This window comes from Gymnoscopelus microlampas (genome assembly GCF_963454915.1).
Source record: "Gymnoscopelus microlampas genome assembly, chromosome: 24".
NCBI lineage: Eukaryota > Metazoa > Chordata > Actinopteri > Myctophiformes > Myctophidae > Gymnoscopelus > Gymnoscopelus microlampas.
Genome location: NC_139961.1, coordinates 6,128,054 through 6,253,512, shown reverse-complemented (window position 1 = coordinate 6,253,512; position 125,459 = coordinate 6,128,054). Strand labels below are relative to the sequence as shown.

Here is a 125,459-nt window from a genome sequence, read left to right as displayed (position 1 = left end):
CCTTGGTCAGTGCTGTAAGGGTGACACACAGACAAACACACTGGTTTTATAGGGTACTGGATCAGCTCAGCTCAGGTGCTGAGGATCACTACTCAGGGTCATCATCGCCATGGTTACGGTGGGGGCGTGGCCAGATCATTGCAGACAACAGAACCAGGGTTGTACATGTGTTGCATTCGTGTTCCATTTGAATCATGAAGTTCACCATACAAACACTTTACACATCCAGCCATGTCAGTGTTCTCTTAACCCTTTAAGACCGGGAACGCATCTGTGTGTCATTTTAAGATTTCCTTGGCTATATATAAAAATAGCAGATCTAAGCTCATAGCGCAGCACTCGGTGCCGCACTATGAGCTTGTAGATCTGCTATTTTTTTTTTTTATCGTGAAAATGTGTGCAAATCTTTAGTTTGAATATATATATACTTTTTTAAAGCGAAAGTTTTTAACTCAAATCTTTGCTTCTGGGGATTGTACAAATGTCTTCTAAATCCTAACAGTTTAGTTTTTGTTTTGTATTTATTTTTTTACTTATGTTGCTATATTATCAATGGTTTTCAAACTTTTTTTCATGTCAAGGACCCCCAAAGCCATATGTATTTGACCACGGACCCCCTCCCATCTAAAAATATTTTATTCCAGGGAACCCTAGAAGGAAAAAAACATGTATATAAAAGATTTGCACACATTTTCTGGATTTTTCAAAAAAATAGCCCAAATGACACAGATGCAAATAGTACAAATTAAAATAAGTACAGGGTTCCTATAGGTAACACTGGAGGGAAAGGTCTTCATTCATGTCACCCGGGTTAACAGACTGGAAGAGACAAATCCATCTGGATTCAGTTTGGTGTCTAAATCACCACCTCTTCTGGATGTATTAACTTGTTCTATCCTCAGCCAATACATATCAATGTGAGGGTCCTTGACATGAAAACTGCTTCATAGCGACTGACATTTGGCCAAAAAAAAGCAGATCTACAAGCTCACAACGCCTCGCCCCCCCCCCCCCCCCCCCCCCCCCAAGTTAACTAAGTATTGAGGGTTTAAGTGGTTAAATGTCTGAAACAAGTCTATGAATCTATGACAGAGTTTAATCTGCAACACAGTTTTATACAGTATGTAGTGTTGGGGGTCCCTGCTTCATCTCTCTCTCAGCTAAGGGGTCCTTGGGCTGAAAAACGCTGAAGACCCCCTGATCTAGAGCAGTGGTTCTCAGCATGTGGGTCGGGACCCCCAGTGGGGTCCCCACAATGGGGGTCCCAAGGTGATAGTGAAGTGACAATTTAAAGGACCTTTAAGACCTTTTTAATACCTAAAACAAAACAAAAAACTAAAGGAAAGAAAAAGAGCATTACTGCAACAAAACAAAAGTAATCAACTAACTATACTATAAAACATTGGCCAAATTGTCAAATAATATATGAAGAAAGAGGCAAAGATTTTCACAATATTTATCTGTTGAACGGAGTCAAACAAAATGGGGGGTCCCCAGTTCAAACATGATTATTTTGGGGGGTCGCCGCCTGAAAAGGTTGAGAACCACTGATCTCGAGAAACGCGAGCAGGACCAGAGACGAGGCCTTGTGGAACGCCTGATGGTTCTATGTGTGTCAGGTTTGACTGCGTTGGCTGAACCTGTGACGGGTGTCAAGAGAGAGGGAAGTGTTTATGTGTAGAGGACAATGTGTGGTAGTATTCACACAACAACACACCTTATTCATTTAAGAGTTACACTTCCACTCTCTGTGTGCGTGTGTGTGCCTGCGTGCGCGTGCGTGCGTGTGTGTCTGTGACATACTTGTGTGTTCTATTTCCCTGTCAGTATGGTGTTAGTTGAATCAACTGTAGTTCAGTAGTTGTATGGTATGTCTCAGTTATAAAAATATATTGTCGCTGTCGGGTGGAAACCTCAAATTTCCCCCCGAAAAAAATGTGAAAATAGCAGATCTACAAGCTCACAACATGTCACATCGCACAGTCTGTGAGCGTGTAGATCTGCTATTTTCCACTACTTTTGTTTGACACTCTTGTAGGACAAAGTAGAGCATTTAATGACAGAGAGAAAAACTAAAACATACAAAGTGTAAATATGGAGATGTGAGGTTTCTTCCTGACAGAGTGCAGTGTAACAACAATGGAACAGAACATGTTAACAGGATGTTCTAAAACCACACATTCAAGGGGCCTCAAAGTGTGTCAGAGGTTAAAAAGACGTCGTACACACAAACATAAGCACCATCCATAATGTAAAAGTCCTTATAAGGTCAAAGTCCCTGCCCACCACCACGGAGGTTGTGGGTTTGAATCCATCGTGGTGCATCCGGCTTTGTCGGGGCGTCTATGTGAACACAATATGGCCCGTGTTCAGGGGGAGGGAAGCCGGGCGGGGAGGAGGGTGATATTAGCCATTGTACAGTACTCCTATACGGGCTGGGGGGAGGGGGGGGGGGCCTGTCAGCAAGGAGTGTTGGGCGGGAGGAGTAGGACGAAGGCCCTATAGACGGATTTCCGCGCGACGTCATCACAGAGCAGAATGCGCAATCTGCGCATGCCTGGGGGAAAGGCGCGTTCGAAAATACAGCCCTGAGCGGCAGTGAGCGCACTGGCCAATACAAACTAATAGGCGAGTGTGCTCCGGTGCGTAATTTCCAAACGCACCCATAGGCTTCCCCCCGCATCTGCGCGGTCATATTCCTCTCATGTTTACTAACAGGAAACCTGTCTATACGTCCTCCTGTTGGGGGCTCCTCACTGGCAGGTGAGTCAGTAGTAGGATACAACAGCAGTGACAACACAGAAATGTGTGTGGGGAGGAATTAATTGGCAACCCATTGACTGCCAAAATTATTTCAAAATTATTTTGCCCACTGCCAGAGATTTTTCATTGAAAAAAAAAAAGTACTCAGGAGCCGAGATACAGATTTTTTAAGTTTTCATTTAACAAGGAAGTGGATAGGAGTCTAGATCTTCGAAAAATCATCTTTGGGTCAAATTTAAAAGTTTTAAGTTCACGTAGATCTACGCGACTGGCACGTGGCGGCTTTAAATAGGTTCGCGTAGATCTGCGTGATTGACTAAATTGGGGAGAAAAAGGGTTAAAAAATTGGCTACTACTAAATAAATACATAAATAATGTATACAACGGTGTACACGCCCTCAAACAAAGCTTGCGTTATGCAGGACAAAAGAAACAATAAGAATACACAACAGTAACCATTCATGTCACATGCAGCGTCCTTACAGTAACCTCAGAGCTAACTAGAAAAAGTGCTCCTCGGAGCACAAGTCTCCGCCAGCAGACTTGTGTTGGGAATGTTGGGAATGTTCTAATTCTTACAAAAAATAGAACATGTTACTGTGTCATAGTAACATGACACAAGTGTCCTATCCGTCTGTATAACTGTCCTATCCGTCCTGTCTGTATAAGTGTCCTATCCGTCCTGTCTGTATAGGTGTCCTATCCGTCCTGTCTGTATAAGTGTCCTATCCGTCCTGTCTATGTAAGTGTCCTATCCGTCCTGTCTGTGTAAGTGTCCTATCTGTCCTGTCTGTGTAAGTGTCCTATCCAATTGTTACAGTATCCGCCATTTCTCAGCCATTTCGTGATTATTCCTGTCTTACCTCACTTTGAAAGAGGCTAAGACTCTTTCAAAGTGACACATGTATGTATAGGCCGCTATACGTCACTAGCCAATCAGATCACACCATTTCACCGTATTGTCACGTGTCACGTGAGGCTTGACCAATGTTAGCTTGACATGTGTTAAGTGAAAACAATGTCTCCTGGCGGAGACAATTAGAGCCACTCTCTCATCTCCTCATAGTGTGCAGTGTGATCTAGTGTGAGAGCAGGCTGCACTAGCCTTCCTGCTTTCCTGTATAGAGGGGCGGGTTTAAAATCAGCGCGGAGAGAATGCGCCTGATCCCATTGGTTCACCGATCTGTCCGTCAGCCCCCGCCCCCGTCAACACGACATTGCGAGCGACGCCCACTGCACTCTGGTTGGTTGGTTGGGGAAATGAAACACTTCCTATACCGGGTATACACCGACGCGCTGGTCCAGGCTTTTATTTTTTAGCAAAACTAAACAATAAAAGCCTGGAGATGGAGGCTAGTATGAGAGTGACGACACTAGCATAGACTCCCATTATAAGAATGGAATGAGGAAATGCTCTGTCTGTCTCTATGAGAAAGTTCCAATGTTTGGAACTATACAGCCCATAGCGGCCTCGCTTTTCAAAGTGTGACGGAACTCTCTCTCTCTCTCTCTCTCTCTCTATGGCATTGGTTCTCTCTATGGCATTGGTTCCCACAAGGACCCCCAGGGGTCCTTGTGGGGGTTCCAGGGGGGTCCCCAGCAAAATGAGTTAATGTAGTGTCACAATAATTCTAACCTTTTATACTTTGGCCTATTCAAAAATATTGAACATTTTTTTGCAAAAATATACATTTTAAAGCGAACAATTGTAACTCAAATCTTTGCTTCTGGGGGTCCCTGGAACAAACATATTTTAGAGATGGGGGTCCGCGGCCAAAATACATATCATATAAGGGGGTCCTTGGCATGGAAAAAGGTTAGAGAAGCACTGCTCTATGGGTCTGGTAGTCTGACACACACACACTCTACACATGAGAAGCACTGCTCTGTGGGTCTGGTAGTCTGCATACACACTCTACACATGAGAAGCACTGCTCTATGGGTCTGGTAGTCTGCATACACACTCTACACATGAGAAGCACTGCTCTATGGGTCTGGTAGTCTGCACACACACTCTACACATGAGAAGCACTGCTCTGTGGGTCTGGTAGTCTGCACACACACACTCTACACATGAGAAGCACTGCTCTGTGGGTCTGGTAGTCTGCATACACACATGAGAAGCACTGCTCTGTGGGTCTGGTAGTCTGACACACACACTCTACACATGAGAAGCAGCAGTTTCTCTCTTCTGCTCCGTCTACACTCCCTGCAGGTTTCTACCAGACGAAGGCCTTTTAGTTATGACTTAAAGTTACCTTCAACTTAAGCTTAGACTGTTTTAACCCTTTGTGTGTGATTAGTCTGAACCCATTAAGACCTGGAACGCATCTGTGTCACTTTTTTACTTTGAGCTAAAAAGCATTATTTATACACTTTGGGCTATTCAAAAAATAGCAGATCTACAAGCTTGTAGCGCCGCGCTACGAGCTTGTAGATCTGCTATTTTTGAAAAATCGTGAAAATGTGTGCAACTCTTTGAATATTTTGAGATGGGGGTCCGCGGTCAAATACATATACATTTTGGGGTCCTTGACATTAAAAAGTTTGAAAACCACTGACATAACAACACATACGCTTTTTCAAAAAACTGTTTTTTAGAACGGATTTAGAAGACATTTTGTAGAATCGGAACCTCAGGCCTTAATGGGTTCATTATCTTAAAGGAGTAGTTCACCCAAAAATTACTTATTTTCTATCAATAACAAACCCCATGACGCCTTCAATTCATGGAGATTTTTTTGTTGTTTTTGTCTCATTCCTAAGTCAATAATGTGATGACCGTAACCGTAGCAACAAAGAATTTCCACTCATGTCGGTTCATGGGCCAGTGTCTTAATAGCAGCGGTTCTTAATGTGGGGTCTGGGGATCCCCAGGGGTCCTTGAGAGGATTCCAGGGGGTCCCTAGCTGAATTAGTTAATAGACATGAAAAACACAAAGAGGACCACTGCTTCATAGCAGTGCAGGTGTGATGCAGCTCCACTGTCCTACACCAGCTGTTCTCTTAACTTAAAGGACCACTTCACCCATTTTCAATCTTCATATCTTTCTTTTTCCTTTTACCAACATATAAATACATATATAATGAGAAACAATAACAAACAAATGTCTGTGTCTCATAGGAGGGCTGTGGCCTACCAGTGACATCATCATTAGGCGGGGTTATTGTTTCAATGAATTGCCCTTTTTTAATTTAGATGTTTATTCATGTGAGATATCCTCCAGGAATAGAAAGCCTGCTGTTTCTATTAGCTTGGATTAATTCCCCATCGATGATGTCACTGGTAGGTGGGTTTCTGAAGTGTCCACAGCCCTCCTCTGAGACACAGACCAAGTAGAACAAAACGGTTCCATATTATTATGAGCATTAGTGAGGACCAATTACATGAAGATATGTTGAAAATGGGTGAAGTGGTCCTTTAATATCTTGTGTCAGGTGATGGGCAGGTCAGGTGATATAATGACCAATCCTATATTAACCATTAAAACCAGGAAAGCATCTGTGTCATTTTAGATCTTATCTATGTATGTACAACATATGTGTTTCAGAGAACTCCTAGGATTTAGAACAGTGTTTTAGAACAGTGGTTCTCAACCTGTGGGTCCCCACATGATTCTTGTGGGGTCCCCACATGATTCTTGTGGGGTCCCCACATGATTCTGGTGGGGTCCCCAGATGACAGTGAAGTGAAAAGAAAAAGAAAACAAAGAACAGAAAAAAGAGCATTAGGCTACTGATTCAATAGTAATCAACAAACTATACTATAAAAACTGGTCACACATTGGCCAAATTGTCAAATAATACAAGAAAGAGGCAAACATTGTGAAAATAGATGATCTACAAGCTCACAACGCAGCAGTTGCAGCAGTGCCGGCTGCAGACGGTAATAAGCAGGGGGGCATTAATTATTCTAGGGGGGGCACCTGCCTGTCCCTCACGCACGCGCGCGCAGCGCGCGTGCGTGATGGACCCGTGCGCGCCGGCGCGAAGCGCCGGCGCGCGATTTTTTTCGGTTATTGGATGGATATTTTACTTTTTTGGGGTGTTTTGTAACTCTATTTCGGTTAATTCGGTTCATTTACCTTGCCCCTATATGCACCAACAACAAATACAATTACAGCATTAGGCCTATAATGTCTTTAATGTAATGTCGGCATTGCATCTCCACAGGCACAGACTCCACAGCGGGAGAAAAAAAAGGCAGGCTATACTGCGCTGCGCTGCGCTGCGCTGCTTGAAAAAAATTAAAATAATAAAAACATCTGGCCAATCTGAACTGGGGGGGCACAAAGTCTAATCTGGGGGGGCATTGCCCCCCAATGCCCCCCCATAGGGCCGACACTGAGTTGCAGCCAGGAGATTTTACCCTCAATGTTCCTGCATGGATCTCTAGTGACATCTAGTGGCATCCAGCTGCAATTGAATGGAAAACGTCTGCATATTCAACTGAAAACACAACAGAGCTGATGTTAACAGAGTGAAAGGGTTAAAACAATACCTCCAATTACAGTGTTTCAGGAGCTAGAGCGGCCGCTTGGGAAAGAGAAGGAAGGTTCCCGGTTCGATCCCTGGCTCCCCCTGAGTCAGTGTCCAAGTGTCCTTGAGCAAGACACTGAATCCTTAACTTAATGTTGCTGATGAGCAGGTTGGAGCCTTGCATGGTTTCCTCTGCCATCAGTGTGTGTGTGTGTGTGTGTGTGTGTGTGTGTGTGTGTGTGTGTGTGTGTGTGTGTGTGTGTGTGTGTGTGTGTGCCCCTATGTAGCTGACCGCCCAAGTTTGTCCCATTAAAGAGCTTTGTGACACCAAGAGGAAGTTTAAGGGCTTTATTGTCCACTTCACCAATAACATGGTTTCTGACAACAAAGCAAACCAAGTAAATACAACATAAATGCAGATAAACAAAGACACTGAGCTGTGTCTGGAGAAAAAGTGAGGGCTTCTGTACTGACACACACCTGCCTGACATTAGTTAACCGATTTTTTTCGGTTATTGGATGGATATTTTACTTTTTTGGGGTGTTTTGTAACTCTATTTCGGTTAATTCGGTTCATTTACCTTGCCCCTATATGCACCAACAACAAATACAATTACAGCATTAGGCCTATAATGTCTTTAATGTAATGTCGGCATTGCATCTCCACAGGCACAGACTCCACAGCGGGAGAAAAAAAAGGCAGGCTATACTGCGCTGCGCTGCGCTGCGCTGCTTGAAAAAAATTAAAATAATAAAAACATCTGGCCAATCTGAACTGGGGGGGCACAAAGTCTAATCTGGGGGGGCATTGCCCCCCAATGCCCCCCCATAGGGCCGACACTGAGTTGCAGCCAGGAGATTTTACCCTCAATGTTCCTGCATGGATCTCTAGTGACATCTAGTGGCATCCAGCTGCAATTGAATGGAAAACGTCTGCATATTCAACTGAAAACACAACAGAGCTGATGTTAACAGAGTGAAAGGGTTAAAACAATACCTCCAATTACAGTGTTTCAGGAGCTAGAGCGGCCGCTTGGGAAAGAGAAGGAAGGTTCCCGGTTCGATCCCTGGCTCCCCCTGAGTCAGTGTCCAAGTGTCCTTGAGCAAGACACTGAATCCTTAACTTAATGTTGCTGATGAGCAGGTTGGAGCCTTGCATGGTTTCCTCTGCCATCAGTGTGTGTGTGTGTGTGTGTGTGTGTGTGTGTGTGTGTGTGTGTGTGTGTGTGTGTGTGTGTGTGTGTGTGCCCCTATGTAGCTGACCGCCCAAGTTTGTCCCATTAAAGAGCTTTGTGACACCAAGAGGAAGTTTAAGGGCTTTATTGTCCACTTCACCAATAACATGGTTTCTGACAACAAAGCAAACCAAGTAAATACAACATAAATGCAGATAAACAAAGACACTGAGCTGTGTCTGGAGAAAAAGTGAGGGCTTCTGTACTGACACACACCTGCCTGACATTAGTTAATGACACTAACGGCCATGGCTGACACCTGTCTCTCATTGGCATTGAGAGTGGAAGTGTCCAGAGGCTGTTACCTAGAGACACCACAGGGGAAATAGGCTCTCTGTGCAGCAGCCAGCCATACTGGCAAGACATTGGTCCTCTTCCTTACTTCCGTCACTGGTCTTACCAATGATACTAACGAAGGCTCTGTTCCATTCTGGTCAAACAGAGTCAGGATGCTGATATTGTGCATGTTGGCTCACTGGAAACACTCTGCTACACCAGTGGGTCTCAAAGTGTGGTCCAGGGACCCTTGTGGTGCCTTGAGGGGGTTCCAAATGGCCCTTTATGTTGTGTTCAACTCTGAGAGTGTACAAATGGAACCAAATGGACCCTTACGGGTCCATTTGGTTCCATTTGTACACTGTCAGTGTTATGTGGGTCCTTGAAATTAAACAGTGTGTGAACCACACTGTGCTACACTAAATGGAACAGAGCCTGAATTAGTATAAGTTGGTAATACCTGTGAAGGAAGTAAGGAAGAGGCCCACTATCTTTCCAATATGTCTGCTGTGCATAGAGCCTATTCTCTTGACTGTATTACTATGTATAGACTCAGGGGGTCTAATAGATCTAATAGTGTTGGTATCAAAATGTACTTTAAGTACCAAAAGTAAAAGTACTACAATGTTTGAAAATAGCAGATAGATTTAAATAGTTGCAAAAATTGACATGATTTTTCAAAAATATCAGATCAACAAGCTCGTAGCGCGGTGCCGCGCTATGAGCTTGTTGATCTGATATTTTTGAATTGCCAAAGAAATCTTAAAATGACACTGTTAAGGCCTTTGCAGACAGGGTGTGTGATTGGTCAATCAGTTTTTACCAAATAAGAAAAGACGCACAAATCGAACTGGGTTCGATTGAAAAAATAAAACGCATCGCCACAGCCACTTGCCACACAGCAAATTGGGAGCCTGTGTGCATGAGGTCATACAGAACCATGTGTTCATTTAAAAAGTGATATTGTCCGTTTTTTCCCTGCGAAAAATGTCACCCTGTCTGTAAAGGCCTTTATACGACACTAAAGTACTAAAGTAGATGCTTCTCTGTGCTCAGGTTTCTAGTGGTGTGTAATTATTAATACATTCACTTATAAAGATATGTAGTTATTATTATTATAATTATTCATTATAAAGATAGAAGCATTGTGTGTAGTTATTATTATTGTATTCATTATAAAGATAGAAGCATTGTGTGTAGTTATTATTATTGTATTCATTATAAAGATAGAAGCATTGTGTGTAGTTATTATTATTATATTCATTATAAAGATAGAAGCATTGTGTGTAGTTATTATTATATTCATTATAAAGATAGAAGCATTGTGTGTAGTTATTATATTCATTATAAAGATAGAAGCATTGTGTGTAGTTATTATATTCATTATAAAGATAGAAGCATTGTGTGTAGTTATTATATTCATTATAAAGATAGAAGCATTGTGTGTAGTTATTATATTCATTATAAAGATAGAAGCATTGTGTGTAGTTATTATATTCATTATAAAGATAGAAGCATTGTGTGTAGTTATTATATTCATTATAAAGATAGAAGCATTGTGTGTAGTTATTATATTCATTATAAAGATAGAAGCATTGCACTCAGCAAAACAAGGTGACTTTCTTATGTGTTTATTAGAAAGCGTGTCACAAATGATACACAGGTTATAGGGCTTCAAAAACCATTACATTAGAGTTAATGAGCACAACATTGTACAACCCATCTCAATGTCCGTCAGACAATTGATAAAAATCATAGGTCATTACATAACATTTGAACAAAGACTTGGCTTTGATAAGCACAATAAATCGATAAAATCACAGGTTCATTAAACAACATTTGACCAAAGACATGGCAGATATTACTGCTGTATTGTTTACAGTATAAACAGCGTCTATCTGACTGAAGATAGACGCTCTTCTGATCAAAGAAGCGTCAATCTGACTGACTTCACACTCTGCACTGAGCTCCCTTGTGACATCAATATACACCATGCGTCATTTTGTGACACACACCTTTACATTGACTTTGCATATAATTGAGACACACACCTTTACATTGACTTTGCATATAATTGAGACACACACCTTTACATTGACTTTGCATGTAATTGAGACACACACCTTTACATTGACTTTGCATATAATTGAGACACACACCTTTACATTGACTTTGCATGTAATTGAGACACACACCTTTACATTGACTTTGCATGTAATTGAGACACACACCTTTACATTGACTTTGACACACCGGTTCTGGAGAAAGACTGCTCTGACTGAGTTCACACTCTGCACTGACCTCCTCTGTGATGTCATCAGTACACTGTGATGTCATCAGCACACTGTGATGTCATCACTACACACGTTGGATATGAAAGTGATTGGTTGGACGGTTCTGGAGACGCGTAAAGGACACTCACACACTTTGTGGAATTTAGATTTATACTTTGGATATTCCAAAATACAGTGGTGGAAGAAGTACTCAAATGTTTTACTTCAGTAAAAGTATCAATACTGCAACGTAGAAGTACTCTGTTACAGGTAAAAGTCTGGAATTCTAAATTCACTGGAGTAAAAGTACAAAAGTATTGGTATCAAAATGCACTTAAAGTACCAAAAGTAAAAGTACTAAAAGGTTTGAAAATAGCAGATCTGCAAGCTTACGACGCATCGCAATGCGACGCGTTGTGAGCTTGTAGATCTGCTATTTTCAAATAGCCTAGGTATAAAACAGGGCTAAAGTGGTTAAGGTATGTTTTATAATGTAATAATTGACTGTGCTTTGTACTTAAGTACTTTGTATTTAAGTACAGTACTTGGGTAGATGTACTTAGTTACTTTACACCACTGCTAAATAGCAGATCTACAAGCTCACGACATGTTGCATGCGATGCGACACATTGTGAGCTTGTAGATCTGCTATTTTTTTTGAAACATTTTGAAAAAAGTCATGAAATGGTTTCAATCATTTTGAATATGTTTAACACAAATCTTCTCTCATGGGGGCCGCTGGCACAACATTGTCTCATGTGAGGGTCTGTGGCCAATTATATACAGTATATATAAATGTGGAGGTCCTGGTGAATATATGGTGTGTATATGTGGTGTGTGTGTGTGTGTGTGTGTGTGTGTGTGTGTGTGTGTGTGTGTGTGTGTGTGTGTGTGTGTGTGTGTGTGTGTGTGTGTGTGTGTGTGTGTGTGTGTGTGTGTGTGTGTGTGTGCGTGTATTACTATACTTGTGAGGATCAAATGCCTCCACAATTGTAGTATAATATGTGACGTTGTGAGGAACCTTTGTCCTCACAAGATGAATGCTTGTTTTATGGTTCAAACAGATTATTTTAGATACTTTTACAATTATAAATCAGGTTAGGTTTAGGATTATACATTTAGCTCGTTGGTGTTGTGTGCCGAAAGCATACTGATCTACAGACTGACAACTTGTAGATCGGTGTGTGTGTGTGTGTGTGTGTGTGTGTGTGTGTGTGTGTGTGTGTGTGTGTGTGTTACTCCAGAACAACAGGATGTTTCTGTACCTCCTAGATCTGACACAGAGACACTGAGGAGTCAGTACTGTAGAACCCAAACCCAGCACAGAGTGGTTCAGTGAAAGTGGAATGGAAGGTGTGCATATGTGTCAGTGTGTCAGACGATACTTTGTAGAAGGACAGAGTGCCATTAGGACAGTCTACATACACTCCTATTCTGTTAGAGCCAAAGAGACGCACGTTAGCACGGACAGAGAGTTTAGTTTTCTCATCATTGTGCCAGACATCAAAACTGTTGTCCCTGATACCATCAGAACATACCAGACACCAGGACTTGTCATTCCGTACTAAACTACAGTCATGACCCCTTCCTTTCCTGTTGATACCTCTGTATGTCACTGATATCCCAACCACTCCTCTCCACTCTACCTCCCAGTAACAGCGTCCAATCAGACTCTCTCTACACAGAACCTGTGTCCAGTAGTCAAATCTGTCTGGGTGGTCTGGATATGGCTGCTTCTCCTTCACACGTGTCACCTTTGTGTTGTTCTCAGACAGAGAGAGGTTTCTGTGTGCTGTGTTTGGATCCAGTGTGAGTTCACACACATCTGATGAGAGAACAACACACAACACAACACCAGTTAACAATCATATATTACTTCATCTTCAGTGTTCATTTAACTCTGAGAGTGTCCAGCCTGTAAGGGTCCATTTGGTTCCATTTATACTTCATCAAGGTATAAAGCCTGATTTATATTCATATTTGTATGACTTATATGTCACCAGTGGTGTAAAGTAACTAAGTACATTTACTCAAGTACAGTACTTAGGTACAATTTTGAGGTACTTTTACTTTACTGGAGTATATCCAATTTTCAGTACTTTTACTTCTACTCCACTTTATCTCAGGGGCAAATATTGTACTTTTACTCCACTACAATTATTTGAAAACTTTAGTTACTAGTTACTTTGCAGATATATAAATTATTACATTATAAAACATACATTAACCACTTTAGCCTTATTTTATACCTAGGCTATTTGAAAATAGCAGATCTACAAGCTCACAACGCGTCGCATTGCGACGCGTTGTGAGCTTGTAGATCTGCTATTTTCAAACATTGTAGTACTTTTACTTTTGGTACTTAAAGTACATTTTGATACCAACACTTTTGTACTTTTACTCAAGTATATTTTTTAATTCCGGACTTTTACCTTTAATAAAGTAATTCTACATTGCAGTATTGATACTTTTACTTAAGTAAAACATTTGAGTACTTTTTCCACCACTGTATGTCAGCAGTGTTGGACAAAGTACTAAACCGCTTTGGGATGCCCAAAGTACTTGAGTTGAAGTAAAGATACTCCCGGTCAAATATTGTGTGTGTGTGTGTGTGTGTGTGTGTGTGTGTGTGTGTGTGTGTGTGTGTGTGTGTGTGTGTGTGTGTGTGTGTGTGTGTGTGTGTGTGTGTGTGTGTGTGTGTGTGTGTCCACATAAAGTCATCGTAATATTAATTATTTTCATGCAACAAAGCTGATCTACAAGCTCACAATGTGTCTTTTTTCACCCTGCCTGTTTCTGGGTGAGATATGAAGTGGGTGTTGGAAATTATAAATCAAAGTGTTGAATCATTTTGGGTGTAAATTGGTGTCATGTGGCTACACAGAATGCACAGTAAAATCCTCACTGTTCATTTCAGAGTGTAGAAGAAAGGATTCCTGCACACTGTCTTCTTCACTTGTATAATTAAAACTATAGATTTATGGAGAACACATAACTGACCCCCATGTGTACCTAAATGGACCCTTATGCTTCATTTATACTCACTGTCTTTCAATGGACAGTGATCAACTGCATTTACTTGAGTACTGTATGACTTTCACTCCACTACTTTCCAAAGGCAAAGATTACATTTCTAGAAAGGGAAAAAGTACATTATGAACTAACCACTTAACCCATAAAGACCTGGAACGCATCTGTGTCATTTTTTTATTTGAGCAAAAAAGCATTATTTTACACTTTTATATCTGCTATTCAAAAATAGCAGATATACAAGCTCGTAGCGCGGCACCGAGTGCCGCGCTACGAGTCTTTATATCTGCTATTTTTGAAGAAACGTGAAAATGTGTGCAAATCTTTGAATATATATATTTTTTTAAAGTGAACATTTTAAACTAAAATCTTTGCTTCTGGGGGGTCCCTGGAACAACATATTTTGAGATGGGGGTCGGCGGTGAAATAAATGTAATTTTGGGTGGTCCTTGACATGAAAAAGATTGAGCACCACTGAAACAGAATACTGTTGTGAGCTTGTAGATCAGCTATTTTCACTATTGCTATCACTATTCACACTAATCTTATTTTTTGGGGGAAAATATCAGAATTTCAAGATAGCAGTGCATTGATATTAAAAAATTAAAAGTGGGCCCAGACTGCTGTCCTTGCGGTTCGGGCACCTATGCTCATAAGTAGCCTGACAGCGCACCACGGGTTCGAGTCCCGTTCCAATCTCTCTCCCCCCCGTTTCCTGTCCATCTCTACTACAAACTATAAATAAAGGCATAAAAGGCCCTGGAAATATATATATTTAAAATAAACAAATTAAAACGTGTATTTTGTTATTTGTACTTTTGGATACTTGGGTATCGAACCCAAGACTTACTGTCAGGCATCAGAGCCTGTGATGCACGACTTAACCATTCAGCTATTCACGCCCAGATTTTTGGGGAAAATGGAAACATTTCAATACAGAATTGCATTGGTTTTAAAAAGAACATACTACTGATTCAAAAGCACATTATTTTAAAATACTTAATTATTCTTAAAAGCAACCACTAAAGTACTTTAACTCAAGTAAACATTTGACAGAGCAGCTTTCTTGTAGTTGACTAATATTTGACCAGGAGTATCTATACTTTGTACTTTGTACTCAAGTACTACGGTTGAGTACTTTGTATACGACTGGTGACATGTAAGTTATACAAATATGAATATAAATCAGGCTTTATACTTTGATGAAGTATACATGAAATAAATGGAACCAAATGGACCCTTACAGGTTGGTCACTCTCAGAGTTAAATGAACACTGAGGATTTTACAGTGTGAGAACCTTTCACAGAAAGAATAAGCTCCAAGCTCCTGTCTGTCTGTCTGTCTGTCTGTCTGTCTGTCTGTCTGTCTGTCTGTCTGTCTGTCTGTCTGTTCTCTGTCTGTTCTGTCTGTCTGTCTGTCTGTATATGCATGATAATTCTTCACAGTATTTTTCCCAATTTCCCATGCTGCTGTGTATGTGCTGTTCATATAAATAGGATGTGTGATACTTTGATTTCATGAATAAAACAGATTAAACACTTACACTTCCTCAGACCTGGCTTCAGCCTGCACGCCCCACAATGGTCGACACTGGGGATGAAGGAGACACAAAGTCAGGCCTGCATATTCTATTTGATAATAGATACAATGATTGATAATAATGATATGCTATTACACTTTAAACAGTACTACACAGCATCACAGTATAATGTCCCTCTAAAACTACTAGTCAAACTTGCACTGAGTAGCAAGTCTCTCCATACCTGAGGGTCTCCAGTTGTCCAGCAGAGCGCAGCTGTTCTTCTGAGTCTCCTCCGGGGTGATTGTGATTCAAATCCAGCACTTTGAGATGGGAGTTGGATTTCAGAGCTGCGACCAGATAAGAACAGCCTACTTCTGAGACCATGCAGCCTGACAACCTACACACACACGCACACGTACGCATACGCACACACACACTATTAAATGTGTACTCTGTAACCACTCAGCTATAGAGCACTCCTGACGTCACTGCCAGTAGAGGAAGCTTTTGGCAGGTTCTTGGCTTTACTTTTTGTGTTGATATCCTCATTGGGGAATCTTAGATCACTTCATATAAGAACTGTGTTCCAAAAATAAACACACCACCCTGGCGATTTTACTCATATGGATCTGAAGCATCGACTGAAGGTGTAAATGTACACATTTACCCAACGAGTAACACAATATAAACACTAGAAACGAGTCAAACAACCCAAAGACTACATTTCCCATGAACACGGCTGCTGTAGGGACAGTGATTTCAGACCCGGAAGTAGTAGTTCTTAAGACTTTTAAGGCAGAATTCATTCCATTTTCGTCAGAAACAGGCTGTATCAAATATGAATGAATATCATAAACGATGCAGAGCCAACCCCTGACAAAAACGCCAGGGTGGTGTGTTTATGTTTGGAACACAGTTCTTATATGACGTGATCTAAGATTCCCAAATGGGGATTTCAACACAAAAAATAAACCCACGAACCCGTGAAACAACGCCCTCTAGTGGCAGTGGCGTCCGACTTCGGTGCTCTATAGCACCTTGTGAAACACCTTGTCGGGCGGTTTGACGCTTTGCATGTACATTACACATTCATAAACATATTAGTTAACCTTATTTAATATTGTTTGTATTTGACATGGACATGATACATTAATCAATTGAATAATATATCCTTTCTAAATCCTAATGTATGGAACACAGTTATTACCGCAATTACCCATTGTTGTCCAAAACCAAACACAAAGTAAGTAGTATGTTAGGATGCACCAAGGATGACCAATTTAAGTTTTTATCTACGTTTACGTATTATTTACACACTGATTTCAGCTCTAATGTTTAGGTGAATGACAGCCACGTATGTTATGATTGTGAGTGTGGGATTAACACATTTTGGATGAAAAATGTTCTTATGGCTTTTCTTCTCCTCTCTGCTCAACATTGCTTGTATGCGGCGTACCCATCATAGGGCAGAATGGGTCACAAATGGTCATCTATTGAAAAGGTTCAGGAATACTGACCTGAGTGTCTCAAGTCTACATTGTGAACTTCCCAGTCCATCAGCGATTAGCGTCACTCCTGAATCGAGCAAATCATTGTTGCTCAGGTCCAGTTCTTTTAGCCTAGAGGAGCTGGAGCTCAGAACTGGCGATAACATCTTACAGCATCTCTCCGAGAGATTACAACCACTCAGCCTGGGAAGAAAAAAAACAAACAAACAAAAACAAAGAGCAACAAAACACATCAGTAATACAAATAAATATTGTAAGAGAAGGATGAAATAATAAATTAATCTGGTTCACGTACAGAGCTCTATTGGAGGCTTTGACTCACTCACTCACTCACTCACTCACTCACTCACTCACTCACTCACTCACTCACTCACTCACACACACACACACACACACACACACACACACACACACACACACACACACACACACACACACACACACACACACACACACACACACACACACACACACACACACACACACACACACACAATGTGTACTCTGCATGTATCCATTCTAGCTAGCAGTGGGTGCTGTTATTACAGCAGTCAGGTAAGAGTCCCAGTTGCTCTGGGACTCTTTGACACATAGACTTTGTGGGCAGGGTGGCGAACCGAGAACCTTCTGATTCCCAGGTGGCCTCTGTAACCACTCAGCTATGGCACCTTGTGAAACACCATGTTTCACAAAGTCGGGCAGTTTCATGCTTTGCATCTACATTACACATTCATAAAGATATTAGTTAACATTATAGTCTCGGCCTTGCCAAAGGCATGGTAGCTTGGCGGCGTAGCACGAAAATCGTTCAATTTTGTGATGAAAGCGCCAAATTTGGCAGAAGTGTTGATTGATATATTGGAAACAAAACTGGATATTGGGACATCAGAAATTCTCACCCTTGTGGGCGTGGCAGGCATTTTTCAAAATGGCCACCAAACCTTCCTAAATCACCCTCTAGCAGCTACAGATTTTGCCTTAGGAAGCTGAAATGTTGCATGAAGGTCAAGTATATGTTTGTGAAGCTGTGTGTGCGTGTTCGTGTCAATTGGTTAAAAGGGGGTGTGGCAATGGGAGTGGCCGATCAAACAAATTGCATAACTTTGATATAGATGTACAGATTTTCACAAAATGTTGTGGAAAGGTTGGTCATGAACAGCGAACAGCTGAGTAACTGTTCATCACAAATTCTCACCCTGGTGGGCGTGGCAGCCATTTTTCAAAATGGCCACCAGCGGTTGATAAAATCCTCCTAGTTGTTGTCCTAGTAGGCTGAAATGTTGCGTGATGTATGCGAGTATGAAGGTGTGTGGGTGTGTTCATGCTAATTGCCTAAAAGGGGGCGTTGCAATGGGAGTGGCCTAGTTAACGGCAATATTTTGGGAGAATTGTTCAAATGGTGATACAAGCGAGAACTTTGGTACAAATCATCTTTGGAGATCACACTTCGATTTAGGACACCGGGCCACTCATAAATCAAAGATGGCAGCCATTTTTTTCAAGATGGCTGCCAAAATGTGACTGTTTTTGCATAGTATGTTTTGAACATTTTCAAACAGGAGTTACCATTTACAGTGAAGGTGCCAACAATCGAGTACCATGGCTTGAGTCCTGTGGTAGGTACTGGGAGCTGATGTTAGCTGTGAAGATGAACAAAGAACAATGCTCTGTGGAGCTCAGGGAGGAGACAAGAAAGGCAGCAAGAGAGATGAAGAAAGTAGGGAGGAGTACAAAGAGATGAGGGGTAAGGCGGAGAGAAAGGTTGTGAGGGTTAAGGAAAAGAGTATGAGTAGTTGTATGAAAGTTTGGACACCAAGGAGGGAGATAAGGACCCGCACCGATTGGCTAGACGCAGGCAATGAGATGGGAAGGATGAGCAAGAGGTTAAGGTGATGAAGGATGGATGGAAATTTTCTAGCAACCGAAGACAGTGTGTTGAGAAGATGGAAGGAGTAGGCCTACTTTGAGGGAACGGATGGAGGAAAGTGTCAGTGTTATTCTATTTATAGTGGCTCATAGGAATGGACTATGTGACAACCAGGAATAGTTTGTGACCACTGGAGAGACGTTTGACAGCCGGAATGTAGACAGCATCCGCGAGCAATATGGGTTAGCGCCCTAGCCTGTGTCTTCCGTGAGGAAGAAGCCCAACAAATCCACGGTGAGGCCGCAAGTGGAGCCTGTAGTACCACCACGGCCCAAGAAACCATCACGCCAGAATGAAATGTTTGGAACAGGGGAGTCTGGTGCAACACTCAGGTCCTGGACCTGGTGAGACGAAGGAGGAGACGGCCAGGAGGCCATCGACAGAGCCTAGTCCCTCCACGTGCCAGAGCCTCCACTCTCCCCCAGTCCTGGCAGAGTAGTCCCGGATAAGCGGACTGAGAGGCCCCGTCTTGCTCTAAGAGGACTGACCGTGGGTAGCTACTGGGATGTAAGTCGGGGGCTTGATCAACCCCAGCCATGTCACCTCGGCGAGGATGTATGTTGCGAGATCCGAAACACCCATCGACCCCAGGCTAAAAAACTGATGATACATCCCAGGTGCATCCATGTGATGTGTTTCTTTATTCAGGAGTTATTTGTAACAGAAGGATACCAGTGAGAGGGAAGATGTACTGTATAGGACGGTAGGAGGACCAGCCATGACCCATGATGCTGTACGGCTTGGAAACGGTGGCATTGGCGAAAGGCCAAATGCCAAAGTGGAGGTTTAAGGATGCGGTGAGAGATGACATGCAGGTGGCTGGAGTCACCGAGTAAGACACAGAACTAGAAGGGAAAAAAATATATGTTCAGAAGTCATCGACCTTGAGTTTGACTGTGAGCACAGTTGTATGGCGTGTTTTTGAAATGTTTTAATTTAGATGGTTATAAATGGTAACATACTATGGGAGTGCTATTTGTTGATTGACCTCAAATAATTAAAAGTTATGCAGAAATGCAAAAACAGTCTAATGTTGGCGGCCATCTTGAACAAAATGGCTGCCATCTTTGATATAGGAGTGGCCCGGTTTTCTAAATCGAAGCGTGATCTCCAAATATGATTTGTACCAAATTTCCAACTTGTATCACTATTTGAACAATTCTCCCAAAATATTGCTGCTATCTAGGCCACTCCCATTGCAACGCCCCCTTTTAAGCAATTAGCATGAACACACCCACACACCTTCATACTCACATACATCACGCAACATTTCAGCCTACTAGGACAACAACTAGGAGGATTTTATCAACCGCTGGTGGCCATTTTGAAAAATGCCTGCCACGCCCACCAGGGTGAGAATTTGTGATGTCCCAATATCCAGTTTTGTTTCCAATATGTCAATCAACACTTCTGCCAAATTTGGCGCTTTCATCGTAAAATTGAACGATTTGGCTGATTTCTTGTGCCACGCCGCCGCACTATGGTGAGAGAGTATGTTTTACCCTCCGTCCGTCCGTTTGGTGTGTGTGTGTGTGTGTGTGTGTGTGTGTGTGTGTGTGTGTGTGTGTGTGTGTGTGTGTGTGTGTGTGTGTGTGTGTGTGTGTGTGTGTGTGTGTGTGTGTGTGTGTGTGTGTTACCAGCTAATCTCCGGCACCGTTGGCCCGGTCGCTCCGAAACTGTGCACACACACTCCCTGGATGCCAATTCAGAACCTCTGCCCCAATTTTTTCACATGGGCCTGTTATAGCGCCACCAGGAGACCGATTTGTGCAAAACCCCTTTTTTTACATTACTCCTACAGATTTTATCCAAACGTCAAGCAAATCGGTACACAGTATCTCTATAGTCATGTGATCAACACAGATCTGTCCGATTTCCCATATTTCATCCTCATTGCCTACGGTTGGCTTCCAAAGTTTGCAGGATTGGTCCGTTTTGAACAAAAAGCCTCAAACTATGCACGGGGCGGCAGTGGCTCAGGGGTAGAGTGACCGGGTAGAATGAACTGGAAAACCACAAGGTTCCCAGTTCGATCCCGGGCTGGGGCGCTCACCCTAGAGTTAGTGTTGAAGTGTCCTTGAGCAAGACGCTGAACCCCTAATTGCTCCCGATGAGCAGGTTGATGCCTTGCAAGTTTTCCTCCGCCATTGGTGTATGAATGTGTGTGTGAATGGGTTAATGGCACAATCAATGTAAAGCGCTTCGGATAGAAGCGCTATATAAATGCACCATTTACCATTTATGCACGCAGCTTGCGATTTCCGTGAAATTTCACAAACACATTCCCACTAGGCCGAGGAAGAAATGCCACCCTTTTCACATTGGCCTGTTATAGCGCCACCAGCAGGTCTAATTTAGCAAAACACATTTTTGGAACAAAATGCCTCAAATCATGAATGCAGTGTCTGATTGCCATGAAAGACGTAAGAATAAATGGCACCCTTTTCACATTGGCCTATTATAGCGCCACCAGGAGGCCAGAATAACGTACCTGACCTGGCGGAGACCTCCGAGGAGCACTTGTTCTAGTTTCATATTTTTTGTCTTTGACATGGACATGAACCAATGGAATAATATATCCTTTCTAAATCCTAATGTATGGGACACAGTTTTTACCACGATTACCCATTGTTGTCCAAAAACAAACACAAAGTAAGTAGCATGTTAGGATGCACCAAGGATGACCAATTTAAGTTGGTATCGACGTGTATGTATTATTTACACACTGATTTAAGCTCTAATGTTTAGGTGAATGACAGCCACGTATTTCATGATTGTGAGTGTGGGATTAACACATTTTGGATGAAAAATGTTCTTATGGCTTTTGTTCTCCTCTCTGCTCAACATTGCTTGTATGCGGGCGTACACACCTTAGGGCAGAATGGGTCACACATGGTCATCTGTTGAAAAGATTAAGGAATACTGACCTGAGTGTCTCTAGGCTACATTGTGAACTTCCCAGTCCATCAGCGATTAGTTTCACTCCTGAATCGAGCAAATCATTGTTGCTCAGGTCGAGTTCTTTTAGCCTATAGGAGCTGGAGCTGATGACAGGCGATAACATCTTACAGCCTCTCTCCGAGAGATTACAACCACTCAGCCTGCGGGGTGGGGTGGGGGGGGTGGGGGGGGTGGCGGGGGAAATACAGTTAACACAACGATTGTGTTATCTTCATGTAAGGAAAAGATGAAATAATAAATGAATTTAATTATCAGTTCACCTACAGAGCTCTATTGGAGGCTTTGACCACTGGCAGCAGCCTCAGAAGAGCCTCCTCTGAAGCAGAGTACTTCTTCAGGTCAAACACATCCAGCTCTTTTTGTGATGACAGCAACATGAAGACCAGAGTTGACCACTGAGCGGGAGAGAGTTTGCCTGTGGAGAGACTTCCTGAGCTTAAGTACTTTTGTATCTCTTCCTCCAGAGACTGATCATTCAGCTCATTCAGACAGTGGAGCAGATTGATTGTTCTCTCTTGAGAGGAATTCTCCCTGATCTTCTTCTTGATGTACTTGACAATTTTCCAATTGGTCTGCGACACGTTTTCATTCTTCTGTTTCAATAGCATTTTTAAGAGAGAATGATTGTTCTCCATTGAAAGGCCCAGTAGAAAACGGAGGAACAAGTCATAGTGTCCATTTGGACTATGCAAGGCTTTGTCTACAGCACTCTGATAGAGGTAATTCAACTTAGATGTGTCTACGAACAGCTTAGATGTGTTTATAAACGGCGTAGACCACTTGGAAGTTGTTTGTGACAGTAGGTTGACACCCGTGTTGATGAATGTGAGGAACACATAAAGCGCAGCCAGAAACTCCTGAACACTCAGATGGACAAAGCAGAACACCTTGACATTGTGCAACCCACGCTCCTCTTTAAACATCTGTCTGAACACTCCTGTGTACACTGAGGCATCTTTGATGTCAATGCCACACTCTGTCAGGTCGTCTTCATAGAAGATCAGGTTGCCTTTCTCCAACTGTTCAAAAGCCAGTTTTCCCAGAGACAGAATGGTCTTAATATTGTCTGGATTCAAGTCAGAATGTGTCAGAGCTTCGTCCTTATTCTTGGTATTCTGATGTTTGGACTGAACCACGACAAAGTGTATGTACATCTCAGTCTGGGTCTTCGGCAGCGCACCCTTCCCCTCTGTTCTCAAGATGCTCTCTAGAACTGTAGCAGTGATCCAACAGAAGACTGGTAGGTAACACATTATGTGGAGGCTTCGTGATTTCTCCACGTGTGAGAAGATTGTTCTGGCCTGGTTCTCATCATCACTGAATCGCTTGTTGAAGTACTCCTCCTTCTGGGGGTCAGTGAACCCTCTCAGCTCCGTCACCCTGTCAACATACTTATCAGGGATCTGATTGGCGGCTGCAGGTCGTGAGGTTATCCAGATGCGAGCGGACGGAAGCAGGTTTCCCATGATTAGGTTTGTCACCAACACGTCCACTGAGGTTCGCTTTGTGACATCAGTCAAGATCTCCTTTTTCTGGAAGTTTAAAAAAAACCTACACTCATCTAGGCCATCAAAAATGAACTCAACTTGGGACCCTTTGCTGCAGATTCCTGCTAGGTTGATTTCACTAAAAAAGTGTTGAAGAAGTTCAATCAAACTGTAACTGTCCTCCTTCACCAAATTCAGCCCTCGGAAAGTGAATGGAAATATGAAGTGGATATTCTGGTTGGCTTTCTCTTCTGCCCAGTCTAGAGTGTGCTTCCCAATTACAACTGTTTTACCAATACCAGCCACTCCTTTCATCATCACTGTTCTGATTGGTTCATCTTCTCCAGGTAAAGGTTCAAAGATGTCTTCAAATCGTATTGGTGTTTCTGAACTGTCTTGTTTACTGAACGCTGTTTCAATCTGTCTAACCTCGTGTTCATTATTGATCTGTGCACTGGATCCCTCTGTGATGTAGACTTCTGTGAAGATCTCATTCAGATGCTTTTTTTTTTTTTTTGTTTGGCTGATTTGTGTCCAATCTTCCAAACACTTAAGCTCCTTCTTCAGATAAGACTTGAGTTGTTGACACCCCAGTTGAGTTTCTAAATGACCATAAAACACAGATGAATGTCACATGTTTTGTTAAACAGTGGTGGGCTGGTTACGAAAAAAGTTATGCATTACTCTTTACAAAACATATTATGACTTATTCCTGCCAACAGTAACTTGTTATAGTATACATTATATTACTTTTCTGGACTGAGGATATAACATACAAATGCAGGCTTAAAGACCTGGTGAAATGGCTTTTTTTTGTAATTTCATTTTGAAGTTTCAGTCTGAAACAGCGTCGGTTTCAGACTGAATCCCCCTCACGCTATGAAACACTTGAATCTCACTCACTGCAGCTGTGTAGCAGAGGCTAGTGTTTGTGTAGGCTGTCGCTCACGCTGCCCAAGGGAGAGAGAGGGCCAGCTGTGAAGCATGTATGTTACTACGTTGCTTATTTCTAACCTAAAATGTTTTCAGATAAATATTTTAGTGTGCTGATTAAGTTTAAAATGAGTAATACACCGTTTGGACTTCATTTGAATGAGATTCAAAATGGCGTAGCCCTGTCTGATTGCAGGAACGTGCGGTTGGAAATAAATATTGATATTTATTCATAAGGGTTGTCTATGTCATCATGCAGTACCTTTTTGTTTGAGGAAATGGTAAATGGTAAAAAATAAGGAAGTAATTAAGATTGGCCTTTTAGGGACTTTTAATAGGCTGCTGCAAGGCCCTAACACCTACCCTCACAATCTTACCGATATGTCTGAGTCATAGTGTCGAGCGCTTTGTCAGAGTAGACGTTGTAGGACATTGAGGTTAGTCAACACACTCCATTATGTGTTATTATATATGGAGTGTGCTGACTCTGATCAATTAAGATATTAAGATATTAATCGATCAATCGATAGAGGCCTCTACAATTCTGTATTGCATTGATTATCAAAGTCTTTATAATGTATATCTATGTTGTACTGTTAAATGGCGTCACATTACAAATGATGTCAAGCAACCAATCATTCCATAATTTTGGTACAGAATGGAATAAGACTACAAAATAAATATCCCTCATCAATACCACATCTTCATTGTTTCTATTTGCAGTGAATGGTAGAGATATGCTTGAAGAAAAACATTACATTGTGAATTAAGGCTTTCTTACTGCTCTGTACAGTCTTGGCAGTTAAATCATTTGATTAATAAATGACAATGGTTTTGTATAAACAATAATTCTTATTAGTAACAGCTCTGGTCAGATTCTTTCATAACTCACCATGTTTAGCTGAGTCTTCAGATGGAAGTACAGGTCCTGCATTAGGAGAGGAGGATAATGAGTGAGCTCTGTGAGTGGACATGACATTCATGTAATGGGACTCTCGTTATTATCTGGGGGAAATTACATTCATATCTTGCCAGTAGAACTACCACATTTGCCTGGTAACCGATATCTGTGGAGCTAACACTGATGCTTTAGTTGACTAGATCACCAAAGTGACCGATTTTTCTTTCTTGACAATGACGACTGTATTTCATTGTGTCACTATTTATACAGTAATGCAGGGGTCAGCAACCTTTGACATGATGTGCCATATTTTTTAATACATTTGAGTCAGTGTGCCATGTCAACATCATGTTTTCTTATAACACCACATACAAATAAAATATTTCCAACAGATTTTGATTGTCCATATACATAAAAATGTCTTCTTCTTCTTCTTCTTCTTTAGAATAATTGCCAGTGATCACCCTCCCCTGTGCCAATGTTGGCACCCATGCCTCAGGTTGACTATCCCTGATACAAGGTGTCTAGTATTTAACCTGACAGTAGCTCTCTTGGCAGAAACACATTCACTCTATGGAACTGCTGTTATAAATTGTATTAAAGGACAACTTCACACATTTTCAACCTATCTTCATACAATTGGTCCTCACTAATGCTCATGATAAAATGGTACCATTTTTTCTACTTGGTCTGTGTCTCAAGGGCTCTGGACACTTCAGAAACCCGTCTACCAGTGACATCATCGTTAGGCAGGTTTTCTTTTTTTCAAACAAGATTCCACATTTTAGATTATAGATCGTTATTAAGGCAAGAATGGCTTCCATTAGAGCATTCTAACTTTCCAGGAATATAAAGCCTGCCGTTTTTGTTAGCTTGGATTCCCCATCGATGATGTCACTGGTAGGCGGGTTTCTGAACTGTCCACAGGCCTCCTCTAAGACACAGACCAAGTAGACAGAAATGGTTCCATGTTATAAAGAGCATTAGTGAGGACCAATTATATGAAGATAGATTGAACATGGGTGAAGTTATCCTTTAAGGTTGTTGCATAAAAAAGATGATTCAGTTGTACATCTGATCTTACCAAGACTCTCCAACAGGTGGGGTTCGTGTTGTTCAAGGGCATTGTAAAACGCTGTTTTGACAACTGTTCCACCTGGATCTAACACCTTTGTATACAGTTCTCTCATTTGGTCCATGCTTGTCTTCTCGGCTTGAATCTTGGCATAGAGCTCAGGATGGACCATGTTTCTTAAACTGTCTACTATAGGCATGACTGTGGTAACCTTTTGAATCAACTCTGGCCTGTGCTGGATCACAAAAGCCTCTCTTGCTGTTTGCAAGAGAAGAAGAGAGTGGTTTAGATTAATGCATCAAAGAAAAATGTCATTGTATCAATGAAAAATAACACTGTAGCATCTCTACATCCCCACATAAACATAGCAGTGTTACAACTGGTACGCTTTTAGTTTCGGAATAAGATATTGAGGATGGACAACCTGGCAAACAAAATGTACCACTAGCCAACAAACCACTCACTGTACCAAGTGCAGAACAAAAACTCACCTTTTTCTGCATCCATTTTCTCTGAAGTCAAGCTGTCAGCAGCATCCTGTTGTACACAGTCATGTCATTTGAATCATATCATACCTGAGTGCTATTAAACAATAATGTATTGTATGGTATTGGCTACAGACTACAGTAATGGTTTTCAACCTGAAACCCACCACCTGGGATGGTTTTCTGTTAGATCTTATTTTACAATAACCACTAATAACAGAAAGAGCTAGCTAAGGTGACATAGTGGAAAACAGAAAAGTGACACAAGCGATGGACGTTTCGGCCCTTCGACCATCATCATCAACATCATCATCTATACCGAAATGTCTCCTTCTGTCACTTCTTCACTGTCACCTTTTTTCAATTTGTAATTAAAATATATAGTTTTTCTTTCAAAGAGCCTCAATGTCTTTCTGTCAGTGTGCAAGCCTTTTCTGTTATTGGTGGACTTTAATGCTGGCCTCTCGCACGTTGCTCTAGCTTTGGTAAAGGCTTGAGTTCATAGAGCAAACTTTTCTACTTTATTGGATATACAAATAACCACCCAGTATTGTTTTAGTACATTTCACTCGGCCTTGTTTAAGTCAAACTTATACTCCAGGGTACAGTAAATGATGTCTGAGGAGAAGAGGCCTGCAGAGAGACATACTGCACACGGTGCACATCCAGAATGAATGAATGAATAACTAAACACACAAACATCACTACATAACGATGCAGAGGCGACAGAGAAGCAATGGACTAGAGAGCAGTGAGGTGGGATAAAGTACTGCTCCTCCTCAAATGGACAACCATGTTCAAGCAGCAGCAACAGTGAGCATTTGTTGTTGCTGGACTGTTTTGAGACATTTAGGAATATCCCAATAATTTAAGTAGACTATTGGTAATGCCAAGCAAATATATCAAGAGCCAAAGTGATATACAGTATTTTTTTTCTTTTTCTGGTCTGTTTCAAAAATCTATTTGAAGGATAACAATAGGTGTAGAAGCTGTAAGGGACATAAAATGGGACATAAGATGAATTTCTAGGCGTCGTCTGAAATGACCTTAAAGCTGCCTTAAGTATGAAAAGCTTGACTGTTAATGTCCAGTCGTCAGATTTACGTTTGTTTTATTGAACTCAGTGATCTGCCCTGCTGCCCTCAGACTGTTGGCCATGGACTTTATTTAGCTTTTCCTTGTGGATCTACCATGCAGATGTTTACCTGTGAAAGTTATCATGCGGTATAGGCTACCATTCTATGTGAACCTGAAAATGCCTTGATAGTCTTTTCACACCTTACAATATGTATAAATCTCATATACATACCTGCTGCTAATATGGACCTACTGAATGTGTTGCCACCTCACAACATATGTCTATAACCTACTGTAATTTTTGATTTTTGCCTCTCTGTGACATGTTTTTTGATGAAAAATGATGGAGCTTGCACAAAAAAATAATTTCACCCACTTTTTACACCTGTTTACTGTGATGTGACATGTATTCAGATTTTGATCATGATGTTCATCTGAAAGCTGTCTGGAGGACAAAGGTTGAAGCTGTTTACCTGCTCTGAGGAAGCTTTTGTTTCTCCAGAATCAACACCTTCCACTCTGGACTCCATCTCTTTACACTGCTGTTGAAACAGACGTAGATTCCATTATTGATATGTATATGTAAAAAAAATATACCCATTTTTGAAAAATCTAAACACACTTTTGAAAATATAAAGTAGCAGATACAATGTGTCACTTGCTGATGCATTGAGAGCGTTAGGTTGGCTATTTTTACTACCTTTTAAAGTGAAAGCTATAGGGATCAAGTTGCATTGATCACCTCTTAGAGTCTTCTACTTCTTTGTTGATCAATGGAAAATTATGATCAAATAAATTGGTTCCCTTAAACTGTACCTTTAAATATATAGCCAAGACATCAGCCTACTTATGTTGCAAATTACGTTGATAAACTGCTGATTAAAGGATAAATAGATACATCATTATAATTGCGTTAGCACACCTGAAACCCAGTATTGTGTTCAATGAATGATTACACTGTTTTGTGTCCTTGGGTTGCAAGTTAGTGGCATTCAATTTAAGTTTGGACTTAACATTTTTATAAACATCAGTCTATTGTTGTTTTGTGTACATTTCAATCAAAAACATGAACATTTCTGGGTGATCTTGTATACACACGCATGCGCACACGCGCACGCACGCGCACACACACACACACACACACACACACACACACACACACACACACACACACACACACACACACACACACACACACACACACACACACACACACACACACACAAATTACATTATTTTGACAAATGATTACACTTTTCAAAAGCATAACAAAAGTATAACACCTGACAGACTTTGAAAAAGGAATTGACACATTGATATGAATTCAGGGTCCCCTGCCACACATGTCCCCTGTGTGACTATTCTCATGTTAGACCCCTGAACAGTGTTTGTGGCAAGTTTGGTGTGGATCGGAGTAATGGTGCGCCTCACAAGTCCAGATGACATGTTTGGGACATCCTCCATAGGTCAGCCCACCCACCCTCTAGGTCATTTAATATATGGCATAAATAAAAACATATGTTATACATTGGCAGAATCCACTATGTGTTCATTCACGTGTTAAAAGATTGACTTTGAGACCCGTTTCATTCTGCATGGGTAGAATATTTTGGATCATTCATTTCTGAACAACAGAGCACCTATATCAAAATCCAGTGCAACGATAGTTCATGTAGACACGGAAGGCAGAATGTTTATGTACTTCATTCATACTCCCTGGACCCCCCCCCATTCGCTATCAGTTATACAGTCGTACTCCTTTAAGTCAGTACGTTCAACCTTGTCATTCTCATTCGCTTCAAGCTAATTACTCACGCCCTCATACCCACAGTGCAACTCGGGCGGTTCATTTAAGCAGCCTCTGTTCTCTGTTCAGTCTACGTGCTTCGCTGTCTAAGCGGTGTGTACAGCTGCTTGTTTTCATATTCCCTCCACCTCCCCGTGGCATCTAGTTATTATTGTTATAGGTTGATTCTGTGTTTGTACTGTGGTTCTATGATTCTGTGTATTGTACTGTGTTCTTTGGATTGTACTATGATTATGGTTGTTTAATTATGCATTGAAGGTTCAATGTTATGTTAAACTGTATTTTATGCTTATGCTTTTATGCTTTCTGTCTCTCCTCTGTCTCTCCCTCTCTCTCTCCTTTCCCCCCCGACACGGTCGAGGCAGAAGGCCCCCACCCTAGAGCCTAGGGTCTGCCTGACGTTTCTCCCAGTTAAGAAGGAGTTTTTCGTTGCCACTGTCGCAAAATTTCTTGCTCAAGGTGGGATGTCGGGTCTCTTCTCTACATGTAAAGTGTCTTGAGACAACTTGTTGTGATTTGACACTTTAATTAAATTGAATTGGATTGAATGCTCTGCTCTGCTCTGGGGGTTGTGATTGAAGATCTGTGTCATGTTTGCACAGGAAAAGTTAATATCACATGAGCAGAGTCACACCGCCAAACTTGAATGCAATATCATTGCATATATGGGTAATGGTTAATATGGTAATGGTTAATACATGGTTAATGGTTCATTATTCTGTCTGGTTATTTCTGAGCTGAAGTGTCTACATGAACATTAGCTAGTAAACATAAATCAAAATCCACCAACTATCTAGTAAATATAACTCATTTTCCTGAGCTTCAATTCTATTCAATTATATACTGTGTCACTTTGTTGCCAATATTTTTTTGAACACTGGTCAGACTTTTTACAGTATACTGTACCTGCTTGTCGCTATGTGTATATATGTAGATCATTTTAGATTTTGGCCTCTCTGTGACATGTTTTCTTTACCCGTCTGATTTTAATGTATTTTATTTCCCTCTCCCCCTGCTCCCCTCTTATTCTGTTTTCTTCTTTCTGATAGTAAAAAAATGATGAAGCTTGCACAAAAAACTAATTTCACCCACCTTTTACACTTATATTACACATATACTGTGATGTGACATTAAAATGTATTCAGATTTAGATCCTGAACCTTTAGTCATGATGTGTGGTCATCTGAAAGCTGTCTGGAGGACAAAGGTTGAAGCTGTTTACCTGCTCTGAGGAAGCTTTTGTTTCTCCAGAATCACCACCTTCCACTCTGGACTCCATCTCTTTACACTGCTGTTGAAACATTTGTACATTACATTAATGAAGATATGTAGCCTGCTCAATGTAAAAACAAAAATCATGTGTTAAAAGATTGACTTTGAGACCGGTTTCATTCTGCATGGGTAGAATATTTTGGATCATTCATTTCTGAACAACAGAGCACCTATTGAAGACATCTCACATCTACCAAAGTGTAATTTTGTTTTAACAGAGGCTATGTTATTGTGTACAGTAGTGTACCAAAGTTTACATGGCTTGGTTGAATGTTTCATTCTGATTGGATGAAGCAAGACTCTTAACCCCTAATTGCTGCTCATTGCTCCTAGTTGTTATAGGATGGGTATGCAGAGGTGCATATAAACATATATATATATATATATATATATATATGTTATGTCACAGTATGATTGGAAAACCAGAAAGATAGTAAAAGGTGCACTCATTTTCACCGACGGAGGCGTGCCGTCTGAAGGTGACTTGAGCCAAGAGAGGCACTGCCAAGCGAGCTTAGGCGAGCGAGTCCCCATGCCGAGCGTTGCGAAGTCACCTTCAACCGACTCAGCACCGTCCAAGTTATGTACCAATAGGGACAGAATCGTAAATCATTGTCCCCCCTAGTCTCGGTACCTCCGAGACGTCATCTATTCTTTTGACGTGGGGGCCCCGCCACGCCGCGGGGGAGCGTGGGAGGTGGACTCAAAGAAAATGAGCACTCCTTTTTCAATCTGACTGTTTTTTCAATCATACTGTAACATATATACACTTATACAGTAACAAAAAACACCCCAAGGAGTGAGGACTATTCTATTCTAATCTATATGGAGTTGAAACGGCAAACACTCAGAGGGACCTAATAATTCAGCTCTAAATGAGTCAACTGAAAACAAGTGAAAATGGGTTGAATTTGCATCATGTCTATAATATGCATCCAAGCAATACATCGTTTGACATATCGTTTTAATTTTTTTATGTGTTGACTAATGTTGGCCACATTCATATTTTATTTTGATGGTTGGCACTATTGTAATTGATTTTGCATGACAAATGGCATTCTAATAACATGCAAGCTTTGCTTCCACTTAAGTCTGCCTCCGAGCAGACGTGAGAAAGATTTTTGATTAATCAGACTCCTAACATGAAAAGGTGCCTACATGCCATACAGTCCTGTATCTTCGCACAAAATATGTGCGGAAAGAAGCTTAGTGAATGAGGCCTATTGTCACTTACAGCTAAACATTGGTTACAAAAATGTTTTTGAAAACATTTGAAGCGAGAAATAAACAATGCAGTAACTGAAAATTGATTAAATTTGATCAACACTTCTAGTTGTTTTCCGAGGCACCACGTTGCACTGAACCACCTGGCATATATTAATGTATGCGAGGAAATCTTTCGTTTTGTTGTTACTTTTGGGTCAATGTATTTATTTATTTATTAAGTAGTCGTTTAATAAGCAGGATAATCAATGTGGAGCAGGTCATTATTGAGAAATAAACCCCTTCAGGGTAATTAGACCCCTCCGCTACGCGCCAGAGTCTAATCATCCTGTCTCCCCATTGATTATCCCTTGCATAACAAATACCATGTTACTGTATTATGTACTTATAATCACACAAATGTTAAACATCAAAGAAATGGAGGACAAACAGCTTTGTTTCAGAAAGTGACGATGACACAATTCTCCAACTCCTATATAAAGCACACAGAGGGGGAGGGGCATTAGCTTGATTACATGAAGATCAGGTCCATGCTACTGTAGCATCACACCACAATATAATGTTCTCTGTAGAAACAAAACACTGTAATCTATGCATTTATATGTACATGACAGTTATATTAAACACTATACTCTAAATGAGAAGTGTGTGTGTGTGTGTGTGTGTGTGTGTGTGTGTGTGTGTGTGTGTGTGTGTGTGTGTGTGTGTGTGTGTGTGTGTGTGTGTGTGTGTGTGCGTGTGCGTGTGTGCGCGTCCCTTACATAATGGATTACCAGCATAGTCACATGTAATGTTTATTATAATCAAAGGGATAATACGCATTTACACATATAGTGTAGCAGTAGATGACTCCAGATGATCCCTTATTGATTGAAAGGAGCACTTCAGACATTTTCAACCTTATCTTCATATAATTAGTCCTCACTTATGCTCATTATAAGGTGGCACAATGTATGTCTACTCACTCTGTGTCTTATTGGTGGGATGTGGACAGTTCAGAAACCTGCCTACCAGTCCATGCAGATTCCAAGCTAATAGAACCTACAGCCTTTCTATTCCTGGAACGTTAGTATGCTGACATAGAAGTCATTGTTCTTGCATTAATTAATAAAAAATAAAAAAAAGTTTGTCCACATCCTCCTCTGAGACACAGAGTGAGAAGACAGTAATGGTGTCATCTACTTATAATAAGCATTAGTGAGGACCAATTATATGAAGATATTTAGAAATTGGGTGAAGTGGTTCTTAAATAAATTACTGCTTCATGAAGGGAAGAGAACAGATTCACACAACTTTAGACATAATTAAAACGTTATAAGTGTTGTATGTTTCTACATACAATCTGTATCAAAGGTGGATAAAATACAAAGGGGTCTGAGATGATGAATCAGTTTAAACTCTACAGCGGAGACATCAATGCATCAGTGATCAGGTGTTGTCATTTCACAATAAGACCACTAGATGGTGCACATTAACCACATTAAATAACAAAGACTCCATTGGGGAAAGTTAAAACAGTTGTATTTTAGGTAGGCTATGTTGAAATATGATTGTAGTTAAAGGAGGTTGTGTGGCATCATGGTGTGTTTCATTCCTGGGGAGGTGAGGGTGTTTTGTTCACTTAATGAAGGAAATGTTTCAATGTCCAACTCACCCAATCTGTCAGAGCTGTCAGCTCTGAGACTTAATGACTCACCAGTGGAAGGAGGTGTTTGTAACAATCTGTTGTTACCTGGTGTTTCTATCTGGTTATAGAAAAAAAAGTATCAGCATTATCTGCCACCATCACATTCAAAGTAGTATTCGCCCCAAAGATAGAGAAACATTTTGGGGGTGATTTGTTGGTGGTCCCGCACGCCTTTTTGGGGGGATGTAAGCTGGGCTTTTACAGTTTGTTATAGCAATGTCAAAAGGTTATAATACTGTAACTTACTCGACCCATATGCATGACACTACTGCTGTTACCTCCCTATCTGCCTGCTGCATCTAATCTCTATATACAAACAGTTGTTTAGCTCAATCCACAACAGATGTGTAGGCTAACACTCATGATTTATCAAGGTTTTAAGCACAATCAACAAATATCTTTCATCATTTAAATTAGAGAGGTGTTTATTTTAAAGAGATGCACGAGGGAACAGATCTGCCGCTACAAACTAACGCGTTGTTAGTTTGTAGATTTGATCTTTTCGGCCATTTATGCCTCAGCTCAAGTCTATCACGTTGCCGGGCGGCGGGCGCCTAAAGTAGCAAATCTACAAGCTCACTCACAACATGTTATGGCATTACAGTAGGCTACTGTACATGTCGTGAGCTTGTAGATCTGCTACTTTCATTGACAGTGTGCAAATCAGGCTTTAACAGCCAACAAAGTTACATCAGAGCGGATTCCAATTCAGTCAAAAATAGAGAGACAGCGAGATCCAAATCTGGCGGTGGCGTGCGCCGCGGCGGTTGTGGCGCTCGCCGCGAGCGCCGCGGCGGTTGTGGCAGACGCCGCGAGCGCCGCGGCGGTTGTGGCGAACGCCACGACCGCCGTGAAAACCGCCCCAAGTGCCGCGGTGGCGTGCGCCGCGGCGGTTGTGGCAGACGCCGCGAGCGCCGCGGCGGTTGTGGCGTTCGCCGCGAGCCCCGCGGCGGTTGTGGCGAATGCCACGACCGCCGTGAAAACCGCCCCAAGTGCCGCGGTGGCGTGCACCGCGGCGGTTCTGGCAGACGCCGCGAGCGCCGCGGCGGTTGTGGCGTTCGCCGCGAGTGCCGCGGCGGTTGTGGCGCTCGCCGCGAGCGCCGCGGCGGTTGTGGCGAACGCCGCGAGCGCCGCGGCGGTTGTGGCGAACGCCGCGACCGCCGTGAAAACCGCCCCAAGTGCCGCGAGCGCCAGGTAGGGTCCGCCATCCGATCCATCGACCATATCTGCGCTCTTCTGGCGCAGCCCCCCCCCCCCCCCCCCCACATGTCCCCCCCCCCCCCGGGACCCCCCCCCGCCCAAGGGGTGGATAGTAATAATTGTATATTTTGCGCATTTGATCCAGAGCAGTTGAGATTTGATTCAGCCATATCTTTCTGAATGTAACTTGTATTTTTATAATTGTATTTTTTATATGATCTGTAAAGTTTATATTTTCATTTGCTACCAGGCATGAATTCATTATAATTTATTATATATATTTTTCCTTATTTTCTTTCTTTATTTACACGTGCATAATAAACAACACAGTCTAACGAAGCATTTGAGATTTCATCCACCCAGATCTTTCTGAATTTTACTTGAATTATTATAATTTTAATGTTTATATGATCTGTAAATTTTATATTTTCATGTGGTATCAGGCATGAATTTATTTTAATTTATTTTATTATTTTATTTCATTTATTTACATGCGCGCAATTACACACGCATCTAACTATTGGACTCAGCTCTGGGGACACGGTGCGGCTGCAGAGTTCACCTTGAAATTTGTCATTACAATTTTACTGTAGCCTAATCCACAAAAGTGTGACTGACTGTTAATTCCTTGAGTCAATACATTGTGTTTTTATCACCGGTGCCAGTATTATTATTATTATTATTATTGTTAATAGACCTTGCAACATAGAGCAACTTAAGTGCTTGCAGAACTTAATAATATAAGCACACTTATTCTCCAGGCAGACAGACAGAAACAGTCTGTCTGTCTGTCTGTCTGTCTGTCTGTCTGTCTGTCTGTCTGTCTGTCTGTCTGTCTGTCTGTCTGTCTGTCTGTCGGTATATTATGTTACGTGCATAAATTAAGCTTGGGTCATTGGTCAATGAACCTGGTGTGTCGGTCAGAAAATAACTGATCTATAAACTCACAACTCATCGCATCCTCATTCATTTCACTGGTCAAATGCAACAGACAGACAGCCAGCCAGCCAGCCAGCCAGCCAGCCAGCCAGCCAGACAGACAGACAGACAGACAGACAGACAGACAGACAGACAGACAGACAGACAGACAGACAGTATATGAGCGGGCCGATCCGTAAACCGCGGGTCAGCTGCTCTCACACGCAAAAACATGCTTGTTTATTTAGCCCATGACAATGTTGTGCTAGACCAGGGGTCTTCAACGTTTTCAGCCCAATGACCCCCTAGCTGAGAGAGAGATGAAGCAGGGACCCCCTCTATATTGAATAAAATTGTGTTTCAGATTCAACTTGTGTTTACGTGGTCTGCTATTCTTTCCCTCTACACCTCCTCTTTGCCAAAAATAGCCGATCTACAAGCTCACAACGCCTGGCAGCGCGAGGCGTTGTGAGCTTGTAGATCATACTTTTGGCTAAAGTTCTCATCAGAAAAGGGATGCTAGGGTTCAAGTGATTAAGGTAAAAAAAAAAAAAACATATCGCACAAAGATTTGGCGGACCCCCCCTGTAGTAACCCGGAGGACCCCCTAGGGGTCCCTGCGGGGTCGGTGAGAGAACGACCCCCAGGCCGAGCATATCTGCAGTCTTCTGGCGCAGCTATAACTGCGGATGAGACAGAGAGCAGTTGAGATTTCATTAGGCCAGGGGTCTTCAACCTTTTCTGCCCAAGGACCCCCTAGCTGAGACAGAGATGAAGCAGGGACCCCCTCTATATTGTATAACATTGTGTTTTTTTTGTTTACGTTTACTGTTCTTTTTTCCCTCTACACCTACACCTCTTTGCCAAAAATAGCCGATCTACAAGCTCACAACGCCTCACGCTGCGAGGCGTTGTGAGCTTGTAGATCTGCTATTTTTTGGCTAAAGTTTTCCTCAGAAAAGGGATGCTAGGGTTCAAGTGGTTAAGTTAAAAAATAAATAATCATATCACACAAATATTTGGCGGACCCCCTATAGTAACTATGAGGACCCCCTAGGGGTCCTGGACCCCCTGTTGAAGACCCCTGCATTAGGCCATATCTCTGGCAATTTTACTTGAATTCTTATAATTTTAATGTTTCTATGATCTTTCAAGTTTATATTTTCATTTGGTATTAGTCATGAATATATTATATTTTATTATAAATTATTTTCTGTCTTCATCTAACGATATCAATCAGATTTTGGCCACACGAGTAATTACGCACGTAACATAATAATACACAACGTCCGGTCTACTGTACATATAAAGCCCATTGTAGTCTAACCTTTTGGGAGGTTTTATCATGGACCCCCAAGCTCCACTTTTGCGCTGCCAATGGAGTGGTTTCAGAAATTAAAAATGAAATAAACTTACCCTAAAGCTCCCAACGCAACACGTTGTTCAACAAATAGCAGATCTACAAGCTCGGTTATTGTAGCTTGTAGACCACTTCAGACCTATTTCATACATATGTTATTTTCAAATAGCATATGTATAAAATAGGTCTGAAGTGGTTAGTGTATGGTTCATAATATAATAATTTATATCTGCGAAGTGTAGGATTAATATCATTATTATTCTTATATTATAATTAAGAAAGCGCATCGGTTAGTGTGATTGAGTGCCTCCAACGGTAACCGCCCAACTCACTCCAAATCCAACTCACTCCAAATCGCGCCCAACTCACCCCAGACATCTCACTCCACACACTTGCCCAACTCACTCCACACACTTGCCCAACTCACTCCACACACTTGCCCAACTCACTCCACACACTTGCCCAACTCACTCCAAAAAATATTATTGAGTACAATATTGAGGAATTAAGTACAATATTGAGGAATTTGTTACTTTTAACTCTATTCTGTTTTAGGCTTGGTTAAAGTTTTAAATACTGTCTCTACAAAACAACTTAATGGTTCTGGGGGGGGGGGGGGGGGGCTCGCTGGCCACTTTGGCACTTGGAGTCCAGTGTTTGTTAGATGTCTTATTCTATTGTTGGTCAAATCAAGAGGTGTTGTTATATTCCTCGTTAAGGTTTTGGCCCTCCTCCACTGAGTTCACCCGCATAATCACCCTCCACCCAGGTTAGGGTTAGGGTTTAGGGTTAGGGTTAGGGTTAGAATGTAAGAGTCTCCACCGATTCAACCCACACACACACACACACACACACACACACACACACACACACACACACACACACACACACACACACACACACACACACACACACACACACACACACACACACTATAATATTATAATTTATAGCTGCAAAGTAACTAGTAAAACAAATACATTTAGTGGAGTAAAAAAACAATATGTGGATCCAATATGTAGTGGAGTACAGGTAAAACCATTGGAAGTTGGGAATACTCAAATAACGCACAAATACCCAACATTGTACATAAGTACAGTACTTAAGTTAATGTACTTAGTTACTTTACACCACTGACACATTGAACCAATATTACACTGGTGACATTGCATGGAGTGAGTTGGGTTTGGTCCTGGAGTGAGTTGGCTATGGTCCTGGAGGGAGTTGGTCTTTGGTCCTGGAGGGAGTTGTCACAGCCCTGGAGTGAGTTGGGCGAGCCCTGGAGTGAGTTGGGCAAATATTTCTTAAGTCTTCATGGAGTGAGTTGGATTTGGAGTGAGTTGGGCGGTATTCCCTCCAACGGCCTCTGTCTGTCTGTCTGTCTGTCTGTCTGTCTGTCTGTCTGTCTGTCTGTCTGTCTGTCTGTCTGACGGTCCGTCCTTCCGTCCTTCCGTCCGTCCGTCCGTCCGTCTGTCTGTCTGTTGCATTTGAAATGAATGAATTCCTAATTTATGCATTTATTTCCTATACCTCTGGATGGGGACAGGTCCCCACTTAGAAACACGGACCCCCCCATCATGCTATTTTTTTATTAATATACATTATTATTAATAATTATTATAATTATAATTATAATTATAATTATAATTAAAATTAAAATTAAAATTAAAATTATAATTATAATTATAATTATTATTATTATTATTATTATCGTTATCATTGTTATTATGCTATTTTATTATTAATATATATTATTATTAGTACCCTTATGACAATTATTATTATTATTATTATTATTATTATTATCGTTATCATTGTTATTATTATGCCATTATTATTATTATTGATAATAATATTATGCTATTTAATGATAACAATAATAATAACAATAATAGTAATGTATTATTATTAATAATAACAATAATAACAATAATACTCATTTACTTTAATGTACTTAAGTACGCTTTTGAGGTATTTGTACTTTACTTGAGTATTTCCAATACTTTTACTTCTACTCCACTACATCTCAGAGGCAAATATTGTACTTTTACTCCACTACAATTATTTGAAAACTTTAGTTACTAGTTACTTGTCAGATATATATTATGATATTATGAAACATATATTAACCACTGTTACGCGGGTCTAGGGGAGTAGGAACGCAACAAGGCAAGATGGTTCAAGCCAAACTTAAGCTTTTATTTTCAGGTATTAAATTGTGGCATACAATCAGTGCAAATATATATAGTGAGGTGCTACTCGTGCATAATATGAATAGGGCTGGACAGGAACCAAATCAAAGAACGAAATAAAATAAACAATACTTCCTATAACCACTAGGGAACCCCCAACGCTGGCTACCTGAACAATCCACAGAAAAGAATAAAGAACTTAACCTATAGCTGACTACTCTAATCTGAACTGGGCCAACACAAAAATACAAGGTACTGGAACCTGTCCTCTGAGGTGTTAACACATTAAAGAGGAAATGTAATAGTAGTTACAATACTTGCCCTGAATACCACATTTAGCACGTTAATGAAAGTAGCAACCTGTACAAAGAGAATGGAATGATAAGAAACTCTGACTGCTCCGGTGGGCGCGCTGCCACTAGCTTACTCTAGACCCAGACAGATCACAACTGACAGCGGCCGTGAATGAATAGTTCAAGTCGGCTTTAAAGGGACGGACAGAACGGACGAGGACGAAGACGGGCGCGCGCACACATAACACAGACAACAGATCCTCTACAGTCTACACTGACGCTCTTATCCGTAACAACCACTTTAGCCCTATTTTATAGGCTATGTGAAAATGGCAGATATACAAGCTTACAACGCCACGCGTCGCATCGCGCGCGTGCGCGCGCACGCACACACACACACACACACACACACACACACACACACACACACACACACACACACACACACACACACACACACACACACACACACACACACACACACACACACACACACACACACACACACACACACACACACACACACACACACACACACACACACACACTTGTCGGTCTGATGTGCGGGTCGGGTTTTTTCATGACCCGCCCCGCCCTGCCCCACCACGGAACCCAACCCGCCTCAACCCGTCCCGCGAACCCATATATAAATCTATGACTCAACCCGCCCCGCGACCCGCGGTGGGAATATATTATATAGCGCTCTTTTAAGTACCCAAAGTTGCTTAAAATGTCTGGGGTCTTCAACAGGGGGTCCGGGACCCCTAGGGGGTCCTCAGGGTTACTACAGGGGGTCCGCCAAATCTTTGTGCGATATGTTTTTTTTTTACCTTAACCACTTGAACCCTAGCATCCCTTTTCTGATGAGAACTTTAGCCAAAAGTATAGCAGATCTACAAGCTCACAACCTTGTGAGCTTGTAGATCGGCTATTTTTGGCAAAGAGGTTTAGGTGTAGAGGGAAATAATAGCAGACCACGTAAACACAAGTTGAATCTGAAACACAATTTTATTCAATATAGAGGGGGTCCCTGCTTCATCTCTCTCTCAGCTAGGGGGTCCTTGGGCTGAAAACGTTGAAGACCCCTGGTCTAGCACAACATTGTCATGGGCTAAATAAACAAGCATGTTGTTCAAAATAGGTTGTTTTTTTTTTGCGTGTGAGAGCGGCTGACCCGCGGGTTACGGATCGGCCCGCTCATCTGTCTGTCTGTCTGTCTGTCTGTCTGTCTGTCTGTCTGTCTGTCGCACTGCGACATGGTGTGTCTGCCTGCAGATCTGTTATTTTGGATAGGGCGCTGCTTCATGCGCTATGAATGAACCCGATTTTATTCTATTCATTATCAATTAACCCACCTCCTATACATGCATGCAAGCATCATTAATCAAACAAAGGTGTCAGATCTACTGCTGATTGCTGATCACCGCGTTGTGAGATTAAATTCGGGGCTGTCATCATACTGATATTGTTTATGGGGGGGGGGGGGGGGGGGGGGGGGAGAAGGCCTTATTGCTGATAGATAGTTAGATAGATATATAGATAGATATTTAAATAGATGTATAGACAGACAGACAGACTCAAGCAGCTCTCTGCGCAGAAAAGATTCCAAATCCGAAGACTTTTATTTCGCTCGATTAGAGACAAAATGAATTCATGACAGATAGTGCCTGATACCAAATGAAAATATAAACTTTACAGATCATATAAACATTAAAATTGTAAGAATTAAAGTACAATTGCCAGAGATCTGTCCGAAAGAAATCTCAACACTCTCTGTTTTTTACACACACACACACACACACACACACACACACACACACACACACACACACACACACACACACACACACACACACACACACACACACACACACACACACACACACACACACACACACACACACGCATGTGCACAGCCCATAAAACCTGGCCATGTAAGGCCTTAAAGAAATTCCCTCCGGGCTCCAGAAGCACACTCACTATGAATTTGTTTTGATATAATTTCAACGGGGCATCAGTTTGTCATTCTAATAATAATATGAATAATAATAACCATCTTATTGACTATATGCGCGGAGTGTGAGCTTGGAGATCGGCTATTTTGGGAAAAGAGTTATCACAGATAGATAGATAGATAGATAGATAGATAGATAGATAGATAGATAGATAGATAGACTTACCCACAGACAGACAGACAGCCAGACAGACAGACAGACAGACAGACAGACAGACAGACACTCCATCACGGTGGTGAACGCACGCACACAAGCAGATGTCTGCCAGAAAACCTTCCAAATACGAAGTTTTATTTTCGCTTGATATCGCTTCATAGAGAGAAATGTAATTCTTTAAAGATAGATAGATAGATAGATAGATAGATAGATAGATAGATAGATAGATAGATAGACTTACCCACAGACAGACAGACAGTCAGACAGACAGATATTCAACGGGGCATCAGTTTGTCATTCTAATAATAATATGAAGAATAATAACCATCTTATTGACTATATGCGCGGAGTGTGAGCTTGGAGATCGGCTATTTTGGGCAAAGAGTGATCGGTGTAGAGGGGGAGGGGGGAGAGCAGAACACGTGCGTAATTACGCACGGATAAAAAACTGCATGCTCTGTCTGGTCGGGACCAGGGGCTGTGGAGGCTGGCAGAGGCTTGCTTGGCACTCGTGCCAGAAGGGCGGGGGAGGATCTGGCGGGCACAGCGGAGGCGGCGGTTATGGCGGAAGATCTGGCGGACGCAGCGCCGGTGGCGGAGGCGGCGGAAGATCTGGCGGACGCGGCGGTGATCTGGCGGACGCGGCGGTTATGGCGGAAGATCTGGCGGACGCGGCGCCGGCGGCGGAGGCGGCGGTTATGGCGGAAGATCTGGCGGACGCGGCGGAGGCGGCGGTTATGGCGGAGGATCTGGCGGACGCGGCGGTTGCCACGGCGGTTGTGGCGGCCGCCACGACGGCCGCCACCCGCCGTGGCGGTCGTGACGGCGGTTGTGGCGGCCGCCACGACGGCCGCCACCCGCCGTGGCGGTCGTGGCGGACGCGGCGGCCGCCGCGGCGCACGCCACTGCCACGTTTGGATCTCGCCCCTCCTGCAAAAATAGCTCAATCCCTCATTTAAATGTTGAGGGTTTAAAACATTAAAGTCTGAAAAACACATCCAATAGGAATCCATGAATAAATAGTAATAGTAATTCAATATGTAGTGGGGGTCCCAGCTTCATCTCTCTCTCAGCTAAGGGGTCTTTGGGCTGAAAAACCTTTCAGACCCCTGGCTTACAGGGTTCTGAAAGGGGCTAATCAGTTTATAATACAGCACGGTCCTAGTCTGGCGAGCCAGACAGTTGCTCCCACAGATTGTGTAATAGTTAGAGACTACCTGCTTCCCAATGCTCCCATGCCATTGTCTGGGAGGATGTTGCTGAATTCCCATCGCCTGTGAGGCGTTTGAGGTGCTGAAGCCGTTTAGGATAATCATAATCATAATCATAATCATAACCATAACCATAACCATAACCATGACAATAATAATATGGTTGATGCAGTCACCTCTTCACTACATATAATTAAGTTTTCATTACAGGTTACTCAAGTGTTCAAAATTAAATAAAAATGCCATTTGGTCCGGAAAAGTAGTGTTGCCATGGGAATACAGGCACCAGCATTATATAGATGTTGACCCAGTTCAAAAACTATTGTTATCAGTGAGTTTTGGAATTAATTCATTCATTGCATGAATGTACACACATAAAATACATTAAATAGGCTTTACATAATCACTGTCATTTGCCACTGCTCCTAATAATAATGGATACAAGCAGAGGACAAATTCCACTAGCCTGGAAACCAGACAAATCTGCCATTGCAAAAAAATGTATATATTAGTGATTAGTCTGACCATGCCAGGCTAAAATTCCACATGAGCTATGTGCACATGTACTGTGATAATACCACAACAACAACTAAAAGGGGACATAAATACTTATATTACAATGACATGCCACTTCACTTCACCTACTCGTCAAATATGTTAAATATACACAAATCCACGGAGCGCTGCCCTGCGCACGGCCATTGCTGCGGTGTCAACGCTACGCGGACGCGACACCGCAGCAATGGCCGCCTACAGGCAGCTACAGGCAGCGCGTCTGTGGATTCGGCTATACAGATAATCAAATGTGTTTTAAAAGACTTGTGATTGCACAGACTTCAAGCACAGACTTATGTATCTTTTTAACAACTAACACAGGGGTCTTCAACAGGGGGTCCGGGACCTCAAGGGGGTCCTCAGAATTACTACAGGGGGGCGTGGTAGGATATTTTTTTTTACATTAACCACTTGAACCCTAACATCCCTATTCTGAAGATAACTTTAGCCAAAAATAGCAGATCTACAAGCTCACAACGCCTCGCTTGAGCTTGTACTGTGAGCTTGTAGATCGGCTATTTTTGGCAATGAAGTTTGGTGTAACGGGCATTTGACTGTAGGGCCAATCACAGCGCGTCCTCGCCGGACATGCTTGCAGAGACTCTTGGGTAATGAAGTGAAAGACGTTGCCATGTTATTTGTGTAGATAATCATGTTATTTGTATAGATAATCAAATGTGTTTATAATACAATGATTTGTGAATGTGATTGTTATAGTGTATGTTGTTACATTTTATATGACTGGCTTATGTTTTATGACAATACATACACTCTTTAAGCCAGTGTGACAGTAGTGTAGTAGTGTAGGTGTGAAACATCACATACCTGCTTACATATTCATGAGCACAAAGCACATTGTGACAGTACTGTGGGCGGGTCTGGAGGTGACTGGAACTAAAGGCAGCCAATCACCTGTTGATACCCACACACACACACACACACACACACACACACACACACACACACACACACACGCACACACACGCACACGCACACGCACACGCACACGCACACGCACACACAAACACACGTTTGTATTACTACACGTGTGACCTGTGAGAACATAGACATTTCAGAACAGCAATTTTATGAATGCCATTTTGTTGGTTCTTTTTTCGTAACCCTAAAGCCTTAAATAGACGATCTACAAGCTCACAACACATAGTGCTGCGACACCTTGTGAGCTTGGAGATCGTATTGTCGGTGCACGACACCGGCATGCAACTAAGTTAAAATAAGACATAACTCCAACCTCAACCACTAAACCTAAACTCACAAATACTAATCCTACCTTAAAACAACCATTTAAATTCAATTTAAAATCACAATATCCATTTCTCTAATTTACTATACTTGTGGGGACATTTGGCCCTCCCAATGATTAATGTACTCATGTACACATTATGAATATACAAACATCCACATAAAAGACTTTATAGCCAGAAGACTTCACATAACACATTAAACTGTCATAGTTGTTTTATGCAAAGAAACACTATTCAGGGCCGGCTTTGTGGTGCCCGCGGGGCCAGGGTGCTGAGGCACAGGGGCTGACATTTCTAAAAGGGCACTTTTGGCCGTACATAGTACTTAAGCCAGTCTAACAGCAACATAAGCGTAGGATGTGAGACATCACATGCCTTGTCGCCCGGAGGGCAGTTGTTTGCATGAATCGAGATCCGTGGTTGGCAAAAGCCGAACAAGTAGCTTATGTGGTACCGACACCTCAGGGGCCTTCATATGGCACTATGCCCCATAACAGTCAAGGAGGGCCCAGCTCAGCGGCTCAGGGGCCTTCAGATGGCGCTATGCCCCGTAACAGAGCAGGGTCCAGCTGCTCACCTAAGAGACGAGGAGATATTAAAAAATGTGTTGGCCACCATAAATGGTGGACTAGTAATCGCCTCTCTTAATGCGGAAAGAGCAAATGTAGAGAGAAATATCGAGGAACTAGGAGAAACAAACTCCACTCTTAATGCAGAAAGAGATAATGTGGAGAGGAATATCGAGGAATTAGGAGAAACAATGAGAGAGAGAGAGCGTCAGAGGGTAGTGATAGAAATCAGCGATGATGAAGACAGGATGGAATCAGACTCTGGGAACAGAGGTGATAGTGTTAAAGCAGTGATGAGGAGAGTGACATAGAGGAGTTGTAGCAGGGGAGTGAGGAGCACAGGGAGGTGGAGTTAGAACATGGTCCAGAGGCGACACCCCAACAGCAGCAGCTGATAAGGTTGAAGTTGCAACGACCACAATCACCAGGCCGCATCATCACCAGGTTGCATCATTCCCTGGTCTACGTACGTGCCTTCCACTCCAGGAAGGGGGAATTCACCTACCCTTCCATCATCACCGGACAGTCCATAAGAGAATCAGTGGCGATGAGGGAGATCAGAGCGATCCTCCGCCATATTGTTTCATATTCATTGTATGGATGCCTTATGCCTAAACTGTGTTCATTTGATGAACTGAGTACTGAGGAGGGTACTTAAAATCTTTTTCTGTTTCAAGCTTGAATGCAAGGGGTTAAAATTAAGATATGAGAAAAGACAGGGCCACTACAGTGTGTGTGAGAATGACGAAATATAGGTTAGCAGTGAAAGAAACAGCTAGAAAAGAGGAACTTCTAGTGGAGGACAGGAAACCATGAAAGCTGGGCGAGGAGCCAAAAAGCTTCTTTGAGAAGAAAGAGTAGAAATACTCTATTTTTACTCTACTCTCTCTATAAGAATAAAAATACTTAAAGACAGTAAAATGTAAATGAAATAAGAAGATATGGAGTAACAGAATAATGATAAAGTGTGGTAATGCTTACTATATTCTTAAAGATTGTGTTGATCACTAGAAGAAGTGGTAAGGATGAAGTAATCACTGAAAGGAGTGTTAGGGAGGAAAGTATAAAGATAGAAGGTAACGTAGTATTACAAGGGGGGAGAAACGGCCTTACTAGACAGACTGGGTGTAGCACAGTAATACACTGATTAAGCGATAGTGGGGTGAAGAGTAAATGCTTTATACTTAAATAACAGTTTATTTGGGTTAGTTAACTGACGATAAGTAAACTGAGATAAATAGTATACATATATAGGAAAATAATGGTCACGACTAGTGTAGGGTAATAGCTACTGAGACTATGGAAACATAATTTCCCTAAGGGTATTGCATATGGTGAAATAGTGTGTAAGAATAGGGAAGAGGTGATATGTCCCAAACATAGATTAAAAGGGTCATGACGCATCAAGCACACAGTCACGCTGACCATGGGGTAATAAACGGGATATGGTCAAGAGAACGTGGGTGGTAGGACAAATAGGATCGGCCAAAATGCCCTTTATAAACAGTGTTCAGAGAGCAAGTTGTTGAGAGACTTTGCACGCTGTCGTTAGAGACCTGGGGGTATGTTAGAGTCATCTCACCATATCACCCGAGTTGGGGATTTAGACTCTGACTTGTGCGAATATGGAAATTAGATGCTTAATAATAGATGGGGTAGAAAGATCAGCCAAAAACATAGTGCGTGTATTAGACTAAAAGATCTCCCAATTTGATGATGGGTCTTATAAGGGGCCTCACCCTTTATAGTCTATTATTAGGTTGTAGTGAGGCAAGGGAAAGATTGTACGCCTTATACCTCGCTCTGCTTTAAAATAGACAACAGGTAGAAAGAAGGAATCTGGATTATTGGAAGGAACTACCAGAAGGTGATATTTTAGTTATGTCTATAGCCAAATTCCATTCCCCAAAGCTCGGTCACTCGCTCACTCTCCTCGCTTCCTCCACTCCTGCCTAAGCCCCGCCCCTGCGAGGAGCCGAGGATTATTTGCGAGGACGAGTGGTCGAGCGGTTGCCCTCAAAGGATCGGACTGCACTCAGCAGCGTCATTTCAAAGCGACGGCAAATTCCGCGATCACTTATGACATCTCACACAGCTGGACCAGAGCCGTGGATGAAAATATACATGCATAGAATAATATGCAGGTATAGCATTATACAGAATATAAGAATAGACAATTCCTCAATGTGGATGGCCACATCGTTATCTTTATAGTTAACATTGTTGTGCAAGGCCATTTATTCCTGAAATAGTGAATAAAGCGCCAGGATGAGCAAACTTACATTTATGAATTTAATCCTGACCTGTCCCTCTTTTTGCTCGTACAGTCCCCAGAACCCCAGTACAAAAATTTACTCCATGAAGTGTAGATGCGTGGCAAAAAGGAAACGTCGCAGCCAAGGGGTGCGCAGAACGGTGGATGCATATTTAGAGCAAAAACAGGTTCACATTTAACTATAACCGTACTCATTCAATTCTGAACCGAGGTGTTTTCGGCATGGTTTCGGGTTTCAAGCATTGTTTGTGTGGCCACATGTGGAGGAGGATCATGTATACGTCACGGGAGAAGGGGAAAAAAACAAAAAGACGTGTACACGTGATGCGGAAGTCTGCCGCGGAGGAGCTGTGGAGAGTGGTCGAGCGTACACTTGATGTACACTCGCTGAATGCGGAAGTGGAGAGCCTCCTCGCCTCCTCCACTCGACTCCACTCGACTCCTCCAAGAAGCAACTGAACAATTGGACCATGACTACTTCCGGTTCGAAGTCGGAGTGACCGAGTGGGAGTGAGCGAGTGGCCGAGATTTTCGGTATTGGAATTTGGCTTATGTATTTGAGATCTATTTGGATAGAACTTTAATATTCTCATGTATGTGATATGAATTAATTTGTAACAGCTTAATTGAACATTGTATTCAATCTACTTACTTTTACCTGAATTTTCTGCTTAAAGCTGTAAGCAATACTATAATAAATTTTACATTTCCTGCATTTAAAAGAGAAGTTTATTTAGTTTTATTATAGAGTTATTTTACTCACTTTGGGGATAATTCCCCTTATTTGGTTTATCTCATTCAAAGAGTAAAAAAAAAAAATATATATATATATATATATATATATATATATATATATATATATATATATATATATATATATATATATATATATATATATATATATATACACATACATATATATGGATTTTATGGGTTACCTCTAACCCCACCTTGTGTATTGATTAAAAGGGTTTAGTCATTATTCAAGAAACAACACCCTGGATTTAGACATTGTTAATAAATTCAGAATAATCAAACCAGTAACCACACCAACTTGCACGCATTTAAAGTAAGATAGCCAATAGTAATTAAGGTGATTATAGGCAGCGAGTGATTAATGGGTTGTTCATGATCAATGCCTATAGCTGATAAAGGGTGTGGCCTTAAGATGGAGATTGATTAACGAGCTGGAGTGAATATCTTACGCCATAGGCTTATGTGCTTCCTATGAGTGAATTGAAGGTTTAGTTCACTAGGACAGGAAATTACCTGTTAGTCAGAGAGCCTATACGGGACGGACGTACCTCCGTAAACCGCCCGGCGACAGCCTGCATACATTGATAACCACAAAGCACATTTGACAGGTGGAGACAGCTTGGCAAAACAGTATAACTATGAGATCATTTTAATTATAGGCTTTCTGGTAGCCTCAGTTTAGCATTGTGTGCTACATACAATGATACATTTTAGCCCCTCCCTTTTAACCACTTGAAGCCCAGCATCCCTATTCTGGTCATGTCATAATAGGCAATATTCTGTGAAAATAGGCAAAAAATTGCCTAAAATTGCTGCTCTACAATCTCACAACATGTCATGTTGAGAGTTTGTAGATCAGCTATGTTCAGCAAAGGGATTTGAGAGAAAATGAGGGGGCCAAGTATAGACCCCTGGGGGACCTCCAGTCAAATGGTAAATGGAGCATTACCATCCATTCACACACTGACAGCAGAGGAGCCCATGTAAGACTACAACCTGCTCCTCAGGAATGTCACGGTCTGAGTCAGGGCAGAATGTAGGACCCAAGGGCAGGATGAGGCAGAGGCTGAACAGGTCGGTTCAAAGCGTTTATTAACCCAAAAGGTGGGAATATAAGGGCAGGTACACACTGTAGGATATTTGGTCCGATTATGCTGTCTGGGACCTTTTTTGGGGCTCGCCGACAAAATCCCCCGTTGGACCTAACCACAACAAACAGTCCCTACCGTAATATTACCGTCCAGTCCTAAGTTAAACATTATAAAACAAAATGAGAGAGTGAGAGAGCGTGCTCGAGTGGGGGATGTTTATTTTAGAGCAATTGCACAGAGAGAGAGAGAGAGAGAGAGAGAGAGAGAGAGAGAGAGAGAGAGAGACTGAGAGAGTCAGAGCAAGTGTCTGTGTGTGCAGCCGCAGCGTGTATCAGACAGCGTTGCCAGATTTTGTGAGAAATAAGGAACCATGTTTGTGAAAACAAGCCCAACAAAACCGACTTTAAGCACTTTAAACCTATATACAAATACATTGGATATTTGAAAGATAGCCAATCGACAAGCTCACGATGTAGATCGGCTATCAAAGAAAAATCTTGAAAAAATGTGAAAATTATGGAATATTTTCAAAATCCACACAGATCTTGTATGGGGGTATATGGCACAACATATTATTTTCAGAAGGGTGAGGTCTGCGGGCAAATATTAATTTTGGGGTCCTTGCCATGAAAATGTTTGAGAACAACTGGTTCAAACAACATTAGGAAACAAGGCCAAATAAGCAACTACACTTTCAAGCAACTTTACAGAAAAACATTCCCAAAGTCGCTTATAATAAGCGGACATGGCAACACTGCGTGCTGCGTAGCCTACATGATATGTGAGAGAGAGAGAGAGAGAGAGAGAGAGAGAGAGAGAGAGAGAGAGAGAGAGAGAGGCAGATATCACGGGAGACGTCGATAAAAATGAATTGGAATAAAAACAAATGTATGTATTGGGTCTGACTCTGGACAGCAATCTAGTGAACTATCCTACAGTGTGTAATCCCTGGCCGGGGATCAATCTATAGTGTGAAAACCACAACGATATATGACAGCCGATTTGAAGAAATAAACTCCTGCAGTGTGTAATGCTCAACGATCAGACGACCCCCTGACCACTTTAAAAATCCTACAGTGTGTAGCCTACCTGCCTTCAAAGGAAATGAAAACAAGACATACTACACGTAACATTAGACAATGAACAATCTAGCATGCAGTGCAAACACAGGGATTACATAGACAGGGAAATAATAGACACAGGTTAACTCAACAGACAATCAACACTGGGATAGGCTGGGGGACTAAGAGGACACAGGAGGTAGAACATGACTAATCAAACGGGAGGCGAGACACGACAGGTAAACAGTAACTAGGCAGACAGGAAGTCACAGAACAATACTACAAAATAAAGGTACGCAATAGCAGGGCAACAACAGAGTAACAAACAACAAGACTAAATACAGAACAACAGAACAAAGGCCTAATAAGTCCAAGACCTTAAAAGGGCCGTCAAAGGCTAAATAATAAAGGCAAAGTCCAAGGCCCGAGGAGCGGACCGTGACAAGGAGCAGTTAGGGGTTCAGTGTCTTGCTCAAGGACACTTTGGGCCATATCTTATCCCTTATGCCTAAACGTATTAACCACATTTTACCATTTTGAAAAACATTTTAAAATAGTTCAACCAGCCGATCTATATTAACACGTTGTGAGCTTGTAGTAGATCGGCTATTTGAACTATTTTAAAATGTTTTTTTTTTTAAATAGTAAAATATGGCAAAAAAGAAAATAGGGATAAGGGGCAATGCGGCACAAGAAAGGGCCCTTTGACCCTATAGCACAGGGGGAGCCGGGGATTGAACCGGGAAGCTTCCGTTTCCGTGAAAAACGTTATTTCATGTCATTGCGTAGGAACAGCCGCTCTACTTTACTAGACAACACTGTGCTCTGACGGCCGTAGTCCTGACATGTCACCAATCTGTGACATCACAACAAAGCCATGTTGGTTTATCAATCAGCCACTACAATCACATCATCCTGTACTCATTAAAAACCACAACCTGGAAGTCCTGCAGTCATTTGAAGGATTATTATAACAAGACACATGCAGATCATAATCTACGGGACACACACACAGCAACACAACACAACATACCTTATGTTCATGTTAAACACCATGAGACACACAACTACACAACACAGCTTATGTTCATGTTAAACACCATGAGACACACAACTACACAACACAGCTTATGTTCATGTTAAACACCATGAGACACACAGCTACACAACACAGCCTATGTTCATGTTAAACACCATGAGACACACAGCTACACAACACACAGCTTATGTTCATGTTAAACACCATGAGACACACAGCTACACAACACAGCTTATGTTCATGTTAAACACCATGAGACACACAGCTACACAACACAGCTTATGTTCATGTTAAACACCATGAGACACACAGCTACACAACACAGCTTATGTTCATGTTAAACACCATGCAAGACTGGAGCTTTGTTTTCACCTTGAATATCAGACTTTAAAGGGATAGTTCACCCCCAAAATGACTTTTTTACTCTATCGATTAGTCACCCCATGGAGACTTGAATTCATTCATTTTGTCACATTCCTATGCCATTAATTTGATGACTGGCACCCGTTCCGGTAGGAGACACAAAGAGTCTCCTTTGTGTCTCCTTTGTGAACTGCTGCCTACCGTCATCATCAAATGACTGGCTTAGGAATGCAAACAAAAATGCAAGTCTCCATGGGGTGAAATAATATTTTTTGGGGTGAACTATCCATTTAATTTAACTTCTTAATCTGGTCTGTAAGTATTAAATAGGGTATTTTTTAAAATAATAAATAACTTCATACATTCATATTATGCAATGCAATACCATATAATACTCAAACATGTTGTCCTGCTATAGGATGGTGAATTCACACATTCACCAGAGCCTTAATTCAAAGAGACATTTTACCTTTATCAGAAGACGAGACGCTGAAAGAAAAGACGCTGCTTCTTCACATCCATCGATGTGGAGTCTCTGAGTTCATCTGAGGGCGTTACGTTCTCTCTTCCTCAAACTCATCTAGAACAACATCTGTGACGTCACTGTGGTCGAACATGAAACTACGTGTCAGGAAGAAATATAAAATACATTAATTTACATGGTGTCTGTCAGCTTACATTTGCTTGTTGAGACATTCATCTTTACATGGTTCTGTATTGTTGTCAAAAACACAACAGTCTTCAACACATAATAATGCATATTCCACATGTATAAAATGACTTAAGTTAAATGTATGGTTAATGAATGTTAATCAAAGCTTCTTCCATTGCAGTCTGGTCTCAGCCTGCAGTGTATCAGCAACGTGTTTACCACCTGTCTATTGTAGGCTGACACTATTGTTTGTGTGTGTGTGTGTGTGTGTGTGTGTGTGTGTGTGTGTGTGTGTGTGTGTGTGTGTGTGTGTGTGTGTGTGTGTGTGTGTGTGTGTGTGGCTCCCCACCATTCACCTCACTACGACACTACTGTGTGTGTGTGTGTGTGTGTGTGTGTGTGTGTGTGTGTGTGTGTGTGTGTGTGTGTGTGTGTGTGTGTGTGTGTGAGAGTCTGTGAGTCTGTGTCTGTGTGTGTGTGTGTGTGAGCTCCCCATTCACCTCACTACTGCAGGCTGACACTGACAGCTTCTACCAAGCTGGTCAGTGATTGCTGATTGTCAGTTGTGGAATCCCCACCCACAGGCAGGGGCGGATTAACCCTTCGTGGTGCCCGGTGCTTGGACCCGGTTCGGTGCCCCCCGGGAGCGTCAACGGGCGGGGGGGGGGGGGGCTCTGCCCTGTGCTTCAGAACCTCAAGCCCGTTGGATAAGCCACCACTGCCCACAGGAATACACAGACAGCAGTGAAACCAATACATTTAACACAGAGCTGTGACCTGGGTTACAAACAGGATCAGTAAACAGCCGAGCTGACAGAGACCACATATACATGGTTCATTCACACTTAAAATAACAATGTCTGCTCTAAACCATTGACTGTCACATCAATTAACTCTTAAGTTCAGCTGGTTTTCCGTTGTGCTTTCAGGTTTGTGTCGTCCTGTGTTGCTTCCAGTCTTTCTCTGCAGGCCAACGCGCGTGTGTGTGTGTGTGTGTGTGTGTGTGTGTGTGTGTGTGTGTGTGTGTGTGTGTGTGTGTGTGTGTGTGTGTGTGTGTGTGTGTGTGTGTGTGTGTGTGTCAGGCAGTGTGTCTGTCTGCCTGCCTGTGTTTGTGTGCTGTATGAGAAGGGCACTAGGACCCTGGTGGTTCTACTCAGTTGACAGGGCAGGCGCGAGAGAGAGAGACGACTGATGCAATGTCATTGTGTGGGGAAATACGCTATAGATTCTGACGGGTCTTTGCCCGGTTGGATGGGGACCCGCCCCCAATTGCTGGGTTGCAATATTGGCAACCTTACTTCCTATGTCGGGAAAAAAACAGGCACAAGTTCAGGCTTTCCCATCTAGTTGGGAGAGTCAGGACACCTGGTAGTGCAAGAGTTGTGACTGAGAGTAGTTACAGTACATCACCTCCCTTTATGAGAACTTTATGAAGGAGCATGTAATGGCCTAAAGAGTGAAAACATCATAACCGTCCTTAAATGACCTATAGTCAGCTAGATGATCTGTACTGCTGACCAGACAGAGTCCCTGTGGTTCTCCTCCTACAGAGATAAACCAAGGGTCTTCAACGTTTTCAGGCCAAGGACCCCCTAACTGAGAGACAGATGAAGCAGGGACCCCTTTATATTGCATAAAATGGTTTTTCAGATTATACTTTTTTTTGTTTACTTGGTCTGCTCTTTTTTCCCCTCTACACCTATACCTCTTTGCCAAAAATAGCAGATCTACAAGCTCACAACGCCTCGCAGCGCGAGGCGTTGTGAGCTTGTAGATCTGCTATTTTTGGCTAAAGTTCCACTCAGAAAAGGGATGCTAAAGGGTTTAAGTGGTTATGGTAAAACAAAAAATCATATCACACAAAGATTTGGTGGACCCCCTGTAGTAACTCTGAGGACCCCCGAGGGGTCCCGGACCCCCTGTTGAAGACCCCTGAGATAATAAACTATCCTCTCTCTCTCTCTCGTTTCCTCTTAGTGAGCACACTGCACTTCCTCTTCTCTAGACGTAAAGAGGAAGCAGCTTGTCTGCTGCTCTGACCACACTGCCCCGCTTTCTACAAGACTTTAAAACCTCTCTGCTAAAGGAGGAGTAATGCAGGATTTGTATTTATTTATCTATTCATTTTCATGGAGCAGAAAAAGGATCATTTCTGCATCCATCCACCAGAAAAGAGTCAAAGTACTAAGTCAAATATTTGCCTCCGAGATGCAGTGGAGTAGAAGCAAAAGTATTGATAATTGGAAATACTCCAGTAAAGTAAAAAAAAAATACCTCAAATTGTACTTAAGTACAGTACTTGAGTATATGTACTTAGTTACTGTGCACCACTGGAAAGAGGAAGTACAATTATTTGAGCTGCGTGCAGCACTGTGAGTGAGGGGAGGGGCTGCAACATGTGGGCAACAGTGTGTGTGTGTGTGTGTGTGTGTGTGTGTGTGTGTGTGTGTGTGTGTGTGTGTGTGTGTGTGTGTGTGTGTGTGTGTGTGTGTGTGTGTGTGAGTGTGAGTGTGAGTGTGTGCATGTCCTGTATGCGGACCTACGTATGTGTGTGCTTGCGTCAGTGTAACCTGTGTGTTGCGTTCTTAACTTTTCAAGAACACAGAGAAGAGTCACATCAATAAATATGAATATATTTGGCAAATGAGTATTGAAACTGTTTGAAATATTCAGTGTAAGGGGTTGTGTTACTGTTGCTGCACACCCTAGAAGTGTGTGTTCATATCATTATCCACTTTATACTAAGGTCATCTGTTGTAAAAATGTGATATTTCAATAAACATTCAATCCTGAACATGCTCACATGGGGGGGGGGGGGGGGGGGGTGTGTGTGTGTAAATGGTGCATTTTATATAGTGCTTTTATCCAAAGCGCTTTACATTGATTGTGCCATTCACCCATTCATTCATTCATTCATTCATACACCAATGGTGGAGGAAACCATGCAAGGCACCAACCTGCTCATCGGGAGCAATTAGGGGTTCAGCGTCTTGCTCAAGGACACTTCTACACTAACTCTAGGGGAGCGCCCCAGCCTGGGATCGAACTGGGAACCTTGTGGTTTCCAGTTCACTCTACCCGGCCACTCTACCCCTGAGCCACTGCCGCCCTAATTTGAGTTCCCAGAAGTTTTCCCCAGCTCTCGCGTACAAACGGGAGGGGCGAGGAACTTCTGGGCCAAAACCCCTGTATGTGTGGGCGGGATGTAACTTACGCTCAGAATCTGAGCGGAAGCGCCTCTTACCGGTATAAATATTTCTTGCATTTCTTGCATTCCACCCAGTAGAATAAACACATATTTGTTCACCAGATTATGAATAACAGCTGGTGATAATGACAATAACTCCTCACATATTATCCTCATACTGCATACAGTTGATATAGAAAGCATAACATTGTTGTATGTTCAGTGTGTGTTTGTACAGAGACCTGTATGGTGGGTACAGAGAGGCAGGCTTGTGGTTAGCTTGAAGGTTTCACATCTGACATTTTGTTGATGTCAGGGCGGACACCTTGCACGTCCAAAAACGTTCCTTTATCATTATAAAGAACAGGGAGAACTGTTGGGCCCTTCTTTATCCTTTGGTTAAGGTTGACTGCAGGTGCGTCAGGTGGTCTCAAAAACATAGAGGAAAAACTGTCAGAAAAAGACTCACTCACTGCATAAAAATGAAGGAAAACTCCTTTAAAAAGACTTAAGAAAATATACTTTTCTTTATTTTAAATGCTCATGGTGTGCTCGGTGCTCATATAGTGATTTATAAAAAAAGCAAACGTTTCAGTCCTAGGACCTTGGTCAGTGCTGTAAGGGTGACTCACAGACAAACACACTGCTTTTAGGGTACTGGATCAGCTCAGCTCAGGTGCTGAGGATCACTACTCAGGGTCATCATCACCATGGTTACGGTGGGGGCGTGGCCAGATCATTGCAGACAACAGAACCAGGGTTCTACATGTGTTGCATTCGTGTTCCATTTGAATCATGAAGTTCACCATACAAACACTTTACACATCCAGCCATGTCAGCGTTCTATTAACCCTTTAAGACCGGGAACGCATCTGTGTGTCATTTTAAGATTTCCTTGGCTATATATAAAAATAGCAGATCTACAAGCTCATAGCGCGGCACTCGGTGCCGCGCTATGAGCTTGTAGATCTGCTATTTTATTTATTTTTTATCGTGAAAATGTGTGCAAATCTTTAGTTTGAATATATATATACTTTTTTAAAGCGAAAGTTTTTAACTCAAATCTTTGCTTCTGGGGATTTTACAAATGTCTTCTAAATCCTAACAGTTTTTTTTTTTGTATTTCTTTTTTTTACTTATGTTGCTATATTATCAATGGTTTTCAAACTTTTTTCATGTCAAGGTCCCCCAAAATAATATGTATTTGACCACGGACCCCCTCCCATCTAAAAATATTTTGTTCCAGGGACCCCCAGAAGGAAAAAAAATGCAAATAAAAGATTTGCACACATTTTCTGGATTTTTCTAAAAATAGCAGATCTACAAGCTCATAGTGCGGCACTCGGTGCCGCGCTATGAGCTTGTATATCTGCTATTTTTGAATAGCCGAAAGACATCATAAAATGACACAGATGCGTTCCCTTCCCGGCCTTAAAGGGTTAATAAACATTTTTTTCGAAAGAAAATTGACAGGATAGTGCAAAATAAAATAAGTACAGGGTTCCTATAGGTAACACTGGAGGGAAAGGTCTTCATTCATGTCACCCGGGTTAACAGACTGGAAGTGAAAAATCCATCTGGATTCAGTTTGGTGTCTAAATCACCTCCTCTTCTGGATTTATTAACTTGTTCTATCACTAGGTTCCAGGGGGTTCCCAGCAAAAGCATCAAAATCATTTTAATCACTTTATTCATATTGTATACATTGGCTATTCAAAAATAGCAGATCTACAAGCTCACAGTGCGTCACTTTGTGCCACGCTGCAAGCTTGTACATCAGTTATTTTGTGAACATTTCTGAAAAAAAAAAATGTCTGGACATTTTTTTATAATTTCGATTTTTAGATTTTTTAAAAATAAATCTTCTCTTCTGGGGTGTCCTTGCCACAACATCTTTTCAGATGGGGGTCCTCAGCCAAATACATATCAATGTGGGGGTCCTTGACATGAACAGTGCTTTATAGAGACTGACATGGGACAATCCTTTAGGTTCACTGACATGGGTCTATGGGACATTAAGAACAGAGCTACAAAACACAGGGATAAACATCTAGAGCAGGGGTCTTCAACAGGGGTCCGAGACCCCCTAGGGGGTCCTCAGGAGTTACTACAGGGGTGGGCCGCCAAATCTTTGTGTGATAGTATCCCTATTCTGAGAAGAAAGCAGATCTACAAGCTCACAACGCCTCACTCCCCCCAAAAAAGAGCAGACCAAGTACACAATGAAAGGTGGGGTTAACTAAGTATTGATGGTTTAAGTGGTTAAATGTCTGAAACAAGTCTATGAATCTATGACAGAGTTTAATCTGCAACACAGTTTTATACAGTATGTGGTGGTGGGGGTCCCTGCTTCATCTCTCTCTCAGCTAAGGGGTCCTTGGGCTGAAAAACGCTGAGTACCCCCTGATCTAGAGCAGCGGTTCTCAGCATGTGGGTCGGGACCCCCAGTGGGGTCCCCACAATGGTGGGTCCCCAGGTGATAGTGAAGTGACAATTTAAGGACTTTTAAGACCTTTTTAATACCTAAAACAACAGGAGAGAAAAAGACCATTACTGCAACAAAACAAAAGTAATCAACAAACTATACTATAAAACATTGGCCAAATTGTCAAATGATATAAGAAAGAGGCAAAAGTTGTGAAAATAGCCGATCTACAAGCTCACAACGCCTCGCAACGCAAGGACCCCCAGGGGTCCTTGTGGGGGTTCCAGGGGGGTCCCCAGCAAAATGTGTTTATAGACGGATTTCCGCGCGACGTCATCACAGAGCAGAATGCGCAATCTGCGCATGCCTGGGGGAAAGGCGCGTTCGAAAATACAGCCCTGAGCGGCAGTGAGCGCACTGGCCAATACAAACTAATAGGCGAGTGTGCACCGGTGCGTAATTTCCAAACGCACCCATAGGCTTCCCCCCGCAGCTGCGCGGTCATATTCCTCTCATGTTTACTAACAGGAAACCTGTCTATATAGCATCACAATAATTCTAACCTTTTATACTTTGACTATTCAAAAATAGCAGACATACAAGCTCATAGCGCGGCACTGAGTGCCGCGCTATGAGCTTGTAGATCTGCTATTTTTTGAAAGATCTTGATTTTTTTTTTGCAAAAACATACATTTTAAAGCGAACATTTGTAACTCAAATCTTTGCTTATGGGGGGTCCCTGGAATAAACATATTTTGAGATGGGGTCCGCGGCCAAAATACATATCATTTAAGGGGGTCCTTGGCATGAAAAAAGTTAGAGAAGCACTGCTCTATGGGTCTGGTAGTCTGCACACACACTCTATACATGAGAAGCACTGCTCTGTGGGTCTGGTAGTCTGCACACACACTCTACACATGAGAAGCACTGCTCTGTGGGTCTGGTAGTCTGCACACACACTCTACACATGAGAAGCACTGCTCTATGGGTCTGGTAGTCTGCACACACACTCTACACATGAGAAGCACTGCTCTGTGGGTCTGGTAGTCTGCACACACACTCTACACATGAGAAGCACTGCTCTGTGGGTCTGGTAGTCTGCACACACACTCTACACATGAGAAGGACTGCTCTGTGGGTCTGGTAGTCTGCACACACACTCTACACATGAGAAGGACTGCTCTATGGGTCTGGTAGTCTGCACACACACTCTACACATGAGAAGCACTGCTCTATGGGTCTGGTAGTCTGCACACACACTCTACACATGAGAAGCACTGCTCTGTGGGTCTGGTAGTCTGCACACACACTCTACACATGAGAAGGACTGCTCTATGGGTCTGGTAGTCTGCACACACACTCTACACATGAGAAGCAGCAGTTTCTCTCTTCTGCTCCGTCTACACTCCCTGCAGGTTTCTACCAGACGAAGGCCTTTAGTTATGACTTAAAGTTACCTTCAACTTAAGCTTAGACTGTTTTAACCCTTTGTGTGTGATTAGTCTGAACCCATTAAGACCTGGAACGCATCTGTGTCACTTTTTTACTTTGAGCTAAAAAGCATTACTTATACACTTTGGGCTACCAAGTGCCGCGCTATGAGCTTGTAGATCTGCTATTTTTTGAAAAATCGTGAAAATGTGTGCAACTCTTTGAATATATATTATTTTAAAGCAAACATTTTTAACTCAAATCTTTGCTTCTGGGGGGTCCCTGGAACAAAATATTTTGAGATGGGGGTCCGCAGTCAAATACATATACATTTTGGGGGTCCTTGACATTAAAAAGTTTGAAAACCACTGACATAGCAACATACGTTTTTTCAAAAAAATGTTTTTTAGAACTGATTTAGAAGACATTTTGTAGAATCGGAACCTCAGGCCTTAATGGGTTCATTATCTTAAAGGAGTAGTTCACCCAAAAATGTCTTATTTTCTATTAATTACAAACCCCATGACGCCTTAAATTCATGGAGATTTTGTTGTTGTTTTTGTCTCATTCCTAAGACAATAATGTGATGACCGTAACCGTAGCAACAAAGAATTTCCACTCATGTCGGTTCATGGGCCAGTGTCTTCATAGCAGCGGTTCTTAATATGGGGTCTGGGGATCCCCAGGGGTCCTTGAGAGGATTCCAGGGGGTCCCCAGCTACATTAGTTAATAGACATGAAAAACACAAAGAGAACCACTGCTTCATAGCAGTGCAGGTGTGATGCAGCTCCACTGTCCTACACCAGCTGTTCTCTTAACTTAAAGGACCACTTCACCCATTTTCAACCTATCTTCATATAATTGCTCCTCAATAATGCTCATGTTAATATTGTACCATTTTGTTCTACTCTGTCTGTGTCTCACAGGGGGGCTGTGGCCTACCAGTGACATCATCATTAGGCGGGGTTATTGTTTCAATTAATTGCCCTTTTTTAATGTAGATGTTTATTCATGTGAGATATCTTCCAGGTATAGAAAGCCTGCTGTTTCTATTAGCTTGGATTAATTCCCCATCGATGATGTCACTGGTAGGCGGGTTTCTTAAGTGTCCACAGCCCTCCTCTGAGACACAGAAGTAGAACAAAATGGTTCCATATTATTATGAGCATTAGTGAGGACCAATTACATGAAGATATGTTGAAAATTAGTGAAGCGGTCCTTTAATATCTTGTGTCAGGTGATGGGCAGGTCAGGTGATATAATGACCAATTAACTGTTATTAACCCATTAAAACCAGGTGATATAATAACCAATCCATATTAACTGTTATTAACCCATTAAAACCAGGAAAGCATCTGTGTCATTTTAGATGTTATCTATGTATGTACAACATACGTGTTTCAGGCAACTCCTAGGATTTAGAACAGTGTTTTAGAACAGTGGTTCTCAACCTGTGGGTCCCCACATGATTCTGGTGGGGTCCCTACATGATTCTGGTGGGGTCCCCACATGATTCTGGTGGGGTCCCTACATGATTCTGGTGGGGTCCCCACATGATTCTGGTGGGGTCCCCAGATGATTCTGGTGGGGACCCTACATGATTCTGGTGGGGTCCCGACATGATTCTGGTGGGGTCCCCAGATGACAGTGAAGTGAAAAGAAAAGAAAACAAAGAACAGAAAAAAGAGCATTACTGCTTCAAAAGTAATCAACAAACTGTACTATAAAAACTGGTCACACATTGGCCAAATTGTCAAATAATGTTTTAGAAAGAGGCAAAAATTGTGAAAATAGCTGATCTACAAGCTCACAGTCTCAACGCAACAGTTGCGGCCAGGAGCTTTTACCCTCAATGTTCCTGCATGGATCTCTAGTGACATCTAGTGGCGTTCAGCTGTAATTGAATTGAAAACGTCTGCATATTTAACGAAGAACACGACAGAGCTGATGTTAACAGAGTGAAAGGGTTAAAAAATATTACCTCCAATTACAGTGTTTCAGGAGATAGAGCGGCCGCTTGGGAAAGAGAAGGAAGGTTCCCGGTTCAATCCCTGGCTCCCCCTGAGTCAGTGTCCAAGTGTCCTTGAGCAAGACACTGAATCCTTAAGTTAATGCTGCTGATGAGCAGGTTGGAGCCTTGCATGGTTTCCTCTGCCATCAGTGCGTGTGTGTGTGTGTGTGTGTGTGTGTGTGTGTGTGTGTGTGTGTGTGTGTGTGTGTGTGTGTGTGTGTGCCTATGTAGCTGACCGCCCAAGTTTCTCCCATTAAAGAGCTTTGTGACACCAAGAGGAAGTTTAAGGGCTTTATTCTCCACTTCACCAATGCCATGGTTTCTGACAACAAAGCAAACCAAGTAAATACAACATAAATGCAGATAAACAACGACACTGAGCTGAGTTGTGTCTGGAGAACAAGTGAGGGCTTCTGTACTGACACACACCTGACTGACATTAGTTAATGACACTAACGGCCTTGGCTGACACCTGTCTGTCATTGGCAATGAGAGTGGAAGTGTCCAGAGGCTGTTACCTAGAGACACCACAGGGGAAATAGGCTCTCTGTGCAGCAGCCAGCCATACTGGCAAGACATTGGGCCTCTTCCTTACTTCCGTCACTGGCCTTACCAATGCTACTAAGGCTCTGTTCCATTTTGGTCAAACAGAGTAGGGTGCCGATATTGTGCATGTTGGCTCACTGGAAACACTCTGCTACACCAGTGGGTCTCAAAGTGTGGTCCAGGGACCCTTGTGGTGCCTTGAGGGGGTTCCAAATGGCCCTTTATGTTGTGTTCAACTCTGAGAGTGTACAAATGGAACCAAATGGACCCTTACGGGTCCATTTGGTTCCATTTGTACACTGTCAGAGTTATGGGGGTCCTTGAAATTAAACAGTGTGTGAACCACACTATTACTATGTATAGACTCAGGGGGGTCCCTGCTAGGGGCTTCACTGTATTACTATAGTACAGTAAAAAAAAAAAAAAAAAAAAAAACCTGTTGCTATGTTGTTCCTACTATATTATTGTTCCTATGTTGCTATATATCAGTGGTTCTCAAACATTTTACATGTCAAGGACACCCAAAAATGAAAATATTTCGTTCCAGTTTGGGAAAATTGGGAGCCGGTGTGCATGAGGTCATAGAGAACCATGTGTTCATTTAAAAAATGATATTGTCCGTTTTTTCCGTGCGAAGAAAATGGCACCCTGTCTGTAAAGGCCTTTATACAACACTAAAGTACTAAAGTAGATGCTCCTCTGTGCTCAGGTTTCTAGTGGTGTGTAGTTATTAATACGTTCACTTATAAAGATAGAAGCATTGTGTGTAGTTATTAATACGTTCACTTATAAAGATAGAAGCATTGTGTGTAGTTATTATTATTATATTCATTATAAAGATAGAAGCATTGTGTGTAGTTATTATTATTATATTCATTATAAAGATAGAAGCATTGTGTGTAGTTATTATTATTATAATTATTCTTTATAAAGATAGAAGCATTGTGTGTAGTTATTGTTATTATAATTATTCATTATAAAATAGAAGCATTGTGTGTAGTTATTATATTCATTATAAAGATAGAAGCATTGTGTGTAGTTATTATATTCATTATAAAGATAGAAGCATTGTGTGTAGTTATTATATTCATTATAAAGATAGAAGCATTGCACTCAGCAAAACAAGGTGACTTTCTTATGTGTTTATTAGAAAGCGTGTCACAAATGATACACAGGTTATAGGGCTTCAAAAACCATTACATTAGAGTTAATGAGCACAACATTGTACAACCCATCTCAATGTCCGTCAGACAATTGATAAAAATCATAGGTCATTACATAACATTTGACCAAAGACTTGGCTTTGATAAGCACAATAAATCGATAAAATCACAGGTTCAATAAACAACATTTGACCAAAGACATGGCAGATATTACTGCTGTATTGTTTACAGTATAAACAGCGACTATCAGACTGAAGATAGACGCTCTTCTGATCAAAGAAGCGTCAATCTGACTGACTTCACACTCTGCACTGAGCTCCCTTGTGACGTCATCAATACACACCATGCGCCATTTTGTGACACACACCTTTACATTGACTTTGCATGTAATTGAGACACACACCTTTACATTGACTTTGCATGTAACTGAGACACACACCTTTACATGGACTTTGCCTGTAATTGAGACACACACCTTTACATTGACTTTGCATGTAATTGAGACACACACCTTTACATTGACTTTGACACACCAGTTCTGGAGAAAGACTGCTCTGACTGAGTTCACACTCTGCACTAACCTCCTCTGTGATGTCATCAGTACACTGTGATGTCATCACTACACACGTTGGATATGAAAGTGATTGGTTGGACGGTTCTGGAGACGCGTAAAGGAGCACTCACACACTTTGTGGAATTTAGATTTATACTTTGGATATTCCAAAATACAGTGGTGGAAGAAGTACTCAAATGTTTTACTTAAGTAAGAGTATCAATACTAGAACGTAGAATTACTCTGCTATGAGTAAAAGTCCGGAATTGATTTGAGTAAAAGTATTGGTGTCAAAATGTATTTAAAGTACCAAAAGTAAAATTTAAATTTTTTTAGATACCTTTACACTTAGTTGCACGTTGGCGTCGTGCACCGAAAAAATGCTGATCTACAGAATGACAACTTGTAGATCGGTGTACGCACACACACACTGTGTGTGTGTGTGTGTGTGTGTGTGTGTGTGTGTGTGTGTGTGTGTGTGTGTGTGTGTGTGTGTGCGTGTGCGTGTGTGTGCGTGTGTGCGTGTGTGCGTGTGTGCGTGTGTGCGAGTGTGTGTGTGTGTGTGTGTGTGTGTGTGTGTGTGTGTGTGTGTGTGTGTGTGTGATCCTCCAGAACAACAGGATGTTTCTGTACCTCCTAGATCTGACACAGAGACACTGAGCCGCCAGAGACATAGCCGCACCCAAATCCAGCACAGAGTGGTTCAGTGAAAGTGGAATGGAAGGTGTGCATGTGTGTCAGTGTGTCAGACGATACTTTGTAGAAGGACAGAGTGCCATTAGGACAGTCTACATACACTCCTACTCTGTTAGAGCCAAAGAGAACGTTAGAACGGACAGAGAGTTTAGTTATCTCATCATTGTGACAGACATAATAACTGTTGTCCCTTCTATCATCACAACATATCAGACTCCAGGACTTGTCATTCCGTCCTAAACTACAGTCAACACCCTGTCCTTTCCTGTTGATTCCTTTGTATGTCACTGATATCTCAACATATCCACTCCACTCTACCTCCCAGTAACAGCGTCCAATCAGACTCTCTCTACACAGAACCTGTACACAGTAGTCAAATCTGTCTGGATGGTCTGGATATGGCTGCTCCTCCTTCACATCTGTCACCTTTGTGTTGTTCTCAGACAGAGAGAGTTTTCTGTGTGCTGTGTTTGGATCCAGTGTGAGTTCACACACATCTGATGAGAGAACAACACACAACACAACACCAGTTAACAATCATATATTACTTCATCTTCAGTGTTCATTTAACTCTGAGAGTGTCCAACCTGTAAGGGTCCATTTGGTTCCATTTATACTTCATCAAGGTATAAAGCCTGATTTATGTTCCTATTTGTATGACTTATATGTCACCAGTGGTGTAAAGTAACTAAGTACATTTACTCAAGTACTGTACTTAAGTACAATTTTTAGGTACTTTTACTTTACTGGAGTATTTCCAATTTCCAGTATTTTTACTTCTACTCCACTACATCTCAGGGGTAAATATTGTACTTTTACTCCACTACAATTATTTGAAAACTTTAGTTACTAAAGTTACTTTGCAGATATATAAATTATTACATTATAAAACATACATTAACCACTTTAGCCTTATTTTATACCTAGGCTATTTGAAAATAGCCGATCTGCAAGCTCACAACGCGTCGCATTGCGACGCGTTGTGAGCTTGTAGATCTGCTATTTTCAAACATTGTAGTACTTTTACTGTTGGTACTTTAAGTACATTTTGATACCAATACTTTTGTACTTTTACTCAAGTACATTTTTAATTCCAGACTTTTACCTTTAATAGAGTAATTCTACATTGCAGTATTTATACTTTTACTTAAGTAAAACATTTGCCCAAAGTATATTACTGTGTCATAGTGTCATAACAATATTTGTAACACTTTTTTTTTCTCCAAACACACATAAAGTCATTGTAATATTAATTATTTTCATGCAACAAAGCTGATCTACAAGCTCACAATGTGTCTTTTTTGCCCCTGCCTGTTTCTGGGTGAGATATGAAGTGGGTGTTGGAAATGATAAACCAAAGTGTTGAATCATTTTGGGTGTACATTGGTGTCATGTGGTTACACAGCATGCACAGTAAAATCCTCACTGTTCATTTCAGAGTGTAGAAGAAAGGACTCCTGCACACTGTCTTCTTCGCTTGTATAATTAAAACTATAGATTTATGGAGAACACATAACTGACCCCCATTTGTACCTAAATGGACCCTTATGCTTCATTTATACTCACTGTCTTTCAGTGGACAGTGATCAACTGCATTTACTTGAGTACTGTATGACTTTCACTCCACTACTTTCCAAAGGCAAAGATTACATTTCTAGAAAGGGAAAAAGTACATTATGAACTAACCACTTAAGCCCCTTTTCAAATAGCCTAGTGAAATATAGTGAAATGATCTATAAACTCACAACGCTTTGTGTCACAATGTGAGCTTGTAAATCAGCTATTTTCACTATTGCTATCACTATTCACACTAATCTTATTTTTTCGGGGAAAATATCAGAATTTTAAGATAGCAGTGCATTGATATTAAAAAACTAAAAGTGGGCCCAGACTGCTGGCCTTGCGGTTCAGGCACCTAGGCTCATAAGTAGCCTGACAGCGCACCACAGGTTCGAGTCCCGTTCCAATCTCTCTCCCCCCGTTTCCTGTCCATCTCTACTACAAACTATAAATAAAGGCAGAAAAGGCCCTGGAAACATCTTTACTTTTTTTTTTTAAATAAACAAATTAAAAAGTGTATTTTGTTATTTGTACTTTTGGATACTTGGGTATTGAACCCGAGACTTACAGTCAGGCATCAGAGCCTGTGGTGCACGACTTAACCATTCAGCTATTCACGCCCGGATTTTTGGGGAAAATGGAAACATTTCAATACAGAATTGCATTGGTTTTAAAAAGAACATACTACTGATTCAAAAGCACATTATTTTTTTAAATACTTAATTTTCTTAACAGCAACCACTGAAGTACTTTAACTCAAGTAAACATTTGACAGAGCAGCTTTCTTGTAGTTGAGTAATATTTGACCAGGAGTATCTATACTTTGACTCAAGTACTACGGTTGAGTACTTTGTATACGACTGGTGACATGTAAGTCATACAAATATGAATATAAATCAGGCTTTATACTTTGATGAACTATACATGAAATAAATGGAACCAAATGGACCCTTACAGGTTGGTCACTTTCAGAGTTAAATGAACACTGAGGATTTTACAGTGTGAGACCCATTCACAGAAAGAACAAGCTCCAACAGAAGAGCAAAACACACACACACACACACACACACACACACACACACACACACACACACACACACACACACACACACACACACACACACACACACACACACACACACACACACACACACACACACACATCCTATAGGGAGAGCAAAGTGTCTCCTCTGTGTTCATTTAACTCCTAGAGAGTACAAATGAAACCAAATGGACACGTGCAGCCTGATTTGTACTGCGTCGATCTACAAGCTCACAAAGATTTCAGCTGTAGATCTGCAATGTTTGTATGTACTGTATGCATGTAGGTGCATGTATAGCCAACGTGTACAGTATGTATGACTCTTTACACTTAGGGTTATTATCATCATAATTCTGCACACCTAGCATGTTACTGAATGAATTTCACATGCTGCTGTGTATATGTGCTGTTCATATAAATAGGATGTGTGATACTTTGATATCATGAATAAAACAGATTAAACACTTACACTTCCTCAGACCTGGCTTCAGCCTGCACGCCCCACAATGGTCGACACTGGGGATGAAGGAGACACAAAGTCAGGCCTACATATTCTATTTGATAATAGAAACAATGATTGATAATAATGTCATGCTATTACACTTTAAACAGTACTACACAGCATCACAGTATAATGTCCCTCTAAACCTACTAGTCAAACTTGCACTGAGTAGCAAGTCTCTCCATACCTGAGGGTCTCCAGTTGTCCAGCAGAGCGCAGCTGTTCTTCTGAGTCTCCTCTGGGGTGATTGTGATTCAAATCCAGCACTTTGAGATGGGGGTTGGATTTCAGAGCTGCGACCAGATAAGAACAGCCTACTTCTGAGACCATGCAGCCTGACAACCTGCATGCACACACACACACACACACACACACACACACACACACACACACACACACACACACACACACACACACACACACACACACACACACACACACACACACACACACACACACATTAAACGTGTACTCTGCATGAGTCAAGGGGTTTCTCTGGGACTCTGTGACACATAGACTTTGTGGGCAGGGTGGCGAACCAGGAACCTTCCGATTCCCAGACGGCCTCTAAGCACTCAGTTATGGCACCATGTGAAACACCTTGTACACAAAGTAGGGCGGTTTCACGCTTTGCATGTACATTACACATTCATAAACATATTAGTTAACCTTATTTAATATTGTTTGTCTTTGACATGGACATGATACATGAATCAATGGAATAATATATCTTTTCTAAATCCTAATGTATGGAACACGGTCATTACCGCAATTACCCATTGTTGTCCAAAAACAAACACAAAGCAAGTAGCATGTTAGGATGCACCAAGGATGACCAATTTAAGTTTGTATCTACGTGTATGTATTATTTACACACTTATTTCAGCTCTAATGTTTAGGTGAATGACAGCCACGTATTTCATGATTGTGACTGTGGGATTAACATATGTCGGATGAAAAATGTTCTTATGGCTTTTCTTCTCCTCTCTGCTCAACATTGCTTGTATTGGGGTGTACCCACCGTGAGGCAGAATGGGTCACAAATGGTCATCTATTGAAAAGGTTCAGGAATACTGACCTGAGTGTCTCAAGTCTACATTGTGAACTTCCCAGTCCATCAGCGATTAGTTTCACTCCTGAATCGAGCAAATCATTGTTGCTCAGGTCGAGTTCTTTTAGCCTAGAGGAGCTGGAGCTCAGAACTGATGATAACATCTTACAGCATCTCTCCGAGAGATTACAACCACTCAGCCTGGGGGGGAGTAATACAGTTAACACAACGTTTGTGTTATCTTCATGTAAGGAAAAGATGAAATAATAAATACATTTGATTATCAGTTCACCTAGAGAGCTCTATTGGAGGCTTTGACCACAGGCAGAAGCCTCAGAAGAGCCTCCTCTGAAGCAGAGTACTTCTTCAGGTCAAACACATCCAGCTTTTTTTGTGATGACAGCAACATGAAGACCAGAGTTGACCACTGAGCGGGAGAGAGTTTGCCTGTGGAGAGACTTCCTGAGCTTAAGTACTTTTGTATCTCTTCCTCCAGAGACTGATCATTCAGCTCATTCAGACAGTGGAGCAGATTGATTGTTCTCTCTTGAGAGGAATTCTCCCTGATCTTCTTCTTGATGTACTTGACAATTTTTCGATTGGTCTGCGACACTTTTTCATTCTTCTGTTTCAATAGCATTTTTAAGAGAGAATGATTGTTCTCCATTGAAAGGCCCAGTAGAAAACGAAGGAACAAGTCATAGTGTCCATTTGGACTATGCAAGGCCTTGTCTACAGCACTCTGATAGAGGTAATTCAACTTAGATGTGTCTACGAACAGCTTAGATGTGTTTTTAACCAGCTTAGACCACTTGGAAGTTGTTTGTGACAGTAGGTTGACACCCGTGTTGATGAATGTGAGGAACACATAAAGCGCAGCCAGAAACTCCTGAACACTCAGATGGACAAAGCAGAACACCTTGACATCGTGCAACCCACGCTCCTCTTTAAACATCTGTGTGAACACTCCTGTGTACACTGAGGCATCTTTGATGTCAATGCCACACTCTGTCAGGTCGTCTTCATAGAAGATCAGGTTGCCTTTCTCCAGCTGTTCAAAAGCCAGTTTTCCCAGAGACAGAATGGTCTTAATATTGTCTGGATTCAAGTCAGAATGTGTTTGAGCTTCGTCCTTATTCTTGGTATTCTGATGTTTGGACTGAACCACGACAAAGTGTATGTACATCTCAGTCTGGGTCTTCGGCAGTGCACCCTTCCCCTCTGTTCTCAAGATGCTCTCTAGAACTGTAGCAGTGATCCAACAGAAGACTGGTAGGTAACACATTATGTGGAGGCTTCGTGATTTCTCCACGTGTGAGAAGATTGTTCTGGCCTGGTTCTCATCATCACTGAATCGCTTGTTGAAGTACTCCTCCTTCTGGGGGTCAGTGAACCCTCTCAGCTCCGTCACCCTGTCAACATACTTATCAGGGATCTGATTGGCGGCTGCAGGTCGTGAGGTTATCCAGATGCGAGCGGACGGAAGCAGGTTTCCCATGATTAGGTTTGTCACCAACACGTCCACTGATGTTCGCTTTGTGACATCAGTCAAGATCTCCTTTTTCTGGAAGTTTAAAAAAAACCTACACTCATCTAGGCCATCAAAAATGAACTCAACTTGGGACCCTTTGCTGCAGATTCCTGCTAGGTTGATTTCACTAAAAAAGTGTTGAAGAAGTTCCACCAAACTGTAACTATCCTCCTTCACCAAATTCAGCCCTCGGAAAGTGAATGGAAATATGAAGTGGATATTCTGGTTGGCTTTCTCTTCTGCCCAGTCCAGAGTGTGCTTCCCAATTACAACTGTTTTACCAATACCAGCCACTCCCTTCATCATCACTGTTCTGATTGGTTCATCTTCTCCAGGTAAAGGTTCAAAGATGTCTTCAAATCGTATTGGTGTTTCTGAACCGTCCTGTTTACTGAACGCTGTTTCAATCTGTCTAACCTCATGTTCATTATTGATCTGTGCACTGGATCCCTCTGTGATGTAGACTTCTGTGAAGATCTGATTCAGATGCTTTTGTTTTTTTTTGGTTTGGCTTATTTGTGTCCAATCTTCCAAACACTTAAGCTCCTTCTTCAGATAAGACTTGAGTTGTTGACACCCCAGTTGAGTTTCTAAATGACCATAAAACACAGATGCATGTCGCATGTTTTGTTAAACAGTGGTGGGCTGGTTACGAAAAAAAGTTATGCATTACTCTTAACAAAACGTAGTATGACTTTACTTACTCCTGCCAACAGTAACTTGTTATAGTATACATTATATTACTTTTCTGGACTGAGGATATAACATACAAATGCAGGCTTAAAGACCTGGTGAAATGGCTTTTTTTGTAATTTCATTTTGAAGTTTCAGTCTGAAACAGCGTCGGTTTCAGACTGAATCCCCCTCACGCTATGAAACACTTGAATCTCACTCACTGCAGCTGTGTAGCAGAGGCTAGTGTTTGTGTAGGCTGTCGCTCACGCTAACCAAGGGAGAGAGAGGGCCAGCTGTGAAGCATGTCTGTTACTACGTTGCTTATTTCTAACCTAAAATGTTTTCAAATACATATGCTGATTAAGCTTAAAATGAGTAATACACCGTTTGGACTTCATCTGGAATGAGATTCAAAATGGCATAGCCCTGTCTGATTGCAGGAACGTGCGGCTATGGAAATAAATATTGATATTTATTCATAAGGGTTGTCTATGTCATCATGCAGTACCTTTTTGTTTGACAGGAAGTAATTAAGATTGGCCTTTTAGGGACTTTTAATAGGCTGCTGCAAGGCCCTCACTCCTACCCTCACAATCCGACCGATATGTCTGAGTCATAGTGTCGAGCGCTTTGTCAGAGTAGACGTTGTAGGACATTGAGGTTAGTCAACACACTCCATTATGTGTTATTATGGAGTGTGCTGACTCTGATCAATTAAGATATTGATATATTAATTGATCAATCGATAGAGGCCTCTGCAATTCCGATTGCATTGATGATCAAAGTCTTTAAAATGTATATCTATGTTGTACTGTTAAATGGCGTCAGAATACAAATGATGTCAAGCAACCAATCATTCCATAATTTTGATACAGAATGGAATAAGACTACAAAATAAATATCCCTCATCAATACCACATCTTCATTGTTTCTATTTGCAGTGAATGGTAGAGATATGCTTGAAGAAAAAAACATTACATTGTGAATTAAGGCTTTCTTACTGCTCTGTACAGTCTTGGCAGTTAAATCATTTGATTAATAAATGACAATGGTATTGTATAGACAATAATTCTTATTAGTAACAGCTCTGGTCAGATTCTTTCATAACTCACCATGTTTAGCTGAGTCTTCAGATGGAAGTACAGGTCCTGCATTAGGAGAGGAGGATAATGAGTGAGCTCTGTGAGTGGACATGACATTTATGTAATGGGACTCTCGTCATTATCTGGGGGTAATTACATTCATATCTTGCCAGTAGAACCACATTTGCCTGGTAACCAATATCTGTGGAGCTGACACTGATGCTGAAGTTGACTAGACCACCAAAGTGACCGATTTTTCTTTCTTGACAATGACGACTGTATTTCATTGTGTCACTATTTATACAGTAATGCAGGGGTCAGCAACCTTTGACATGAAGTGCCATATTTGTATAAATTTGAGTCAGTGTGCCATCACACTGTCAACATGTCAACATCATGTTTACTTATAACACCACATACAAATACAATATTTCCAACAGATTTTGATTGTCCATATACATAAAAATGTTTCTTCTTCTATAGAATAATTGCCAGTGATCACCCTCCCCTGTGCCAATGTTGGCACCCATGCCTCAGGTTGACTATCCCTGCTGTAATGTATAAATATGGAATAATGTTGTTTACATATGTTGATGTATGGCTGATGCATCACAATTGCTCCCTGATGATACAAGGTGTGTCTAGTATTTAACCTGATGGTAGCTGTCTTGGCAGAAACACATCCACTCTATGGAACTGCTGTTATAAATTGTATTAAAGGATGACTTCACACATTTTCAACCTATCTTCATATATTTGGTCCTCACTAATGCTCATGATAAAATGGTACAATTTTTTCTACTTGGTCTGTGTCTCATAGAAGGGCTGTGGACACTTCAGAAACCCGTCTACCAGTGACATCATCGTTAGGCAGGTTTTCTTTTTTTTCCAAACAAGATTCCACATTTTAGATTATAGATTGTTATTAAGGCAAGAATGGCTTCCATTAGAGCATTCTAACTTTCCAGGAATATAAAGCCTGCCGTTTTTGTTAGCTTGGATTCCCCATCGATGATGTCACTGGTAGACGGGTTTCTGAACTGTCCACAGGCCTCCTCTAAGACACAGACCAAGTAGACTGAAATGGTACCATGTTATAAAGAGCATTAGTGAGGACCAATTACATGAAGATAGATTGAACATGGGTGAAGTCATACTTTAAGGTTTTTGCATAAAAAAGATGATTCAGTAGTATATATGATCTTACCAAGCCTCTCCAACAGGTGGGGTTCGTGTTGTTCAAGGGCATTGTAAAACGCTGTTTTGACAACTGCTCCACCTGGATCTAACACCTTTGTATACAGTTCTCTCATTTGTTCCATGCTTGTCTTCTCGGCTTGAATCTTGGCATAGAGCTCAGGATGGACCATGTTTCTTAAACTGTCTACTATAGGCATGACTGTGGTAACCTTTTGAATGAACTCTGCCCTGTGCTGGATCACAAAAGCCTCTCTTGCTGTTTGCAAGAGAAAAAGAGAGTGGTTTAGATTAATGCATCAAAGAAAAATGTCATTGTATCAATGAAAAATAACACTGTAGCATCTCTACATCCCCACATAAACATAGCAGTGTAACAACTGGTACGCTTTTAGTTTCAGAATAAGATATTGAGGATGGACAACCTGGCAAACAAAATGTACCACTAGCCAACAAACCACTCACTGTACCAAGTGCAGAACAAAAACTCACCTTTTTCTGCATCCATTTTCTCTGAAGTCAAGCTGTCAGCAGCATCCTGTTGTACACAGTAATGTCATTTGAATCATATCATACCTGAGTGCTATTAAACAATAATGTATTGTATGGTATTGGCTACAGTATGGTTTTCAACCTAAAACCCACCACCTGGAATGGTTTTCTGTTAGATGTTATATTACAATAACCACTAATAACAGAAAGAGCTAAGGTGACATAGTGGAAAAGTGACACAACAATGGACGTTTCGGCCCTTCGACCATCATCATCAACATCATCATCTAAGGACCGAAATGTCCACTCCTTGTGTCACTTATTCACTGTCACCTTTTTTCACGTTGTAATTAAAATATAATGGTTTTGCCTCCAAAGAGCCTCAATGTCTTTCTGTCAGTGTGCAAGCCTTTTCTGTTGGTGGACTTTAATGCTGGCCTCTCGCACGTTGCTCTAGCTTTGGTAAAGCCTTGAATTCATAGAGCAAACTTTTCTACTTTAACAATAACCACCCAGTATTATTTTAATACATTTCACTGGGCCTTTAAGTCAAACTTATACTCCAGGGTAAATGGTGTCTGAGGAGAAGAGGTCTGCAGAGAGACACACTGCACACGGTGCACATCCAGAATGAATGAATGAATGAATAACTAAATACACAAACATCACTACATAACGATGCAGAGGCGACAGAGAAGCAATGGACTAGAGAGCAGTGAGGTGGGATAAAGTACTGCTCCTCCTCAAATGGACAACCATGTTCAAGCAGCAGCAACAATGAGCATTTGTTGTTGCTTGATTGTTTTGAGACATTTAGAAATATTCAATCATTTAAGTAGACTATTGGTAATGCCAAGCAAATATATCAAGAGTCAAAGTGATATACAGTATATATATATATAGGCCTACATGTTTCAATGTGACCTGTTTCAAAAATCTATTTGAAGGATAACAATAGGTGTAGAAGCTGTAAGGGACCTTAAGTATGAAAAGCTTGACTGTTAATGTCCATTTGTCAGATTTACGTTTGTTTTATTGAACTCAGTGATTTGCCGTGACTTTGGCTTAGCATGTTCGTCCAGCCAGCACTAATAGCACTGTGTCAAGTCAAACGAGAATAAACACTTCCGGCCTTCAAAATAAGAGAGTGCATCCTAGGAAAGTAAGCGTTTTACTTTTGGTCAGAGAAATTCAAAATAATTGTTAAACTGACTTGCCATTTCTTTTTTGAAGAATGCTTAGTTTTACACTTATTATTTGAGAAGATCAAATAACAAGTGTGTGAACCCAATTATAAGCTACTTAAAATTAAGATACGGACATGTCATATGGTGTTTTAGTTGTCACTGACTTAGAATTTCACTGTTATAACAATTAAAATTTCAATTATGAAATCTGAATAGTAATACCGTGTAATTAATCAATATCGAGATATGTGGCATAATATGAAATGTTGTCCATATCATTCAGCCCTAGTTCTTATACAGTTCCTGTATGAACAGTTCCTGTATGTTCAGTTCCTGTACAAGAAGGTTTACTTCCTGTGACCAGGGACCACGGCCAGGCAATGAGGCCTACCGTAGTAACAAAGGCAAGACCACCAGGTTTTACTCATGTTTGCCCCCTGCTCCCCTCTAATTTTATTTTCTGCTTTCTTAAAGTAACAAAAATGATGGAGCTTGCACAAAAAAATAATTTCACCCACTTTTTACACCTGTATACTGTGATGTGACATTAAAATGTATTCAGATTTTGATCCTGAACCTTTAGTCATGATGTGTGGTCATCTGAAAGCTGTCTGAGGTCAAAGGTTGAAGCTGTTTACCTGCTCTGAGGAAGCTTTTGTTTCTCCAGAATCACCACCTTCCACTCTGGACTCCATCTCTTTACACTGCTGTTGAAACAGACGTAGATTACATTATTGAAGATATCTATAGGTAAAAAATATACCCATTTTCAAAAATCTAAACACACTTTTGAAAATATTAACTAGCAGCTACAATGTGTCACTTTGTGATGCATTGAGAGCGTGTAGGTTGGCTATTTTTTACTACTTTTAAAACAAATAGGTGAAAGATATAGGGATCAATTTATTTTTCAAGAAATAAACAATGCAGTAACTGAAAATGTATTCTATTTGATTAACACTTCTAGTTGTTTCTGAGGCACAGCGTTGCACTGGATCACCAGGCATAAATTAATGGAATACTTTTTATTACCATAAGCAATGAAATTCTTTGTTTTGTTCTTACTTTTGGGTCAATGTATTTATTTCTTTATTAAGTAGCCGTGTAATAAGCAGGATAATCAATGTGGAGCAGGTCATTATTGAGAAATAAACCCCTTCAGGGTGATTAGACCCCTCCTCTACGCGTCGGGGGCATAACAAACACCATGTTACTGTATTATGTACATTATGTACATTATGTATTTACAACTTAATCACCCACATGTTCAACATCAAAGAAATAGAAGACATACAGTACCTGAAGATAAATGAAAAAAGAACAGCTTTGTTTCAGAAAGTGCCCATGACATGATTCTCCAACTCCTATACTGTATAAAGCACACAGAGGGGGAGGGGCATTAGCTTGATTACATGAACATCAGGTGTGCTAGCATATCACACCAAAATATAATGTTCTCTGTATCAAAACACAACACTGTAATCTATGCATTTATATGTACATGACAGTTATATTAAACACTATACTCTAAATGAGAATCAAAACAGCCTGCGTGCGTGCGTGCGTGCGTGCGTGCGTGCGTGCGTGCAGGGATGGGGGCAGAAGTAGGTGAAGTGAAATCACTTTAAAGTTAAACTTACATAATAGAACTATAGTCAAATGCAATGTATATTATAATCAAAGGGATAATACACATGTACATATAGTGTGACAGTAGATGACTCCAGATGATACCTTATTGATTGAAAGGAGCACTTCAGACATTTTCAACCTTATCTTCATATAATTAGTCCTCACTAATGCTCATTATAAGATGGCACTATGTATGTCTACTCACTCTGTGTCTCATTGGTGGGATGTGGACAGTTCAGAAACCTGCCTACCAGGCGATGCAGATTCCAAGCCAATAGAACCTACAGCCTTTCTATTCCTGGAACGTTAGCATGCTGACATAGAAGTCATTGTTCTTGCATTAATACAAATAAAACTAGTTTTAGTCTACCGATGATGTCACTGGTAGGTAGGTTTCTGAACTGTCCACATCCTCCTCTGAGACACAGAGTGAGAAGAACTAATGGTATCATCTATACTTATAATGAGCATTAGTGAGGACCAATTATATGAAGATATATTTAGAAAATGGTTGAAGTGGTTCTTAAATACATTACTGCTGTCATGAAGGGAAGAGAACAGATTCACACAACTTTAAACACAATTAAAACGTTATAATCTGTATTAAAGGTGGATAAAATACAATGGAGTCTGAGATGATGAATCAGTTTAAACTCTACAGCAGAGAATCAGTGATCAGGTGTTGTCATTTCACAATAAGACCACTAGATGGTGCACATTAACCACATTAAATAACAAAGACTCCATTAGGGAAAGTTAAAACAGATTTAGAGATGTATTTTAGGTTTGTTGAAATATGATTGTAGTTAAAGGAGGTTGTGTGACATGGTGTGTTTCATTCCTGGCGAGGTGAGGGTGTTTTGTTCACTTAATGAAGTTGTTTCCATGTCCAACTCACCCAGTCTGTCAGAGATGTCAGCTGTGAGACTTCATGGCTGATGGCTCACCAATGGAAGGAGGTGTTTGTAACAATCTGTTGTTACCTGGTGTTTCTATCTGGTAAAAGGAAAATAAATCAGCATTATCATAGCTGCTGCCACCACTTTCACAGTACTATTCGGCAAAAAACAATCTCAATCCACAACAGGTGTGTAGGTTTAGTAGGCTGCTGATTTCTCAAGGTTTTAAAGGGATATTTCACTCCCAAACATGTTTGCAGTCATTTTAACATCTACTTTGGCTTTTGTGTTTCACCCCAGTTTTGAAGTTGCTTTTGATATTCATTTTTATCAGACATGCCCCCTTCCTATACAAACCCCATACCATGTTAGATTAATTAAAAAACACCCCATTTCTTGGTTCTGGTGACTGATATTGTCCTTCTAATGCGTGAGGGGGACGATTTTTTTCGATAACTTTTTTACTTCATTTTTATTCTATTGCTTACATTTCATTTTTTCCATTTCCCCCCAAAAAAATATTTAAAAAAAATGAAAAACATAATTGAAAAAACACAGCCCCTCACACATTAGAAGGACAATATCAGTCACCAGAACCAAGGAGGGGTGTTTTCAATTAATCTAACATGGTTAAAACTCCTACACCTAAAGTAGCAGATATACATAAGCTCACAACATGTTATGACATTTATACAGTAGGCTACAATGTGCTACTTTCAATGACGCGACTCAGTCTTTAACAGCCAAAGAAGTTTCAGCAGAGCGCATTCCAATTCACTGCCAACAATCAATACTAACATAATAGAACATTGCAAATCAATACAAAATCCATTAACTAGCAGCGCGTCCTTGATCTATTTTAATGGGACAAACCAAACAGCCAGGTCTTAGAACCACTAGAGAGAGACAGACGACAGACCCTCACACATATATCCACCTGTCAGTGCTCAACTTCAGCATTATCAGCCGTCATAACCCGCCTGCCTCCTACCACTGAATCTGGATGTATTTATTTTAGTGAGCTTCCTCTGCAGTCGCCAGAAGGCGATCAGTTTAGCCCCTTACGGAACCCTGTATACCTTTTTATGTATTTGGGAGGGCTCTCAAATACAAAAAAGGTATAACCTACAGCATATGGGTCTTCAACAGGGGGTCCGGGACCCCCAGGGGGTCCTAAAACTAACTACAGGGGGTCCGCCAAATCTTCACTACATACAACTAAGTTTTCATTAGAGGTTACACAAGTGTTCAAAATTCAATAAAAATGCCATTTGGTGTGGGGGGAAAAAGTATTAAAGGAATAGTTCACCCCCAAAATGACCTTTTTTTCCTACTGATTAGTCACCCCATGTAGTCACCCCTTTGTCGCATTCCTAAGCTAATGATTTGATGACCGGCAGCGGTTCTGGTAGGAGACACAAAGAGGAGAGTATGCCTACTGCATGAGCATTATATAGATGTTGACCAAGTTCAAAAACTATTGTTATCAGTGAGGTTTGGAATTAATTGCATGAATGTACACATAACATACATTAAATAGGCTATACATAATCACTGTCATATGCCAATGCTCCTAATAATGGATAAAAGCAGAGGACAAATTCCACATGGGCTAATAGGGCTATGTGCAAAAAAACAACAACTAAAGGAGACATACAATAATTATTATTTTACTATAACATGCACTTCACTTCCCCAGCTTTTCAAATATGTTAAATACACAGATAATCAAATATCAAATCCATGTTTTAAAGGACTGGTGATTGTTTGAAACAAGCACAGACTTAAAGCACAGATGTATGTATCTTTTTAACAACTATATAGAACAGGGTCTCCAACAGGGGGTCCAGGACCCTTAGGTGGTCCTCAGAGTTACTACAGGGAAGCTGCCAAACCTTTGTGTGGTAGGATATTTTTTTTTACATTAACCACTTGAACCCTAGCATCCCTATTCTGAGGATAACTTTAGCCAAAACTAGTAGATCTACAAGCTCACAACGCCTCGCTTGAGCTTGCACTCTGTGAGCTTGTAGATTGGCTATTTTTGGCAAAGAAGTTTGGTGTAAAGGGGAAAAAGAGCAGACTAAGCACAGAGTGGAAGCTAAGTATTGACAGTTTAAGTCAAATGACTGAAAATACAAATTAACATGCATCCAACACTGATGACAGTGTCAAACAAGTCTATCGATGCTATCTATGACATCTATGAAAAAAGTTTAATCTACAACACAATTTTTATTTCATACAATATGTAGTGGGGGTCCCTGCTACATATCTCTCTCAGCTAAGGGGTCCTTTGCCTGAAAAACGTTGAAGAACCCTGATATAGCATTTGTCACACAAAATTATAAAGTTACATGTTTAAGCTATAACAATCATCCTTGCATAAATGTATAGACTCAGGGGGGTCCCTGCTAGGGGCTCTTACTATGTATAGACTCAGGGGGGTCCCTGCTAGGGGCTCTTACTATGTATAGGGGAGAGTGAGTTTCATCCTGGCATTTGCCAAGGCACCAATGCAGAACTGCCAGTCAAAGCAACGACTGGCCAATCACAGCGCATCCTCGCCGGACATGTTTGCAAAGACTCTTGGGTAATGAAGTCAAAGACGGTGGCTGCCATGTTATTTGTGTCCAAAGTGGCCACTGATACACCAAGCAAATTGGGAACAGCCACAGCTGTATAGACTACTGTACACTGACAGGCACAGTCTCACACTTCTCAACGGAGAACAAACCCATGTTGGTATTATATCTGTTTATCTGTCAGTCTCTACAATCACATCATCCTGTACTAATACAATCCACAAAGTCCTGCAGTCATTTTAAATAGTATTAATTAAATCCAACAGGTTTTGTAGAATTTTACCAGCAGACAATAAGGACTCACGCTATACTGAGACACACAGCTCCACAACACAGTTTGTTTCAATTAAACACCATGCAAGACTAGAGCCTTGTTTTGACATTGTGTATTTATCATACTTTCATAGAGTTGTGTTATGAAATGTATAAGTAGTTAAGTATTTCAAAAATCCATACAGTCGTCGTATTATGCAATGTGACTGTACGAAGCAGAATAAACTTGTAAAATATTCCCTGTTAGGAAGGTGAATTCATATCAAGTTTAAGTCAAAGAGACATTTTACCTTTATCTGCAGAGGAGACGCTGAAAGAAAGGACGTTGTTTCTTCACATCCATCGATGTCGAGTGTCTGAGTTCATCTGAGGGAGTTGTCTCTTCCTCAAAACTCAACTACAAAAAACATATGTGACACTGTGACGTCAATCTGGTCTACCCTGAATCTAAGTGTCACGTTACATTTGCTTGTTGAGACAAGGATTATGTATTGTTGTCAAAAGCACAACAGTCTTCAACAAGCATACTATACAGTGCAATATGGATGTTCCACATGTGTAAAGTGGTAGTATGTGTGGTTAATACACACACACACACACACACACACACACACACACACACACACACACACACACACACACACACACACACACACACACACACACACACACACACACACACACACACACACACACACACATTTCGGCCTGCTGGAGATATGATATACCAGTTGTTACATGTCATTCAGTGTCCTGTTATTGTTTTGTGTGCTGTACTGTCGTCCTGGACTTCCTAAAAGTGTCATACCTGTTAAAAGTTCTGGTTTAGTTTCCCATAGCTGCACTTGATTGGCACAACAGCTATGGGAATCTGAAGTGGAACCAGAAACGGGTATGCCGCCAATTGGAAACTCAGGACTACAGTTATATGCACAGATCTTATATCATCATCACCTTTATTTATACTCGGGAGTACAGTTGAGGGGCAAGCCCTCATTTCCAATGTAGCCAAGGTTACAAAATAGACACAATCCAAATACATCCATTACAGCCATTACATCCATTAGCCTACACAATTAAGACGCGCGAACGCTGGAAGCGAACGCACGTGTTCAAAGAGTCATTGTAGGGTTGATGTAACGTCCAAAAGATGTTTATGGATGAACCACAAATTGTCCACATTCAACATTATGACAGCCATCAATGACTTCATATTCAGAGAATCTACTGTAAAGTAGAATAAAACCATGGACTGCTTGTGAAGGTCACAGAAGGACAGTCTTTCGGATGCATTTGAAATACATAATACTATTCATTTATCTGTGATGGTGTCAGAAACGATGCAGTTTGAATTATTTATTTATTTGTTACTGTATTTAGTGCATCAAATCTATGTGTGTCTGTCTACTACATGTCTTTACAGGATGCTGACTTTGCAGTTTATATTTTCCAGATGAGAGGAATTCAGTGGCAGCCTCTGATAAAACTCTTGTATTGTTTTCTCACTCAGAGTTGTGTTATAATTCAACACTGCTTTTATGTTTATCTACAGCTGGCCTCCAGTGTAGATAAGGATGTCAGGTCTTTGAATGTGGTTGTGGTTGTATGAGGATATTTGACCTTCTTACGATTAACCCATTGAGACAAATGCCTTCTAAATCAGCAGTTCACACACTTTAAAGATTTTTCTAAAATGATCAAAAATAGCAGATGTACAAGCACGAAGTGACACGCTGTGTATCTTGTATTTTTTTTTTGTATATCTGCTATTTTTGAATAGCCAACGCAAAAATCTAAAATGACACAGATGCTTTCCCGGTTTTAATGGGTTAATTAGCATGCATTTATGACACCGACAGATGTAAAAAGATATCATGAACCTTCTTAATTAATAATAATGAATTAATTAATTAGCCTTTAATAGTCATGAAGTATTATGAACTGTACTTTTAACCAAATGAACCCTTGCCTCCCTATTCAGGCAAACATTATGTGAAAATAGCACATCTACAAGCTCACAACGTGTCGCTTTGCAACACATTGTGAGCTTGTAGATCGGCTATTTTTGGCAAAGAGATTTGAGGTGTAGAGGGGAAAAGGAGGGGATCCAGTTTGGGGGGGAGGGCAGGAACAATGTATATAGTAGGGTTTAAGCGGTTAACATAATAGTAGTACAGTATTTTGAACTATGCTCTTAGAATAATTAGTAAAGGCCTACATACTGTATTATGAACTGTATTATTTAAATAATAATGTACATTATTATGAACTGTTTCCTAAAAATAATTGTATGCATATACCGTATAATGAACTGTGTTCTTAACATAATCAAGTACATAGACTACATACAGAATCCCAGGTGTTTGAGTTCATCTGAGGTTGCATTTCAACTAGACAAACATCTGTGACGTCAAACTGGTCCAACCTGAATCTACGTGTCAGCTTACATTTAGTTGTTGAGACATTTATCTTGGTTCTGTATTGTTGTCAAAAACACAACAGTCTTCAACATGCAAATACACACTGCAATGGATGTTCCACATGCATAATACAAGTGGTATGTATGGTTCATGAATGTCAGTCAAAGTCTCTTACATTGCAGTCTGACCTGCAGTGTATCAGCATGTGTTTTACTGCAGCCAGACATCACAAGTCTGATCATGTCAGGAATTAATCCAAACGAACAAAACAACCGTTGTTGACAAATTGTTCAACACAACCAAATGCACCCCCTCCTCTCAGCCACACACACACATACTGTATGTGCTCTTTATACCCACATTGATAGACAATACAGAATCAAACATCTGAATGACAATGATATCATAATGTAAACCTAATGTATCATAAATGTCACTTATGAATGATTAATTATTAGGTTAGGTAGTTGATTTGTCACTAACAGTGAATCAGTGACGATGGGTAAACAACTGCATCACAGAGGACACCATGTGAACTTAATCATGTCGTCAGGACAGCCTACTGACCATTCACTATAAATATACTACCATCTGTTCCCTACTTTGACCTTGACCTTTTTGACTTTTCATCTCTCTAGGTCTTTTGTTGTGTTCATGTAATGACCAGAAAAGCAAAGCTGGATGTTTCATACTTCCTCTATACCTCCATGTTCATTTGTTATTGTTAATTGTTTATTGTTCTGTGTAACTTCTGCTCACAGTAACACAGAGGTGTACAGACATGTAAACGTGTCTCTCTGTCTCTTGTGCTGGGTGTGGTACGGTTGCCATGGCAATGTGAGCCTGCAGGCATGCTCTTGTGTTCGCACAGCACACACACACTTGCCAGACAAGTTGCATACAAGTCTGCTCATCCGTTGCTATTAAACTCTCTCTCTCTCTCTCTCTCTCTCTCTCAAGCTCTCTCGCTCTGTTGCTCTCTCCTTCTCTCTCTCTTACACACACACACACACACACACACACACACACACACACACACACACACACACACACACACACACACACACACACACACACACACACACACACACACACACACACACACACACACACACACACACACACACACACACCCATTCTGCTTGCCATAAAGGTTGTAATTTGCATATGGAGCACAGAGAGGGTGTATTATGTATACAGTATACAGTATGAGTTATAAACAGACAGAGGGAGATATGACAGGATTCAGAATCAAAAGAGACTTTATGTCGTTTCTGTTGGGTCGAAACCTCATATTATGTCCAAAACTGTTACTTTTCAGGAGTCAAATTCAAAACAAGTAGCAGATCTACAAGCTCAAAAGGCATCTACAAGCCCAAATGGCATCGCTTTGAGCTTGTAGATCTGCTACTTTTGTGTGACTCTGTAGTGTGATCAAGTATGGCAGCTTCACACACTGACACTGTAGCTCCCTTTGAGACACTGCATTTAGTAGTTAGTTTGTGAACCCAGACAAAAACATCCATTCATATCGTCCACCGTCAAACCATGCTCAGGTTGGCTGGTTTGAATGTGAAGCCAACCAATCACACATGTGTCATACCTACAGTATCTTCCACTGCTTCTACCTGTATGAGTGAGTGATAATAAACCTCTCTTGATTATCTTAATTCTTGATCTGAAGGGAGAGGTGCCGTGTGAATGAACACAGGAAAGTCTGGCAGCGTGTCAATGTTCCAGGTGAGTCATGTGTTTGAGGGTATGCCGTATGTACTATGTGTTAGGGGTAGGCTACTAGGCAAACACAACACAAAATACATACAATAAATTGTCCATCATGTGGACTGTATTTGTCTCATCAGCAATAACTATGCATGGTGGCGATAGTGAAGAAAGGGAACTTGGAAAGAGAACAAAAGAATCAAAGCTTACAAGGTAAAAACACAAAAGCTTGCAGACACTTTCGGACAAACCTCAAATCATGTGACTACATTTATCCAGCTGACAGTGAACTGAGAATAAGAAAGAAGGAACTGAAATCTCAACCATGTACATGTGACTGCATGGATCAAGTTGCCTTTAATCATCCTTATTAAACTATTGACATATTTCGGGTTAGCATTATTTTAATTAGCTGCCGATAATAAAATGTAAAAGCAGTGGAGATTCTGTTATTGTCTGGATAGCTCTTTGCCGTCTTGACTCACATGAGAGAGAGAGAGTTGTGAGTGTGTGTGTGAGAGAGAGCGAGGGTCATGTGTTTGAGGGTATGCTGTATGTGTGTGTTAGGTGTAGGCTACTAGGAAAACACAACACAAAAGACAAAAACACCATGTTAATTATGTATTCTTGAAGTGTGCTGTAAACACTGTGACGATTTAATTTTATGCAAACTGAGCCAGGGGTAGGGCTCGATAAGCATTATGCTTCTCCCTGTCCCACTTTTCGGCATCTTGGACACTTTATTATGTCAAAGGTTAAGTAGATCTCATGCCCCTTGTGGGATGTCTAACTCTGGGATTTTGGGGGTGCTGAATCCATTCCAACCATTAGTTTTTAGTGAAAAATTACTCCTGGACATAAAATCGTCCACGCCTACTTTTCAGGGGGCCTATCTATCAAATTGTGGGGGCCGTAATTGTCATATTTATTTAAACTTTGTTGAGTGGTATATTTTTCTTGGGGTTCTTCTCGGGGGTCAAATCATTTAGCTTCTAATTAACTTAGAAAGGTAATTCAAGAGTCTAAGTCCACGTTTGTGGAAATGAATTTATTACTATGGTGCAGTCGTGCAATCTCTCCTCATTGGCATAATTTGCATAAAGGATGCAAAAATACGATACAAATCAGGAAAAACACCATGACCTTAAATGACCTATAGTCAGCTAGATCTCTCCTGCTGACCAGGCAGAGTCACTGTGCTTCTCCTCCTACAGAGATGTGAACATCAGCGTGTTGAAACTAACCCCACTCTCTCACTTCCTGTTTAGCGTGCAGACTGCACTTCCTCTTCTCTATACATAAGAGGAAGCAGCTTCTCTTCTTCACCCGCATACACACACACACACACACACACACACACACACACACACACACACACACACACACACACACACACACACACACACACACACACACACACACACACACACACACACACTGTGATGTGACAATAAACCTGATTCTGATTCAGTATAAGGCACAAAGACATGATTAATAAAGCACACAACACCACTTCGCTCTAACAGTTAACAAAACCCCAATGACAAGCCTGCACCCGTGACTGTAGGACTATCACTATGGTCCAACCGGACTAGAACTGGCAAGACAGAAGCCTAATTTAACTATAAGCCCTCTTTAGTCACACAACTTGTTTCTTATGCGCAACAATAAATCTTAACGAAGTAAACTAATCAAGGAAAATATAAGAAAAACAGCAGGGGCACAGAGCTCCTCCTCAAATTAATAGAACCACACTTGGCCATAAGAGGCCACGTCGTCATCATCACTCTGGACCAGCAGCACGGCACCGAACCCACAGGATCTGAACACAGCAGCTCTGCATGCAGACTCACATGAGGCTATAGACCAAGGGTCAGCAACCTTTGTGGCATGCAGTGCCATGTTTTTATACATTTGAGTCAGTGTGCCATGTCAACATTATTTCAGTGTCAGACACCTATCTATACTGTACCTGCCGTGTGCATTCTGCTCACTTGACCTGCTATTTTACTAACTAAATGCTCTGGAGGATGCAAAGTGTCACTCACTTGCATCAAGTTATATCACTTAAGTTCACATTGGAAGTGTGAAATAGTCCATTATATTTGGATGCACCAAAATTATTAATTAATAATTCCAACCGCATCATAGTCTACCGACGACCAACTTAAATGATAAGGGATGTACCACACACGCACGCACGCACGCACGCACGCACGCACGCACGCACGCACGCACGCACGCACGCACGCACACACACACACACACACACACACACACACACACACAACAGAGAAGCAAAGACTCCCGAGCTAAGCCCAGCCCCCTTCCCTCTGATCCTTGCAGTCTTATTTTACAATTAGAATAATTTGAATATAAAATGGATTCTGCAGTTTAGGCAAGCTTTATATGTCTTCTGCAATAAAAAGTAAATATCATCAAAAGCAGCAGTTTGTATTCTCTGGTCGTGTTGGCCTATATCACAAAGACAAAGTAATTAACTATCAAAAGTAGCTGGCAGCTTAATAGACTGAAGTATCAGAGGCAGTGTCACGACCACGCCCATCAACTCCAGCCTATTAACCTTACACACCTGTTCCTCCTTAGTGCACTCCTATATATACCCCCCTCTTCCATCTTGCCAGTGGGCAGTATTGTTTGTCTCTAGTTTAGACTAGCAGCTCCATGCGGTCCTGTGTTTCTCCTTGTTTAAACTTTCTCTGAACTGTGCCTTGTGCACTTGTACCTTTGTTGGACCTTATTAAACAACCTTGAAAACTGCTTCTGCATTCAAGAATGTCATTACCGGCAGCCTCGGAGCCTCTATTAGTTTGACAGTTGCTGCACATACTGACACGGGAAAGATTGCCATTTCAGTGCCAGCATAATTTCTTTCGTTTTTTCCTATTTTATTTTCCTTCTCTTTTTCCATTTTGTCCATGTCCTGTGTTTATGGCTCTAACAACTGCTAGGAAGAAGAAGCCCTTTTGGGGCATTTAGACACCTTAAAGTAACGCTTGTCAGTCCGCATCATCACATAATATAGTCATGGGCGTAAGGGGCTTCCCTGTAGTACACTCAGTCAAACGCACCTTCCTTCTGTAGAACTCGCAAAGCCTGGGAGTGGCTACTTCCATACAATACGGTGATCAGCATGCTCAGGGTGGATTTTCCGTGACACCTAGGTGGCACAGGCGCTGTCTCGCCTACCTTGCCACAGACTCTCTGTGCGCAGACACCGGGTCAGAACCTCTGTGCACACCTGAGGTCAGGGACTTGCACAGATAGGCTCTAGGTGGTGCTAGAGCACCCGCCCTTTGCCCTCTTGACCAGAAGTGCCCTTTTGAAAAAAAGGAAAAAAACGTTTTTTTGTTTTCAGTTTACAGCAGGGGTCTTCAACAGGGGGTCCGGGACCCCTAGGGGGTCCTCAGAGTTACTACAAGGGGTCCGCCAAATCTTTATGTGATATTATTTTTCTTTTTACCATAACCACTCGAAACCTAGCATCCCTTTTCTGAGAACAAAAATAGCCGATCTACAAGCTCACAACGCCTCGCGCTGCGAGGCGTTGTGGGCTTGTAGATCGGCTATTTTTGGCAAAGAGGTATAGGTGTAGAGGGAAAAAAGAGCAGACCAAGTCAACAAAAAAAAGTAGAATTTACTTGAGCACCTGCCCCTCAAAATGTCTGTGCACGCCACTGCCCGAGGTACTTGACGCTGCATACTCTCTCCACTGGTTCCCCATCGATGTAGGACCCCTGCCGTTTCTTGCATGAGTTCACGATCATCTCCTTGGCTTTTCTGATGTATCAAGAAGAGGAATATATACATATTTTTTTATTGTGATTACAGCACTGCGGTTAGTTATGTCACTTCCTCTATAGTGAGGCCCTCTCCTCAACGTTTTGAGATCATTCCCACTACCACTGTGTCGTCAGAAAACCTGAGAACGGTGTTGGAGCTTTTTCTAGCCACACAGTCATGGGTGACAGCAGAGGGCTCCGTGCACATCCCTGGGGGGGCTCTGGTGCTGAGGGTGAGGGTGTTAGAGAGGTGTGAATGCCTCACCCTGTCTACCTCTGGTCTGGCAGTTAGGAAGTCAACTATCCAAGCACACATGATAAAGTGGGTTGGCCATCTCTCACAGTGCGTAGAGAGCAACATTGTATTTTATTTATTTATAAGGCCTTGTGTGGAAAGCTTCCCTTGTACCTATCCTCACTTCTGAAACCTGAGGTTATAGGTCATTCAACACGTTCACAAACCCACATTAGGAATACCAGTCCGCGTAAGAGCAGTGAACAAGGAAAGACTGCTTTCATGTATTATGCTCCACACAAATGGAACAAACTTCAGGATTATCTGAAACTGGTGCGATTGGTCTCAATTGAGACATTTAGCGTGCTTCTCGAGGACACACTACACAGTGATTGCACCTGCTTCATGTAACTCTATGTTTATTTGCATATGTGACACTGTAATATGATTCAAATGTTTGTTGTTGTTTTTCATTGTGTATGTATTGTATTGTATATGCTGTCATCAGGGCGTCCTTGAAAAAGAGAGCTTGCTCTCAACGGGCTTCCCTGAATAGGGAAGGAAAAAAAGAAAAAAAAACATTGTCACACCCAAGTCATCCAGTTTGATAGCCAGCCTGGTGGGGCCTGCAGTGTTGAAAGCTAAAGTCCAGGGGTCAGCAACCTTTTTGACATGAAGTGCCATGTTTTCATTGTCTTGATAGTCAGTGTGCCGTATCATGCGTTTAATTATGACTCCACATCAAAATAAAATATTCCCAACAGACAACCTTTATTTATTTTTGAAATGTTTTCTTTCACGTCAGGATGTAATGATCATTAGACTCTATATCCCAGACTCCCTCCCCAGTCAGAGTTCAGAGTTTGAATCAATGTAGAATTATGTGCAGGATGTAATTTGCATACATATGTGAGGGGACCCCATTTAATTGACAACATTTTTCACACTTATGCCAGTGTGCCAGTGATCACCCTCCCCTGTGCCAATGTTGGCACCCGTGCCTTAGGTTGCCTACTCCTGCTGTAGTCTATTAATAGCGTAGTAGGCCTACTGCGTGTCCCCTCCTGGTTGTTGTCTAGGTGGGAGAGGGTGGCATGCAGTAACTGAAAGACGGCTTAGTGTACTGAGGTATCCAAAGAGCACAGAGTAGCCTACATTTCTGAATGGCCAGTAATCACAAGACTGTCAATTAGTGACAGCCTGTCAACACCCGAAAGTGTTCATTCATACCCTTGTCCCTGTCCGCCTGTGTCGAACTGACTTCAGTGCGTTCCATGAAACTTTAGGCTCCAGCTTGACTATGTGCTTAGAACCTCTACTTCAATATACTCCTTGTGTAGAGACGGAGAGGAAAGGGACATTTTTTTAAGGTCAAAGTTAAGTTTAGATTTCGGGGGAACATTGTAAAAAAAAATATATCACCATGTGGAAACTAATGATAAACAAGACTTACATGTAGAATAACTGAAGATATTAAGCACAAATGCTGGTACATCCTATCATTATGTGTGTGCAGTCTAACAACAATGAATATACAGTAATCTATCAGCAATTAATCTATGAAGGAATATTACAGTGAGTCTTGAGTTGAGTCTAGCAACAGTGGGTGTTAATGAGGACCCAATGGTAGTACGCTTATGCTACTTGCATACTAACATTGTACATTGATTTTTGACAGCGCCATGGTCCATGTCAAGAACAAATAAGTATACGTATACGGTATAACCGCCTATACTGCATTAATCTGCATGGGGTCCCCCAGGGGACGGAGTCTTAGAGGACCCCTCCTTTTTTCCTTCTACACCTAAATATCTTTACCTTTGGGTTAATGAGTGCACATCATTTGTTCACTACATTTTGTGGTGCATTCTGGGTAGTTGACTATAATGGTAAAGGATTTATTTATTTATAATTAAGATGTACAGGACCCCAATGGAAACAACACAGCAAGGACTTTTTTGGACGTACCTTTTAGACAAAGTGTTTGACTGTACTTGTGCTGTTTTTACATTTCTGCCTGATAAAATATTCAATCAATCAATCAAACAAACACAACACCTCCATGTGCATGCAGGGATTGGGCCTCAAAAACATAAACTTTATATTGCAGACCTAATTTAAATGAAAACTCATATCGTCAAAAGGGGGGGTATTCATTTGCGGGTTATAGAACAAAGGTTTCACATTATTTATTAAGAACTAAAAACATGGGCTTGTTCCTGATTTGAAACGCATGGTCTTGCTTTGTCCGCTAGAGGGCAGCGTTGCTATTAAACCTGCAGTCGTTTCAAAGGAATATGAGTTGAAAGCGATTGTTTTTGTTGTTGTTGTTGTTGTTGTTGTTGTTGTTGTTTAACTCATTGGTTCCAAAACGTTTTTTAGCTCCAGACCCAGAAGAGAAATTAGATGTCTGCCTAGGGCCCAAACTAGTGAAAATAGCAGATCTGCTCACAATTTCACTATGAATTGAGTACAAATGACCCCAATTGAAACAAGCCTATATGGCTTTCTTGGGTGTTTTATCCTATTAGCTGACCTTGTTTTGAACTGTAGGCCTACTTTTCATGTGCTGTGTTCTGCAAACTTTTGATAAAGTATTCGATCAATCAAAAACAATGGGTAGCTTCACACAGCCTTGTGAGCTTGACTTGTGGATCTGCTATTTTCACCACTTCTTAAAAGCGTTTTCTTAAATCATTAATGGAATTTCTTAGATTTTTTTCTGTTCTTTTGATTTTTGTTTTTTTTCTGAAAATGACAATTCTTTCTTTGTTTTTAAATAATAATACAAAATAAAAATAATATGAGAAACACATAAAAAAAAGGGGAAACCGTGGTACTATGAACTCCAGAAACAAGATGATTTTCATGACACTAAATAGTTATGAAAAACATAGCAGCTTCTTGAAGAAACAAACGGTGTAGCTGTCAGTTTACAACAATTAAAAATGGTTAATTTATCTAGACCAGTGGTTCTCAGTGTTCCTTGGGGGGGTTCCAGGGGGTCCCCAGCCAAATTAATAGTTATTAACCAAATTGAACCTTGTGTCTGTGTCTGTAACTCTGAGAGTGTACAAATGGAACCAACGGGTCCATTTGGTTCCATTTGTACACTCTCAGAGTTAAATGAACACTGATGATGATGATGATGATGATGATGATGATACTACAGTGTATAGATTGGGACCCCCAAGAAATCCAAATGGTTGAGTCCCTGGCATATCTTTTCAAATGGGGGTCCCTGGGCTAATATGTGTTATTTTGGGGGACCTTGCTTGGCGCAAAAAAAGGTTGAAAACCACTGATATAGACCAATTATTTGTTTACCAACATTGAGACCGGACGCACAGGAGAATGTTCATTCAACCTCCTCTTGTGTGTTGGCTAGTGAGGTGCGTCCTATAGCGAGACCTGACAGAATGGGTTTCTTTTGGTGCCGGCCTGCGCGCGCATGGTTCTTATCATCAGTGTGACGTCGTCTGTTAAGGGTGTCGTCTGTTTGACTGTGAGAGTGTGGGATTGTGTGAGAGTGTGGGATTGTGTGTGGATTACAACCACACACAGAGATTTTGAAAACATGACCAATGACAAAAAACTCCCATATCTGCTGGGCGAAGTACAACAATGTGCAAACACAGCAGCAAGATTCGTGAGCTGCTGTGATAGGAGAAGGATATCGAACGGAACACAACCACCCTAAAGACTAATCATTGTGTATATTCCTGCACTATATTTGCACCCAGTGATCTTGGTACATAGAAATTGATCTATTGAAAATTCTGACTTTCAAATGTACATTTTTTATTTTGATTGTATTGCTGTATTGTTGTATTGTGCTTTTTGCTTTGGCAATGTAAACGTATGTTTTCTCATGCCAATAAAGCCCTTTGAATTGAATTGAATTGTGTGGGTCCATTTGGTTACATTATGTTGTCTGAGTTGCATTGACTCACAGTTGCTACATTGCTGCGAACACGGCGTGTGTGTGTGTGTGTGTGTGTGTGTGTGTGTGTGTGTGTGTGTGCGCGTGCGTGCGTGTGTGTGTGTGGAAACCGTAAGACTCGCCCCAAAACACGCTCGCCCCCATGTTTTTCGCGGACCGCCCGCCTCCAGCGGTTCTTGTGTTCTTGTACTTGTTTTGAGGTTACGGTTAGAAAAAATAAGGTTAAGTTTAGGCACAGTTTTACTGGGGTTGCGTTTAGGAATAAGGTTAGGTTTACCGTTTTTTAGTCATTGTTTACTGAGGAATTACGTTTAGCAATAAGGTTAGGTTTTAGTCATAGTTTTACTGAGGAATACGTTTAGGAATGCCAGGTTGCGACCGTTCCGAGGTCTCCGGATTTTCTTCTGGGGGCAACTGTGTTTTGGGGCGAGGGTTTTGGTATTCGCGGTGTGTGTGTGTCAGTGCGTCGGGGTGGTCGCCCCTCCGCTCCGCTCGGTCCTGGGAGGGGGACAGAGCGCAGATGGAGGCCGTGGTCTCAGTCTTCCAGACCGCAGAGCTCTCAGTCTATAACAGCCCCCACCACCACCACGTACCCGGCGCTCCGTCTGTCCGTCTGTCTCCATGGAGCCTGTTCTATCAACGCCTGCAACTTTACACGTTTTGTATTGTGGGGGAAGAAGATAATGCAGCCACAGCGACGGCGTTTCGGCTGTAATAGTAATCCAGGAGGATTACCGTTTTTTTGCTTTACTATGATAAATACATTCGCGTTTTGCACAGTGACTGTTGCGAGGATTTCCCCTTTCGTCTTGCGATGTGAAAGATAAAAGGTAGGCTTTTACATTATACACATGATTGATGAATGATGATTATGTTGTCTACTCTATAGCTATAATGGCTTTGTCCTGCCTGGATGGGAATTGTTAAAGGACATTTACCTCATAGGCTACACTGACAAATCAGATGCCAAACTTGTACAAACTTATGTAAACACAGCACACCATGGATTGGTGATATATTTGTTTTTGTTTTTTTGTGTGTGTTTCTGGCAGACTAGACGATGCTTTTCCTCTCTCCGAGCCTGTTTTTCATATGATCTGCTGTAACCGTGGGACTCCCGGGACGTGCCAAGATGAAGTGGACATTGCAGATTGGTGTGATGTTTCTGTTGCACATGAATGGAGATGCCTCTGACAGAGCGAGCCAAGGGTCCAGAGCGATGTTCAGACAGACCCCCTTTCACCGGGGCCTTTCCAACAGAACACAGCAGACTTTCAACACGCAGAGGGCGATTAAAGAGAGGTCCAACAGCCTGAGCATGGCTGATACAGGTGCTCCCCATTCAGCCAATCGGGACAGCGCGCAGGGAGACCCGAGTCGAAGGTCAGGGCCAAAGAGGCGGGTCTCGTCAAACAGAAGAGGGCTGTGGCCCCCGACGAACCACACCTCCACTACCACGGACGACGGCGGCATCAAACCGCAGACCGGCGGGGCTCAGCCCTCTCCGACCAGAGTGCTCTCCGGCTCCTCCGGGACCGGCAGCTCGCTCAACGTGCTGGCCAGCTTCGCCGGGAAGAACCGCGTCCTCGTCATCTCGGCGCCGCACGCGTCCGACGGCTACTACAGGCTGATGACGAGCCTCCTGAAGTCGGACGTCTACTGCGAGATGGCCGAGCGCCACATGCAGCAGATCGTCATGTTCCACCAGGAGGGCGAGGCCGGCGGGAAGGTGCGCAGGGTGTCCGGCCGGGGGGAGGTCACGGAGGAGGCCCTGGACCCCGCGCTCGTCCCCAAGCTCATGAGCTTCCTCAAGCTGGAGGAAGGCAAGTTCTCCATGGTCCTCCTGAGGAGGAACCTGCAGGTGGAGGAGAGGTATCCCTACCCGGTCAGGCTGGAGGCCATGTACGAGGTGATGGACCAGACTCCCATCCGCAAGCTGGAGAAGGCCAGACAGAGGGGCTTCGTGCAGCGGTGCAAGGCGGCCGGGGTGGAGGGTCAGGTGGTGGAATCTGCGGGAGCAGCTGCTGCAGCGGACGCGGGCCGTGCGCAAGGCGCCGGGGCGGCGAGTAGCAGCAGGACACCGGAGAGGAAAGCGATGGAGAGGCCACCTCACAAACCTACGCTGATAGTCGAAGCAGCAGCCACGACTACACGGCCAACCGCCACCACGACTAGAAGGTTGCAAACAACCACAACCACGACAAAACCACCAACCACAACTACGACAAAACCAACAACTACGACAAAACCAACAACTACGACAAAACCAATAACTACGACAAAACCAACAACTACGACAAAACCAACAACTACGACAAAACCAACAACCACAACTACAACAAAACCAACAACCACAAAACCAGCAACAACTAGAAGTACCATAAAACCAACAACTACAACCACTACGAAACCAACAACCACAACCACAACCACGAAAAAACCAACGACTCCAACGACGACAACAAAACCGGCGACAGCAAAACAGATGACAACCGCAACAACGTCAACAACAACAACAACAACCAAGCCTGTTTTAAGGAGAAGGAAGATCAAACACAGAGCCACGCCTGTTCCTGCAGTCAACCAGCAGACCACAGTTCTGGACCTAGATGTCGTCACGACCCACAAAAAGCGAAGAATGGGTCACGAGAGCGACAAAAAGCAAAGCATTGGACAACTTCCTGGCGCGCACAAAGAGTCGCATCTCGACCCCAGCAGCAAACCAGGCGATGGAGTTGCCACAGCTCCCGCCCGACCCACCGAGGACAGTTTAGATGACGGCGAGGAGGAAATGGGCGGGCAAGGTAACCCTGATGACGAGAGGGCGGTCGGCGGCGATGCCGAGGAAGAGCCCGCGACGTCCAAGAAGGGCAGCAGCGTCCTAGACGATCATGTGGAGGGCAGGAAAAAGATCAATAACAATTTAGCTAGGAAAAACAAAGCAGACAAGAGGAGAACGAGGATGGGTAAAGATGGAGGCCCCAACCTCCGAGGAAGAAAGAGTGGTAAGAAGGGCGTCCTGTACCAGGAGAAACACCACAGTGAGGTGTCCTCAGCCAAAAACCCTGCTAGTCCCCTGGCGGCCTTCTTTGGTTCTTTCGAAAGAAGACGAAGGCTGCTGGTAAGTATTCCTCTGCTTTAGAATATTACTGCAAAGAACCTTGGTATTTGTATCCTTGGTAGCCAAAAGGGAGAAATGTGAGAAGTATTTTAGATGCACGAAAACATGTTCCCCATCATTCCACTTAAAGCTGCAATCCAGAACTTATTGTAATCAACACAATGTTATTTTAATCAGTCCGTATGGTAGAGCATATTTATACAATATAACTAGTACATGTGCATTGTTTGGGGGTTGTCTCTGGTCTCCCTACTCTTCCACTGATGAAATGTAGACCCTTGTGTCGGCTATGACACCTTGGGCCTTATCCCTTATGCCTAATGTTATTCGGCTTTTTTTTAAGTTTTTTTAAAATATTTTAAAATAGCCTGAAAATAGCCTACCTCAATGCGTTGTGAGCTTATAGATCGTCTATTTTCCCTACTTTAAAATGTTTTTCAAAATAATAATATTTAAAGCACTGCCCCTGCCTGAATCTCATGAGCACACTATCTCCCCTTGCCAAGAGGGGATTGCCTCTTGCATGAGCGGTAGAAATCTAAATCCCAGGGAGGATATGCAAGTAAAAATGTTTTTATATAAAAGATTGAAAAAAGTTGAAACTTTTCAAAACTATTTCATAAAAATCGAAGAATTGCCCTGAATAAAATCAAATAAAAAACTCTCAAGAAGTAGTGAAAATAGCAGATCTACAAGCTCACAAACGCGGCCCGACGCGTTGTGAACTCGTAGATCTACTATTTTCACTAGTTTGGGTCCCCGGGCCAAACGTCTTAATTTCTCTTTTGGGTCTTCAGATAAAAAGTGATAAAAGATAAAAGATGGCGGTGCCAATCTGTCCTTTGTCCAGGTGATAACGACCCCGGCCGAGGACAACCGCATGTACACCCAGCAGAGAGACGAGTACCTGGAGAACGTGTGTGAGATGGCCGTCCGTAAGCTCTCCATCGTCACCATCTTCGGCTCCTGGAACAACGGCTCCATGAAAATAGACCACTATCAGCTCGGTGAGTCATCACAAATAGGCTCTATGCACAGCAGCCATATTGGGAATTAATTGGGCCCCTTCCTCACTTCCTTCACAGGTGTTACCAATGATACTAATTAAGGCTCTGTTCCATTCAGTGTGGCATAGTGGTTGTCTTATTTTCAAGGACCCCCATAACTCTGAAAGTGCACAAATGGAAACAAATGTTGGTTCCATTTGTGCACTCTCAGAGTTACTCACCCACCTTAAGGGGCCATTTGGGAACCAAAATGGAGTGTTTCTAGTGAGCCAACATGCACAATATCAGCACCCTGACCAGAATGGAACAGAGCCTTCATTAGTATAATTGGTAACACCTGTGAAGGAAGTAAGAAGAGGCCCAATTTCTTTCCAATATGGCTGCTGTGCATATAGCCTATTTCCTTGATGAACCCATTAAGACCTGAGGCAGATTCTGCAAATGCCTTCTAAATCAGTAGTTCCCACACTTTCAAGATTTAGAAAAAAAATAGCAGTGTCTGAATGAATGTCTGAATAGAGCGCCGAAGTCTGACGTAATTTACACATCCTACCTGGGTCGCGTTTTTTCCCCCCATTCTGAATTCCCATAGACGTGTTTAATATCGCGTCAAATAAGAACTGTGTTCCAAAATTAAACAAATGACTCCGGCGGTTTGACTCATATGGATATGAAGCATCAGCTGACGGTGAGAAAACGCTAATGGTGGAAGCCAGAAACTGACTATATCAAATATAAGTGACTGACTATCATAAACGATACAGAACCTCCTCCCTGACAATATCGCCGAGACAGTTTGTTTATTTTTGGACCCCAATTCTTATATGAGACGATTCTACGATGACCCAATGTTATTCTCCATAGAGACATTACTTTACGACCCAGGGGATGGACGAGTGACGTCAGGACTTCTGTACTCTATACACTCTCTGAATACGCTCTCACTGACCTGTCCAACGGAGCCCAGAAAGACCCCGGTAATATCTTGTCAAAAAGAACCCGTGACGCAACAACAGGTTTTGCTTTTGCTTCATTTCAGAGCAAGACCAGCCATTGAAAGGCCTGCCGAAGGAAGAGCTCACACACCAGGACCTCATCAGAGCACTGAGGAAAGAGCTTGGGATGACGTTCAACGACTATTACATGGTGCTGACTGACTTTGACATGAAGGCCAAGGTCAGTGGCTGTCATTGTTTTTGTTTTTTCTAACCCTAGAACACTAACCATGGGGTGAATTTCACCCGAACAATTGTAATGGTGTGATTTTCATAATGTTGCTGATGTCTGAGGTGGGCGGGTCCGTGGGTACCTTCAGGATGCTCACTGACGTCATAGAAGGTAGGTTTGTTTTAGCCTGGCATTGGCCAGACTGATAACGTGGATTCACGTTCCTCACCGGTATCAGTCTGGAGTTTGGCCCATAGGGAGAGTATGAGAAATCAGAAAATGATTTTGGTGCTTTTCACTGTTGTACGGACAGCAGGTTGGCTCGATCATTTTCTGATTTCTCATACTGTACTCGCTCCCTATGGGCTGAAGTCCAGACTGATACCGTGGAGGAACGTGAGAATGTGTAAAGTAACTAAGTACACTTAGTTAAGTACACGTACAATTGTCTGTACTCTTACTTCTACTCCACTACAAATATTATACTTCTACTCCACTACAATTATTTGAAGACTTTAGTCATTAGTTACTTTGAATATTTAGATTATTATTACAAAACATACATTAACCACTTAAGCCCTATATACATTTCGGCTATTTTCAAATTATTTTCATACATTTCATAAAAGCTTTTGGTACTTAAAGTACATTTTGATACCAATACTTTCGTACTTTTACTCAATTCAATTTTGAATTCCGGACTCTTTACTTGTAACAGAGTATTTCTACATTGCAGTATTGATACTTTTACCTAAGTAAAAAAATTGAGTACTTTTTCCACCACTGTGTTTCCTCTGTATTTTTCTTCCGTGCAGCAAGAGTACGAAGTGCCCATCGCCATGAAAGCTGTGTTCGATTACATCGATAACTTCTCCTCGCGGATGGCCGAGATGGAGCAGCAGAGGGAGAGCGGTGTGACCTGCAAGAAAGAAGACAAGTCCAGGTCCTTGGAGAACTTCCTGTCACGGTAATGGCATTTGATTGGCTGTAAAACGATGTAACTCGTGGCAACGTTTAAAAGCTTTACTGGGATCTGTGTAGTCACGGTCTAGCTGACGCGACGATGGCCTTTTCATTGTTTTTTTTGTGCCGTGGCTCTTGTAGAAAGCAAGCTGTCTGTGACAGTGGTTCTCAAAGTGGGGTCCGGGGTACTGCCGGGGGTTCTTAAGGGGGTTCCAGGGCGGTCCTCAGCTAAATTAGTTAATATACACTGTCTCTCTCTCTCTCTCTCTCTCTCTCTCTCTCTCTCTCTCTCTCTCTCTCTCTCTCTCGCTCTCTCTCTCTCTCTCTCCCTCTTTCTCCCTCCCTCCCTCCCTCTCTCTATTTCTGTCTCTCCTTCTCTCTCTCTCTCTCTCTCTCTCTCTATCTCTCTCTCTCTCTCTCTCTCTCTCTCTCTCTCTCTCTCTCTGTCTCTCTTTCTCCCTATGTTTCTACGTATGTTTCTATATCAGTGGTTCTCAAACGTTTTCATGTCAAGGACCCCCAAAATATTATTTATTTGGCCGCAGACCCCCATCTCAAAATATTTTGTTCCAGGGACCCGCCAGAAGCAAAGATTTGAGTTAAAATGTTTGCTTTAAAACAATATATATTAAAGGATTTGCACACATTTGCATAATTTTTCAAAAATAGCAGATCTACAAGCTCGTATATCTGCTATTTTTGAATAGCCAAAGTGTAAAACAATGCTTTTTAGCTCAAATCAAAAAGTGACACAGATGCGTTCCAGGCCTTAGTGGGTTAACAAATGGAGGCCCCCAAAGTACAGTAGGCTATTCCTGCACACCCTCCTCCAATTAAAGCAAGAGAAATGAAAATAAATGGAATCTAATTTACTCTCGGCATTACAGTATAATAATAGTGTATGGTGTTTATAGAAATAAGCGTATGCGTGTCACAGTAAACAGTAAACGCTCTTTTCCTTTGTTTCAATGACCAAAGGTTCCGCTGGAGACGTCGGCTGTTCGTTATCTCGTCCCCCGACGACGAGGATTGGGCTTACCAACAGCAGCTCTACAGCATGAGCAGCCAGGCCTGCAACCTGGGTGAGTCACAACAATCATAATCCTAATAATATCTCAAAATTATACAGCGCTTTTTTTAAGTACCCAAAGACACTTTACGGGGATATAATCGTCATGCAGCCGCCTCCACTCTCAAACCCCTGGACTCAGTTTACCACTCAGCTCTGAGGTTTATTACTGGTGACAGCTACAACAACACTCACCACTGTGCCCTGTGTGATAAGGTGGGCTGGTCTTCTCTGACTGAGAGGCGCAATAATCATTGGCACCTCTTTATTTATAGAGCCCTGATCGGAAAATGACCACCTTATATCTCATCCATGCTACGTCAGAAACCTAGTCACATTCAAACTCGCTCCGGCGATTGGCTAGTCCCAGTGTTGATTTTGACAGCACATTTAGATTTAGTTTTAGTCATAGTCTTTTGAAAAATTCCATTTAGTGTTAGTCATATTTTAGTCATCTGAAATTTTTAACTTTTAGTCGACTAAATATCATAAGATGATTGTCGACTGAATCTACAGTTGATTCAGTCGACAAAAATGTATGTTGGCGGTGCCTTGATGGCGTCGCAATACCTGATTTTACACTTGGTTGCATGCTGAAAATAGTCGATCTACAAGCTCACAACGCGTCGCAGCGCGACGCGTTGTGAGCTTGTAGATCTGCTATTTTCAGAGCGCAACACCCGAGCGCAGCCAAACATAAAATGACTTGTCTTTTAGTTCTACTGGATCTCTTCTCCACTAGTCCCTCACTAACATTTTAGTCTAGTTTTTATTGGTTGACGAAAAAGGTTGAATGAACGTGAGGTGGAGAAAACCACAAAAGAACTTTATGAGGGGGGGAATAACACTTAGAAAAGGCTAAGACTAAGGAATAAAATATATTTTTTTAAACAGTGGAATGATGAGGAAGGGGTGTGGAGTTAGCTGGGGAAAGCCATATTGAAGAGTTGGGTTTTGAGAACGGTTTTGGAGGGAGGGGGAGGGCTTCTCTGATAGTATTGGGGAGTGCATTCCACAGGGCTGGGGGCAGCAAAAGCCCTATCGCCCCCCCCAGGTATGGAACTCGGTCCTGGGGACCTCATAGGGGACATGACGTTTATGGAGGTCAATTCTAGGTGTTGCCAGCAGTCCTGTTTTAGCCGGGACGCCCCGTATGTTGACCAAAAGTGGCGCATCCCGTACGGGACGTCACTTGTCCCAGAAAAAAGGGAAGATGCATATAAAAAATGTTTCTTTCTGTGTGTACGCCAGGCAGTGCATCCATCTGCCTGCCTGTGTGTTTGTGTGCTGTATCCGAAAGGCGCTAGGACCATGGGGGTGCCGCTCAGTTGACAGGGCAGGCACAGACAGTGCACAAGCTCGCGTGTGTGTGCTGTGTGTGCATGTGTGTGTGTGCTTGTGTGAGATTTCCTCATTGTGTGTGTGTGGGAGAGGAGGTAGAGAGGCAGATGCCCCGGCCCTCCTAAAAAGAAACGTTTTTGTTCTTAAAACAAACAGTGGGAAGAAAAACTGACACAAAAATAAAGGTGCATCTAACATTGCTCTACCGACAATGAGTTGCTAATGTGAGGTTACGTTAGTATATCATACTAGCGTATAGTTAGTTAAACACGGACTGAGCTGCAACAGCAGGGACTGCACTAACAAGCTGAACAGTGCCATGTTTAATGTTTCAAATACTGCAAAGAAAACCCAAGGCTGAGATGACAACATCTGCCTGTCACAATTACAAATTTAAGTTGACTACAATTGCGATTAACAATGTTTTGTTAATCGCTTTTTTGGCATTGAAGATTGGAACGTTTCTGTTTGCCTTTTAGGCTTTGTAATCAAAAATTGCACAGAGAAGATATGTCACTATTAATTTGATACAAAAAAAGTTTTTTTTTTAATTGCATGAACATTTTCCCACATGGAAATGACTATGACAAAATAATTGCGATTAGATGATTATGTAATAATGTTGACAGGCCTACCACCAACAGATTTTGATACATTTATACATACATGATTACCTCGTGAAACGGGACATCCTGCACAATGAGTACTTTTACTTTTGGTACTTTGAGTACATTTTGATGCCATTACTAGTAACAGAGTGTTTCTGCAGGATGGATGGCCTGGCGCGGATCCCTCTCTGTGTTTGTCACGAGCAGTGTCACACCCGACTGCCAAAGTGTTGAGAATGTGAGAGCACACTCTGGGCTGCCTGTTGTGTAGCCCCTACACTTTGAGGAATGTTATTTGGGGGAGGATTGGGCATCTCAGCCTGTCAGCCTGTCATTGGATCTGGACGATATCTGCTGCCATAAAAACTGGGTCCGCGTCCCAAACATGGGTCCCGACCTAGTGTTTAGGAAACAGAGCTTTAAGTGGTTAAAAGGCTGCTTTGTATTAATTGGATTGCGTTCCATTCTTGAAAGCATAATGTTTGTGTTCATGTGCGTTCCACCATATGGAAAATAAATGTACACTTATATTTATCCCCTGACAGTGCTCCTGAGCTGGTGTGCTAATATGTTACGGAACACGACCAGTGGAAACCAAATCTACCAAGTTCACTTTATTAAAATCCAATGTTTTATGAAAAAGGTAACGTTCTCGCCCATAAAGCCTGATTTAAGAAGGTTTCAGCGTCGCAATAAAACTGTCTCCTTTAGACACCAGATAATACAAGAGACTATAAACTACAACAGTTCATACTATAAAGACAACAGCGCTAAAGCTTGCAAAGTAAAGCTACAGTATTTGCTCCAGTGCCTTGTGGCTTATTCTATTTCTGTGAGATCATTAATCGATGGTGATTTGCCAGTTTGTGCGTCCGTCCTGTAAGCATTATCATGTCGGGTCCATTTCGGTGACTTATGTTATGAAAACCACAAACAATGTGACAAAATGGGAATGTGTTGGATGGAGTAGTTAGTTAGAAACATGGCTGTGTTTGTTCCTTCTTTGTTCTTTGAGCAGAGAGACAGAGAAAGAAAGAGGAGAGGTTGAGGGAGAGAGAGGGAGTGAGGGAGGGAGAGAAGGAGAGACCACTCAGAAGGGCTCAAGCTGAGATAGGAGTCTCCAGAGAGTCCACAGAATGCTTGGTATTTGCCTTCCTGCTTGTTGGTGAAGGAAACGGGCTCGTAACCACATCCACACAGACCCATGTTGGGCAAACTTTTAAAAACTCCAAATGTCGCGTTTATCCTTAATTCCAGCGGTTTCAGAGATCAGCTCCAGACGGCGGACAGGACAGACAGACAGACAGACAGACAGACAGACAGACAGACAGACAGACAGACAGACAGACAGACAGACAGACAGACAGACAGACAGACAGACAGGACACAGACAGACAGACATACAGACAGACAGGACACAGACACACGTATAGATGACTAGCAGAGGCGGAAAAACATTTTAAAGAAATTGCGAAAATAGCCGATCTACAAGCTCTCAACGGCCCGCCACGTTGTGAGCTTGTAGATCGGCTATGTTTTGTTCTTCGTCGTACAGAGCCTAAGTGGTGTTAAGTGCCTCTCGTTGCTGCTGGGCTGATGAGAAACAGGCTGTGCCGGGCCAGAGAGCAGGATGTTGTGTTTCATGTACGTTGATCTTCCCGATGCATGGCATTCACAAGCCAAGCAGCGTTGCCAGATTTTGCGAGAGAAACAAGCAACCACGTCTATGAAAACAAGGTATAACAAAGGCCCTCAGGCCGTCGTTACAGAGCTTCGACGCTCACTATTAGGGGCTCAGATAGCTTTGTACCTCCATCAGACTGCTGAACATCTAGGTCTGGTGGAGCAGATATACAAGCTCATAGCGCGGCACCGAGTGCCGCGCTATGAGCTTGTAGATCTGCTATTTTTGAAAAATCGTGAAAATGTGTGCAAATCTTTATATATTTTTAAAGCGAACATTTTTAATCACATCTTTGCTTCTGAGGGTCCCTGGAACAACATATTTTGATGGGGGTCCGCGGCAAAAAACATAATAGTTTTGGGGGTTCTTGACATGAAAAAGATTGAGCACCACTGATATAGAAACATACGTTTTTCAGAAAACTGTTGAGATTTAGGAGACATGTAGAATCGGCTTCAGGTCTCAATGGGTTAAAGGACGACTTCACCCATTTTCAACCTATCTTCATATAATAGGTCCTCACTAATGCTCATGATAAAATGGTAAAAAACAAAATTCTACTTGGTCTGTGTCTCATAGGAGGACTGTGGACAGTCCAGAAACCTGTCTACCAGTGACATCATCGTTAGGCAGGATTTTTTTCGATTTCGAAGATTTAAAACATTTTATTTCGATTTTTATTAACGCGAGAACAATGGCTTCTATTATTGCATTGCAACTTTCCAGGAATACAAAGCCTGCCGTTTCTATTAGCTTGGATTCCCCATCGATGATGTCACTGGTAGACGGGTTTCTGAACTGTCCACAGCTCTCCTATGAGACACAGAGACTGAGTAGAAAAAGATGTTACAGTTTTATCACGAGCATTAGTGAGGACCTATTATATGAAGATAGGTTGAAAATGGGTGAAGTCGTCCTTTAAACACATAGGTTGCATAATTATTTATATTATTTTAATATGCTTTTAAGTTCTATCATGCTTTTAAGTAGTAGTTTTAAATGCAAGTTGTGTCTTTTATAGTGACTTAGATATATGTGTATTGACTGTATGTTGTCTTTTAACCACTGCACAAATGAAGTTCCGAAAGGAAAATAAAGTTGTTTGAAGTTGAAGAAGTGAAAGAAGCGGCTATTATTATAGGCCACATGAGCACTTTAAGCCTACTATAAGTTCGGGTCGATACGCGGCCCTCAACCTCTAGAGTTCCGCGGACAAATACATATTAATTTTGGGGGGTCCTTGACATGAAAATGTATGAGAACCACTGGTTTAAACAACATGTGGGAAGGGAGCCCAAATAAGCAACTTGCACTTTAGAAACAAGCCCATAATTTACGAGCAACTTTACAGAAAAAAAGAAAAAACAAGCCCAAAGTCGCTTATAATAAGCGGACATGGCAACGCCGAAGCCAAGCATGAAAGAGCTGCGACCGACTGGAAACGTTTGCAATTTGAGCAGAGAAGAGGAGGGCCGTTTCATTATTATTATCTGGCTCAGCACTTCTCTCCCATGAATCCACACAAACTCTGTTTGGATTGCAGTATGTTGGACGTTGAGATGCATTCTGTGTGGGTTGGAGTGCTGCCCGTTACGTGTTGTTCTAGATCTTTACCCTTTACATCCAGACAGTAGTTGGATGTAAAGTAAAACCTATGCAAAGGGCCTCTTTTTCCTTCTCCACACAACAGCACATTTCTGAGCTGCTGTGGCTGATAAATTATAAGTGTAAATTGATATCAGCCCAGCAGCACTCTCTGGCCATTCTGTTGCTTATGGAGATACACTCAAATCACACCATTTCTATGTTTGAAAGCCTAGTGCGCTCCTAGTTTATAGCCAGTGGTGGAAAAAGTACTCAAATTAAGTAAAAGTATCAACACTGCAAAAGTATTGGTATCAAAATGTACAGTACTTAAAGTACCAAAAGTAAAATACTACTAAAATGTTTGAAAATGGCAGATCTACAGTATACAAGCACACAAAGTGTCGCATCGCGACGCTTTGTGAGCTTGTAGATCTGCTATTTTCAAAAGATTTTTACAAATTTTATGCATTTGAAAACTTGTGAAATGGGACATTCTGCATAATGAGTACCTTCTACCTTTGGTACTTTAAGCACATTTTGATACCAATACTTTTGTACTTTTACTCGAGTGAATTTCGAATTCCTGACTTTTTCCTTGTAACAGAGTATTTCTGCATTGCAGTAGTGATACTTTTACTGAAGTAAAAACCTTTTCCAAAAGGTTGCACACCCCCTGACTGACTGACACACAGTAATGTTGTCCTGGATTGACTGTGTTCTCTCCCCAGGTCTGCGTCACATGTCTGTGCTGAAGCTAACAGGAAAGGACATGGAGTACACGGGCGGGACTCTGGAACTTTACCCCATCAATGGTAAACATCTTCATTATTGTTTATTTAAGCCACTTAAAACCTGGAACGCATCTGTGTAAACACTTAAACCATTAGTTTACACTTTGGCTTTTCAAAAATAGCAGATCTACAAGCTCAATAGCGCTATTGGGCTTGTAGATGTGCTATTTTTTTTTTAATTGTGAAAATGTGTGCAACTCTTTGAATATATATATTTTTAAAGCAAACATTTTTTTTTTCTTACAATTTTTAACCCACGATTTTGTAACCCTTTTTTCACCCGGTGCCAATTTGCTAAGTGATCCTGGGCACTACACTCCCCCCACCAGCCTAGGGAGGCCAGGGCCGTGCTCATGCCTCCTTCAATGCATGAGAGCCAACTGACCTTCTTGTCACCTGACAGGGGAGAGTTTCCCTGGTTGGACGTATCGTGTGGAAGGAACACGTTATTCCAACCAGTTCCTTTCCCTTCCATCAGGCGCCCCGGCTGACCAGGGGGAGGCAGTATAGTGGCAAACATTTTTTAACTCAAATATTTGCTTCTGGGGGGTCCTTGGAACAAAATATTTTGAGATAGGGGTCCGCGGCCCAATTACATATAATTTTGGAGGTCCTTGACATGAAAACGTTTGAGAACCACTGATTATAACAACATACGTGTTTCAGAAAACTGCTATAGGATTTAGAAGACTGTAGAATCGGAACCTCAGGCCTTAATGGGTTAAATAAACATGTGATTAGTAAGTGACATCTGGCGATACAGATGTGTGAATGAGGGATGGGGTTTTTTCGTAGGCCGAACCAGGAAGTCGCCTCCATGTGGTCCCACCACCACAGTGGAATTCCTGCATTGAATGACATATAAGCTCTGTTGCACAGTGGTTCCCAAACTGGGGGGTTCCCCAAATTATTTTGGGGGGTCCTAATGTGCCTGAAAAGTTTGGGAACCCTTGCTGTAGCACACAACAGCTTTGATGGTGATATTAACAACACCTTTTGTTCAAGGTACAAGACAATATTCACAAATTAACACAAATTAACACTTTGTATCGCACAGTAAATTAATATATGTTTAACCACAGGAACCCATCCCTGTTCTGAGAATGTGATAAAAGGCGAACATTAGGCAAAGATAGGCAACAACATTCTGCGAAAATAGATTTCACACATTCTGTGAAAATAGGCGAGCATTCACAGAACAAATAGAAGATCTACAAGCTCACATTATAATATGTCGCGTCCCTCCCGTAATTTACCTTCCTTGGTTTTTTAGAGCTACAAACTGCAGCCCTCCAGTTAACCACTAAAACCCCATATGGGTAACCGGAGTCCCTCAGGGCTCAATACTAGTGACTTTTCTGTTTTCTGTTATTGTTCTGTTTTCTGTTAAAAAAAAAACAGTTTTTCAGTTTTCTAGCAGATCGACAAGCTCACAACAACACAACAGCGTTGTGAGCTCGTCGATCTGCTATTTTCAGCGAAAGCTTTCCCCACAATACCGATGCTGAGGTTTAAGTGGTTAAAGGGATAGTTCACACAAAAAAAACTTTTTTATCAATTACACACCTCATAAAGCCTTGAATTCAAGGAGATTTTTTTGTTTTTGTGGCATTCCTAAGCCAATAATTTGATGACCGGCTGAAAGATGCTAATGTCTCCGGTAGGAGGCTCAAAGTTGACACTTTGAGTCTCCACCGGTCATCTAATTATTGGCTTAGGAATGCGACAAAAAAAAAAAAATCTCCATGAATTCAAGTCTCCATGGGGTGAGCAATCGATAGGAAAAAAAGTCATTTTGGGGGTGAACTACCCCTTTAACTCAACACCGCCCCCCCCCCCCCCCCCCCCCTTGTTGCAGGGAGTTCCACGGTGGAGCGGGAGGACCTCTCGGCGGCGCTGGTGAGGGACATCCGGAACTACTTCCAGGTCAGCCCGGAGTACTTCTCCATGCTGCTGGTGGGCAAGGACGGCAACGTCAAGTCGTGGTACCCGTCCCCCATGTGGTCCATGTCCAACGTGTACGACCTGGTGGACTCCATGCAGCTCCGCCGCCAGGAGATGGCCATCCAGCAGTCCCTGGGGATGCGCTGCCCCGACGACGACTACGGTCACCACGGTTACCACGAACAAGGCCCCGACGGTTACCATCACCGCGGTTACGGTTATTAACCGGCTGTGGTTCTGAAACATTTTCATGTCAAGGGCCCCCCCCAACATTTTCATGTTTCGTATATGTATTTGGCTGAAGATTCTGTGCCAGGGAACACCCATAAGAGAGGATTTGTATTGTTAAAAGGATCCCTGGCTAATAAGCCTTTTATGCCTTAATCTAACTATATAAATGGCGACCAACTTCCGCACCCTCGGTGTCCACACCCCACAGCTCTGTTATCGACTAAACAACGCACCGCCAGACCACATGTCGCCAACTGACTCGCCACGCCGGCCGCGCTGAATTTACGCCTCGCGTAGGGGACATCTCACTGCTCAGTACACCTTTTCCACCGCGCAACATAATTAATTCTACTCACCAAATGTCGGACAAAACGGAAGGGGAGGCAGCTTCGTACCGTTTACCGTGCGCACGACCTCATCACCACAACAGCACGCAGCCGCTGCGGGGGTTTCTTCCTTTTTTTCCAAACTTTTTTTTTGGTCACCATTTTCTCCAGGCACCATTTCTGGTGTAACGTGCGGCAGCATGCGCTGGGTTGCCACGTTTGTGCGGCAGCATGCGCTGGGTTGCCAGGTTTGCACAGCCAGCGCCAGAAACAAGCAACCACCTTCATGAAAAAAAAAAAAAATGTTCCAGGGGTGTCCCCGCGCGTCCCAACACTCCACAGGGGGTCAGTGGACCATCAGGGGGTCCGCGGACCCCCTGTGGACCCCCTGAAACATAACAAATATTATTTCTTCAAATTTTTTCCTTTTTCAAAAAAAATTCTCCAGAGTTTTACTCCGCCGATTTGGGTCCCCCAATATACACACGGCCACGCTGGGCCCCGTGCGCGGCTGGGGTTGAGGGGGGCGTAGCCCCCCGAAACTCTAGTATATTATAATTGCCCTCTATAACTCAAATAGAAAAATCGAGAAAAAAATGTCTTTATTTTAGAAATTGTTCATCTTACTCACTTGCGACGCCCGTCGCAAGTTGATGGTGTAATTTGTCCATGTGTGGTCCAGCGATAAACAAGTGTCCTTAACCTAAACATAACTAAAAAACAACTTACGTAGCGGTCCAGGCACCTATGGCTCCAAAGTAGCCTGACAGCGCATTGCGGGTTCGAGTCCCGATCCCGACATGCAGCCTCTGCTGCATGTCGCTCCCCGTCTCTCTCCCTAATATCCTGTCAGCCTACTATCCTATCAATAAAGGCCTAATATTTTAAATATGTTTTTATTAGCACATGCATTCCATAGGGCTGGAGCCTAAAATAAAGAGAATATTTACAGTGTTTTTATTTTTTGTTACAGGGCAATTATAATGTATTAAGGCATATAAGGCTCATTAGCCAGGGATCCTTTTACATATTTTCAAAAATTATTCAAAATTGTTACAACAAGCTCACAACACGTGGTGAGCTTGTATCGCCGTCCCAATGTGAAGGACCACGCTAAAGACTTTGCATTGGTTCTGCAATGCAGTTTTTTGTTTGTTTGTTTTTATCTTAGAACCCAGTTTTATCCCGTCTGATGGTCTCATGGATTCAAGTTCTTATTTCAGGCATTTGGATTCCGTAGAAGTCATAGCATGTCTTCTATGGAAGCATGTTATGTTACGCACCAAAAATCTACAAGTTTACAAGTATAAGCTTGTATCCACAAGTTTCCCAGGGCATGGAGGGCATCACTTCTTGTCGATTTGATCCCTGATACCTGATCAAATCGACAGGAAGTGATGCCCACCGTGCCCTAGAAAACTTGTGGATAGATAGCCTATTTCGGTTATTAGCCAGACTAAAGAGTATTTGAAGTTGTCAAACTAGCAACAGAATACATGCTCAATCTTCCAGAAAACCTGAATGATCTTGGATATTTCATAAAAAGCAAACCTCAGTCGTGAGATTTTATTTTGCTTTAACACATGTGGTCTGGCCATGTGAGACTATAGGTGTAGGACAGGGCATGACATATTTACTCTGCCTTCCATGTCCTGCACCCTGTCTATGGCACACATCTGTCTACGGTCTTTTACAGCAGTGGTTCTCAACCTTTTCAGGCCGCGACCCCCCCAAAATAATCATATTTGAACTGGGGACCCCCATTTGAACTGGGGACCCCCCAAAATAGTCTTATTTTAACTGGGGACCCCCCACCCTGACAAGCAGTTGGAATTGTAGGAATTGAGGCATTTAGTTTGACTCTGTTCCACAGATAAGAAATGTGAATATAGCCGATCTACAAGCTCACAACGCCTATTTTCAAAAATGTTGCCTTTTTTCGTTTCTTTATTTTTTCAGCTATTCTTAAAAGGGCACCCCCAAAAACAAAAATGTGGGGACCCCCCCTGGGGGTCCGACCCACAGGTTGAGAGCCACTGTTTGACATTATCCTCTACGGATGAAGAAGATATCAAACAAAACGTGTACTGTATTGTTCTGTCAATTTTGTGATTTTCTGCTGAACACATTTTGCAGGGTTTCTATTTTAAATATTTAGCTTTTCTTTTTTGTACTGCCGACTTGTCCTGCGAGATGGGGTCAAATAAAACACCAATTGTTGTTCATTTCAGGATCTGATCTGTTTGTAATTTCTCTGTCCTATATTTTTTGCCCTACTAATTGCGGGGCTGTATAGGGAAGGAAATGCTGGTCCGTCCGTCAGTCTGTCTGTCCATCTGTCTGTCCGTCTGTCTGTCTGTCTGTCTGTCTGTCTGTCTGTCTGTCTGTCTGTCGGTCTGTCTGTCTATCAGGACCAACTACTTTGGTCCTAAACAAGGTATCGAAAACGTCTGCAACCTCTGGTGGCTTTTGGACAGTTTTTGAGCCCTTTTCTCACATGATTTTCGGACAATGTCTGGAGAATCAGGCCGGGACATTGTCCGGAGTTGCTCTTTCAATTCACACATGTATCACACTTACAAACTCTCTTATCTTCCGGATAGCTGTAGAAAAGCATGGTGTAGGCCTACTGGTTTCCCTGGCTGTGGGTACGTATCAGTACTGTGTTAGATGGTTACTTATTTCCCTGTAACGTAGGTAGCAACATGGACTGTGTAAATCCATTTCCTATAGGCTGAAGCCCAGATGGGCATTTTCACTGACCTGCACAAAGGCATACTGTAACTTATGTGAATGCATATATACAGTAGGTCCACCACACCCTGGTTTTCCACCAGTACCCTAATAGTAGCATCTCTGGGCGATATATGACTTCAAATCAATACCACGACTAGGCATGTAATTCACTTAACTCACGATTCGATTCCAATCACGATACCTTTTTTTCCACACAATTTTGTTTTCCAGACACATGACCGAAAAATCTTTTTTTTTAAAATATATTTCTCTTACACAAATTCAGTATTTTCATCTTTTCACTTTCATATTTTGTAAAACACTGTGTTTTCTCTATATCCTCTTTTCAATACAGTAGCAAATGACTGAAAACTCATATCAATTCTCTTACAAAGCACCTGTATTTTCTTCTCCTTTTTTTACGCGCCCTCATGCTGTTTGTATCACGACACATTTTTTAATACATCGATTTAAATTGTCACCAGTTCGAATCGATTTTAATTGATTTACGATAAATCGTTACATGCCCAATCACGACTATTTCAAACTTTAACTTCGATTATGATTAATGGACATTTTTTTTTTTTTTTAATTGAAAATAGCAGATCTACACGCTTGTAGATCCGCTATTTTTTGCTATTTTTGTACGCCACCAGTGCACAATGAAGTATAATACAGGCCTTAAAGGTAGGGTAAGTAATTTCCTTTGGTTAAAATAAGTGTTAAATAGCTCTATATTCTATTAGTACTCATTGCTATATAATGTGTTCACACCTTCTCTACTAATGTTTAAGCTCTGCCCGAATGGCGGTGAAAAATGCATGTGGACGTTTGGAGGTGCCTTGCCAAGTATAACAATGTGCACTTTTCTATAATGCCTGACATTGCTGCTGCTTGCTCCACAACACATGATGTAAACAATGCATGTTTTGTCTGAGTGGAACGTTGATGTATATCGGATTGGGCAGAATAAATACCTTAGGCTATACCAGGGTAAAGTATTTAGAAATCCTGAAGTTATGATGATTGATTATGATTTCAATACTTAAGAGATAAATCCTGCACCCGTTTTTTTTTTACCTATAGCACATAAAATAACGAGTAACTCTGAAGGTTTTACTGTGTAGATTGGGTCCCAGACACCCTTAGATTAACTAAATAGATTTAGTTAATTTAATATGACCAATACAAGCTATAAAGAAAAGACAATAAAATACAAAAAAAGGGCCCAGTCTTCTGCATGCATTCAGGCAGTGTCAGACAGTGTCATGGAGTGTGTTGTCGACTTCTCACATAGGCTGCCAAGGCCAGTGGTTCTCAAAGTGGGGGTCAGGGACGCCCAGGGGTCCAAGGATATTGTACTTTTACTCCACTACAATTATTTGAAAACTTAAGTTACTACTTTCTTTGCATATATAATGATTATTCTAAGACATACCCACTTTAGCCCAATTTTATTGGTTATTTGAAAATAACAGATCTACAAGCTCACCGCATCGCCACGCGTTGTGAGCTTGTAGATCTGCTATTTTCAAACATTTTAGTAGCCGACTTTTACTCTACTATTAAAGTATATTTTGATGCCAATACTTGTGTACTTTTTTACTCAAGTAACAGAACACAGGCCTTTCATTTGTAACAGGCTATTTTTATGTTGTGGTACTGATACTTTTACTCAAGTAAAATATCTGAGTAATTCTTCCACCACTGATGTTGTTATTTATTATGACGTTTATTTGTTTTGTTTGCATTCTTTCCTTCCGGTCGCCATGGCGACCAGCCAGTCGCATGACAGAAACGTCATCAACACGCCCACTCGCTTGGCTGACGCTGATTGGCGAGATCTCAGCAAAGGATTCTGGGTAATGTTGTAGCTGGCATGGAAACGAGTGAGCGTTACAAATGTGGCGTAAAGTAGATCTACTCAAGTACTGTACTAGTGTACTTAAGTACAATTTTGAGGTACTTTTACTTTAAGGTGTATTTACTATTTCCAGTTTTCAGTACTTTTACTTCTACTCCACTACATCAGAGACAAATATTGTACTTTTTACTCCACTACAATTATTTGAAAACTTGAGTTACTAGTTACTTTGTAGATTTTGATTATTATTACAAAACATACATTAACCACTTCAGCCCTATATACATTTTGGCCATTTGAAAATAGCAGATCTACAAGCACACAATGCATCGCGATGCATTGAATCAATAATACAGTATTTATTATTATTATTACGGGGACAGAGCTCTGCTCTGTAACCGTATTGTTATTGTCAGTATTCTGTCACTTCTGCCACTTTTCGCAGTTCTGGCTGAACCGCGCTGTCGCTTTTTACGAAACTCGGCCATATGGTAGATGGTCATGAAAAACGATCAAAAAATAATTCTCACAATCTTTCGTCCAAAGGTGGCGCTATAGCACTCAATTGAAAATGCCAACTTTGACCAGGTACAACTCATGCCCTGTTTGACCTACAGCCATGAAACTTGGATACACATATGCGTCTCCTCATGCTGAACAACTTTCACACTCTGACTTTTGACCTCTGACCTTTAGATCTCCCACCATTTTGAATTATATGAAAAACAGTCATTGGCTCCTAACTTCTGCATTTTTTCACTTATGGAAAATCCGTTGGAAATTTTTGTAGGCAGTGGTCCAAGGTTCAAGTGCTAAACGTTTCGTGCAGATTGCTCAAAAATCCCAGGAGGAGATAGATTTTAACTATTACAGTTTAAAGAAAATTATTCATCTGTGCCTAAAACATACATGCAGACTCACATTTCTTTGAAACTTTGCAGAAATGTACAGGGTCATTCCAAATATCACTGAAACCAATCTTACTCCAATTGGCCAAAAGGGGGCGCTACAGCAATCTTTTGAAAAGGCAGACTTTAAACAGGCATAAGTCATGCCTCGTTTGGCCGAAAGTCGTGAAACTTGCTTACACATGTGCCTTGACTCATGAGGAACACACGTATCGATTTGACCATTAAGCTCCGCCCTTAGATTTTCCGCAATTTTGAGCAGTTTGAAAAATACTTGTTTTTGGCAGTTCTGGCTTAACCGTGCATACGCTTTTTACGAAACTCGGCCATATGGTAGATGCTCATGAAAAACTACCAAGAAATAATTCTCACACTCATTCGTCAAAGGGTGGCGCTATAGCACTCAATTGAAAGTGCCAACTTTGAACAGGTACAACTCATAACCTGTTTGACCTACAACCATGAAACTTCGATACGCACATGCGTCTCTTCATGCCCGACAACTTTCGTGGTCTGACTTTTGACCTTTGACCTTTAGATCGCCCACCATTTTGAATTATATGAAAAACAGTCATTGGCTCCTAACTTCTGCATTTTTTCACTTATGGAAAATCTGTTGGAAATTTTTGTAGGCAGTGGTCCAAAGTTCATGTGTAAAATGTTTCGTGCAGATTGCTCAAAAATCCCAGGAGGAGATAGATTTTAACTATTACAGTTTTATGAAAATTATTCATCTGTGCCTAAAACATACATGCAGACTCACATTTCTTTGAAACTTGGCAGAAATGTACAGGGTCATTCCAAATATCACTGAAACCAATCTCACTCCAATTGGCCAAAAGGGGGCGCTATAGCAATTTTTTGAATAGGCAGACTTTAAACAGGCATAAGTCATGCCTCGTTTGGCCGAAAGTCGTGAAACTTGCTTACACATGTGCCTTGACTCATGAAGAACACATCTATCGCTTTGACCAGTAAGCTCCGCCCTTAGATTGTCCGCAATTTTGAGCAGTTTGAAAAACACTTAAACCCAGGATTTTTCAGCTATTTGCGTGAAACTGTATCATCTGTGTGATCTCCTTTTTCACAGTTACTTATCTGTTGGGCCAATGGCGTCTCCCTTAAATGAAGCCCTCACAATCTCAGGGTCGCCAGTTCAAGCCTCACTTGATGCAGACTTAATTTTACGGGGCCAGAGCTCTGCTCTGGCCCCGTAATATTCACAGTATTCTGTCACTTCTGCCACTTTTCGCAGTTCTGGCTGAACCGCGCTGTCGCTTTTTACGAAACTCGGCCATATGGTAGATGGTAATGAAAAACGATCAAAAAATAATTCTCACAATCTTTCGTCCAAAGGTGGCGCTATAGCACTCAATTGAAAATGCCAAATTTGACCAGGTACAACTCATGCCCTGTTTGACCTAGAGCCATGAAACTTGGATACACATATGCGTCTCCTCATGCTGAACAACTTTCACACTCTGACTTTTGACCTCTGACCTTTAGATCTCCCACCATTTTGAATTATATGAAAAACAGTCATTGGCTCCTAACTTCTGCATTTTTTCACTTATGGAAAATCCGTTGGAAATTTTTGTAGGCAGTGGTCCAAGGTTCAAGTGCTAAACGTTTCGTGCAGATTGCTAAAAAATCCCAGGAGGAGATAGATTTTAACTATTACAGTTTAAAGAAAAGTATTCATCTGTGCCTAAAACATACATGCAGACTCACATTTCTTTGAAACTTTGCAGAAATGTACAGGGTCATTCCAAATATCACTGAAACCAATCTTACTCCAATTGGCCAAAAGGGGGCGCTATAGCAATTTTTTGAAAAGGCAGACTTTAAACAGGCATAAGTCATGCCTCGTTTGGCCGAAAGTCGTGAAACTTGCTTACACATGTGCCTTGACTCATGAGGAACACACGTATCGATTTGACCATTAAGCTCCGCCCTTAGATTGTCCGCAATTTTGAGCAGTTTGAAAAATACTTGTTTTTGCCAGTTCTGGCTTAACCGTGCATACGCTTTTTACGAAACTCGGCCATATGGTAGATGCTCATGAAAAACTACCAAGAAATAATTCTCACACTCATTCGTCAAAGGGTGGCGCTATAGCACTCAATTGAAAGTGCCAACTTTGAACAGGTACAACTCATGCCCTGTTTGACCTACAACCATGAAACTTCGATACACACATGCGTCTCTTCATGCCCGACAACTTTCGTGGTCTGACTTTTGACCTCTGACCTTTAGATCGCCCACCATTTTGAATTATATGAAAAACAGTCATTGGCTCCTAACTTCTGCATTTTTTCACTTATGGAAAATCTGTTGGAAATTTTTGTAGGCAGTGGTCCAAAGTTCATGTGTAAAATGTTTCATGCAGATTGCTCAAAAATCCCAGGAGGAGATAGATTTTAACTATTACAGTTTTATGAAAATTATTCATCTGTGCCTAAAACATACATGCAGACTCACATTTCTTTGAAACTTGGCAGAAATGTACAGGGTCATTCCAAATATCACTGAAACCAATCTCACTCCAATTGGCCAAAAGGGGGCGCTATAGCAATTTTTTGAAAAGGCAGACTTTAAACAGGCATAAGTCATGCCTCGTTTGGCCGAAAGTCGTGAAACTTGCTTACACATGTGCCTTGACTCATGAGGAACACATCTATCGCTTTGACCAGTAAGCTCCGCCCTTAGATTGTCCGCAATTTTGAGCAGTTTGAAAAACACTTAAACCCAGGATTTTTCAGCTATTTGCGTGAAACTGTATCATCTGTGTGATCTCCAGACGCGTCGCTAGGTCTCTACTAGGTCGGGGGCTTAGCCCCGCAGGCAACGGGCACATGCGCGCGCGTGCATGTGCCCCTCCTCCCGCGCGCGCGCGCGTTTTTTACCGCGGATTTCGCGGATTAGGGTGCTTTTTCCCCCGTTTTGGGTTACTTTATTTCGGTTTTAGGGTTAGGGGTAGGGTTAGATTAGGGTGATACATATATAATTCAAAAAAAAAAAAAAACTTTTACATTTTTAATTTTTAAATTTGTTTTATTGGTGGCTTTGGACAAAACATTGGTGGCTATAGCCACCGAAGCCCACCCCTAACGACGCCACTGGTGATCTCCTTTTTCACAGTTACTTATCTGTTGGGCCAATGGCGTCTCCCTTAAATGAAGGCCTCACAATCTCAGGGTCGCCAGTTCAAGCCTCATTTGATGCAGACTTAATTTTACGGGGCCAGAGCTCTGCTCTGGAACTGTATTGTTATTGGCAGTATTCTGTCACTTCTGCCACTTTTCGCAGTTCTGGCTGAACCGCGCTGTCGCTTTTTACGAAACTCGGCCATATGGTAGATGGTCATGAAAAACGATCAAAAAATAATTCTCACAATCTTTCGTCCAAAGGTGGCGCTATAGCACTCAATTGAATATGCCAACTTTGACCAGGTACAACTCATGCCCTGTTTGACCTACAGCCATGAAACTTGGATACACATATGCGTCTCCTCATGCTGAACAACTTTCACACTCTGACTTTTGACCTCTGACCTTTAGATCTTCCACCATTTTGAATTATATGAAAAACAGTCATTGGCTCCTAACTTCTGCATTTTTTCACTTATGGAAAATCCGTTGGAAATTTTTGTAGGCAGAGGTCCAAAGTTCAAGTGTTAAACGTTTCGTGCAGATTGCTCAAAAATCCCAGGAGGAGATAGATTTTAACTATTACAGTTTTATGAAAATTATTCATCTGTGCCTAAAACATACATGCAGACTCACATTTCTTTGAAACTTTGCAGAAATGTACAGGGTCATTCCAAATATCACTGAAACCAATCTCACTCCAATTGGCCAAAAGGGGGCGCTATAGCAATTTTTTGAAAAGGCAGACTTTAAACAGGCAAAAGTCATGCCTCGCTTGGCCGAAAGTCTTGAAACTTGCTTACACTTGTGCCTTGAGTCATGAGGAACACATCTATCGCTTTGACCAGTAAGCTCCGCCCTTAGATTGTCCGCAATTTTGAGCAGTTTGAAAAACACTTAAACCCAGGATTTTTCAGCTATTTGCGTGAAACTGTATCATCTGTGTGATCTCCTTTTTCACAGTTACTTGTCTGTTGGGCCAATGGCGTCTCCCTTAAATGAATGCCTCACAATCTCAAGGTCGCCAGTTCAAGCCTCACTTGATGCAGACTTAATTTAAGTTGAATTGCAAACAACATGACTGTATCAATGAATTCATGTGCAAATGGTAAAGATAACCTGAAATGCTTATTTGAGAGTACGTTTTTTCAACGTATGACATACTTCATTCTGAAAATAGCCGATCTACAATCTCAAAACTTTTCAGATAGCAACGTGTTTCTGAGCTTGTAGATCGGCTGCTTTCACTTTTTTCGGTAGCGAGGAGACATACAATTTCTCTATTGGTAAATGGTTTGTGAACGAGTGATCTTAGTGTTGGCTTGGTTCATGACAGAAGGCAAGAGTTTATGATCTTCAACAGACAACATCAGCCTGGACAAAGCTATAGCACTATAGGTAGTGTTGCAGCCTACTAGCCTATCATGGGGCGGCCATAGCTGGGTGGTTAGTGAGCACGCCTAGGGAACCAGAGGCCCTGGTTGCCCCAGGTTCGATTCCAGGCCATCCCAGCATATGCGTCGATGAAATTAAATTTGTCCTTGAGCAAGACTCTTAACCCCTAATTGCTCACAGGTTCTCATTGGAAACAAGACCACAAGGACTTTCATGAACGACCTGTTAAAAGGAATTATCCTTATCCTAGTCCGAAGGTTGAGAGTTCGATTCCTGTTAATGGCAATAGGTCCAATCTATCCATTCTGTTTCCATATCTCTCTCTCTCATCAATCTATTCCGTTTCCATGTCTCTCTTCAATCTATTCCGTTTCCATGGCTCTCTCTCTCTCTCTCTCTCTCTCTCTCTCTCTCTCTCTCTCTCCAGTTTCCATGTCTGTCTGTCTCTCTCTCACTGGCCCCGTATTATCGCTGCTTGCAGCTATATTTATTATTATTATTAATATTATTATTATATACCTTAGCCTCTATTGCAATAATAGACCTTATTATTATTATTATTAGTGGAGTATTTCCATTTTTCTATACTTTTACTTATTCCACTACATCTCAGAGGCAAATATTGTACTTTTAATCTTCAACAAATATTTGAAAACGTTAGCTTTGATGTAGATTTAGAATGATATTATTACATCCCCAACCGCCCTATTTAAACGTTGGCTATTTGAAAATAGCCGATCTACAAGAACACAATGCTCAATGTACCCTGTGTTTATATTTCCAGTGGTATAAAGTAACAGTACTTTAAGTACTGTACAGTACAATTTTAGGTATTTTTACTTCTACTCCACTACATCTCAGAGGCAAATATTGTATTATTTATTTTTTACAAAACATACATTAATCACTTCAGCCCTATTTAAGCTTTGGCTATTTGAAAATAGCCGATCTACAAGCTCACAATGCATTGCGATGCGACGTATTGTGAGCTTGTAGATCTGCTATTTCCAAAATATCTTTGATGCATTGTAGACAATGGTAACTTGTCAAACGGGATATTCTGCACAACGAGTTATTTCTACTTTTGGAACTTTAAGTACATTGCGAGACCAATACTTTTGTACTTTGACTTAATTTTGTATTTTTGTAATTTTCATTTTGAATTACGGACGTTCAATGGAGTGTTTATACATTGAAGTGTTGATTTTACTGACATTTGAGTACTTTATCCATCACTGATTGGCCTGAGTGTAATCACCTGTGAGGACCAGCTGAACCAGGCTGGCTAACGAGCTGAAGACACTATAAAACCTCTGTCCTAGTAACAAAGGCTTTCATGACCATAGTAATCTGAAACGACACGTGAAGACGCATGAAGGGGATTAACCAAACAATTAAATGTACTGTATTAAATAGTCATATCTTCAATAGATGACATGTCAGAGCTGTGCCGTGGCTGTGGGGAGAAGGAAGGAGACCATTGGGTATGAGGATTTTGAATGTTTTACATGGGGAGCACATAATCTTTCATGGAAACATGCGTTACGTTCCAAAAACATACTTTTATGAAAAGGTCTTTCCATTTTAACTGTGTTGTGATAATTACATTACATTACAGTCATTTAGCAGACGCTTTTATCCAAAGCGACTTACAATAAATGCATTCAACATTCAACAAGATTAATAATGAGATTGAGATTAAATTCTACATCATCATGCGTAGCTTGCTGTCATGACAGATACCTCAAATCAAATTTGAAATGAAAATAATTTGCAGACATTATTCAAATAAGATTATGATGTTGCCACTTAACATGAGCAATTTGGTACATATCATACAAGATTTATTTTATTTTATTAAAGCACATCATTCAACTCAATTATAGTTTCAAGTAAATATGAAAAAGTACAGTATCACATTGTATTATTCAGTATTCATTAAGTATGTATTTATGTGTATTATTTTGTAACCATATCCTTTTAACTACCTATTCCAAAAGGCAATGTGGTCTTCAATCAGGTTAATCTGAAATTAATATGTAATAATATTCTGTTTATTTTCCAGCTTGATTTCCACCGGGACGATGTTGTACCTCCAGCCCAGCAGAACCCACAGTGGCATGCAATGTGCAGTGGTTCTTCAGTGGAGACCACAAGGACCTGGGGTACCTTTAAGCGAGTCTGCTCAGTGCCTTCTGTAGAGGTAAGTGATGTTGACCTATTTAGTTTTACAAAGACTTTACCATGAATGCATTGTGTTGTATTCACTATAACCAGTGGTGTAAAGTAACTAAGTACATTTACTCAAGTACTGTACTGAAGTACAATTTTGAGGTATATTTACTTTACTGGAGTATTTCCAGTTTTCAGTACTTTTACTTCTACTCCATTACATCTTAGAGGCAAATATTGTACTTTTACTCCACTAGAATTATTTGAAAACTTTAGTTACTAGTTACTTTGTAGTTTTGGATTATTATTATTACAAAACATACATTGACCACTTCAACCCTATATACATTTCGGCCATTTGAAAATAACCGATCTACAAGCTCACGATGCGTATTGTGTAGCATAGCGACGCATTGTGAGAGCTTGTAGATCTGCTATTCAAAAGATTTGTATACATTTGAAAACTTGTGAAATGGGACATTCTGCATAATGAGCACTTTCTACTTTTGGTACTTTAAGTACATTTTAATGCCAATATTTTTGTACTTCTCAGTTAAGTACATTTTTAATTCCAGACTTTTACTAATAACAGAGTATTTCTACATCGCAGTATTGATACTTTTACTTAAGTAAAAAGTGTGAATACTTTTTCCACCACTGACTATAACGTTACATGGACATGTTCATTGGCATGTTAAAGTAAAATTACACTTTGGTAAAGGTTTGTGTAAGGATTGTGTAACTCCAAATACTGATGACATCTTCAGTAGTTGCTGTAGTTGTTGATTAAAACATCATAATTTAAAATATTGCATGGTGAAACATGTCTCATAGTCACTCTTTTAGACCACAAATACATGCAAAGTGGATTCTGACAATATGTAACATTACGAAATTCAACACTGCATTTGGACATTTAGCTGATGTAAATTAGTTAATTAGATTGTTATTAAGAGTGACATAACAAGTGCAACAGTAGATGTACAGTATCACATAGTATCAGTAAATATGAATTCACATGTATTTTTGTAATCACCGTCTTTTTAACCACCTGCTCGACACACTATGTTAAAATAAACATGGTTTTAAGTTAATCTGAGATAAATATTTAAATAATAACAATATTCTGTTTAATTTCCAGGTCGATATCCAGGCGACGTCCTACACCCCCCACACAGACGACCATGACCAGCTGAAGGCCTCCACCCCCCACACAGACTACCTTGACCAGCTCTTTAACAACATTGACTGCCTAGATCGAATTAATTCGATATTAGCTTATCATCACTTGCCTGCCTAGATCGAATTAATTCGATATTAGCAAAAAAATATTTTTTCAAAAAAAATTCAATTTTTTTTTTTTTTTTTTTTACTTTTTTTTTTTCTTTTTTGACCCAAAGACCAAGGAGATATGAATTTTCGAAGATCTTTACTCTCATCCACTTCCTTGTTAACTTAAAACTTTAAAATTTTGTATCTCGGCTCCTGAGTACTTTTTTTTTCCCATTGAAAAATCTCTGGCATGAATAACAATGAAAAGTGAAAATAGTTCTGGCAGTCAATGTGTCTGATGAGGGATATGGCTCTCTGGGAAGACGCAACGGCAGAGAAACCCTCCAGCAAAAGAGGATCCCCACCCCGGAAGTCTGTGCCTACCTGCTGTCATTAAACGACAAAGACACTCTGAACAGGCTGTACACAGCAAAAGACCTGCACAACATTTGTACATAATTGTAAATATTTAGAAATAGACCTTTTTGTAAATCAATCAAACTTTAATTATTATTGTATATCAGTTGGCTGGGTAATTGTGTAAATAAATGTACCCTGTATATAATTGATTTAAGTTGTGTCTTTTCTCATTTCGTTGATAAATTCACAGTCCTCATTGTTTCACAGAATAATGTAAAACTTCTAATGGCAGGTCAGGTGTTCAGTCTTTTTATTATTTCATTTTGGTTCACAGTACAGTATATTTGACACATTTAGCACCTAAACACATACCTACAAATTTAGCAAATTGCCTGGGAGGGAAAGAAAGACAGTAGACAGATGCAAGTCTACAGTCCCAGTGGAGATTGAAGCATTTTGCAGAACAACATGGCCAAATATTCCATGTCCTGCGGTCTGAATTTTGTAATCTCATACATTATGTAGCAAACTTACCAAGGTTATTAAAGAGTTTACTTACTTATCAGTGACAATTATTTTGGGAGTTGTACCAGGGTGCACTTGTAGCAGTAACATTTAGTGTCCCCTTAGTGATGGAATATATCATAGCTAGTTGTCTTTAGTACTCCTTGTCAGTTCAAACTTTGCAGTGCGAAACAGTGTCAAAACTGACGATTTCTGTCTAGTTATTTAGGATATGCAAAAACATAGATATGATAAGGTCACCTAAGAACTTGATTTTAATAAATCGTTTTTTCTGTTATGTTTTGTTAAATGAAGTTCATGATTTCTTTCAGATTGAATGCACAACATGTCGCCTCTGGTTCCACATGGGCTGTGTAGACAATCCGCCCATTGAGGAGGATTTCTTCTGTCACAGAGTATATTAACTAATTGTGCTGTGGACCCCCTGATACCCCCCCCCCCAAGACCAAATAAATAGCAGGTCTACAAGGCTTACCGCTTTATCCAAATTTAATTGTTGTGAACTGAAATAGTTAGTGCTAATTATTATCATAACCAGCTGTACAGAAACACGTCTACTTAGTAACATGTAAGGTTACATTATTAAACTTTAATGCTGTTTATTAAGATGAATGCTAGACAATTAAATGAAATTAAATTTAAAGTGTGTGTCTCTCCCTCTTTAGACGTGCTATGTGTGTCCCAGACGCCCTGGCTTTCCTTGAGGACAACGAATGGGCCGTGGACCCTCTGTTTGGACAGATGACTGAGGCCGACTTGTCTTTCCTCAGTCCCTCTACGCTGGGCCGGGTAGGACATAATATGTTCACTGCATCTCAACCTTATTGAGCTCTAGAGTCTAGACCGCTGGTTCTCAACCTTTTTCACATCAAGGCCCATTATTTATTCGGCATTTAGATTTAGACTCTCAGACCCAAAACTTAGAATGTTTTGTCATCGTTGGATAAGATTTTGTCCACAATTCCATCCATGCTGTATTGATGTTGGTTCCATAGAGAGAGAGATAACAAGAAAACGTTGATCCAAATGACAATTCTTCTACATTCTCTAATTGTGTAGACTTCTCGTAAATTAAGATGTTTAACACTAATTTTGAGAGCGTATTTTGAGAGCGTAAAATGAATCCTCATTTTACGCTCTCAAGAGTTAAAGATCTATAAGGGTCCATTTGGTTACCAACTCTTCACCATTTAGCTGGGGACCACCTGGAACCCCCTCAAGGACCACTGGTGGTCCCCGGACCACTGGTTGTAAACCACTGCTCTAGACCACTGATGATGGTGATCATCAGTGGTCTAGAGCACTGATCACGGACAGATGATGGTGAGGCCACCAGCTAGCAAGCAGGACAGATGAGGAGGAGGAGGAGGAGGAGTGGAGGAGGAGGAGGAGTGTGGAGGAGAGGAGGAGGAGGAGGAGGAGGAGGAGGAGGAGGAGGCCACCAGCTAGCCTCACCACCTCATCATGCATACAGATGCTACAGGTTTGATGTTTACCTGGATCATTTGGAGCACTCAGTTGTTTTTCTTTGCACTCATTTACCCTTGTAATAATAATACCCTTATTATGTTCTTTTACTTTCTAGAGTGTCTGCCCTGAGATTGGGAGGTCATGTCAGGAGGATTCAATCCATCATCAGTCATGCCAAAGACTATACAAATGGTACCCCCCAGTGCCTTGCTTGTCAGCAAACATCAAGGGTTGGATGTGTTAAGGTTTTGCTCATGGAACACAAAAACACAGCCAAAGCCAAGAATTGAAACTAGTACTTAGTGATTTTGATTGTGCTATTTAGCATAGTATATTGAGGATGTAACAACCCTTAATAAACAAATGACTATCAGAGCTTATTTGTCCTCCTTGTACTTCCTATTTCCATCCATGTGGCCATTATGGTCATAATTATCATTATGATATATGTTCTTATTAGTTTTTCATTAGTCTGTTAATGGTTAGCTATTTAGATTCTCTCTGAGCCTCCCTGGTAGTAGTTTTTTATTGGTATTACGAATGTTATTTGTTTGTCTTTGTCATGTCATGTATTTGTTGTTACTGGCAGAGCTGTGTAACATGTATTTGCCTCTTTTCTTGGCCAGTGCACACTCGTAAAAGAGACTATGGTCTCAATGTGATTTTACTGGTTAAATAAAGGTAAAATAAAATGACATTTTCGCACAATCTGATCATCACTTGCTCTTTTGTTTGGAACATCAGCAATTTAAGTGTGCAAATGAGACAACAGCGATTATGCTATTATCTATGTCTATGTCAAATAGGTCCATAAATCGTTGTAGAGGTGTGTAGAGTCCAGGTTAATGGGCTTGTTATTGATTTGATACATGCATTGTGATATAATATATATCACTATAATAATAGGCTACCATTTGAACTGGTGGTGCTGCTGTCTTAACATAGGACCTACAGCAGATGGTGCTGTTCTACGCTCTGCAGTGCACAGCCTAGTTTAACAGCGTTTGTAATGAAAACATAACTAAGATTAT

General features: G+C 41.5%; 3 protein-coding genes across 5 annotated transcripts; 1 reads left to right on the top strand and 2 right to left on the bottom strand.

Annotated features, from left to right (window-relative positions):
* Positions 1-12,136: 12,136 nt before the first annotated feature.
* Positions 12,137-80,996, bottom strand: LOC311040398 (NACHT, LRR and PYD domains-containing protein 3-like). 3 transcript variants are annotated; one of them, XM_084050655.1, is made up of 15 exons: positions 80,906-80,996; positions 77,757-77,854; positions 76,526-76,595; positions 75,865-75,933; positions 30,963-31,031; positions 28,407-28,475; positions 26,863-26,908; positions 26,381-26,629; positions 25,288-25,323; positions 22,240-24,064; positions 21,942-22,115; positions 17,097-17,270; positions 15,821-15,976; positions 15,601-15,647; positions 12,137-12,851 (listed from the first exon to the last, which is right to left on the bottom strand). In XM_084050655.1, exons 4-15 carry the CDS (start codon positions 75,919-75,921, stop codon positions 12,295-12,297), a joined length of 3,459 nt encoding a protein of 1,152 aa, XP_083906781.1. In that variant the 5' UTR covers positions 75,922-75,933; positions 76,526-76,595; positions 77,757-77,854; positions 80,906-80,996; the 3' UTR covers positions 12,137-12,294. The 3 variants fall into 3 exon arrangements, with proteins under 3 accessions (XP_083906781.1, XP_083906782.1, XP_083906783.1); XM_084050656.1 differs by lacking the exon at positions 28,407-28,475; XM_084050657.1 differs by lacking the exon at positions 30,963-31,031.
* On the bottom strand, positions 63,629-69,053 carry LOC311040403 (stonustoxin subunit beta-like). Its single transcript, XM_084050663.1, has 3 exons — positions 68,199-69,053; positions 67,979-68,025; positions 63,629-65,404 (listed from the first exon to the last, which is right to left on the bottom strand). Exons 1-3 carry the CDS (start codon positions 68,339-68,341, stop codon positions 64,848-64,850), a joined length of 747 nt encoding a protein of 248 aa, XP_083906789.1. The 5' UTR covers positions 68,342-69,053; the 3' UTR covers positions 63,629-64,847.
* Positions 80,997-93,131: 12,135 nt separating the features above from the next.
* On the top strand, positions 93,132-110,800 carry LOC311040396 (coiled-coil domain-containing protein 80-like). The gene is made up of 8 exons (XM_084050653.1): positions 93,132-93,568; positions 93,791-95,859; positions 96,710-96,866; positions 97,906-98,042; positions 98,849-99,000; positions 99,975-100,078; positions 106,014-106,097; positions 107,935-110,800. Exons 2-8 carry the CDS (start codon positions 93,871-93,873, stop codon positions 108,243-108,245), a joined length of 2,934 nt encoding a protein of 977 aa, XP_083906779.1. The 5' UTR covers positions 93,132-93,568; positions 93,791-93,870; the 3' UTR covers positions 108,246-110,800.
* The last annotated feature ends 14,659 nt before the right edge of the window (positions 110,801-125,459 follow it).

What these genes read in the sequence shown, in the direction of transcription:
- LOC311040403 (XM_084050663.1), bottom strand. Translation starts at nt 68,341, where the DNA reads ATGGTCTCAGAAGTAGGCTGTTCTTATCTGGTCGCAGCTCTGAAATCC. An exon ending in GGACAACTGGAGACCCTCAG is followed by an intron (nt 68,026 to 68,198) that starts GTATGGAGAGAC and finishes CTTCATCCCCAG; the next exon opens with TGTCGACCATTGTGGGGCGT. An exon ending in GAAGCCAGGTCTGAGGAAGT is followed by an intron (nt 65,405 to 67,978) that starts GTAAGTGTTTAA and finishes TTCTCTCATCAG; the next exon opens with ATGTGTGTGAACTCACACTG.
- LOC311040398 (XM_084050655.1), bottom strand. Translation starts at nt 75,921, where the DNA reads ATGGAGTCCAGAGTGGAAGGTGGTGATTCTGGAGAAACAAAAGCTTCC. An exon ending in TGTAGCCTAGAGACACTCAG is followed by an intron (nt 17,271 to 21,941) that starts GTCAGTATTCCT and finishes TTTTCTTCCCAG; the next exon opens with GCTGAGTGGTTGTAATCTCT. An exon ending in GAAGCCAGGTCTGAGGAAGT is followed by an intron (nt 12,852 to 15,600) that starts GTAAGTGTTTAA and finishes TTCTCTCATCAG; the next exon opens with ATGTGTGTGAACTCACACTG.
- LOC311040396 (XM_084050653.1), top strand. Translation starts at nt 93,871, where the DNA reads ATGAAGTGGACATTGCAGATTGGTGTGATGTTTCTGTTGCACATGAAT. An exon ending in AATAGACCACTATCAGCTCG is followed by an intron (nt 96,867 to 97,905) that starts GTGAGTCATCAC and finishes GCTTCATTTCAG; the next exon opens with AGCAAGACCAGCCATTGAAA. An exon ending in GGAACTTTACCCCATCAATG is followed by an intron (nt 106,098 to 107,934) that starts GTAAACATCTTC and finishes CCCTTGTTGCAG; the next exon opens with GGAGTTCCACGGTGGAGCGG.